The 144,179-nt window shown below is 37.5% G+C and overlaps 7 protein-coding genes and 5 long non-coding RNA genes across 25 annotated transcripts in view; 7 read left to right on the top strand and 5 right to left on the bottom strand.

Annotated features, from left to right (window-relative positions):
• LOC136250739 (uncharacterized) overlaps window positions 1–26,142 on the top strand; it is a 32,343-nt gene extending 6,201 nt beyond the window's left edge. The window contains exons 2-3 of the long non-coding RNA XR_010698694.1: window positions 25,709–25,825; window positions 25,883–26,142. This is a non-coding gene — a long non-coding RNA (uncharacterized lncRNA). The remainder of the gene's footprint in view (window positions 1–25,708; window positions 25,826–25,882) is intronic.
• On the bottom strand, window positions 11,918–14,264 carry LOC136266302 (uncharacterized). Its single transcript, XR_010706046.1, has 3 exons — window positions 14,084–14,264; window positions 12,736–12,807; window positions 11,918–12,221 (listed from the first exon to the last, which is right to left on the bottom strand). It is a non-coding gene; the product is annotated as an uncharacterized lncRNA (long non-coding RNA).
• Window positions 26,143–27,872: 1,730 nt separating the features above from the next.
• On the bottom strand, window positions 27,873–51,151 carry LOC136267029 (uncharacterized). Of its 4 annotated transcripts, XM_066062092.1 has the most exons (6): window positions 51,021–51,144; window positions 48,328–48,356; window positions 46,499–46,899; window positions 35,990–36,031; window positions 35,166–35,278; window positions 27,873–28,115 (listed from the first exon to the last, which is right to left on the bottom strand). In XM_066062092.1, exons 3-6 carry the CDS (start codon window positions 46,637–46,639, stop codon window positions 28,088–28,090), a joined length of 324 nt encoding a protein of 107 aa, XP_065918164.1. In that variant the 5' UTR covers window positions 46,640–46,899; window positions 48,328–48,356; window positions 51,021–51,144; the 3' UTR covers window positions 27,873–28,087. The 4 variants fall into 4 exon arrangements, 1 of the variants encoding a protein (XP_065918164.1); XR_010706460.1 differs by lacking the exons at window positions 46,499–46,899; window positions 48,328–48,356 and adding an exon at window positions 31,722–31,823 and having other exon boundaries at window positions 51,021–51,151; XR_010706462.1 differs by lacking the exons at window positions 27,873–28,115; window positions 35,166–35,278; window positions 35,990–36,031; window positions 48,328–48,356 and having other exon boundaries at window positions 45,942–46,581.
• On the bottom strand, window positions 38,381–41,606 carry LOC136266292 (uncharacterized). Its single transcript, XM_066061306.1, has 5 exons — window positions 41,576–41,606; window positions 40,951–41,048; window positions 40,425–40,623; window positions 40,063–40,351; window positions 38,381–39,955 (listed from the first exon to the last, which is right to left on the bottom strand). Exons 2-5 carry the CDS (start codon window positions 41,020–41,022, stop codon window positions 38,569–38,571), a joined length of 1,947 nt encoding a protein of 648 aa, XP_065917378.1. The 5' UTR covers window positions 41,023–41,048; window positions 41,576–41,606; the 3' UTR covers window positions 38,381–38,568.
• A 23-nt stretch (window positions 51,152–51,174) lies between the features above and the next one.
• LOC136267023 (E3 ubiquitin-protein ligase TRIM71-like) lies at window positions 51,175–54,820 on the top strand. The gene is made up of 5 exons (XM_066062080.1): window positions 51,175–51,717; window positions 52,300–52,844; window positions 53,175–54,200; window positions 54,250–54,488; window positions 54,539–54,820. The coding sequence occupies exons 1-3, from the start codon at window positions 51,205–51,207 to the stop codon at window positions 54,025–54,027; spliced, it is 1,911 nt and encodes a 636-aa protein (XP_065918152.1). The 5' UTR covers window positions 51,175–51,204; the 3' UTR covers window positions 54,028–54,200; window positions 54,250–54,488; window positions 54,539–54,820.
• A 12,229-nt stretch (window positions 54,821–67,049) lies between these two features.
• On the top strand, window positions 67,050–72,177 carry LOC136250738 (uncharacterized). Its single transcript, XM_066042979.1, has 4 exons — window positions 67,050–67,132; window positions 70,627–70,700; window positions 71,062–71,299; window positions 71,797–72,177. Exons 1-4 carry the CDS (start codon window positions 67,129–67,131, stop codon window positions 71,805–71,807), a joined length of 327 nt encoding a protein of 108 aa, XP_065899051.1. The 5' UTR covers window positions 67,050–67,128; the 3' UTR covers window positions 71,808–72,177.
• Window positions 72,178–79,287: 7,110 nt separating this feature from the next.
• On the top strand, window positions 79,288–82,625 carry LOC136250736 (uncharacterized). Its single transcript, XR_010698693.1, has 3 exons — window positions 79,288–79,720; window positions 80,128–80,169; window positions 82,519–82,625. It is a non-coding gene; the product is annotated as an uncharacterized lncRNA (long non-coding RNA).
• A 4,215-nt stretch (window positions 82,626–86,840) lies between these two features.
• LOC136247222 (E3 SUMO-protein ligase ZBED1-like) lies at window positions 86,841–88,424 on the top strand. Its single transcript, XM_066038859.1, has one exon. It carries the CDS (start codon window positions 86,841–86,843, stop codon window positions 88,422–88,424), a length of 1,584 nt encoding a protein of 527 aa, XP_065894931.1.
• A 1,326-nt stretch (window positions 88,425–89,750) lies between these two features.
• On the bottom strand, window positions 89,751–111,283 carry LOC136266984 (uncharacterized). 2 transcript variants are annotated; one of them, XR_010706435.1, is made up of 7 exons: window positions 110,991–111,283; window positions 97,843–97,884; window positions 97,033–97,143; window positions 93,491–93,592; window positions 91,867–91,984; window positions 91,464–91,820; window positions 89,751–91,406 (listed from the first exon to the last, which is right to left on the bottom strand). It is a non-coding gene; the product is annotated as an uncharacterized lncRNA (long non-coding RNA). The 2 variants fall into 2 exon arrangements; XR_010706431.1 differs by having other exon boundaries at window positions 89,751–91,820; window positions 110,991–111,274.
• On the top strand, window positions 110,339–116,257 carry LOC136266631 (E3 ubiquitin-protein ligase TRIM71-like). 9 transcript variants are annotated; one of them, XR_010706203.1, is made up of 6 exons: window positions 110,339–112,408; window positions 113,684–114,228; window positions 114,577–115,623; window positions 115,673–115,763; window positions 115,813–115,906; window positions 115,960–116,257. XR_010706203.1 is itself a non-coding variant. In XM_066061641.1 (3 exons), the coding sequence occupies exons 1-3, from the start codon at window positions 112,208–112,210 to the stop codon at window positions 115,427–115,429; spliced, it is 1,599 nt and encodes a 532-aa protein (XP_065917713.1). In that variant the 5' UTR covers window positions 110,339–112,207; the 3' UTR covers window positions 115,430–115,662. The 9 variants fall into 9 exon arrangements, 1 of the variants encoding a protein (XP_065917713.1); XR_010706207.1 differs by having other exon boundaries at window positions 110,339–110,695; window positions 111,016–112,408; window positions 115,673–116,257; XR_010706205.1 differs by having other exon boundaries at window positions 110,339–110,961; window positions 111,016–112,408; window positions 115,673–116,257.
• Window positions 116,258–122,192: 5,935 nt separating this feature from the next.
• Window positions 122,193–130,900, top strand: LOC136266747 (fibronectin type III domain-containing protein 7-like). Its single transcript, XM_066061779.1, has 7 exons — window positions 122,193–122,508; window positions 127,293–127,362; window positions 127,442–127,738; window positions 127,868–128,149; window positions 128,807–128,883; window positions 129,263–129,500; window positions 129,999–130,900. The coding sequence occupies exons 2-7, from the start codon at window positions 127,296–127,298 to the stop codon at window positions 130,031–130,033; spliced, it is 996 nt and encodes a 331-aa protein (XP_065917851.1). The 5' UTR covers window positions 122,193–122,508; window positions 127,293–127,295; the 3' UTR covers window positions 130,034–130,900.
• A 12,740-nt stretch (window positions 130,901–143,640) lies between these two features.
• LOC136266991 (uncharacterized) overlaps window positions 143,641–144,179 on the bottom strand; it is a 9,422-nt gene continuing 8,883 nt past the window's right edge. Inside the window, exon 4 of one of the 2 annotated variants that reach the window (XR_010706442.1) lies at window positions 143,641–144,179. This exon is cut by the window's right edge and continues 484 nt beyond it. This is a non-coding gene — a long non-coding RNA (uncharacterized lncRNA). The other variant, XR_010706438.1, reaches the window with a different exon arrangement.

The following is a 144,179-nucleotide window of genomic DNA, read 5'->3' as shown; positions in this document are numbered from 1 at the left end:
CCCCTATATAGTTAATTCCCCTTCCCCCTATATAGTTAATTCCCCTTCCCTTGATAATTTTTGTAACAACTTAATAATTATATCTGTACGTTATAGAGTAAGCCACCAATGTTCAACCACCATCGGTTCGGACGCGATTTTTCTTTAAACCTGCAAAGAAAATTTCTGCTTTTGCTATGCCTTTGGAGAGGTCTAGGCCATAAACTCTTGCATGCAAAATTTCAGACCTGCAGCTTTCTTAGTCTGGCTGCAGGAGCTGCAAAAGTGACCTGTCTGAATGTTCTCAATTCTCGGACAAAAATATGTATTATCGGTCGAGTGGTACTGCTCGTAATGCTTGAAGCTGATCACGTTTTTCTGTGCTTGATATGAAAGCGTAACTCTTATACTCTCCAAATATATGTAGATATTTGGTTTAGTCCTTATTGGCTGTGAATTACAAAGCTCCAAAGTCACCTCTGTCGTGCAATCTTAAATTCAGCCACATGTGAAGCTCATACAAATCAAATAGTTACCTATATCAAATTCAAAGCTATTTTTATGAACATTGAGAGCATCAGCTACCATTCAGTAGTAAATAGATACATGCACAATGACCGCACCTTGATTTATTCCCAAATAGCTACATTGCATTTATGCTTCTTTGGCAGTAGCAGCCTAGCTACTACACCCAGCACACGTATACACAATCCAAATCCACTTAAATGGGATTTTGACTAACCACTGTCTTAAAAATATCAAAAGTTTCTCTCCAAAATGTCCAGGACATTAGCCAGCAGAGTTGGGGTCGTTACATTAAAAATGTAAATAGTAACATATTACTCGTTACTTTTAAGCGATGTAGCACGCTACAATTACATATTACTTACTGAAAAAAGTAACGAGTTACATATTACTCGCTACTTTGAGGGCTGTAACTAGTAATAATATTACATTTGTTCGTTACAAACTATAAAGTAAGTCCAACCTTCAAAATACAAGCTACCAGCCTACAACTACAAGTGACACGAGCGAGACACGTGTTTCTGTGGCAGTGTAGTTCAGCCACAAATACATACTTTGTTATTGTATCTTGGCCTCAAGGGCACTCCCCATACACTATCATTCTTTGTCCATGCCTATAACGCTATCTCCAGTCTTGTCTGGACCCAAAATGTAATCAATCACGTGCCTGGATCCAATGCGCCTTAACAGGAAGTAACGCATTACATTCGTTACAATTTCCGGATGTGATATATCCGTTACATATTACTCACTACTTTGTCATGTAACGCGTTATATTACTCGTTACTGTAAAAGTAATATTATTACGTAACGCATAACCCCCAACTCTGTTAGCCAGATCAAAACACTCTAATAGAACAATCACCTATTTTACAATTGGAACAGTCAGAAAATCTGAGGGCCACGCCCAGGAATATTCACTTCAATAAGACTATTATATGCATGTGAATTTCGTTGATTACAATGCTTAAAACCCGATTACATGTGATAATAAATTGGCTGATTGTTATATTAGAGTAATTGACTGCTCTATTAGAGTATTTCGATCTGGCTAATGTCCTGGATATTTTGAAGAGAAACTTTTGACACTTTTAAGACAGGGGATAGTAAAAACCCCATTTCAGTGGATTTGGATTGTGTATATGTGTGTTGGGTTCAGTAGCCAGTCTGCTACTGCCAGAGAAGCCTAAATGCAATGTAGCTATTCGGGCACAAATCAAGGTGCAGTCATCGTTCATGTATCTATTTACTACTGAATGGTAGCTGATGCTCTCAATGTTCATAAAAATAGCTTTGAATTTGATATAGGTAACTATTTGATTTGCACGAGCTTCACATGTGGCCGAATTTAAGATTGCAGGACTGAGGTGACTTTGGAGCTTTGTAATTCACAGCCAACAAGGACTAAGCCAAATATCTGCATATATTTGGAGAGTATAAGAGATGATCTTTCATATCAAGCACAGAAAGACTTGATCAGCTTCAAGCATTACGAGCAGTACCACTCGACCGATAATACATATTTTTGTCCGAGAATTGAGAACATTCAGACAGGTCACTTTTGCAGCTCCTACAGCCAGACTAAGAAAGCTGTAGGTCTGAAATTTTGCATGCAAGAGTTTATGGCCTAGACCTCTCCAAAGGCATAGCAAAAGCAGAAATTTTCTTTGCGGGTTTAAAGAAAAATCGCATCAGAACCTATGGTGGTCGAACATTGGTGGCTTGCTCTAATCGTTTGTGATTTCTGCACAGTAAAAACAAATAATAATAAGTGTAACTTGAACAACACCAGCATTGCAACCAAGTTTGTCACTTTCTTCTGGTAGAAAACGATACAAATGTCTTAAAATCACGTGATTTTTTGTTGCAGCGATTCGTTGGGTTCGTCGTATGCCAACGATATTCACTCTCAACATTGTTCAAGTAGCCTATCATCAACTCAAAGTATTGGTGATTTTATTTTATTGGTCAGTTCTGATGGCAACACGATCTGTGCAGCTTTTTGGCGACAGACAAAGTGTTTCTTCCTCTGGAGCACAGGACAAGCAGAGCAGCAACTGCGCCGTGGGTCAGCAATGACCAGTACTAGGTAAAGTACCTGCATGCGGAGTATGGTTATATAATTGAAGCTTGTTAGCCTTCTGGCTGAGCCATCTATATGCTGAAATTTGGCCAAAATGATGCGATGTTTACAAACAAATACCAGAATGGTTGATACATCAATGAGACAGTCTCCAACAGCAAGGATGCGATGCTTATAAACACCTAACAATATGGCTATCTCACCCAATAAACGCATAGAACAATCCAATGCATGAAATAGGCACTCACGTGATCGAAATTGAAATAGCAGAAATACCCATTCAATTGCTTTCATTTCTGAATAGGAACCATGCAGTGTACTCCTTTTGTAAATATTTGTGTTAATTGTTCACTCGGGCATGGTCTGGGCCAGTGCCAGGGGCGGCGGAGAAGGGGGGGAAAGGGGGGCTACAGCCCCTCCCAAACATATTATGGAGGGGCTGGGCCCCCTTAAATACTTGTAGCTGGTATACTGAGCTTCAGTTATAAAAGATCGATATACTCTAATAGAACAGTCACCCTAACATTGAATTCTAATAGAGCAGTCACCACTCAACAGTCAAGCCATATACTTTGATAACTGCTAAAATGACTCTGAAATTCAATCTCAGAGGGTTTAATTTTCAAAATTTTCCTGTGGGGGCATGCCCCCAGACCTCCCTAGGTTTGCATGCTTTGCATGCTAGTGTGCTTTGCTCACTAAGTAAGATGTACCCCTATAGCTTCCCAGCCATGCAGCCCCCCTGAAATAAAGTCCCCTCCTCCGCCTCTGGCCAGTGCAGGTGTGTTGTATGCTGTAATGGTACCATTGGGAGAGTCTTAGACTGCAGGGTTAATCGAGATGCTGAACCTAATGCACACAAAGTGATTTTAAGCTGATTGGAATAAATTATGGTTGTATTTTCCAAGATTTGAATATCAATCACGTGAGTACCTATTTCATGCACTGGATTGCTCTATGCATTTACTGGGTGCATGAGATAGCCGTATTGTTAGGTGTTTATAAGCATCGTATCCTTGCTGTTTGAGACTGTTCGGGGGTCCGCTGTCACAGTGATATGTGTTTCCCCGAGTTTTGTGTTCCCCGCACACATATCACTAGGGATCCGTGTTTCCCCGCACACATATCACTAACTGGCTAGCAATCTACAAGTCACAGTGATATATGTTTCCCCGGGTATTATGTTCTCCAGGTAAAGCGTTCCCCGCACACATATCCCTAGGGATGCGTGTTTCTCTGACGTTCAGTTTCGAAGTGCTCGTATGTATAATATACTGTTTTTGCTTTGCTGCTTCTACTACTGCTACTAGCCACTGCTGCCCCTATTCCTGCTGCTATACTACTTGTCTACTAGCTGCGCCAGCTACTGTATGCAGGATCTGAGCTCCTTTTGCTGTGCTCTACTTAGATTACTGCTTGTAGATGCTACTGCTATAGCTACTGCTTATACTTGCTGCTACCACTATAGCTACTTGCCACTATATACTACCAGCTACTATTCGCTGCTATACTATGCTTGGTGCTACTATAGCTAACACTTGCTAGTACAACTATACTATACTTGTGACTTGTTGTTACTAGTACTGAAGTGAAAACAAATATGTGTGAGAATGGATTGGAAGTAGAGAACTAACACACATACAATAATAAAAATTAAGTTAGCTACTATACTGTCTAATGTTTTCTGCAAATAGTTTGATGGAATTCTATAAACAGTATACAGAATTTGGCTTCAGCCATTTCCAAATAGCATGTGTGTCCATTTGTCACATTTCACCTGTGAAGAGAAAACAAGAGAAATGTAGCTAAATCCAACACTCACATTATGCTGGCATACCCAATCACAATATAGTATATATGGATGGCTTAAACTTTCATCTCCTGCATACTCTGCACATAATATTTTCTTGTCTATGCATGCAGATATCTTGCAATGGATTCATACCTGTACAGTAAGACTACTTAAGAGATTTTACTTGAGTGACTTGATTAATTTAGGTATTTGAGAGATTTTAGACTATGCTTGAGAGCTTTTCACTTGAGAGGCTTCTGACTATACTTGAGAAATTCTACTTTGTAGAGATATTTCAGTACTTAAGAATTTTTACTTAAAAGTTATGTGACTTCCCGAGAGACGTTCACCTGAAAGCTTTAGACAACTTGAGAGATTTTATATCTGAGAGATCTCAGATTTTTGCTTTACAGATTTTCCAGTCAGTTATGTACGTACTTCCAATGTCACTTTCTGAAGTAGTCAAAAATCTCTAAGCTCTCAAGCAGTTTGAGTAACTAAAGTCTCTTAAGAACTTGAACGTCTCACTATCAGTTGAAAGTAAAATATCTCAAGTTGTCCAAACCTCTCAAGGAAACTCAATTTAAATTTTCTAGTAGTGCAAACCCTGCATGTCCAGTGAAAATCTCTCAAGTAGCTATATAGCTAAAAACTATGTACTTGAATATGAACTTATGCATGCACACAAGTATTATAGCTCAATGTACACAACTGATGCATACAAGAGATATAATATGCAGTGTAGCTCTTAGAATTGCACTGAATTAAGACCAACTGCTTGTCTTCATTGGTAGCACATTCTATTGTAGCTTATAGATTCACAGACAGCATATAACATGTAGCAGGGTAGATGAATCCTATTTTGTGTGCCAAGAAACAGAGAATTAACCAAATATGGAGGAGACTGAGTGTGGTACTTGACTAGACATTGGGTAGCCTGCAGTTTAAATCCTGGGGTATAGGAGGGATTTTCCTTTCTTTGGCCCATTTTCTGTTCATCTTATTGGCTGTGTTATAAGTATGTCAAAGTCTACATGTTTTAGCTCAAAGGCTGCAGCCGCACTAGTTGCTGTCAAATCTTCATGCTGGATACTGTAAAGTAAAAGTAAAAAGTTCAATTGCTTCATCAAGAATGTAAAATGTACAATCAATTTAATATATTGACGTAGTTATAAACAAATGTCAATGACTTTCGGTTTCAGCTATACAATAAACAAAACACCAGTAGTAGCAAGCAATATAGCAACAGTAGCAACTGCAGTAACAGCTTGCAAACATGTATAGCTAGTGTAGTAGTAGCAATAGCATCTAGCAGTATAAGCAGTAGCTAGTAGCAGTAGGTAGTAGCTATAAAAATAGCATGAGTATATATAATAGATCTATAGCTACAGCTAGTAGTAGTAGAGGCAGTAAGCAGCGACTACAGTGTATAGTAACAGTATAGTAGCAGTAGCATGCAGCTATAGTATAGTACTAGCAGCAGTAGTCATATCCAACAATCAAACGACTTTAAAATATTTTTTTTATTCACAAGATACACGCGTCTACACTGGAAGCAGGTTTTCAAGGCTCTGTCATGGAGCGTCAGATAACTTTTAAACCTTTCCCCGGTTCTAGCAGGAATGGCCAGCATGACATATACTTTCACGTAAAATGTAACAGCTCAATACGGCCTTTTTCATGGTACAAAGTAGGGGGTTTAACATTACACATAAAACCATTGGCAATGAAAATATTGGCTCACCCCAACAATCCAGGCGCGAACTTTTTAACGAATCCCGGTTATACAAGGCTAGATCGCTCCTTGCTGGAATACTTCAGCCAGTTATACCGTTCGTGACGAACATTTTAGATGATACAAATAATTTTATAAAAATCACCATCTCAATCCAATAGTCACATACCCCGGCTGAGCACTGATTATTAGTGACGCGCGCGCTATATTGCGTGGGCGAGTTGCAATGGAGAAGCATTCCTTTCTTGAATGTTTAATTCATCAACTTTTCAATGGTCAATAGGCCTTAACCTTGTACATCATGCTAATAACATGTTAAAATATTTTGATCACGTGATCCAACTTTGTATTTTGTACATGTAATCAAATAAATATTTTTTTTTAAATGTTCATTATAAAAGTTTCAAGTTAGCTGTTCTGTTTGCAGTTCTGCAGCATGTAAACCTGTGGAAAAAACGGTCACATTTTAATTGGTGAATTTTAAAAAAATCTTTATCACGCACACACTACACACACATACACAATCACACACACACACACACACACGCTACACACACACACACACACACACACACACACACACACACACACACTACACACACACACACACACACACACTACACACACACACTACACACACACACACTACACACATTACACACACTACATACACACACACACACTACACTACACTACATATTTACATAAAAATAAAACACTACAAGGTATGGTAAGGGTTGTTTACATTAGTTAATTTTGTGGTGCACCACATATAGCAACAAGGGAAAAGGGAAATGTGTATCTGTGATCAAGAATTTAATTAGATTTTAATATCATAATTAGATGGTCAGACTACCTTTGTCAACTAGAGATGAACTGACTTTTGGTAAAAAGCGAGGGGTAGCCAATGCCTTGGGACTCTTGTATGCTATGTGAGAAATACACAAATGTTTTAGAAACTAAATCCTAAATCCAAATCCAAATCACGTAACAATAATGGAGAAAGTGAGTTTAACAAAGTAGACAATGATCGATCACGAATAGCTAGAACAAGATGTAGATCAACAACTGTACAGGTAGTTACTAGTTAGCAATCTCACTAAATGCTTTTAAAATACATAAATATTGGGACTCTCGTACACACCATTTGGGTGCTTTGCGTGGGCATTGGCAACCCACCATTTCAGTGTTTTGCATGGGCGTTGGCTACCCTTCCGGAAAAATAAGAGACTATACAGAAGCTGAACCTGTACAGAAGATGAGCCCTGCACAGCTACATGGGCTTCTTTGTACAAAGCATACTCTCACCTTATTTGCACATTGCCCAATCGTCATCATGGACGCTTCCACCTCCCACCGAAACATCATTAAATAATATAAGCATTAATATTATTATAGCATAACACAGAGCACAATATTACAGCATGATAAACAAACCAAAGTATTTATACAGAAAACTATGTTATAGACATTTAATCGTCTTTGAGCAAGGCCATTTTAACGAAGGCACAATTGTGCGTGGGCGGGCAATTCATTACATTCTGTTCGCCGTTTATAACTATCACTGGCAAACTAATGCATAAAGAATGTATATATTTAAACAGTTGCATGATACTTATAGACTGTTTTTTTCACTGTCAACCACTTCTTGTGCGTGGGCGGCCCACCACCCCTCCCCTCCGCACCCTCCCACCCCCTATATGATATACGTGCTATACAGGTGAGCATATAAAAGATGCTAAAATTAACAGGTTTTTGTAGAATCAGTTTTATTTTAAAAATTCTAATTGAACAAACAGTACATTTTCATACTATAGCTGAATGACATTAAAATACATTGAATTCTCTGACATGTAGTACTGTGACGCGTGCTATAGAGCAGCAGTATAGCTAGCTAGTCGACTCGTACACTATTAAAATGAAGAGTAACCACAACTCTTAAGGAGTTCCCAGTGTAGGGAGGATTTAACACCCCTGGAGAGTAACCATTACTCTAAAGGAGTAACTGGGGAGTAACACATGCTCTGAAGGTGGTGTCACTTACTCTTCAGAGTAACGGTTATTCTCTTCAGAGTGTTGATTACTCTCCATGGGGTGTTAAATCCTCCCTACACTGGGAACTCTTCAGAGTATTTATTTATTTATTTATTATTAATACTGTGCAGACCTCCATTAGGGAGTATAAAGCACAGATACATGCAAGAAAACAAAATGTACAACATTTTAGACTATATAGCTGGGTTAAATAAGTTTACAATCCTTTTCTGAAAGTCATCTACATTGGTTGCTTCAATTGCAGTAGCTGGGAGGCTGTTCCATATTTTGATAGTGGCAGGGAAAAAAGAGTGCAAATAAATGTTTAAGTGGGCTGATACCTGTCTGAATCTGTAAGAGTAGTGGTTACTCTTTATTTTTAACAGTGTGGTATATCAGCAGCAGAATTAAAACGTGGGTGTTGGGCGTGGTAGCTATAAAAACTGAGAAACTGGCAGGGAAACATATATCACTAGTGCCTTTGTCGGGGAAACACGTACCCCTAGTGATATGTGTGCGGGGAAACACAGATCCCTAGTGATATGTGTGCGGGGAAACACATATGTGACTGGATCTACAAAAACCGTTCTTATCGCCCAAGACAGGAAGTATGATTTTTTCACACAAAGACAAGGCTTAATGAATGCACTATCAAGTTTCACTGCCACAATCGACCAGAGTAAAGTGGTCTGCTTTTGCTGGCTGCTTTTTTAGAGCACAGTGGCGAGCCTTACGAGTGGTCTGGGGTCTTGATGGAGCCCTGGCCAACCAGGGGATGGCTGTGTGTGGCTGTCTACAGCTCCGTGGTGTTGGACAATGACCTGTGGTGTAGATTTCATTTTAGCCAGTTCTGAGCCCTGAATGGCCTATAACTTGGCCTAATTCATCCCAGCACGTTTCTTTTACACCATCTTTCCTGCCTTCCAGGGCCCCCGCCTCCCACCCTTCTGGAGCTCGCCTGATGTAGACAACCTCGGTTTAAAAACTATCTAAAATGGCGGGAAACTTAGCTGTTGACTACTTCTTCAGTGGATGATCAGGAAGGTAAGAAATTGTTGTGAAACGTGTGAAAATTTGGTATGCGTAGCTACCACCATTGGCCAGCTACAGCACACTGAATATTTAAAACCGACGTTTCTCGATACTTTCAAATGGGCGATAAGACCGTTTTTCCCAGAGACAGTCACATATCACTGTGACACCGCCACTTTCTCAAAGGGCGTACGAGATTTTGAAATCACAGTGATTTCTCTGAAATCAATGATTTCATTAGTGATTTCATGATTTCAATTGTGATTTCGTGATTTCAATTTTGATTTCGTGATTTCACCATGGTTGACTCTCATGGAACTAGAACAGGTCCAGAAGCTTCGTCATCAGTAAACTGGATGGTAAAAGTTATATCTTCACTAGAGTGTAGTTGGGAGGCAAAGATACTGGGGCCAAAGCAGCCTGGCTGAGATGATTCCAGGCACCAGTAGCAGTGATGGTTCGTGGTTGTGGTCATACGGTAATGCTGATGATTAACAGGCAAGCTAACAGTGTAAAGAGGCTGCCTAAAAATGATCCCAGAACTTCGTGCATAAGTTATATTCTAACAAGGGTATAAAAATAATAGGCGTGGATCAAGGAATGCCGCACTGGCCTGGTTATAGCTAGCATTTTAACGAGATTTTTTTACAAGACAATCCACAACTTATCTGGCCTATCAACACCATTATCCTCTTAGCCATACCATGTTCAACTGGACACCACTACCCTTACCACTTCATCCAGGTACTTAGCTACATGAACCGGCATTCCTTCTTTCCAAGAGCTGTCATCGACTGGAATAATTTGCCAACTTTAGTGATTGAGTCAGAAGGCATTAGCATATAGCTACTACATACTTGTGCTGTAAAGTAAAAATGGTATAGGCAATGTTAGGCATTGTCTTTACCAGTAGATATAATAAAGTAGTACTGTTGTTATCTTGTGTATTTTTTTTTCTTGGAGCATTACTTAACCCTTGGCACATCAGCATGCTCAGTAATATAATAATAATAATAATAATAAAAGTAGCTAATGGTGACACATGTGATTAATTAAGTATATTGGAATTGGTTACTATTGCATGGTTGCATGTCATCCGTGGGTCCACATGATTTCAATTACACTTTTTTCACTGAGTCATGATGAATTTTAAAACAGTACCTTTGGTAGGAGATAGACTTGAACTCAATCAGTAATGATTAGGTAATTGTTCTCCGTAAAATTTGTGTGCTATACACTGTTAGCTCCAATGCATCCTGCATTATCAGTTCTTCAGATAATATAATCTAATCCAAAACAGCCAAGCTGTAAAAAAAACAGTGCGGCCCTCAAAAAGGCTATGGTGAAAAAAGATGTGAAATCCAAGGTGGCGGCCAAGAAATGGCTGTGATGGTAGATTAATGGTAAAAATTTTAATAACGACAATTCAGGTGAATTTTTGTGCCGCCTGGTCTTGGCAAAAAATTCACCTAAATTGCCGTTATTAAAATGTTTACCATTAATCTACCATCACAGCCATTTCTTGGCCGCCACCTTGGATTTCACATCTTTTTTCACCATAGCCTTTTTGAGGGCCGCACTGTTTTTTTACAGCTTGGCTGTTTTGGATTAGATTTCATTTCTTTTTGTATTTCTATACCCCAAAGCCGGCCATAGCGGCTTTGGGACTTATTTAACCTGTCTTTTTTTCTTTACCACAGGAAGAAGAAAAGATGAAGCAGATGTACTTTAAATATTTCAGTAAATGTACAAATTATCAAGACTCACGGTAGTGAGTCGCGCGGCCAGTAAAGCAGAAACGCGCGCCGCAGACAATAAATGACGCGACCACTACGTGAGGATTTTACAAGAACGAACGTTCTCAAATTTGGCCTTCCTGTAATCCACCCGTCACTTACGCTATCCCTCTGAAACTCTGGAGTTGAACTCATCGTGTCACTAGTAACTACCACACAAGCAGTGAAGCAAATCCATGCCGATTGTTTCGTGATCGAGATTGCCGACATGAAAGGGGACGTTTCATTTTTTTTTTTATTTTTTTTTTTATCGCATGCGGTTAGACGCAACCGCAGGTGTATGCCTTGCGTTCCTTTGTGCATTCCGAACATTGATCGCCCTGTTATCGCTTCAGTATTCACTCAATCACCTCAAGATTCACATCATCGATTTCACCATACATGATTACCCTACAGTTGTGATTTCAGCACCAAACGAAGTTTCAGTCGTCCTCAGTCGACCTAGAGGCCAAATACAAATCCCAGATTGTTGTTTTCCGCAATACTCGCTTGGCATGTAGGGCAATGTGTCTTTAAACTGTTCTGAAAGTTTCGTTCAGATTGAAACATTTGTTTTCGAGAATGGCTAGTTTGAAATTTGAATTTAGTCCCCCCCACGTCATTTGCTCTCTAAGAATTTTACTCGGAATTTAAAGAATGACGCAGAGCACAACTGCGGTCTCTGGGTATTGATGAACTGGCGCTCTATGTAGTTAATCAGTACATATAGCCACCAAGAAGTGTGCTGCCATAGATTATAGTCCATAGATATAGCTAATCTATGGTGCTGCATACCATCCTTCGTTTTGAAATTAGTCGCCCCCACATAATTTGTCCTCTAAGGGCGCGGCTTAAAGAATGACACAAGAGTACAACTGCGGTTACCAGTTGTTGACACAAGCTGTGAGTAATTAGCACATGTAGCTAGCTTAAAAGGAAGTGTGCAAAATCGCCTAATACAATTGTCACCATGCATTATTGCATTTTATAGCACCCCCACACAAAATTACACATGTAATTACAACATACAGAGGAGACACATGAATACCAAACACTTTTCACAACAATAATGTAAGAATTGTACAATAATGACTGTAATATAACTGCTATGCAAATGTTTTCCAGTGGCCCGCCATGGTAGCAAGTCTCACATGACGGCATGTATATTCATCCAAACACAATGGGAGTAACGAGTGAGTATGATGACAACAAGTTGGTATGACTCCATTTGTAGAATCCAGATGAGTGGGTGTGGCTCCAGTATGTCTAAACGGTTAACAAACATTCCTGTTATAAATACGTGCTAGAGTTGCAATATAATAGTATAGTATTTAAATGCAATAATACATAGTCTCCATTGCATCACTATCAAACGACACTAAGTGGAGGATATTGTTGCATCTCTAGTATGTACACTCTATCAGTACAACCTATCTTAATGGCCACTAGTATAGAAAGACAACCACTCTTGAAAAGCCAATTCCAATTGAGAATTTATACACTGTTACCTGCTGAATGAGTGAAGGTGGCAATAAACAAGTTCCACCGTAATTTATACACGTGATCTGATCCTGTATATTCTGTCAGTGGATGAGATCCACTTGGCCAGGACAAAATGTGACTCAAGTGCCCTGGATGATCCATACTCAACCAACTTATGACCCAGTGGCACAATGGAACTGACTATTTATAGAGAATACAATTACATTTATTTCTAAGATGTGTGGATGTGTGGACACATTACAACACATTACATGTACATACAAGACACGCTACGTACTGTTTTAGCATTTCAAGTCACCACATTATACACGTACCAGTCAACAATGCTTCATAGTGCCCATCAGTAAACCTGAAGAAAAGTTACGAAAAATAAAAATTCACATAAGTACAATGAAACCTCATTAATATGGCAGGCTGTGGGACCAAAAAATTTGGCCTGAATAACAAGGTGGCCTTATTAATGAGGTCATAAGTAATGCTTAGCTATATTTGGGACCTACTAGAGGTGGCCAATATAATGAGGTGGTCTTATTAAAGAGGTGGCCACTAAGTGAGGTTTCACTGTACATATAGTTCACAATATTGTGAACAATATTAATGGTTAACAATATACACTGAAACCTGCAGGTCACTTCTTGTGGAAGATTGCTCTCTACACAAAATGACACATTCAGAGATTGTATTTAGATGGATGATACAGTAACGCATTGTGACTTCAATACTCGTGATGTGTCACTGCTAGGCAGCAACCATATACACGGCACTGCCACATCGCACTTGCTCGCACACACAATTTTGCTAACGATTTTACAAATTGATAATTAAGGGGTGTGGCAACTAGCTGTTTCCCTTCTGTACAAGTGGCCACCAAGACAGGTCCACTGTGGATGAAAGCCAGGCATTAGATATTTGGTATTTCATGTGTTGAAGACATTCCAGGGCTTCTGGTAGTCTCAAATCTCACCACAGTTTAACTCAGGCAGTGTTGTGGTCACCACTAAACTACTGGAATGCTGTGTTATGTTCATCTTATGCTTGGCTACTATATTGTAGAACTGAAATGGATACTCTGAAAAATATATCCTAAGGATAATGACTTCATCACTTTCTTCATCAGGAGCTTATAAGGACCAACAGTGAAACTTTTTACACTTGGGGCTGACAGTCAACTGCCTATGTCTGAAGCAGTGCTTTTGGTGCTCTAACAGATTGGCTGCCCCCTTGCTGCCAGCACTCACTGTCTCATACGCTGTCATACACTAAATCCATCTCTATAGCCAGTTAGAACAGCATGCTTCTTACCTTTTTTTAAGGCCGCATAATGCAGCCACCTCTTTAAAAGGCAAGGTTAGAAAATTTTGTCCCTACGGCCTGAATAATGACCAGTTTTCACTGTACTATTAGTGATTAGTGATCATGGGGGATTATTTATTAAGATACTAAGATATACAAACGCTACAACCTCTAAATATAGCAGTAAATTTTTTACCCTGGTCCAATGTCTCATAATAATCGTGACTTCGTGAGAGACTCTACTGTGACAAATACATGTTTATCATGATATGTGCTAATCGCCTTTTTACAATTAAGTTTTACAACACAAATACATGTATAGTTAAACTCACCAATTGCGACTAAATCCCTTCAACACGAAAAGACAAATAATGAGACAACCTTGGAGACAACAGCCACACAAGCCTATTCTGGTGCGTTTATTTAGTAGTAATATAAATTTTAAAGGCGTTTATTTACAACAGGACATAATTACGCGCCCCTCTATTGTCTCTGTACATACTTGCCTTTTCTTTACTAAGGTAAATGCGGGTATTTCCGGACAGCGCACAATTCCGGACACTTCGTGTATAGCACCCAAGAATGAATCAACTACAACACACTTTTCGATTTTTATAATCCCTATAAGAATAGCTATTCACAGCAGAAATTTCAAGGCAATCCGTTGTTTCGTTCCTCGGCTAGCTTGATAAAGATACCAAAGTGTCCGGAATTGTACGCTGTCCGGAAATACCCGCATTTACCTTATTCTCATTTCATTTCACAAGATCTCTTGGCAGGGGCGTAGCTTCTTCACTTGAATTAGTCAATGCTTGAAGTAGATCGAGATACTCTAATAAAACAGTCACATTTCTACAAGTGCCATATTTTTATATTGTAAAGTCTGTAAGTAGCTAGTAATTTAAACTATACAATCCGATGCTAAGCAGAAGTTGTAACTATGCTAAATATTGATTGCTGTGTTCAGCGGTGGAGCAAGTAGTTGATATGAGGGGGGCTGGGCTGACCCAGACTTATTTCTATAGTTTAGTAAGGTGAGACCAAAAAAAAAAAAAAAAAAAAAAAAAAAAGGTCGCACATAACTGACAAGAGCTTCCACCTCACCAGCTACCATTTCTAGCTGATAAACTACATAAAAATCCTTACATAGCTCGCTACACACTGAATACTTTATTAGAGTGACTGCTCTATTAGAGTATCTCGATCTTTATCACGGTTTTCAGCCCCACTCCAAGAAAGATAATTTCGGTGTGATATCATTCTGAGGGGAGGCTAAGCCCCCCCCCCCCCCCCCCCCCCTTTCCGCCGCCTATGGCTGTGTTACAGCTGTTTTGTGACTGCTCTAATAGAGTATCTTGATCGTTTCAATGCAGTACAAGATGAAAGGCAAAGTGTTGTTAAGGGTTTACTAGTTAAAATGGGTGTTAGTTGACTGCAGTTGCATGCCACTAACAGGGCCGTCCAGAGAAATTAGAGGGCCCAGGGAAAAGAGTTAAAGAGGGGCCCAGGGGCAAGGAAGGGTCTAGATCCTGACTGCTCTATTAGAGTATATCGATCTTTCTTTAAACAGGTATTCAAGTGGCCCCTTTCAGGCTGTGGTAGGGGGAAAAATACCCCAGTTACCCCCAATGTGGGCGGCCCTGGCCACTAAAATTACAGTTATATTTTAATATTCTGTCACTGTAATCTGGGGTTTCTGTCAAAACCATGGAAACTACTGACTCACCTACTGTTATCAACAGTGCATTGCTTATTCTAACAAAAAGTATTGAAATCCCATCCAAAAACAGCTTATAGCTGTAAAAAAAGTGCGCGTCCAAGTAAAGCAGAGTTAACTGCGACAAAAAGTAATGATATCATAATGCGGCCATGTGCGAGGTGTGCAAGTTGTAATATTAGCTAATCAGATAATACAATGTTATTGTTAAAGTGTTAATGAGAACTATGTGATGCTGCTAGTTTTGAAGTGTGTGAGCATCTTCATAAATGCCACATAAATTTAATTCTCAATAAAGCAATGTGTATAGATTCTCTGATAGTAATAAATAGTTTGAGTTTGGCCGCCTTTCCTGTATACAGCAATGCTACGAACAAAGGAAAGGTGGCCAAACTCAAACTATTTATTACTATCAGAGAATCTATACACATTGCTTTATTGAGAATTAAATTTATGTGGCATTTATGAAGATGCTCACACACTTCAAAACTAGCAGCATCACATAGTTCTCATTAACACTTTAACAATAACATTGTATTATCTGATTAGCTAATATTACAACTTGCACACCTCGCACATGGCCGCATTATGATATCATTACTTTTTGTCGCAGTTAACTCTGCTTTACTTGGACGCGCACTTTTTTTACAGCTATAAGCTGTTTTTGGATGGGATATATATATATATATATAATACATATATTTATTACAGAACTCTCCATGGTGGTTTCTTTGTAACTGAACACTCTACAAGGTGACTTCTTCTTGCTGCTCTCTCTACAGGGTGAATTGTTTGTAGCTGAATAATCTACAAGGTAACTTTTTCTAGCTGATCTCTCTATAGGGTGATTTGTTTGTAGCTGAACTATCTACAAGGTAACTTCTTCTAGATGATCTCTCTACAGGGTGATTTGTTTGTAGCTGAATTCTGTGCAGGTGATTTGTTTGCAGCTGAGCTCTTTACAGAATGGTTTCTTTGTAGCTGAACTCTCTACAAGGTAATTATAACTTCTTCTAACTGGTCTTTCTACAGGGCAATTTGTTTGTGGCTGAATTTTCTACAGGGTGATTTCTTTGAAGCTGAACTCTCTACATGGTGGTTTCTTTGTAACTGAACTCTCTACAAGGTAATTTCTTCTAGCTGATCTCTCTACAGGGAGATTTGTTTGTAGCTGAACTCTCTACAGGTGATTTGTTTGCAGCTGAACTCTCTACATGATGGTTTCTTTGTAGCTGAACTCTCCACAAGGTAACTTCTTCTAGCTGATCTTTCTACAGGGTGATTTGTTTGTAGCTGAACTCTCTACAAGGAAACTTCTTCTAGCTGATCTCTCTACAGAGAGATTTGTTTGTAGCAAAACTCTCTACAGGTGATTTCTTTGCAGCTGAATTCTCTACATGGTGGTTTCTTTGTAGCTGAACTCTCCACAAGGTAATTTCTTCTAGCTGATCTCTCTACAGGGAGTTTTGTTTGTAGCTGAACTCTCTACAGGTGATTTGTTTGCAGCATGAACTCTCTACATGATGGTTTCTTTGTAGCTGAACTCTCTACAAGGTAACTTCTTCTAGCTGATCTTTCTACTAGGTTATTTGTTTGTAGCTGAACTCTCTACAAGGAAACTTCTTTTAGCTGATCTCTCTACAGGGAAATTTGTTTGTAGCTGAACTCTCTACAGGTGATTTGTTTGCAGCTGAACTCTCTACATGATGGTTTCTTTATAGCTGAACTCTCCACAAGGTAACTTCTTTTAGCTGATATTCTAGCTGATCTCTCTACAGGGAGATTTGTTTGTAGCCAAACTCTCTATAGGTGATTTCTTTGCAGCTGAACTCTCTACATGATGGTTTCTTTGTAACTGAACTCTTTACAAGGTAATTTCTTCTAGCTGATCTCTCTACAGGGAGTTTTCTTTGTAGCTGAACTCTCCACAAGGTAACTTCTTCTAGCTGATCTTTCTACTGGGTGATTTGTTTGTAGCTGAACTCTCTACAAGGAAACTTCTTCTAGCTGATCTTTCTACAGGGAGATTTGTTTGTAGCTGAACTCTCTACAAGTGATTGTTTGCAGCTGAACTCTCTACATGATGGTTTCTTTGTAGCTGAACTCTCTACAAGGTGACTTCTTCTAGCTGATCTTTCTACAGGGAAATTTGTTTGTAGCTGAACTCTCTACAGGTGATTTGTTTGCAGCTGAACTCTCTACATGATGGTTTCTCTGTAGCTGAACTATCCACAAAGTAACTTCTTCTAGCTGATCTTTCTACAAGGTGATTTGTTTGTAGCTGAACTCTCTACAAGGATACTTCTTCTAGCTGATCTCTCTACAAAGAGATTTGTTTGTAGCCAAACTCTCTACAGGTGATTGCTTTGCAGCTGAACTCTCTACATGATGGTTTCTTTGTAGCTGAACTCTCTACAAGGTAATTTCTTCTAGCTGATCTCTCTACAGGGAGTTTTGTTCGTAGCTGAACTCTCTACATGATGGTTTCTCTGTAGCTGATCTCTCTATAAGGTAACTTCTTTAGCTGATGTCTCTACAAGGTCACTAGTTTGTAGCTGAACTCTCTACATGATGGTTTCTTTGTAACTGAAGTCTCTACAAGGTGACTTCGTCTAGCTGATTTTTCTAGAGGGTGATTTATTTGTAGCTGAACTCTCTGCAAGGAAACTTCTCCTAGCTGATCTCTCTACAGGGAGATTTGTTTGTAGCTGAACTCTCTACATGATGGTTTCTTTGTAGCTGAACTATCTACAAGGTAATTTCTTCTATTGATCTCTCTACAGGGCGATTTGTTTGTAACTGAACTCTCTACATGGTAGTTTCTTCTAGCTGATCTCTCTACAGGGAGTTTTGTTTGTAGCTGAACTCTCTACAGGTGATTTGTTTGCAGCTGAACTCTCTACATGATGGTTTCTTTGTAGCTGAACTCTCTACAAGGTAACTTCTTCTAGCTGATCTTTCTACTAGGTGATTTGTTTGTAGCTGAACTCTCTACAAGGAAACTTCTTTTAGCTGATCTCTCTACAGGGAAATTTGTTTGTAGCTGAACTCTCTACAGGTGATTTGTTTGCTGCTGAACTCTCTACATGATGGTTTCTCTATAGCTGAACTCTCCACAAGGTAACTTCTTGTAGCTGATATTCTAGCTGATCTCTCTACAGGGAGATTTGTTTGTAGCCAAACTCTCTATAGGTGATTTCTTTGCAGCTGAACTCTCTACATGATGGTTTCTTTGTAGCTGAACTCTTTACAAGGTAATTTCTTCTAGCTGATCTCTCTACTGGGAGTTTTGTTTGTAGCTGAACTCTCTACATGATGGTTTCTTTGTAGCTGAACTCTCTACAAGGTAACTTCTTCTAGCTGATCTCTCTACAGGGAGATTTGTTTGTAGCTGAACTCTCTACAGGTGATTTGTTTGCAGCTGAACTCTCTACATGATGGTTTCTTTGTAGCTGAACTCTCCACAAAGTAACTTCTTCTAGCTGATCTTTCTACTGGGTGATTTGTTTGTAGCTGAACTCTCTACAAGGAAACTTCTTCTAGCTGATCTTTCTACAGGGAGATTTGTTTGTAGCTGAACTCTCTACAGGTGATTGTTTGCAGCTGAACTCTCTACATGATGGTTTCTTTGTAGCTGAACTCTCTACAAGGTGACTTCTTCTAGCTGATCTTTCTACAGGGAAATTTGTTTGTAGCTGAATTCTCTACGTGTGATTTATTTGCAGCTGAACTCTCTACATGATGGTTTCTTTGTAGCTGAACTATCCACAAAGTAACTTCTTCTAGCTGATCTTTCTACATGGTGATTTGTTTGTAGCTGAACTCTCTACAAGGAAACTTCTTCTAGCTGATCTCTCTACAAAGAGATTTGTTTGTAGCCAAACTCTCTACAGGTGATTGCTTTGCAGCTGAACTCTCTACATGGTGGTTTCTTTGTAGCTGAACTCTCTACAAGGTAATTTCTTCTAGCTGATCTCTCTACAGGGAGTTTTGTTTGTAGCTGAACTCTCTACATGATGGTTTCTCTGTAGCTGATCTCTCTATAAGGTAACTTCTTTTAGCTGATGTCTCTACAAGGTCACTAGTTTGTAGCTGAACTCTCTACATGATGGTTTCTTTGTAACTGAAGTCTCTACAAGGTGACTTCTTCTAGCTGATTTTTCTAGAGAGTGATTTGTTTGTAGCTGAACTCTCTACAAGGAAACTTCTTCTAGCTGATCTCTCTACAGGGAGATTTGTTTGTAGCTGAACTCTCTACATGATGGTTTCTTTGTAGCTGAACTATCTACAAGGTAATTTCTTCTATTGATCTCTCTTCAGGGCGATTTATTTGTAACTGAACTCTCTACATGGTAGTTTCTTAGTAGCTGAATTTAACTCTACAAGGTGATTTCTTCTAGCTGAACTATCCCTTTCCATAGTTGCATGAACTCCCTACAAGGTAACTTCTTTTAGCTGATCTCTCTACAGGGTGAATTGTTTGTAGCTGATCTCTATACAGGTTACTTGTTTCTTGCTGATCTCTTGAATTCTCTTCAGGGTGACTGCTCTATTAGGGTGACTGCTCTATTAGAGTATCTCGATCTCGCACTTGCTGCACCAAGTTGGATTTCGTGTTATAACTCCGTGGCTTTAAGTCTGATTCTTCTACGCCATTGAATAGCCTTTCTAAGATGATTGCTCCATCTATACAGCTATTTTCAAAGCATTACCCCAAGCGGTTTATCTGGTAGGCGTGGCAAGTATAGTAGTTTTTATTAGCTAATCTCGATTGCGTAATTGTTACACACTGTTGGTTTTTTCGTTGTATCTTCCTGGTTTTTAGCTCGATTTCTTTCAAACCACAAAAGGTTTGAGGTTCAATAGTTAACCTATTCACCCACCAATTTTCAGCTTCTTCCCATACGCGGTTTACCCTGTAGGCATGACAACATATTGGTGTTATTTTTCGCGAATAATCGCTCATAACTCTTTTGCTGTTTATCGTATTCCAGCCAAAGTTGGTACAGTGATACGCCATTATATCCCCCTTCTGTGTGCCAAATTTCAAGGCAATCGGATATTGCGTTCGCGTTTTATAGCAGTTTTTGTAAGTGTGCGAAAAGAGGAAGAAAAATAAGAAGAAAAAAACGAAGAAACTAAGCCAATTTTTGAAGTCGCATATCTCGGGAACGCTTGAAGCGATTTTGCTCAAATTTGGAATGTCGAGTGCTGAAGGTGGAGGAAATGTCCACAGCAAAAATCGTCTTGTTTCATCAAGGCATCACAGAGCTACGGAGGTGCGAAAATTTCGTTTTCTTTCTTCCTGTCAATATACTCACGGGGGGGTTGCGCGCCGGCTTCTTGGGCCGCACGACACACTACCGTGTGTCTTGATACAAACCAGTATGATGCATTGTCAGCAATGAACATACCTGCAAAATTTAGCAGAACTTATAAACCTTATCTGATCAATATGTGATGTATTTAATCTGCATGAAGCTGATTTATATGCAGAAAGATAGCTACTTATATGTATTACCTACCAGTTTGATAATACACAATAGATAAAATCACATCTGAGAGAGTTGACATAAACAATATCTCTGCTAACATCAGTAACATACACATCCCTTCCTTCACAATGGTATTGAAAACTGGAATGGCTCTCTGTTAACAACCCTGATCTCATTTCATATTGACTAACATCCATAGTGGCAGGAAACACTTAAGTACATAGTCAGCTGATCTGGATACATCCATGGTCTTCATTGTGTATGCTGGGATTATTTTATATGAAATGTTTGCTTGTGAGTTGTAAAAAGATGTTTAGTGGGTCAGCTGAACAAGCAGAATCATGTTATGTGAGCTAATCTTTGAAAAGTTACACCTAGTAGCTAGTTACTAACCAGTACTGACATACATATTTTCTAGACAAGCTGCATAATTATTTGTCCTGAAGCTAATGCTGGGAACTACTTTCTTTGCAAAAGTGTGCTTATAGTTTGCAGCCCTTCTACATGGTTTACCCGTTTCATCATTAACCCATGCAGTCACTATGATGTACTGTCACTTGTGGCTGCGAGTAGAGCCTAAATTGCTAGTTAACACTGCCGAGATAGATTCTCAGATTACTCCAGTGATGGAAGCTTTTAACCATTAGTGGACTCAGCTTGGGCTGTAAAATTCGAGATTGGCAGCCGAACCAGTGCCAGATCAAGTGATTCGGGCCTTAAATTACTTCTGTTATGTTCCAATTAATAATATCGCGTCATTCAATGCGTACGGAATTTACAGAAATATACGGAGTTTGACGATCTTTGTTTTCAGAAAGTGTGATTAGGCTCTGCAAGGTAGTGATGATGACTTTCCCCTTTCTCTGTAGTTTTCTTTCTTTGTTGTTCCCCTTTCCCAGTAGTTGTATTTTTATTCGTTGTATTTTATTCGTTGTGATTATATAGTTTGTTTTGTAGAAAAAAAGTGTGATTTCTGATTTCTTTTGAGTGTATGATTTTATGATTTCTAATGTGATTTCTGACGAAACGTATGAGATTTCAAGAGTGTCGGACCCCTCGAGACTGTCTCACTGATGTATCAACCATTCCGGTATTTGTTTGCAAAAATCGCATCATTTTGGCCGAATTTCAGCATATAGATGGCTCAGCCAGATGGCTAACAAGCTTCAATTATAACCATACTCCTCATGCCGGTACTTTACCTAGTACTAGTCATTGCTGACCCACGGCGCAGTTGCTGCTCTGCTTGTCCTGTGCTCCAGAGGAAGAAACATTTTGTCTGTCGCCAAAAAGTTGCACAGATCGTGCTGCCACCAGAAACTGACCAATAAAACCAAACCACCAATACTTTGAGTTGATGATAGACTAATGTTGAGAGTGAATATCGTGGCATACGAAAAACCCTACGAACCGCTGTAACGAAAATCACGTGATGTTGAGACATTTGTATCATTTTCTACCAGAAGAAAGTGACAAACTTGGCTGCCAAGCTGGTGTTATTCAAATTACACTTAGCTTAACACATGAAAATAGTCAGGTAGTTGATTGGAGGATATCGATTTTTCGCGTTGCGGACCCTAGCTATGATCATTATTTTTATCATGTCTGAGGTAATCTAAAAATGTATTTTCATGCTCGTATATATGTATACCAACTGCATGCATGCACAGATTGCCCACAATCACATTCGCTGCGTGTTTCTTCCGATTCTTTGCAGCTAACAATGAGGAAGATTGAAGGAAGCCGGCTTGCTGTAGCTACGTCATTCAGAACTAGAACAGTGCTTGTGCTCCATGGAAGACTTGCCTGCGGGTATAACTATAATAAGACTGTCACGACATTGTTGTATGTCGCTATATCGTTCGTAGATATTGTCTCTCCCATCGTTTTCAGTTCCAATGTAGCGACGCCATGCATGCACTAGCTGCAGCTACACTGTATTATATTAGCTATGCTACTTAACATGTGCTACACTAGTACATAACTAGCTGCAGTGCTACACTCATTTGGCAACTACAAAATAATAACATGGATCAAGGTTGTTTGCTGGCGAAAGGGATATAGAGGATATTGCACCCCCATTGAGAGTCAGCTGGGTACATGCCAAAAGCATTCATCATCTCTAGTACACTATCTCACAGTGAATTGGTTAAGTCCATTTTATGGATGACTGCAAGTTCAAGCTAGCTTAATGTAGGAAACTTTGCAGAAAAACATATAGGAAGAGCTGCATTTGTAGAACTGTGAGGTAAGCAGATGTGGCTAATTTTTCATGATTCGCTATTATTATCTATTATGGCATGGCAGCAGGATTCCATCAACATCACAAGCTAAAGTTATCAAAGGAAGTGACAAAAGTAGCTACTGATTCTTTAAAAACTTGGACCGTTGATGATGTCTTGTGGTAGCAGATTAAATTGCCGATTAAATTCTGGTATTGTTCTTGGAAAAATAAGTATTTTGTAGATATCTATTGACAGAAGTTTGGCAGTGGAGAAACGGCTGAATCTTGTTAAAATTATGAGTGACTAAGGTTTGCTACACTTGCCTTGCTTAACAATATTTTATTGTAACAAGACTTTTACAGATGCTAGCTATAACACACTGTCAAGAACTATGAAGCAGATTATGAGAAGAAAGCTTCACTCAACCAACTCAAGTAGAACAGCAAGTATGTATCTACAGTGGGAATTTGTGGTCAGGGAACAGGTGTTTACTAAAACAGTTGTACTTAGATACGAAATGACATATATACGGAGTTGATGTCTGCACCATCATGCTCATACATATTCACCATGAATAGGGGAATCGGTAAGTCTTTTCTTTTATCACCTTTCTTCAATGCATACGAAAGCAAAATTTGTGAATAAAGGTCGATCGTGTATGATCAGCTTCGACATGATGTTAACAAATGCCCATGGTTTGTGTGTCATTGGGTCTACTGTAACAAATCACAAATATTTTCCAAATCCTGTTGAGTAGGCAAATACGATGATCGATGTTAGTCCCTTTCTTCACTAAGAAAATGGCATTTAAAATTTAGAGAATTTTTCAATAATAAGGTATTTCACCCATTGTATTCAATGCTTTATACTGTAAATTTTGGCTTGCATGATTGTGCCAGGTTTTCACAGAATCGGTCATGTATTTGTAGCCCCATAACCATGGTACACCCCCAGTGTGATAATCATAACTTTTTGAAGTCACAGTGTGTGTGACTGTGACTGATGAATGTTGTATTGGCATGCACATTAGCATACCTCATGTGAAACACCCAGCAGTAACATCAAACTAATCACACCGTACATAGCCATAAAGCATATACAAGCTGTAGATACGTATCAAGAATACATACCTAACAATTCAATAAGAGCACCAGTTGTATCTACATATTTGTTTGTAATCGTTCAGCCAAAATTTTTAGGGAATCTACAAGTGTAGGAATATGTTTTTTATTGGAGTATTTGAATGGCTCAGAATAGGCTTCTATTATCCTATAGTGTGTATATCGTTAGCAAATTGAAGTATGTATCAAGACAAGTACGCCTTTACTCAAATTAGGTGTGTGGCCTGGTTTACTTGACAAGTAATCCGCCATCCCATTTTTAGAAGGGACCATTGACCTGAAGATGTGTGAACATAGTGTTTTGTTTCTGTTAGTAACACACTGGTGTAGCATGTCACTGGTTTTATTTATTGTCCACACACTTCATTACCTTGTGTTTTGATATTGTTTAGTGCATAAACGAATGTTGATTTTATGCTTCAAAGGTTTGAATGCACATTCGAACGTTTGATCAATATTTGTGACCGGGCCTGCGAAAATAGGGCATATGGGCACAAACTACACCCCGTCACTCTATAGGTCATATCTCAGTACTGGAACAGAATATTTGTATTCTGTAACTTGCATCATAACGCCAATTAAATGCTTACTAAGAGCTGAAAATTGCATAGCCATAGTACAGTGGTACAAAAAGTTATGTACAATGAAAGTTTGAAAAAGTAGGCAAAAATCATGTGCCCACATGCCCTATTATCGCAGGCCCAGTCAAATTTTATGGTGCTATAGCTATATATTATGTAGGTGGCATAACTTTGAGGTTATTGTAGTTTTTGTTTTGGCTCCCTATGGTATTTCTCACGTTGACACTATTATTTATCTGTTTAACAAGACATAGCAGCTGGAGAAAACACAAAGCTGCTGCAACTCGGGAATATTCTTCCTCTACAGCTTGTCCCAACTGCACTGCGAGATTAACGGTGGGTGTGGCCACTTGTGGTACAAGATAATTAACTTGTCAGACACCTAGTACAACCACCTTCCATTGCTTTCTAGTGTCTCAAGCGTAACTGCCCACGGTGAAATTATTCATGACGTGATGAGCAGTTGGATTCTTACGGTCTTCTGCTCACTAATATGGCCAGGTTGCGCATGCGCAAAATTATAACTTTGCTTTTGTCATTCGAATGATGCACCCCTCGAACCATTGAACAAATGCAGTAGATTTGTTTATGCACTAATTATTACAACAATAATTAATATCATGCTATACTTTTCAAATGTCCAGAACAGCAATTATTGGTACATACTGTATGTAAGAACCTGGTACTGTGTTTGTGGTACTATAGCAGGGAGATTTGAAATGTTGTGTGTCATAGTATGGACTTCACCTGTGTGGCTCTGTAGCTTTAGAAAGTAAAATTCAAAGGATAGTATTAACTGGGCACCTGGTTTATTATAGGTAGCACAGCATCAAAGGTGTCCTGATCATGTGATCCACCCAGTGTAGTGACATCTACTGAAGTAAAAGATTTGTTGTGGTTGTCAAGTGATCACATCAGGGACTTCCCCTGACAAGGTACGTGTATTACCTAATATGGATCTGTCATTTAAACTTTTATTTATTATTATTTAGGAGGCATTGCAACATTATCTCCACGGACTACTCACACCCACACCACACCTCCACACTAGGGTATTGGGTCTGGTGACATTGGTTAGGTTCATCTGTCCGTAATCCAGTACAACATGTCTAAGACATGCTTATTGTATTTTAAACACGTCCAAGAATACTGACTAATATCACCAGATCCTCATCTCCGTAGAGATGAATGTAGTCACTGCTATACTAATTGGACAACTGTATTATAATATCTGTGTAAATTAAAACAACAATCATACAATACAACTTAACGTGTAAATGACAGGGAACCCTTTGTGGTATTATGACCTTATTAACATACCTTCATACTATAGGACTGAGGTTTTGTATAGTGAACAACACTTCACTTGAGTGAATCCAGGGTTTGGCAAGGTGAGTAGCAGACAAAGAAAGTTTGGGGGTGCAAAGCTTTCAGATTTTAATGAAGATTGAATTGGTTTAATTATGCAAAAAAAAAATTAAATCATAAGTGAGAGTTGTACAGGGATAAGTGACTACAGGAGCTTATAAGTGCCGAAGGCGCAAGGAGCGTGAAACTAATGCATCTAACCATGCGGGACTTCTATAGTGAAACATTGCCTTATTTGGAACACCACAAATCCGCAGGCCACCTGTTGGTGGTTTCGTTACATAAGCAATTAATAAGAACTATTTGCAATGCAGCAGTTCTTATATTGATAACAATAGCGATGGGAGACACCAATGGACTTACAGCATGTGAGACAGCAACAAGAGAAGTGTTGTTAACCAGCCTAACAAACAGGCTAAAACTGTTGATCCACAACAGGTACTGCTCATTTCATGCTGCACAGCACTAGTGAATGTGTTTATAATGACAGAGCAGGTGTGTAGGGTGGCCTGTGTGGTTGGTGAGGTTTCAACACTATTAGTGTTGTTCCATATAAGGTAGATTTCAGTACTGTTACCACACAACCTCATAGAAGTTTCATGCTTCTTTGTGCCTTTGGTGCTTATACGCTCCTGGTGACTATCATGAGTAGTTCAGCTAGCTTTATACATGTAGCTATATATGGTATACACAAGGCCATGTGCTTAGTAGGATAAGTGTGTTCATGCGTGAGATACACTTAGACACTACATATGTAGATTCTAACTCAGTAACTATGGAATATTCTCAATAGTACTAGTGTTATGTGAGGTGACTGTTCTATTAGAGTACTTGACTGACTGCTCTATTAGAGTATCTGGATGTTGTATCTTTTTCTTTGGGGGGAGAGGGGATGGACACACGCTCGTACTGTGCCAGATCTGCCATACCACTGTCACCCACATGGACAAAGCAAAGCTCCATATAACCACTATACATTTTCTGTTACCAACTATGAATATGTACATAATGTGGCCTCTTAACCTTATTATTGATGTCATGAAGCAGGGATGGATGTTGAGGTGTTCGGAGGTATCCAGAAACTGTTAAGTAAATTTTTAACACCTGAAATTTTACCTGGGGGCTTAGATTATCAATTGACGTGGGGCCCAGAATGACAGTAAGTCTGTTGTACACTTCAAACTTTACTTGTATAGCTCCACCCTTAGACAAACTATACCAAGCATAAGTAGCCTAATCAATTCCTAACATGTTTAAATGTCAGCTTGAAAGATTATCTTAGTGAAAATTGTTACCAGATTCAATTTGAGTACTCATAATTTTCAGGAGGAGCATCACTCCAGACCCACTAGATATTCAGTGTGCATGCAACAGAAAATAAATTTGGAAACCTGTCACTAAAATTCCTGGAGCTGCTCTTGATGAGGGTGTATTGAGTGATGTAGGAGGACCTCATTACACTTGACAGACATGTAGTTAGATGTTCTTAATAGACCACTAAGCAAAGTTTTACTGAAGTTTTGATCATTTCCATCATCTCCAATTACACCATTCCAGTCACTGTATTTTGGCGGTCTTAAATAAAAGGTTAACAGCAAGTCAAGTATTGTACCTATCTATTCTGTTTTTCCATATTAGTGACACATACATGTAGTACACTTATAGCCAATAACATTTTTCATAATTATAGTACATTGATCACTGTCATACAACGATGACCAAGGAAGCTTTGCGAAGCAAGTAGTTTAATACATGTGGTTACAGTCTTTACAAAGTGTTTATTACACATAGTAGTAGTAGTACTTGTAGTGGTGTTCATGGGGTAGTGGTTAATACTCTGAGGAGTTTTCTTTTTTACTGTAAAGGAAGAAAACCACAAAATAAACAAACATATCCATACATGTAACACTTGTATACAACAACAATATTAAGACACAAGGTGGTGTGTTGTATGGACAATAAAGCTGACATGTCACACTAATGTGTTATCAATAGGTAGAATAAACACACCAGTATCCATGTAGCACATCAGTGGTTTCTTCCATGGGACCACTTTATGACATAGTGTCATTGAAATACTTTAATAGAACATACACCTACACTGATGGGTTGGTTAATCATAGAAGACCAGGGCTAAGGTATGTACATCAATGTTATAAAGGATACTTGTAATAGTGGTAGGTGATTTGGGAGAGACAAGGCTGAATCTACCAACATAGCAAAACATGTGTTTGTTATTTATTTCAACACTTCAGGCCTAAAAGACTTCAAGTTAAGGAAGAGTCTTGGTGCACCTGGCATCAATTTCAGCATCAAATTCTACAGAAATGTATTTTTCATTTTAAAAATCACCACAACACGATGATCGTATATGTAAAAATTTTCAATGGACGTAATTTTCGCAGTTGCTCAACTTTCTGCTAAATTTAATGGTAGATCTATGTTTTCTAATAGATAACTTCAGTGAAAAACGAGTGATCCTCGAAAATAAAACCAGTGAAATTCGTTTATCCACAAAGATTACATACCTCGAAAATTTGTATATATACAGTATTGGTCAGTCTACTTACTTGCCTGCCTCACTAACTACACTCACAAGGCTAGGGGTAAAATGTACAGCTACAATTTTATGCCGTAGTACTTAACTCAGATCACTTGGGGTTTTCAAAGAGTGTTTGCCCTCTGTGCCTTGCCTTTCACAGTGCCTTCAATCATACTGGTCATCTTCCTCTTCATGCAAGGAAACAATACCAAGGTGTTAATTTCCCTTATAAACACTTTCCTTAGAGAAGCATGTTTAGACCAAACTACGTACGTATTTGAAACACATACACTATTGCAAGAGGGAGTAGATACCTGTAGTTGTACTTTCTGTATAAAACAATTGCATAGCAACCCTCCCTTTAACAATCAAAGTTCAGAACACACTACCACATCCTTAAACAATCAGATCATGGTAACCATATTCCCAGCTACAGTTTCTACTGTAGAAAACAAGATATGGTAACCACGCCCCTTAACCTATTGTGTAGTTCGCTTGACATGAGTAGGGAAATTTAGATACTCTAATAAAGTGTATACTGGACGTAGCAAAAAGTTAACAAACTAATCATCTACTCTGATAGAGCAGTGAATCATGTATGCCAATACATCACACTAAGTATCATATGAGACTCACTGAGTACGAACTAACTGCAAACAGTGATTTGCATTTTCTGTGATTTAAACTTCTCACCATGTATTTTACTTTGATTGTGGGTTTAATCATGTGAGTTGCATCATATAGCCCAATTCAAAATTTAATGTGGAACCTACATGTACTGGAAGTGGATAGGAGCAACCATGTAAAGCATTTACATGTTTATTTGCTGAAAAGTTACTTGTAAGGTGAGTTTTGGCTTTATACTTTAGCACAAGGATAAACCCCTTGGTATATCATTTTAAAGGTTATTACATCACAAGTAGAATGATGTAAATCGCTTAACCATAGGATGTAAGTTGTAGTGCATTGTTTACAGCCAGCGTATAGAGGCTTATGTGCCTTTAAGGGTTACAGATGTCACAGTATTTAATCTTTCCTAAGCCCACCTTGTACGTATGTATTGTGTAAATATCACAATGCATTCCCCAAAAGTTTTATGTGCCTTTATAGATTAAACAGGTTGTGTGGTCAGGTGTCCTGCAGACCTTCAGCACTTGTGTAATCCCTGTCATATGTAAACCAAACAGCTAAGACAAAGCCTGGTATTGGTGTGCTAGAGACAGGCGATGGTACAACTACTAAAAATGACAATGAAGTAGCTATAATTCTTAGTGACTATTTTTGTACGGTGTTTACTATGGAAAATTCAGAGTCTATGCCCACAATTAATTTCAGATCGTCTCTTACGGTTTTTGATAAACTCATTGTAACACCTGAAGAAGTATATTCTCAACTATATAGATTGAAAACAAAAAAGTCAGCTGGTCCTGACAATTGTCACCCTTATGTTTTGTTTGGTGTTTGTAATAGTCTAGTTTTACCCTTAAGCTTGACACTGCTTTTTAATAAATCACTTGAAGAATCCACTCTACCCAACTCATGGAAAGATGCCAATGTTACACCAATATTCAAGCAGGGCTGCAGGACCAAACCCAGCAAATACTGCCCGGTGAGTTTAACATCTGTGATAAGTAAAATGCTTGAAGCCATCATAAAAACTCACCTAATGGAACACCTAGAATCATATTCGTTCTTATCTGATGTACAATATGGATTTTGTTCTGGAAGATCTTGTGAACTGCAACTACTGAGAGTGGTAAACCATTGGACTGACTGTTTTGATGCTGGTAAAGATATTGATATTTTGCATGTACCTAGATCTCCAGAAAGCCTTTGATAAAGTCCCCCACTAACTACTGATTTGCGAACTTGAAAATTATGGAGTAAATGGAGACATTCTTAATTGGATTCAAATTTCTTAAGTAATCGTAGACAAAGGATTTGTGTCAGAGGATCAGCTTCTTCTTGGTCTACTGTTATCAGTGGTGTTCCTCAGGGCAGTGTCTTGGGCCCTATACTCCTTATAGTTTATATGAATTACTTGCCTGATGTTATTACATCTAACCTGTGGGAATTTGCTGATGACACCAAACTATATCATTGCATTTCTTCACTATCTGACTGGACTTTGCTGCAGACTGATTTGGATAATTTTATGAACTGGTTTATAACTTGGCATTCATCTGTGAACATTGACAAATGTAAACACATGACTCATTATCTACAGATGTTGACATTTCTAAAATTCAACAGTGTACTGAAGAGTCTGATTTGGGTGTTACATTGACAAAATTTTCCCATCATATCAAATGCAATTCGTAAAGCATCTAAAATGGTTGGAATTATTTAACGTACATTTCATGCGCTCTCTCCACACACTTTACATTTGTTGTACACATCTTTCCTAAGACTGCATTTAGACTATGCATGTGTTGTTTGGCAACCTCATCTTCTTAAAGATATCAGAGCAGTAGAAGCTGTTCAAAGAAGGGTTACTAGATTGTCAACCTAATCTTGCACACCTGACTACTTTATGACACAGAAAAGAAACAAGACATCCGTACTATCCATGAATAGGCAAATCCATTGTTTTATAAAATTTATCAATTCAAACATTCTTCCACTGTTTATTAAAGCAATTAAAATGTGCGGAAAATTATACAAATGTAGTTCGATGAGTTTTTTTTTCTTCAAAACAGAATTATACAAATATTTTTTTGCTCAGTAGGTTACACATTACATATGATTCAGCAACTTAAATGCAGTTCTTTCATATGCTTAAAAGGACCTTATTAACACATGCAATATGCATGGTCTCAACATGTCCTGTAGCATTATATGTATGTAGAGTTACTCTGTAATTCTGTCACATGACATTGACTTGAGGTAGCCATGCACATCTACTATACTACTATACCTACCTCAAGTCAACATCTGAATAAGTCACTTCTGGTACTGGTATAGACATGACTGTCATCAAAACCTACACCTTTGTTATGTCAACTAGTGTCTGGTATTGTCAGCTACATCATAAAGAAAGTAACACATAAAATGATTTTATAGCCAAATAGTAGAGCGGCTAAGTGAAAAAATTGTTCACTTTGTGATAAAAGCACCAAACTTGGTACAACATTTGCTGAGTTTACTATTTACGGTGCCATTAAAATAACTAATCTAATAAAGCTCAATGAATCTGAAATGTAAAATCAACAGAGGGGAAGCCATAAAAGTTCTCTGAGCTGGCTCAATTGTAAATATACTGAAACTTTGCATCTGAATAGACAAGCAAGGGATGGCCATATCCAACAGCTGATCAAGGGAGGTGTCCATCAGGTCATTAGCTTGTCATGTTAAGAAGCACAGAGAGTCATGGTATATGCAGCCATAGATGTGCAATACATTATTTCTATTGGGTCATACCTGTACTTTTAACACTGAAATATTGGTTCATTTGAAGTGTTTAAAACAGGTTATTTTACCACATTTTGAAAGATTTTTTGATGACACCTGTAAATTTGAGGTACATTCATGCTATTTAAGCAAAAACAAAAGATTTTGGATGCACTTGTATGGTTTCCTGAGTAGCTAGAAATGGGTTTATAACCTAGTTTAAAAGTTTCAAAACATGCCCTAAGGCAATGATTTTGATGTGGCACCATATCTCAAATGATTTAGTATACTTTACTTGATTTCCACATAAAATTTGGTACTTTTACCACAAACTGAATGATTTCATCAAAATTTGTTGCTAGCCGCTCTACTAAAACAAATGCATACATCATACAGTTCTAACCATCATACAGTTGGCTGGTTTTGTACTGTGATTATTGAAACTCATATGATAATAATACGTAGATTATTCAATGAATCAAGGTAAAGCTCGTGTCCTACCTTCTCTGGGTTGAATGAAGGTAATTGAGCAATGATACACAATGTACTAACCACCAAATCACATACGTATAAGACAGCCAGTTGTTTTGATCAACAATGTGTTGAATAGCAGGACGCAGAGCAGATCAGTGATAATGGCAATGTGGAAAATGATTGTGGGTTCACATTTTGTGCAAGATGATGACGTTGTACTCAACCCACAATCAATCTATCTACTAGTCCCACACCATTATCTAAGTCAGTTAGAGGCTGCCCACTCAGAAAAATACCTTGGCTTCACCTTGGATTTGTAAAATCACAAAGATCCTCATGGTAGGTCTCTAACTGTTACATATGGTCCAGTGACTTGAATAGTACACAATCTCTACACACCAATAAGCTTAACACTGTATAGCCATGAACTTTAAAGAACAAAGGTTCTGCTTTACAAGCACACCCTCCCAAGGTATAAACAATATTTAGAAAGTAGAGCTGCGTAATTAAAGCCAGCCAATAGTGTCCTGATGATCAAAATTAAACTTATGCAGTTCATGATCATGTGATCTTAACATAGTGCCTCAATTACGCAAATGTCCAATCTTTAAAATCTCCCACACTTAACAAGTTCCTTACACTATATTATATTTAGCTAAAGCACCGTCGCACGTGTGTATGGAAAATACAGCACGAGGGGACGTGTCAAGAGGCTAATACAGCAAGACTCGAAGCCAAGTGCTGTATTTACCTCAAGGCACCCCCGAGTGCTGTATTTTTCATACACACAAGCATACGTGGTGCTTTAACTGTTATAGCTATTGTACTTCCTGGTCATCTGGCTTGGACCGATTTTCTCTAGTACTCAAACCATTGCGATTTTCGGTGATTAGGATATCAGTAAGTGTTGAACTAATCTATTTCTAGTTGTAGAACGAACTAATAGTATTCGTTTGGCTAGTTTTAGCGATTTACAATGTCACGCACGTGATCAATCATGCTGTCTTAGTGGAGTCATGTTTAAAAATCTTCGTGATCAGACGATCAGTAAGTGTTTATACAATCTATTCCTAGCTGTAGAACGAACTCATAGGATTAGTATGGCTGGTTTCAACGATTTACAGTGTGTTGTTTACTTAAATAAATTCTCCACATAACTGTACTGTATTTGCCCAAGTGTGCTGTATTTGCCCAATTAAGTGCATAACTGTACTGTATGACTCATACAGTATACTTATGCAGTTGATTAGTACTGTATGGACAATACGATATGTGGCATCGCTTTGATCCTCCCACGTAAAGTACAATATACACCAATAAGTGATATACACAACTACATACAGTAGGTCCTATATAAACACTGCATTCTATGACCTTATATGTACTTACTTCTACATAACTACCACTTCAGAGAGTATAGGGTTTCTTACTTCATTCCATTAACATACCATCCTCAACCACAGCTTATACAACTACATCGCATATTACCTTATGATAATATTATTATTATTATTATTATAGGGTTTTTTTGTTACACTTTTGTTCTGCAGTTTCATTTTATTAGGCAGCACAGTAGCCAATCATCTCAAGTTACATGATCACTTAAAAGCATTAAGAAGGAAGACAGAGGATGGTATGAACAGAATTAATTGCTTCTAGCAAGTACTGCAGTAGTGACATCAACTAGCGTAACTGACTATAAAAACTGAACAAAATAACATGATGTCATAACGCAAATGATTTTTGCGTAATGTAATTGAATTTTAATGATAACTGCATGATGAAAACTAATATACTAGCTACTTGCATCATTGTAGACACCGAAGTCGATTGCATTTACTACTAGTGACTAAGAACACATGGAACAATAACACAGGTACCTGAAAATAAGATCAGATTATATTCTAAATAATGCTCTACTGTAAAGTTCATCGTAAAATTGCTGGAGCTCAATGAAGCTCATCATGCACACGAAACGATTTCTACACTAGTGTATTACCATTCCTGACAATAAATCCAGCGCTAAACTTCAAAGTTTACTAGCACTATACCCTATGCTAAAAATGTACAGTATGAAAACGTCATGCAATTATTGTGACAACATGTCCTGCCTCCTCTCAACTGATAAATAGTTGATAAAATTTAGAATTAGTTGTACCGTGTGTTATATCCCTACTGTGCTCAAGATACCATAACTGAAATGCACAGTTGGGATATAACACTTCGTATTGTTTTAATATCATGGACTACTCCAACTCGTTTCAGTACTTTTTATCGATGTGCTATGGTCCCTACTCTAGTTCAAAATTCGAAATTTTTTGTGTACTTGTTATTATCATTTCAACCAAGAGTTCATAATATAAAGTAGCAAGAGATATATATAAACTCTTGTTTTAACTAATCACACAAAATTGAATTTAAGCATCTCTGCAAATTTACTGAAAGCCAATTAAGTCGCCATATTTAGAAGTCTACAGTATACACTGTACTACTGTACTTACCTCAAGTCAATCTTCACATGTGAATAAGTCACTTCTGGTACTGGTACTAACATGACTGTAAGTGTCTTGTCATCAAAACCTGCCAACTCCACATAGTTGTTGTTGTTGTGTTTCTGTTAGTGAAATACAAGAACATGTATAAACATTAGTAGTGGTTAACTTTTGGTCAAGTAATTACTAACGTTCAAGATGTATACCATTGGGTCACGTTGCTGGAGCTTACATAACAAAAGACACTCACTTAATACTGACCAGTTTTAGGGATGTACAAGTGATACATTTAAACTGGTCATGTGAGCACAAAACCACAATAGAATTACACAATTACAGGTACACAAAGTGACAATAACTTGTTCATTTTTGCTTTGCTAAATTACATGTACTTATGATGTTCTGCTTTCTACGGCTGATTTTATCTGCCTAAGCAGTAACCTACATAATCAATTTAATGTGGTGGCTATCAAGCAGTCTTGTGCACTTCTGGCTTGTAAATCACTTTGTCTATTACCTTATCTGTAACATAAAGTTATGGACTAATTTCCCATCTCACTAACATGCCTGATATCAGCTTCTACTAAACACTACAATTATAGCTCAAACAGAGTGTACAATATGTACTGTGGATGTGTCCATGACGTCCATAAACAGCTCTACTAGCTGTGTAAGTTTCATGGACTTAGCTGTACCAATTGGGAAGTTATTATAATACACTGAACATGAGTTCTTACTATGCTTGTGTACACGTAGTCAGTTTTGTCAGGTCCAGACTTTCACAATAAAATAAACAAAACTACTCCACATTTTAGTATACTTGTATTACTCACCTTTGTCATGTCAACTACTGTATAAGTGTCTGGTATTGTCAGCTGTATAAAATAAAATGAGTGTTACATAAAATGATTATTGCCATCCAAACATGTGGTACCATGTTCATAATAATGTAAGTACAAACCAGATAGTAATGTGGTCCATACTAAAATTTTAAACAACTTCAATTACACAGTATGAAATTAATTATTTGAAAATAAGTAAACATTTCAGTCCAGTAATGATGAAGAATGACAGTCACAGACTTCCCATGAAGGGTTACAACAAACTTTTAATGACCATATACAATCATTCATGACTGATATATCACTGTGAGGCCGTACCAGAAACCAGAAGTACATTTCTATAAAATACTTTTTGCTAGCAATCTGGCGCTTTGGTACTTTACATTATTTGATTAGGCCATTTCAACTAAATCTTATGTTTCTTGGGCAAAATTCAGCCAAATAAAGGTTAGTAAAATTAAAATAAAAAATATATAATTTTGCTAGCTGAAGAGTGACTTTGCAAATCAAAACATGTTCCAAACTAAATAAGAAGCCAAAATTTTAAGTTGTGGCAAGTTTTTCTCAAAAACACAACAACTGTTATGTGATGTACCAAAATTTGCCCTTGTGTAGGAAGCATGGTTCCTACACGTGTAGGGCTATATTAAGAAATTTTGTAGGGAATATTTCGACACCACTGAATTTTGTAAGAAAGATACACATGGCACAATGTGTAGGACATTTTAGGAATAATTCCGTAGGAATTATTCCTACATTTGTAGGAACAATTCCTACACTTGTAAGAATTATTCCTATACTTGTAGGAATTATTCCTACACTTGTAGAAATTATTCCTACACCGCAATAAAATATCTTACACTTTGCTCAATGTGTAGGAATCTTTCTTACAAAATTCAACAGTGTGGGAATATTTCCTACAAAATTGTGCAAAGATTCTCAATAAAGCTCTACACATGTAGGAACCATATTCCTACATGTGTAAAATTCCTTCCTGTACTTTACCCCAAAATTATGATTTCTTATTTAATTTGGAATATATTTCAAATGGTGGCTAAGCTACATTATGGTTGCTGTATTACTTGTGAGAAGGCAGCTATATGGTGAGATATTTGGTGTTACTTACTTTTAGAGAGCTTAAAGGTAAATCTGCAACTCCTTGGTGGTGTTATCACTCTTTGCAAGGTGATCACGTGATTATATTTTATGCTGAAAATATAGGGTCGGTCAGGCCCGACAAACAAAAGATTTAGTTGAAGTGGCCTTAGCATTCACATGCATGCCATCCCCCTCCCCCCCAGATTGTACAGTATCTGAAGTTGAGTTTATGTGGTCAGAACTCTGATAGTAGAAGCTAGTCAACCCTGGCATGTGTGCCACAAATGACCACCTGCTTGCTGCCAGGCTTTGTGTAAGGACCTGCTGATTGTGCTTTTTGTTTTACCTATTACACTTTGAGCAGTGTTCAAAAAAATATAATTTTCCTGAAAATTAGGCCACAAAAAGTTAATGGTATGTTTCTGGTTCCCTTCCTGGTCATTTTTTTTGCTGAATGAATGAGGTATGTAACAAGCCGAAAGTGGCAACATTCAGCCTGCCAAGAAATTGCCAAAAGTGGCAATTTCTGGCAACCAGAAGTTACCAATTTTGGCTACTTTTGAACTGCTCAAAGGGTCACTAGAAAATTGCCAAATTTGGCAATTTTCCGAACAGTTCAAAAGCTGCTAAAAATGGAAACTCAGGTTAAGTCATCACAGTTTCCAAAATTGGCAACTTCTGTTTAGCTTTGAGCAGCCACAATGAATGGCACTCCAAAGCTACCAAATCTGGCAATACTTGTAATCGTGCTTTTATAACTGACGATAAACTAATCGATTGTGGAATTTGGTTTCCAAAACCGGTAGTTATTTGTTATTTCAAAATTGCCATTTTTGGCAAGCTTTGAGATAGTCAAAATTTGTGCCACTTTTGGCAATTTTAAGCTGGCCATATAATTGCACGCATTTTGCAAGTTCGCTGTACTGTGTTTTCTTTGTTAAATGCTGAGGCGTTTTATACCTTAATCACTAATTCAGCAACTAATTACGTACTTACTGAATTAGTGAATAATCAAACTTGACTGCTATCAAGAGTTCATAATATGAACTCTTTCTGCTACTCAATTCTAAAAACAATTTTATAGTTTTAAAACCAATTGTGGAACCACTCTAGGGTGGCTACTATTAAAGATCTGTCATCTTAGAGAGCAAAGTTAAAATCTACAAATTTATAAATAGCTACAGTATAGCTACTACTATTATACGTATAAGATGGTGTGCATCAATAATTATATTAAACTGCTGCGCACGCAAATATGTACAGTAATATATACTGTACATCATCATTTTTTTCAAAATAACCCTGTGTAACATATTTCAAGTGATTATGAGGTGTCATAGTGTTGAATTTAGTATTGAACTTCTACATACGTAATCAAAGTTAATTAGCAAAGTGATAAATAGTTAGCGACTTGTTACTCTACTAGTATATGATTGTGTAAGATGGTGTCCAAGCAATTTGTAAAAGAAACATCAGCAACTTTTTTTCAAGGAAAGTTTCCGCTTACTGTCACTGTTTTTTATTGAAAGAAACAGCTTTAGATGGAAAACAAAGTTGGAATGCTTCATATATGCAAGTTGCCCCTTGATTCGCTGCATACCAGCATTTGCTTGCTCATTCACTTGTGAATTCAAGCTCTTTGTATCCAATGTATTGTACTGATCCAGACAGTAGCCAGATGGACATCCTACGTGCCCTCTCCAATGAAACCTGTCAACATAAAAAGAAGTGTTTTGAAAAAAGACTGGCTCTCTGTTCAGGCAATACTGATGAAGACCACAGGCATTGTCATAAACAATAATTTTAGGAGGCTTCAAAAAGCGCGTCTTGAATATCTGGAATGGATGCCGCGGTGATTCACATTCTTTTAGGACTTCAAAACCATAGCATATTGCGTGGGGACAGTATATGGTAAAAATTCCAGGAGTAAGCGTTGGATGCTTAGAACTTGTTTTATTACAAACATCACTGCCAGCTGCTATTCTGGATTTGTCAATCTGGTATACAGCGTTTCCATGTAACTGTGGTAAACTTGGAAAATAGCTTAAACTATTTGTCCTGCTTGGCTCAGGATAATAGAACTTGTCAGCTTTTGAGACTTTAAATGGAGCTTGTATAGTCACAGATATATGACCCAGCAAATCAAAAACCTCTTGAGGAATTTCAGAAGAAATATGTTGATGGCAGAGCGACAAGAAAGATGAAATAACAGGAGCCTTTTTTGACAGCAAATTCCAATAGTAGCTGTTTTGTGGCATAAATACATCTATTGATCTATTAGCAACTTTCTTCAGCGTATCACATGCCTCTTTACATCCTGCGATTTGTACCATTCCACACGCTGGTGCATTTCTTGCAATTTCAGAAAAAAACCTTCTGTATAGCACAGGTGCTAACTTTTCTTGGTGTTCATCTTCAATTTTGAGTAACAGTTTTTCGAGTGCTATAAAACCATCAGAATGTAGTATTTCAGTGAGCTGCTTAAATTCTACGTCAGTAAGCTTTTGAGGACAAACAATTGGCTTTCTATCTCTTTTGAAACAAGAATATTGCAGTAGTAAATCTCGAGCTTTTTTGGTCTTGATAAAAACTCTATCAACATGTGAACTTCCTTTAATAGGTGCTAATTTACTTTCATCCAAATCACAATTTTTTATAGGTAGCATAAGATCTTTCCGCATGCCAATCATTGTTCCATCGCATACTATTATGTCAGGACAGGGTCCACAGTTTTCACACGCAAAGGACTCATCAATTGGTATATCTAAAAGCCTACTAAAAGCATACCATGCTTTTCTCAAAAAATGTATTGAAGGTGTGGCATCCTCTCCAAAGCATGTATATGTTCTTTGAAGACATCTACGTAATAAATTAAAGGTACGTAGGTAAATAGTAAAAGTATATAGTTTACAAAAGTATAATATTTCTCAAAGTGCAGTCATAGAAGGATTACAGATGCAACGTACCTTTGGTAAGCTATCAGTGGGTTTCTTCCTTCAATCATGAGGTGCAAATAATTAAACAGCATTCCATAGTAAAATAACCTCTTGTTATCTAAATTAAAAAGTAAGCAATCTTGCCCATCAAAGTTGTATCGACATGAACAATCCCCGACAGTTGGCCTGTAGTACACTTTCCTTGTCTTGTCATGCATAGCAAGGTTTTGCTTATAAATCACAACACCTGTACCAGCAATCCAATTATTTGCAATAGGATCATTTTGATTCCATGAATTTCCATGTTTACAATGTTCATCTAAAATAGCATTCAATGTAAGTTACTGATACACATATGCTGATTGCTATGCTCTGTAGACAATTAATTGTACCTGAAATGAAGGGTGGAATCAAATGCATTGGGAACATCCAATTTCCTCCTTCATGCTCAGCTACACGACTCTGTAGCACTTTTGAGAGTGGATAAGGTATTTTCTTCCATGACACTGCAGTGGGTACTTCATCTACCTTGCCATCATCAGTGTCCTCATCAGGTGTGAACTCAGATCTTTCTCTCCATTCTTCGAACATCTGCAAGGTAATAAAATTTTATCAAAACAATTTACAACCATATAGTACACTGTGTGTGATTTGCAATATCCTTCAATTGATGCAATACCGTTTACTCAGAAAATTTGGCAGTGACTTTAATTTGGCAGTTTGGCAATTTCCGACCAAATTGCCAAATTAAAATAATGCCAAGCCGCATCAATTCAACAAGGTCTTTATACCAAAGCACTGCTTTCTAGAGATCGACAAATTAAAATGACGCCAACAGCTAAAACAAGGCCAAACACCAAATTTTATATTTCCACTTCTACGGTATAATATTATTTGAATTTCCACTACACTGCTCACCTTGAGATGATCGCACTGTGGGTCGGTACATACAATACATTTGTAGGTTGAACTGTTTCTTTTGTGTTTCATTATCAGGCCTGCACTCTGTTCATCTTCTATCATATAAAAAGTTATATATTTATATCACAAGCATGAGATGTGACATCAATGCTATTACACAATACAGAGGGCAAAAGCCGAGGTTGAGTGTAAATAACATTGATATCATATGAGTGCTTGCATATGATATAACTGGATTCTAACCCACCACCTTTGTTCATCAATAATAATAGTGATTAGTCTTGCTTTTCAAGTTACAATTATTGTGTTTAGTAACCAGCAAAGCAGATCAGCTACATATGTATAGGTGATTTTAAATGCTTTGCTAGTTTGCAGTCAAAAAACCCAAATAGGTAATAACTAAAAAATGCTATCCTCATCTGAGCACTTCTTATTTAATAGTAATTATCATCAACACATGCACTTCTAATGTTTCTCAGTGCAATAACTGGTAGTTATATCCCTGGCATAACTTAGTTATTGCACACTTTGTTTCTTTGATGTAAAGCTTTAGTGGGTCAGAACACAGTATGTGTATGTAAACAATGAGCAAATGTCAGTATAAACTATAAAGTGTGCGTACCTGAAACAACGGCAACACACAGTGGACTTATGCTCAATACTACTATTTGCTGAGCTTCCTTAACACCACTATCTTCTTCATCATTAGCTTGTTCTGAACCTCCCTGATGGCTCTGAAGCTTACAAATAGTCGAACGATGAATGCAGTATTGTGACTCCTCCTTTAAGCAAAATGCGCTGTAGTTTTCCGTGATTATTGGAGAGGTGCACATCAACCCATCGCTTTGTACTTTTGATTCTTGACATGAGCAGGTAAATAAAAACGAGGTCTTTGACATGGAATGAAACTTCAGTTTCTTTATCAAACAGTACTCTGACTTGAGCTGTCCATTTTCAAAGCAATCTGCTATGGCATACCATTGCTTGCTCAGGGGTATAAACCTTTCTGATTGAAGTACAGCTTGGTAGTAAACTATATCTTTAGGCAGTGCACAGACCTATGGGAATCAAACTACGTAATATAATACTTGCCAGTTATGTAAGTACATACCTTTTCTTGATAAACTAATGTAGATGACTGAAGCTTTGGATTTGGTAAAGATTTGACTCCTGAAGTTTTGACTCCTGAAGTTTTCTTGACCTGGAAACTCCTTCCTATCTTCATGGCCCTTCAAATGTGCAGATTTGTGATTCATAGAGATTAAGTATAATGCTACTCAGAAGTGTTGATTGGATTGTAAAACTTGAAAGTGTATGTCATGTGAGGAAAACTGCTTTGAAGTAATTATAGTAAAAAGGTGCATAATTCCTTAAAGTCAATAAAGACTTTTGTAGCATAATTTATTTTGCTTAAAGACTGGTCTAACCTGTTTAAACTTGCTGTTTTGCAAGGATCAGCCGTTTTCAGCTATAAATTTACACTATCACACAACCTATGGCATTTGGCAACTATTGGCGGAAAAGAATGGCTTCTAAAAACAAGATGATTTCGAGGGACTCTAAAAGGAGAATTGATGTTATTACTAAGAAGATTGGAGACCTTGAGACGTATGGAATACCAAGCTTGTTTGCTTATGCTACACCTTGGACTGGAGGTCTTTGCGTTGCTGGAGACAAACGAATGGCTTCCATTGTAAAAGATAGCAAACTTCAATTTCTTGAAGTTCTAAAACATCAGCCTCAAGAGGAGTCTCAAGAGGATGTTTCATCTCCAAAGCTGATTCTTCCTGCTTTGCCTCAACCAATTGATGAAATGAATGGAAGGACACTTAGCTCAGTCATTGTAGGAATTGGAAAAGATTTTGGTGTTGATTGGAAAGGAGACCAGCCTGAGTGGTGGCCTAATACAGTGCCTTTTAATCATCCTAGAGAGGTTCCAACACAATACAAAGGTCAGTATTATTTATTGTATAATTGTTTGATAGTTCTGTTGTATTGTAGGTGAATGGTCAGAATGCCTAAGAATAGTGCTGAAAGAAATTTACAGGAAGTTTGAAGGAGAAGGAGCTTCCATTTCAGAGTTGAAGAATGCTACAAGTTCAGATGCAGTTAGTAGCTCCAATAGGAAATCGGTAGAGATGCAAAGTCATGGTGAGGAAGAAGCTGAGGAAGAGTGGGAGATAAGACAACAAATAGAGGCCACTATATCTCCTATATCATCAAATAATGAAGAAGAGACTAATGAAGAGGATGAACGTGATGACGAAAGATTAAAAGAATTTACACCATTGGCCAAACGTAGATGTAAAAGGGTTATTAAGAAGCGGGCACGATATGGAGAACATTAACCTTCAAATTTCTTATAGCTGTGTACTGTAGAAACTGCTTTTAAGTGCTTTAATCCCCCCCCCCCCCCCCCAAATTTGCTTTCAAATCAATTCATTTACAAGATTGCATATGTTATTATAAAGAATTACACCAAGTCCCAGATTAGGTGGTTTTTGAGGACCATTAGCTTCTGCTTAAAGCAACAAAGGCAATGCCAATTTTGGGGAATTATGGAATAATCTCAGTATTGGTGACCTTGGTTAAACTCAGATAACTGCGGTTGAAAAGTTAGCTACGTATAGTAGAATTTCTGTTTTGGAAAACTATTGCATAGCTTAAAAGTGGCAACTATGTACGTAGAATGTCACCAAAAGTGGTAAATTTTGTTTATCACAACTTGTGGTTTTGGACAATTCTGAAATAATTCAAAATTTGCGACTTTTGGCAAACTAAATCCCACAATTAATTGGTTAATTGTCCTGTATAAAAGTGACAGTATGTTTGTTGCCAGATTTGGTAGCTTTAAATCATTGAATTTAGCTACCAACTTTGGAAACTTCCAAATTCTGCAACTTTGAAGTTACACAAAATTGCCAAATATTCCAACTAGCTATAAACCTGCCAAAGTCGGCTTATTTTCACTTTTGAGCAGCTCAAAAGTAGCCAAAATTGGTAACTTCTGGTTGCTACTTTCGGTAAAATTTGTTCTGTAACATACCCAGAAATTGCCATTTTTGGTTACCAGAAATTGCGATTTTTGGTAAAATTTGATCTGTAACATACCCAGAAATTGCCTTTTTTGGTTACCAGAAATTGCCATTTTGGTAAAATTTGATCTGTAACACACCCAGAAACAATCCAAAAATTCGCCACTTTTGGCAAACTAAATCCCACAATTAATTTGTTAACTGTCCTGTATAAAAGTGACAGCGTGTTTGTTGCCAGATTTGGTAACTTTAAATCATTGAATTTACCAACTTTGGAAGCTTCCAATTTTGGCAACTTTGCAGTTACACAAAAATGGCAATTATGGACAACTATCCAATTTTGGCAACTTTGCAGTTGCACAAAATTGCCAAAAATGGCAATTATGGACAACTATAAACCTGCCAAAATTGTACTTTTGAGCAGCTCAAAAGTAGCTAAAATTGGTAACTTCTGGTTGCCAGAAATTACCACTTTTGGTAATTTCTGAGCAGTCTAATAGTTTCCAAAATTTGCCCTGTAACATACCTGGAATGAATTGCAAAATCACCATACAATAATTTATATTTTATATCTGTTGAAAGGTTTTCATGTCTTGTAAACACTCTTTTCTTATAAAGATACACTAACTTTATACATTGACTTGTAAGTGTACAGCTATATTGGTTACACGTCAGAGACCAGCTCCTGAATAAGTACATATACACAAGTGCAGTTCATTATACAAATGGAAACAGGGACCGGGGGAATTGGTAGGACTAGAAACCTATAAATAACTTTGCACGGCCATATGCTCAACATTAATTTTATGCCTCGGTTCCTAAAAATCGGGCTGAAATGATCATAGTATTCAAGTACTCTCTAGAGTTAATGATCAAGAATACTAGCTACCTGTAGTCATACCCATTTGACATGTTATATACTGACTTTAAGCAGTTTACAGATTTTTCAAGTAACAACAATGGGTAAATAAAAGTAGAGACTATAAATCTTTGCTTGTCAAAATGCATTTCAGAGAAAATATCGATATACTTTAATAGAACAGTCAGCTGCTTGAGATTTGCTGACTGTTCTATTAGAGTATATCAATCTTTCTCTGTGATTTAGACAAGCAAGAATTTATAAGTATTTTGCCTTTATGTTAGCATTATGCTCAATGCTTTAAGGTAGACAGGTACCTATTACGCTGCCATCATAATTGGCAGCAATGACGGATCCAGGATGGGGCATTTGGGGCAAATGCCCCCCAACCCCCCTCTGCCTTTCCTTTTAAGAAGACTAGCTAGCTATATAGCTATTACTTTGATAATGCCAGTTAGGCTGATATCAGTTTATCACTCAAGAAATGAATACATTTTAGCTTAAAAGGCAGACATATTACCTCTCTTTACTACACATTTGACCTGAAATAAAACTGTCACCCAGCACCTTCGTGCGTATTAAACGCCTCTAGAAATAATTATCGTATGACAGGTGTCTTAGCTTTTATAACATTTTAAAGACTTCACAACCTTCTGCAATGGCCTAAATGGCACAATACAACAGTGAAACACTGCTGAGAGGTGATTATTTGCTGCTACGTGTATATCAACTACAACAGATTACAGCTAGTAGTTGATTCCCTCTTTTAATGATGTGAATCTCAACTTGTTTGTGCCCCACCCCTTGCCAGCTCCTGGATCCGCCCCTGATGGGCAGGTCCCTAGCTTTGTGGCCAATACAAATGATAAGTAGTACACATGTACTTGATGACTTAGTTAGAATTTTATTTGCTTCCAGCTTGATGTTGAGGGTGTCCGGTGTTTTAAATCGATAATCTTCCAAGTCAAGTATTAAATTCTGCAGTAATAGAGAACAACTGAGGAGCAACTGTTACAGCATAGCAGTATTGTGTTCAAATAAGGATATCTTTAGCTGGAGAAATAACTTCGAAAGACTTCTACACAGTTACTATAGGTTTCATGTGCAGCTTATCACTGCAAAACATGTTTTCAATACTATATTGATATCTATATGAAGATGAGCATGTGTATTATATGTGTTTTGTCCAGTGTCTGAACATGACAGCTATTCCACCTGTCATCTCTGCCTACAATAATGTACAGATACAGTTCTACACACCAAGACCAAGTCTCAAGGTTTATCTGTTTCCTAGGTAGTCCACCCCTTCACATAGAGTAAGGGTCTGGTGACCATAGTATATGGTACTTGTGTGACTAGAATACAAAAGTGGTTAAAAATTGCAAGCAACATATTAATAATATGTAACTGGAGCTGCGACACCCACCACAACTGTGCATTTTTTGAATTTCTGTTTATTAAATCTTTATAATCTACTTAGCCAAGTGTACCCTCACGCAAAGTTTTAACCTCATATTCCAATAAAAGTTTCAGAGTTACAGCACTACAAAATAGTAACAACAGAAAGATGGATTTGTTCAGCAAGTATAGGAAATAAGGCTCTAATAGGAAAAATAAATTACAGGTGCTTACTAAAACAAATATAACATACGGAGTTGATATTTACATCATCGTGTTCATCATGAGTAGAGGAGTCAATTACTGGGTATGTTTTCCTTTCATCAACTTTCTTCACTGCATACAAAGGCGGAATTTGTGAACAAATATCAATCTCGTACAAACACTTTGACATGACATAAACAAATGCTCATAACTTGCATGCCCTTGGGTCTACTGCATTATGGCTAGTCCTTTCCTTTGTCAAGAAAAAGACATTTATAAAATTTACAGATTTTTTTTAATAATATGCAAGTACTACACCAATTGTATTGAATGGTTTATACTAGGCGTGCACAATTTTGTTGGGTTTTTGCTGATCCAGTCACACATATTACTTCTTTAAGTTGTTGTAACTTGGCAAAGAAAGCATAAAAACTTCACACTTCCCCATACCTACAGATATGGAAAATACAAGTGGACTAATACAAGTTACATTGTAGCTAGCTGTGCCACAACAATTCTCAACATAAGTCTTTACTACGTGTGCATCTCAGAGTCTCACTTGGAGAGTATCAGCTGCTTTCCAATTTGGTTGTCATGGATATTGTGTTATTAATGGCACAACTACATGGTTTACTTCACATGCTCGGGATACTGTGATTCGATTGGCTCTACCACTATAGTGGTACAGTCACTTTCAGGTTGCTTACAAATGCAATTGAACAAATCGCACACATGTTTACTTGAACATGTAAGAAGCTCCTTTCACTAGCGCAACTACATTATTCACTTTCAAAGATCACTAGACAATGCCAGGGACATATTGAGGTACAGTAGTTATTCAATACATTAAAACACTGCACATAAGTATTCACATGATCATGTTAAACAAGTTGATGTTGTGCTACTTCTAAAAACCAGGCGCCATGCAGCTAGCTAACTCATCTGGAATTAACTATAGACAGTATATACTACTATGAATTAACCAACTATGTACTACTACTTTACAATTGGGTAGTTTTGGATTGTGCAATAATATTATTAGCTAATTCACGTATTTCATAATTCATGAAATATTCGTAATTCGTTCAATTACGTTGCTATGCACTGCTAAGGAAGCGTTTGCTAAACAAACCGCTTTTACCAACACATTACGCACAAAACTATCTTCTAAACTGTTTTATAGTGTGACTAACGTGTTTCTTCCCACAAATTCTCTCGACAAAGCCTCAAAGCTGCTCTTCATTTTCGTTCGCGTACATAAGGGATATGCCCCCTTTCAACTCGAAGCAATAGGCTATTCCTGGTAGTGTACGAGGCCTGCACCATTGTTTTTCAGTTGCTAACCTCAAGGGGAAGGTAGTCTGAGGAAAGTCACCACACCCGTATTTCAGTCTGCCGAAAAGAAACCACCTCAGAGCAAAGTTCACCTGTGCAGAAGTTTAATACAGACTTCATTTCACTTTTACTTCTTACGTAAAAGCTGCTTTTACCGTTATTAAACGATTTTGCTCACGTGGGTGCGTACGGATAAACATAGATAGGTACACACACACTTTTACGAAAACAATTTCAGTTAACCAGGCGCACGCCCACAGCCGGCCGAAGGCCGGCTGTGGGCGTGCAGCTGGTTTAAAAATGACGTGTGCAAATTGTTTGATTGCATTCACAAGCAACCTGAAAATGACTATAGTAGCACCAGGAGTACCATATACTATGATCACCAGACCCTTCCAATGCAAAGGGGTGGATGTTACCATAGGTTGGTAGGCTGTAACAGACTACACTATATGGTGGTGTCTAAGGTCAGGGTTGTGCAAAGGACAAGGTTTAAGCGTACCGTAAGCAAACAAACAAACAAACAAACAAATACAATCATACCTGTGCGTAGATAATTATCATAATCACACCTGTGCATTATAATCACATTGAGATTTTTGTACAGCACACACAAATAAATTAATAAATACTAGAGGCATACCCAGGGGCATTTTCTCCCCATCACTAAGTGTTTTTTCGAGGTTTTTTAAAAAATTTTTTTGCACAGCACACACAAATAAAACCATACAGTTTCGCAATGAGCACAGATACACATTAAAAACTTACACACAAACTGTCATTCCGTTATCAGGAACCCATTAAACACAACCTAGAGTACAGACTTAATTCTTTAACTTCAATTTTTTTAAGCACGCCTATAGCTAGTAACTGCTTATTCAAAGGGTGTGCCATGCGTTTGGTCAAAATGGCTTCTGCTCCCGTGTCTTCTTTGGCAAAATGTCAAGTGTTGATGGAACATTTTGATAATCCAGACCAACTTCAAGATGCTATTAACTGTAGCGAAGAGTGCACCGTTTTGTTGAAGTATCCCGCCGCCACACACCTTTCTGAATATTGTCCTGATCATCCATGAAGAAAACTTGACGTGTTCTGCAGACAATGTGGAACTGAGTTATGTAGAGATTGTGTCTCCCATGGTCACTCAACACACCAGCGTACTAGCATTACACCACAAACTTTGACTGTTAATTTTTAGCGGTTTACGCAGATTGGCTAATTTCAACTTGTCAATAGGCTGGCAAAATGTCAAGTGTTGATGGAACATTTTGATAATCCAGACCAACTTCAAGATGCTATTAACTGTAGCGAAGAGTGCGCCGTTTTGTTGAAGTATCCCGCCGCCACACACCTTTCTGAATATTGTCCTGATCATCCATGAAGAAAACTTGACGTGTTCTGCAGACAATGTGGAACTGAGTTATGTAGAGATTGTGTCTCCCATGGTCACTCAACACACCAGCGTACTAGCATTACACCACAAACTTTGACTGTTAATTTTTAGCGGTTTACGCAGATTGGCTAATTTCAACTTGTCAATAGGCCCGCTGCGTACAAAGTTGTTCAACAATATGGCCAACAAAAACAGTTGTCAAGGAGATGAAAAAGCTCTATACATTAAACACTGCACAATCATGTTCAAACATGATGTGTGCGAATTGTTTAATTGCATTCGCAAGCAACCTGAAATTGACTATAGTAGCAAAAGTACCATGTATTATGGTCACCAGATCCTTCCTCTATAATGCAAAGGGGTGGATGCTGCCAAACTATTAGGCCCCTATTTGGTGATTATTAGTTTCTCATCCACCACCCTAAGCTACCGCATAGTAAGCCATTATTCACTCTGTGCATGCTTAGAAGAACATGTGATACCAAACCATTGTAATTTTTTGTTGATGAACGCTACAATACGCTATATATCGCCAGGAGAACTGTTGTTTTCCTTAGCAAATTGCTGCAGTGCCAGTTGCAGTCGTGTTCTATCTACTTCATCAAAGCAGGCTTCAGTTGACTGTCGAAAAACAGTTGGCAATCACGAAAAATAGAATCAACTGCTGAAGGAACTGTTTGTAGTAAGAAATAAAGACAAGGTCTGTACATCAGTGTGTCAATATTATAAAATAATGGCATAATGGTAATACCCTCCCGCCCGCATCATAATAATTAGAAAGGCTGGATGAGAAACTAATAATCACCAAATAGGGGCCTTACTTAGGTTGGTATGCTGTAGCAGACTAGCCTGTCAGGATTGTACAAAGGACAAGGTTTAAACATACCAAACAAACACAATCATACTTGTGCATAGATAATTATCATAATCACACCTGTGCGTTATAATCACATTGATACTTGCCGAGATTAATAAATAAATACCATTCAGTCTCGCATACAGTCAGGCCTGCACAAGGGCATAGGCAAGGGTTCGGATGGTTTAGACAAACCCCCCTTTCAGAGGCAGAAATTTTAAAAATTAAAAATCACACCAAATCTTACAGGCCTGAAGCTCTCCAGTAGCTACTTGCCTACTGGCACTCCTCTGTATTACTCTTGAGGGTCATGTACCACATTAATGCTGAACCATTGCCAATCATATCTATTGCATCACGTGATCAATTGCGCACGTGATGCATGGTTGAAATGGCACGAGTGAAACGGCGAAGGACTGTTCAATGGTTGGTGGAGACATATTACAAGGTAGCAGCTGCTAAACTTGAATGGTCGTCGTGTTATACATGTGTCGGGTTAGCACAAACTGTGAATTGTTGCCGATGTATAATACCTGATGAATGGTTTGTTTATTTGTTACATGTTGTGGGCACATGATGTATCGAACATATTGGAGTACAAGTTCGAAGTTGACCATCAACAGGAGGGCCAATAATGTATAGCTGGAAAAAAGTATTGTGACTCGAGTGTGGAGGGCTTCCGTGTGCTAGAAATTGAAGTTGGCTGTCAGTAATCTGTCCGGAAGTGAAGACTATAAACAGCAGTGTGTAGGTTTTAGCTGGTTAGTAGTTAGATGCACAAACAGCACCTTTTAATGTTACTGCCTAAGGGCACATTTTGTGTATGCATCATTTTCGTTCATTCATGGTCTAGGGGAAGCACCCAGGCATTTCCCTTAAGACATTCCACTTTACATCTGAACCCCCTTCAAAAAAAATCCTGGCTACGCCCCTGCTGCATACAGCATACAGTATCGTAGTGAGCACAGATGCACATTAAAAACTTACACACAAACTGTCATTCCATTATCAGGACTCCATTAAACACCGAGTTAAACACAACCTGGTGACCAATAACAGCTGCTGCGACCATAAGATGACCTGCAGACGTACGGACTCCTTTAGCTTCAAAATTTTTTAAGCGCGCCTAGTAGCTGTTTATTCAAAGGGTGTGCCGTGCGTTTTGGTTAAGATGGCTTCTGCTCTCCTTCCTTCCGTGTCGAAGTGCCAAGTGTTGATGGAACATTTCGATAATCCAGACCAACTTCAAGATGCTATTAACTGTAGCGAAGAGTGCGTCGCTCTTTTGAAGTATCCCGCCACCATGCTCCTTTCTGAATATTGTCCTGATCATCCACGAAGAAAACTTGACGTGTTCTGCAGACAATGTGGAACTGAGTTATGTAGAGATTGTGTCTCCCATGGTCACTCAACACACCAGCGCACTAGCATTACAAGTGTGACTGATGAAGAAACCAGGAGACTGGGAGAGGCTGTGGATCACATGATGGGTTTACTGGAAGAGACGAAACGAGCAGTGTCTGTTGTGAAGGAAATGAGACAATGTGTTAGGGGCAGAAAGGAACACAACATGGAGAGGACAAGGGAGGTGTTTAATGCTCTTAGAAAAGTCATTGATGAACAAGAAGAACAGGTCATAGCAGATATTACCAAAGGAGCAGACAGGAGGGAGAACACACTAAAGGTATTATTGTGTAGTTGTAACATGGACATGAGTGGTCTATCTGATATGTCAACCCTCAGACATATTTATGATTGAACACATGCAGTGTAGAGGAGTATAGCAGCCATTAGCAGGATAGGGAGTGAAGAGATAGCTATGGTCCTGAGACTTTAGGTAGACTTTGTGGCTTTCAACAACGCTACTGGCATTTTCTTTAATGTGCCACACAAAAGTGTCATTGTCTCAGTAACATGATACAGTAGTTCTAATAGATATTGTGTGACAACAAATACCAGCAAAATCACTTACACAAGATTTCAACCAATCAAATCGATTCATTTTTGAACCAAACCATATCACATGGTTTTGTGTACTAGATGAGCCCCTCCCACCTACCATTTAGCATTCTTTATTAGAGAAAATTAAAAGCAAACACATCATCTGTTTTACTGACTTAAAGGCTTGAAACTGGCTTGAAATTGATAGTCAAAGCTAAACCAACAATGCTAACATCAGTAATATTATGCTACAAAGTAGTTCTTCCTGGGATTGGTAGTGGTAAAGATGTGTCTCCAGTTATTGTTGTTCTTGTGTTAATATTAGCTACAGCTGGAGAGGTTGTTGTTGCTATGGACACAACTACAGAATTGTCTGGAGCTATTGAAGAAGACAAGAGAGAACAAAGTGACTACCACTGAACTGGTTAGGAGGAGGAAGATACTGGAGCGACGACAAGATCACCTGATGATAATGAAGAGGAGATCAAGACTGGAACCAGTAATGAAGGAACAAAGAGAAGTTGAGTATGAAGAAATGGAACGTCTTTGTAAGGAGGTGACCAAGTTGGGAGGATTTCTACCTCTGGACCCCAGCAAGTGTGAAGTGACCTTCCGTACAGCAATGACAGTAATGAACAAAGAGACGTCACTAATGGTAACACTTAGAGATGTCAGTGGTGACATTGTTGATGACAAGAGTACTGAAGTAGAAGTGTCCATGACCACCAAAACTGGAAAAGCCATAGTAGTGGGACCAGTCAAGGATGTTAGTGGTAGAAACTATACAGCATCCTTCACTCCCAGGACTTTTGGGAATCACATGGTATCAATTGCAGTTGATGGACAACACATCCCAGGCAGTCCTCACAAGTAAGGAATAGTGTGTGTTCTATTAGAGTGTTTTGTGGATAACATGTGAGGTGTGATTGTATTATACTTATTCAGTTAGTGTATACTAATGTTACACAATGACTATACATATTAACACTACTACACAGTCAGTCTATACAGTCACACTACTATACATTAGCTATACATGTATTATTTTCCCATACAATGTGTCATACATACAAAACATACAAGTGATTATCACTCAAACTTTCCACTATAATGTTATCTCATTTCCTGTACATACAGGAAGTGATGTCACCAGTATTATTAATGTACAGTAGATCATGTGATCCTGTCATGTTACTGTAGGATATCAGTTGTACTGAGAGACTACAGCAAGATGAGAGAAGGACACTGCCAAGTTATGACTCATTATGGGGGGAACAAGTTTGGTAAACTCCTTGATGTTGCTATAGGAGTTAATAATGAAGTCATCATTGCTGATTATACTAACAAGCGTGTAATTGTGCTGGACTGTAACTTTGCCTTATTAGCAGTGATTGGACAAGGAAGTGGTGACAACAGATTGGTTAATCCTAGTGGTGTAGCAGTCAGTAAGGATGACATCATAGCCATTAGCGACTTTAGTAGTCATCAAGTGAAGAAGTATTCCCTACAAGGAGAACTCTTATCAATAATTGGTAACAATGGAGAGAACAACAATGGCCAGTTTAGTGGTCCTATGGGACTAGTCTTCAGTAGTAATAAAATGTTGTATGTTGTAGATAGGGGGAATCACAGGGTCCAGGTATTCCAACAAGATGATAAATTTGCATTTACATTTGGAAACTATGGGTCCAACCCTGGACAATTTCGGTGGCCTGTTAGTATAGCAATTGATACTGACAATAGAGTGTTAGTTAGTGATCATGGTAATCATATTAGTCTCTTCAGTCATACTGGCACTTTTATTAGTAGGATTACATGTGATAGACCAGTGGCCATTACTGTTAGCCCTGATGGTCACATCATAGCTGGTTGTGGTGGTGATAACAATAAAATTAGAGTATGGAGCCCCACCCATCAGTTAATAGAACAGTTTGGAAAGAAGGGATCTCAACAAGGAGAATTTAGTGGTATTAATGGTATAGCAATAAACTATTCTACTGGTAGTGTTTATGTTGTGGAGGGATACAACAAGAGACTACAAGTTATCAGTTAAATTGTTATTTTGTGTGTTTGTATGATGTAATCTATTATTACCATGGTTACTGATTGTTTACACAATATGATAATATTCTAACTAGAGAGGTTGATTGGTACATATTAGTGTGTGAGGGGTGATGGTGTGGTTGTTTTGTGTCGTTACTAAGCACTGTTACCAGGAAGTTACCAGTAAGTGTTGGTGATGAAAAGCTGCCATACAAGTGTCTTTTCTATACAGGTGGAGAAAGTAGATGTGTACAATGAAGATCATCTGAAATGATGTCATTGAGGACTTTTAGCCAATCAGATTGTACTGTGTGTACAGAATAAAGTAATCAAAATGTGTTAACGTGACAATGTGTGAACTTTATAAATCACCAGTGTCCAGATCATGTGATCCACCCAGTGTAGTGACATCTACATGAGGGATTTGTTGTGGTTGTCAAGTGATTAAATCAGTCAATTCACCTTAATAAGGTATGTGAACTACCCTATTTGGATGTGTCATTTAAATGTGTTTAATTCAGGAGGTGTTACAACATGTTCTCCTATTTACCCACGGACTACTCACACCCACACCACACCTCCACACTAGGGTATAGGGTCTGGTGATAATGGTTAGGATTTTTGGATCACCTGTCAATTTATTAGTTCTCCATTACCACATGTAGATGATGTAATCCTAAGACATTCTAATTGGCTTAATGTATTTTAAACACATCAGTGTCCAATACTGACCAATATCACCAGATCCTACTCTCCTGTAGAGGTGGGTGTGGTCACTAATGTACTGATTGGACAAATGTATTTCTGTGTATTTGAGAATTGAATGAATCATTTTCTTTCATGTACATAATTACTATACGAAAACAGCCTTTATGGGATTTGTGACTTATGAGTAGTCTATAAACTAGTTAACTGAGGGATAGTACATTACTGATGCTGCATGTGAAACAATAAAAAATTATCTAAGTCTCCTACCAAAATTTTGTACCATATATGGTATATAGTAATGAGGTTTACTATACAAAAATAGATTTTTCTGTCGTTACCACTTTATAGCACTGTTAACTTCAAAATTTCTTGGCTTCCAAAGCTGAAATTTCAGTTGACCATTCCTTTAGGTAAAGAAAAATGTAATTTGTAAATCCACTAACATGTGGGGTTCTTGCAGATTTGGTCACATAATATTGATACTATTCTGAATGAAAATCATACTCTAAGCAGTCTGGTAAATATCAACTACTCTAATAGAACAGTCACTTAGCTGCAGTACTAGTGGAAACCTTTCAAGTGTTGTATAATTATGTACAATATTTACTTAGTCATTATTATACTTGTTAATATACATGGTGGCTACACAATCATTGCCATTATTAATGTCACACAGACAAAAATGATTTGTAACAGTTTACCCTACCATGAACTAATGGGGACCAAGAGTCAAGTCACACTAACTTGTTATTACAATCTTTCCCAAAGTATGGTCCATTAAATACACTTCCTGTTGACATGTGACCACATTCAAGTTTGTCTACACTGACCATGGCCATTTTTAGATAACTACACATTATATTGTTGAACTGCCACAAACACTGACTATAATTTTAGTTGTATACTAGTATCATAGACATCAAAATACTCCCAGCCCACACTCATCACCTAGTGGCACGTGTATGCATTACTAATATTGGCTGGGCTAACAAACTGAACTGTTTACTAGTTACAGGGTCATAATACCTCCATCATCTTGTGGGTAGTCTTGTAGATGTGGACTGGTGACGTACTCCATCTATTATTGGTTTATTATCAGTTCTAAGAAATTGAATTGCCAAATCTTAATAATGACACAGTTCAATGACTGATCCAATCATCCAATCAGAGCACACCATCATTTTAATGCTACAACAAGACAAGGATAAGTGCAACAAAAATAATAACACATTAAACAGTTGTTTAAAATTACTCTAATGCAACATAACATCAGTACAATAGCTAAGCAAGTGGAGTAGTTTTCTTGTTTATATTGTAAACCATTTAAATATGTAAACAAACATTTATACAGTGTTTTCCTGCTAAAAACAATGATGTGGTGTGCCAGCTTTCTTTGAAGTAGTCCACTCCACTATGTGTCTTGTTGTTTGTGTATTCAATGACAAAAACAAAATTTGTTTTGCATTAGTAACTTCATGGTCACTCCTCAAAATGGGACAGTGGAATTTCCTACTAAGCCCGGCTGCATGCCAAACTTATGCAAAGAAATAAACCATCAACAAAGTTTTATCTTCTCTGAATTGTTATAATCATATAGCTGTGACCATTTAATCTGTAGACCACACAAAACGTAGCTATAGGCCGGCATACAAAAAAATTTACTGAAACTTGCCAAAGTTAAAATGAGCCAATCATTTTCCCATGTGCACTTGAAGTCTACAGTATACACTCTACTACTATACCTACCTCAAGTCAACCTTCACATGTGAATAAGTCACTTCTGGTACTGGTACTGACATGACTGTAAGTGTCTTGTCATCAAAACCTTCCAACTCCACATAGTTGCCGTGGTCATGTTTCTGTTAGTGAAATATAACAGAATGTACATAAAGAAGTAGTGTTTAACTTTGCACAAGGAATTGCAAATACCTCTAATGTCTACCAAATTACGGTCACATAACTGGATTTTCAAAAAAGGAGATCTTTCACACACACCCAATTCCATGAACTTCAATTCAGATACCATAACTTAATACATATACCTGAACCATCCATTAAGTGATGTATATGTTGGATGTTCTCACTTGCTTTTTGTAAGTTGCAATTCCGGTAGAGTGAAACTAATAAAAACCACTCATTAATCAATACTGAGCAGTTTTAGGAATGTACAAGTGATGGATGATTAATGGTTACAGTATAAAGGTGTCAATTGAAAGTATACATGTGCACTTTATGGCTTTGTCCTTAGGTGTAATTTTGATTGGTCATAAATATTGTGTCAAACACTTGAATGAAAGGATTTAAAATGTTTTCGGAGGGTCATGTAGTACAAATGAGTTGATTGTGTAATATAATTCTACCAGGATTCAGCTCACAGTGGAACCTTGGTGAGACACATCTGTAGACAACTAATGTCCTCATGTAAAGGATGGGGGGAGGGGGTAAAAAGCTTATTCTACCTACCTAATAATGTGGTCTCCATATTCCTGCTAATTTGTGTTGCCACATCATTACACAACTTGGAAAGCCACTCAGCAGGGTTGTTTTGAAGATCGTTGTGGTGAACCCCCTTGTTTACATATCATTGGGGAAATGTGTATCTGAGTTTAGTATATAGGTGTGAATATCAGAAGTAATTTCTCCAAAGTTCAAAAAGATAGCCAGCATACATAGATTATGATATTGTTGAATTAAAGGTGCTCAGCATCCAAAGTACTGGAGTGTCATGTATGGACCAGTTCATCAAACTTCTCACTGATAATTTTATAATTTCCCATGACCATATAAACAAATCCCAGTCATTTCACCTGTAGAAATAAGTACATGTAATCTACAATTATACACATGAGGCATACCATGAGCATGTATATCACCTAGTGTATGTGAGTATATCATAACTGGGAAGAGCAACTGATTCACACCTACAAAATTCAGGTTGGTGGGGACAAGGTTACTATACATGTGTTAATATGAAAGGTGTCTATTACATGATATAGATAAGAAAAGTAGCTAGCCATATAAGGACTACTCATACTCAGTCTTGTGCAACCACAGTGACTGCTAGATACTAACAAATCAGATGAAATTCCATCAATAGTATTTAAACACTGTATGTGCTGCAGAAATTGCACCTATATACTCCATGTAGTGGTGTAGCTAAGGTGGGTACTGGTAGGGCACAGGCCCAACCAATCAGTTCCAGTACCCTACCAACACAGGTACTCATCGTACGTAGCTAGCTATAGCTAAATTGTGTGATATGAGGTGCAATATGAAGCCTCCTACTAATAATAATTATTATGCACACAAAGCATTCGTACAGCTAGTGTCCTACTAGAGATGACAACTTTTAACTGCAAAATGTCACCAAATTGAATCTCAGCATGTAATTTTCAAAAATTTTTCTGGGGGGCATGCCCATGCCAGACCCCCTAGCTGCAGCGTGCTTTGTATGCTGATTACTGCAACTTGTATGCCTACAATGGTGCCCAACCAATCCTTCTGGGCTAGCTATGCCACTGACTCCATGCAGATCATCTTTACTCAATCTGTCAACTGGAACTGTTTCTATTGTGATTACCTTACCTGCAAATGTTACACCAGTTTACAAGAAGAAGGGTAGTTCAATTTGCTGTAAAGTTATGGAGCATATTGTTTACCACTAACATGTTCAACTATATCAAATTTTCAGTATGGCTTTAAGCAGTGTTATACTCTTGTGAGGCCCAACTAGTATCAGTTGTAGAAGACATTTCACACAATATGACCAATAGAAGTAGATTGATCTTATGGCAAATCATGATGGGATATTACACTAAAATGTTACAGAATACATTCTCCAATACTCACAGATTACTTCATTAATGACCAAGGACTAGAAAATGTGAAACATCATACTTACCAAGTCCTTAGATTAATAAAATGTCATTAAACTTAATTGCTCTTTGCAACTAAAGCAAGCAAGTTCTACGCGGCATCCATAACAACTTTTATTGCTTCTATTAAAATGATCCAGCCTCTACATTGGTTAATGACTACAATTACAACTATAGCATATCAGCCTTGCTATATGGCCTAGCTACCTTGGAATATGTTCATAGCTAACATATCAAAACTATTCTATACATTTCATCAAATGCAGCCATTATCGATAGTCTAATTTTTTTCACTCAATACATACTTAATTCTAATCATTAAAATGACATAATATCTGCTTTTGTTTCTTCCACAACCTCAGGTTGGTCAAACAAGCTGATTCAAAAAACCTTGTCATTCCTTGTGATTCCCTTGTCCAATACAAAATACATGTTGTTTGCACTATACCATATAAGGGGAAACTTGGCGGGGGTAAACTTTGGCCAGTAACAAGCTAAATTAATTTACATTTGGTCAAATAAACTTTGGCAAATTCAACTTCAATGTTTAGCTATAAAGATGCTAATCTGAGGTGCTACAAGCATTTGGCAGGTTATTGTTGGTGAATTTGTAGCAAATCGCCAAAGTTTCCCTCTATACAATATACAGAAAACACAAAAGTACAAACATTAGCACTCATAATCTCTACAGCACATTATACAAAGAAAGAAAGCCCTTGAATTGCTCTATCCACCGGCTGTACTGTTGTTGTAACATTACCATGCAGTGTCATTTAATTAAGGTACAATGCGCACTCCATACAACAGGAGAAATTAATTATGCAGGTGGAACAAGGCTCTTTTTGCCATTTCCACTTGTCTCAGAACAAAATCTAATACACCACATGATTCACCTGTTATCAAGGAATCTGATAAACTAAACTGTGTTTCTGTATACTAAAGTATGTGGAAGTTATGGTGGTTTGTTTACAAGGTAGTGTAACTTTCACCAAATACGGGCAAAGCCTAAAACAGAATCCAGAAAATTTGACATTAGTTTTAATATGAAAGGATGTGCCATTCCTTTATATACAAATCTATTAACAATCTTACAGGTTTGAAATTTCTCAGAAACTTCCAAACTATTTTACAAGTATTCAACAAGGATTCACCACCAATAAACTGAACAGATGCCCATATGAGCATGCAAGCCATACCAATTTGATCATATGTTTCATGGATTGTTTTCCCTCTACTGGTAGATCGAAAAATAAATCAAAATATATATGGGAAACAGGAAATTTAGTTGCAGTGGCCTTAGTCATGCTTGATCATAATAAAGGCCATGACAAGTTAATCTTAATGTGGCAGGCCAGTGTTTTGGCAAACCCATGATGTAATATCTAAAACAACACTACTAGCAGTAATTTGTGCAGTAGGGAAATGGAGCACAATCTCACTCACAAGAAGTGCTTTACCTGTAAAACACTCTAATAAAGCAGTCACATCAGTCAAATAATTTAGCGCTGACACGTGAGTTAACACTGTTGCAAGATGGCTTTTACTAATAAGCCTGTCAGTAAGTATGCAAAAATAACCGGAAAACAATGAAAGAATATGAAATATTTAGAGCTGACAGCATAGATAATAGACACCCCATACAGGGGTGTCTATTATCTATGCCGACAGTAACCAGATGCAGGAGAGATTTTTTGGGACAAACCTAGTCCCTTGGGCAACATCAGCAGTGCTGCCTGCCCAGTATCAAACAATCAAATCTTACTAAAGGAGATCAATCTGTGTGCACACAGATGCAAGAAAGTTAACTGCATTTGCCGAAAACATAGTATATAAATCAAGTTTCCCAATGGCAAGTCTCTAAGCGCCTGCGCGTATTATAATATATAATACGCGCAGGCGCTTAGAGACTTGCCTTGATCAGTTGATGGGTAGTCTAAGTTACATCTTTGACTTCTAGTTACGGTCTGAACTTCAATGAATTGGTCCTTTCCGTAGGATAATATACATCCCCATGGTCCTCCGTAGAGCTTTCTGATTTAATAATATAAGCACTCGTTGCGTTTATAAACTTAATTTCTAATTTGAGAAGCGCCATTGGGAAACTTGGTAAAGGATCTGAACTTCTGAAGGATCATAGACGGCGGCTCGGACGGCGGTAGAGGGTCAAACACTAGTATGGCAGAGTAACAAGGATGTGTACCGTACTAAATGACTGTAGTTTATCCCACGTGAGCGGAGATTACGTCTGTGCTGGACACGTGGTACTGACATGTGTAAAGCATCCTGGCGGGGAGTTTCTAGCGCAAACAAAAACCATGATCACCACCATCACCCCGCGTAATACAAGGCGCAATTTGGCGAGAAGAAGAGTAGTGCAGTCTTCCGGTAGAGCTAGAAACTACAAGAGCGGTGACGGAGGTTCAGCCTTGAAAGAAACCGGAGGTACGCTAGTTTTAAAAGGTTTAGTTGTCGTACAAATTGGTAGATTAATAGGACACGAGATAGGACATCATTTTAAAAATATTTACTAGCCCATGCCCTTTTGAAGCGTTGTGACTACCGCATTTGTCTTGAAGGCAAAGCGGTACGTTATATCGTATCGTTATATCGTATCGTTATATTATCGTATCGTTATAGATGGGCTATTGTCTCACGCAGCCAGATCGCTTTTTCTTTTGTCATTGGGTCGGAAACAAAAGGAAATGCAGTATAGCAGTTTTGTTGTGGCAATTACCCCCAGATTTTGGGAATTTTACTGCACGGTTGATAAAGGCTCACGAACGCGAGAACTGCACACGATGGCTTCACGTTAGATTTTGAAACCATAGATATTAGAGTACAGGGATTAGAAACTAGCGCGCGCCCTGAAACACTCCGCCATTGGTGAATTCATGAGGCCAAAATGGTGTCTTCTGCTCTGGACTACTTTCTACGGGCGTGGAGTATTTCATGACAATCTCTTTATGTTTTACAAGTACTAGGCAAACTCCTATTGTAAGTCTTGTTGTGAGTTTTTGCCGCCATCAATCATTTTAATCTCAGTTGACACGATTTTTTTGTGTACCTGTTGTGTTCATGGTAAGTTCACTTTCAACTGGCAAACAATGCCACAGTAACCCTAAAGTAACATAGTTTTGCATGGTGTACTTCATTTTATTATTCCGTTTGATTAATGCCCTTTGGCAGTCTCATCTTGGTTCTTTAAAATACTACTCCATGATTTATCAACTTCAACACAAGCGCTGTTATGCGAGAAACATCTTTCAGTGGTACTGTGCAAAACTTCAAAGTATTGTGAAGACTTCAGCACTATTTTCCCAGTGGAACTAGACTTCTGTTCTTCGTAACAGGTAGACAAAAAACGGAGGTACCCATTGATGATCAAAATCGTAAATGGCGATGAAAACCACCCAAGACGATTAAACAACAGAAGCCAGAAGCATTAAAAGTCTTGTATATCAACTACAATACCACAAGGTGGTTGAAATCAACTGTAAGACGACTAAACCACAAACTGCCATCCTGTCCGCATGGATTTAATCAATACCGAGGAGTGCTTCAACCACAATCAATGGTAGATATACACGGCGCGCGCTCGGTTGCCTATCCCTTCTCTCTAATATCTATGTTGAAACCACGTGTGTGATTCTCATCGATCAATACTGTACTGCATTCACCAGACCCCTTTTCCCTACCTGATGACAGAAAAAAGGTGGTCTAGCTGTGCAAGACTTGTATAAGAACAGAAATGCATTTGGGACTACACTGAAAGTGGCCACTATAATTACAATTTGGTGGTCTTGTCTAGAAGTGATTGCTACGGTTTGTGCTTGTGTGATTGTTTCTGATCTCTGACCACATAATTTTCCTCACCACTGCTTCATTTATGAGAAAGATTGGCTATCTTTGTACAGCAAGTAGTTTGTTTAACCATGTGTAAGCATGTGTTGCCTTTGAGGGTTCTTTCCTTGGCTTTTATTTATAAACTTTATAGCACAGGACAGCCTGTTGTTATAATATGATTTTGTCTTTCACTAATAAGTGCCTCCCACCCACATGTAACTAGCTGTAGCTAAGCTAAGATAATGCCTGCTGCAACATATTTATGGTGGCCATGTTCCATAACATGCTCATCTTACTGTGGTGTGAATTTAAAAGTCTAAAATGTTTTAGTAAGTTTTGTGCTTTTTTGGACGACTACATCTGTAGTGGAACCATGTATTTCGCACACCTTAGCACCATGTCTGTAATAGAGACACATCTTGATTTATGAGGTCCAAATGTGCCTGGTTTCCTGAAATTGTTTTCGGAAAAGTGTGGCCTGGTGCAACTGGGGAAGCAGCCCACCCAGCTGTAACACCAATGGGTACCTTGTGTAAACTGGGGAAGCAAATACCTAACTATTCTTGTCTCGCGGTGTTGGGGTCATTGTGAAACTTTAGGTTCCGCGACCTCTCTCCATGAGACCTGGACAGTCCTCTTGCGGGTTACTAGCCTTGCCCCAGGAGGATTTTCCTGCACAAGACTCAAATGCCTGAGTGGTCACAGGCATCCCAGTGCTGGTTCACTGGGCGGCAATAGCTATGTTTTGCATGGCTGCCGCAGGTTTGCTTTTGTGTGTGTACATATCTATCTATCTGTCTACCTATGTTGGTCCATATGCACCCACGTGAACAAAATCATTAGCTAAATGGTAAAAGCAGCTTGCACGTAAGAAGTAAAAGCAAAATGAAGTCTGTATTAAACTTCCGTACAGGTAAACTTTACGCTGAGGTGGTTCTTCTCAGCAGTCTGAAAAACAGGTATGGCGACTTCATATACATGTACTCTATTCTTGAACAAAAATGAAGGGCAGCTTCGAGGCCTTGTCTAAACAATTCGCATGAGAAAGCACGATAGACACACTATAAAACAGTTGAGAAGATACTTCTGTACATAATTTGCTGTTTAAAGTGGTTTGTTATAGTTATGCTTCCTTAGCAGTGCATAGCAACGTAAGTACCGAATTACAAAATAATTCATGAAATATGCTAAATTACAGTATTTACAAATCTAATTGTCTAGCTGAATTAATAATAACAATAGCATGAATATAACTGCAATTATATACATGGTTGATTAATTGCCTATTTGGTTACAATGAGATAGTATTAACTGCATAGGCACCTTGTTTTTAGAAGTAGCTTTACATCAACTTGTTTACTCACAGGACTGTGACCTGATTATTTCACTGTTTCCTTATTAGTAAAGTGTCCCAATTTCAAGGGTTTAAACGTGTGTACATGGGACCATGGATAGACGCCCACTGTATAACACTAATGTGCCTTAATATGAAATTGGTTGTGATTTAGAACATCCCTTTTTGAGTTCTGTTGTGTAACCTTCCCACGCAAATAATATCTCCATTGTTTGGTGTTATGTGGTCTGAGGTGATTACATATTTGTAATATGGTGCCAAAAAGTAACACCTAAAATAAATTGATAGTGGGTAGTTGTGTTGTACAAACTGTGGTCAATAATTGTATGTAAATTGACCGATGTAAGAAACCATATAATTATGCTTTGAAGTGGTAACTAAATACTGTAGTGTATGCTCTAACATTATGTTTGTATATAAATTTGTCCTTAGAGTTTAAATAAGTGGCACCTGTTAGTGTGGACAGTGAGTTCACCTATGTAATGGATATACTGGCATTATTATGGTCCCAACGTAAACAGTATGATGCGGGCATCTTCATAATAATCAGGACACTTTTTGTTGGTTCTGAGGCATCCGTTTTATGTAGATTCTGTTGTCAAATTTATGTATCCTGAAGGCAGGGCCTATTTAAAGAACATGACATTCCATTAATATTCTTTCACAATTACTGGAAGTTTGTTTGTGTTTACTGAGCCATTTAATCATGTACTGTACAAAGAGTATGCTGTTTCATATCACTAGAAATTGGCGGTAATCTTTGCCTTGTGGTCAAATTGTGTAATCCTTCTACTGGCTCCTACCTGCTTCTGTTACAAGTTGTGTGTCCAGGTCAGTATATCTATATCCTTCAAAGGTAATGAATAATGATCAGAATACCTGGTTTAATTCTACCTGTAAGTTGACAGTATTTCCATTTTGAAGCTTATTTCACCTGTACTATTAGTACTGATTTGTACAGCAATTGAATGCACTCAAGACAGTTATCTGTTACAATGATTAACACTGCTTTTATCATAATGTGTTGCTTTGTCTGAAGTTTACAGAAACATTACATACAGTTGTTATGGAGACTTGTTGGTAACTAAGTAACATGTGTAGGTGATAAAGGGTGTGTTTCACTTGCTTTCTGAACACAAGGGAACTGTTTGTTGTTAGCAGTGACGAATGTGGCACCCTTCCACCATGGGACTAGGACAAAGTGTCCTGATTGAGGTGTTCTGATTTCAGGGATCTGAATGTGTTTATTCTAGTAGCTAATACAAATGAGACCATGGACTAGTATCCTGATTATCAAGGTGTACTTGTTTCACAGTAGTTCCTTTAATATTAGTCCAGTTCCATTGCCATATCTGAATTCTCAATTCTGGTATGACATCAATCCTGCATACCATCTGTAAACATGTTGTGAGATAGATGATGTTTGGAGAAAACACGTGTCTGGTATGGTCTCAGAGAGCAGTTGTTTCTGTGTTGGTCTCACATGTTTGTACTGAAATGTGTTTGTTCCTATTGTTGATGTTACACCTAGAGCTAATTGCACTTTCAATTACTCTTTGTTTTGAGAGATCAAAGCATGTTTGTTGCTTAAGTATGTGTGTGACCTTTTACATCTCACAAAAGAATTGAAAGTTACTCTAGCCTAGCTGTTTGTTCTGCAACTCAATATAGACTGTCTACACTTTACTGGGCATAACTGAAGAATACGAGGTTTGTTTTATAGAGATGAACAAAGTGGCCACATGGCTAGTGCACTACACATGGCACTACCTTGTAACACTAAACACTGTTTACTCAATTATGCAAAAGTTCTCTTGACTAATACAGCACCAATACAGCAATGTTACAATACCTCACTGCATGGTATAATTAAGCTCTCAATCTCATACGTATGTGCTTTATTCAACCTTGTAATAGTGCTATATTGTGTTTTGTGGCCAATCTAATTCCATGAAAACATTTTCCCCTGAAGTAATTTTCAGCTTACTGTATGTTATACAGAAGTTTCATGTCTGTCTGACATCTGTTGTTAACCACCAGAATGTGTTTCTTCTGAACTCCTTACATTAGTAAACAAGAGTGTTCAACTGTAGTTTACCTCATGGCTCCACTGTCATATTCTCTACTAGACAATGATATAGTCTCTTAGAAATGACAACTGAGTGTATTGTTAAATATATTGAACAAAGAAAAATTCAGCCTATTAATTTAATATTTGGACATGTGCTAATTTGACTCTTTGGCTTTTAATATCTGAAACTCTTGGACATGGTAGAGATAACCTCATTAAGGCCTTTGTCCCTTCTTGCTTGAAATGTTGTACATGTTACATTCCCTATACATGTAGTTTAGTATGAGTGTTGCATGACATGTTTCCTTTAGTAGACAACTATATAGTACATGTCAGAGTTCTCATAACATGAAGGGGAAAGTGTCTTAATTCAGTACAGCAGATTATTGTTGTGAGGTCCAAATGTTTTGCGAAGCTGTTAAAATAGCCTCTAGCATAATTTTTTTTGCGATTACAAAACACAGATGATTTCTCCATAATTCTATGAACCTCTTGGATACTATGGCAAAGTTACGAAAACTTATGAATATACAGATGGTCTATACAAAAGTCTGCTTACTTGAAAATTTAAGCGATTCAGTCTGCCAGCACAAATTTGTGCAAATTACGCTTTGACTCTCAAAAATTTGGACCTGCTGTGCAGTACATGTATGTTTGAAAGGTCATGTTGATTGCATGCATGTGCTTGTAATATTGCATGTGCATTATGAGCAGGTTCTCAGAGTCTGAAAGAGGAATCGAAGACCTCTTTAAAAGGTCTTGGTCCCAAAATGTCTTTTATAGATTGTATTGTGTGAATTTATTTTATTTATTTTTTTATTCTCAGAAAATGGAGACACATTATCTACTTGTTTTGTTGTTATTGTTGATCACACTACACAACTCTGAACAACAAGGTGAGTAATACACACTATATATTATGTTATTAGAGATTTCACTGTAATTCATACACTGTACTCCAATACATGTATTACAGGTCTTATTATCCACCCACCTCAAGATGTTACAATATGTGCTGGAGATGATGTTAATATCACTTGTGGTCATAACTTCAGTTCAATAATTCCAGTCTGGAGAATTAATGGACAACCATTTGCTGGTAGCAATATTATGCACCATACGATGTATGACTCACCAATGGTTAATAATAGTATTGACACAGTCTTGACTGTACAATATCATAATGAATCAAACAACTTAATTTCAGTTTGATTTCAAGTACTACCATCTGTGCAGAGTTCTGTTGGTATACTCACAGTCATGGGTAAGGTAATCTACAACATTGTACTGTGATATGTACACCTGTATAGACTTTAATTAATCAAATGGTACTGTCATACCGTTTAAGTAGGAATCCAGGTGAAATTTTTGCATGCCTCCCAAAATTCTGCCTTTAAAAATCATCCTAGTTATCTTATGAGACGAAAATCGCCTTAACGGAATAGTGCTAGTCCATATAATACACAAAACTGCATTAAATACAACAAAACGCCTACAGGTGACCGGATACAGAAATTAAAAAATCGCCAAAACTTGGAATTTTAGACTGACTGACTGCCTGACTGACCACATTCGCAAGCTTAGAGGCCAAACCAAGCAGTGCACGGCTACCATTTTACGCCACAATAACAAACTCACCAGTAGGATGTGCCTTTTGGGATTCCGAGGAGTGTGTGCCCTCTGCACCTTGTCTTTTCTTTTATCTTCAATCAGGCTGCTTGTCTTCTTCATCCAACGAAATCATATCGAGGCGTTAATTTTCCATATCAACACTTTCTTTAAGGAGCATAATAGACACCACAAGATTATTTAAGGCGCTTAGACTACGTTACTGTATGGAGGAATAGATTATATATTCCTTACTTATATAATCTATGGCAGAGTCTACTGTATGGAGGTACCAGTACTAGATAGCTATGCTATGCTATACTATACTTCTATGACGGAGCCTACTGTACGGAGGTACCAATACTAGATAGCTTTAACGATAGGTCACAGGATCACGCCCATTCTTCATTCTACGCATTATTGATCTATCGATTGAAATGACGATGATACACCCCTTTTGCACTAGCTGTATTTCAGTGACCACACACCTTCAATTTGGAAGGCTGGCTCGATATACTCTATAATCAATCAAAACCACACCCTTTTTGGGCAAGCGCACAATGTCGCAGGCTGACTTGAGATACTCTAACACAGCAGTCACCCTAATAAAACAGTCACATGTTTATAGCTAGCTGTATGCCTTAACAAAAAAACCAAACAAACTAGTATAGTAAAAATTATAAATTTAAAAGTAAAGTAGGAATCCAATTGCAAGCTATAAAAAGTAGTGAAACAAGAGATGAACAATGGTAGCTATTACAGCATAGCTTGGTGGGAAATCCCTACTTTGGCATTGAACACAAAATAATGGCTATATCATGCCAAAGTAGGGATTTCCCACCGAGCTATGCTGTAATAGCTACCATCGTTCATCTCTTGTTTCACTACTTTTTATCGCTTGGATTCCTACTTTATTTTTAAAGTTATTATTTTTAATATACTAGTAGTATTTATCCATTTAGAAGCGTAACATGTGATTCCGTCATTTTTATTTGAATTATAACATCTCAGCAGGCCCAGGCATGAACTCCATTGGCTGGGACCAATATATATGATTGAGCCTCCACGTCTATTCAAGACTGGTTTTAGTACAGATAAAAATACAGTACTAAATTATGACATAATAGCTGGTGAAATCTGGCTATTTCATTACCATGTAAGGTCACTTATTTGGCCTAAATTTATGTACAATGTGACCAGCTACCAGAGGAGGGGCTGCCTTGTAAGAAATATTTTGATTATTAAGAATGTCACATGTGCCTCATGATCAGATCATCACAATACTGTAAGATAAGGTAATAGTTTTACTGTTTTGGTATTGTTTGTGGATCACAAACGAAGAACAGTATTTGGACTGCTTTTTACAGTAAAGGTACTAAAGCCTTGCCAGAAATGGGTACGATAGTTTTGTACAGACTAAGTGAGTTTTGTTACTTTAACTTTAAGGCACACCCGAGGTGAACTGTCAGTCCTCAAAAAATGTATGGTGCTATTGCAGTACACCAGCCACTTATGCAAGTCATAGGAAAGTTATGATTCAACAGCCAATGATTTCTCCTATCATACAATACGATAGTACTGTATAGTAGGGACCACAAAGGAGTAGGTGTGGCCCATGGAAAAAAAACCAAAAAAAAAAACCAATAAACATCACCCAAAAACCAGCCTCACTTTTCCCAGACGACGATGACGCAGTATTGGTTAGTCAAAGCTAAGCCCAAACAAGCTTTCAGATCGACCCAAAATGCTTTCAACAAGTTGCTACGGAGTTTTAAAAAAAAATTACCAAATTTTTTAGTAACTGACTGAGTAACTGACTTATGCCTTCAGACAAGCATAACTTGATAACGGCTAAGGTTGCAGGCTTGATTAACTGGGGTGCGTGTTGCCATTTTTCTCTTTCAGTATGCGTGGATTGCAGAGGTGCTTTTCGAACACTTCTTGATTCGTAATGTTGTGTAACAGGTTGAACATAGCTAACAATGAAGCGTAATGGATACTTCACTTTTCAGATGATAAGTGATATAGCTGAGGCACGTGGTACCATTTCTTTCTTTTGATGCGGTATGCGTGGGTTCACCAGTCATAATTTTACAAAAAAAAGTTAACAAACAAGTACACAAAATAATTTTTCAACTAGAGTAGGGACCATGGCACATCAATAAAAAGTACTGAAACAAGCTGGAGTAGTGCATGCATGATGTTAAATCACAGTGAAACAATTAGAAGTGTTATATCCTTACTGTGCATTTCTGTTATGGTACCACAGTAGGAATATACTGTATAGAGGGAAACTTTGGCGAATTTGGCGATTTGCTACAAATTCACCAAAGTTTAACCCGCCAATTACTTGTAGCGCCTGAGAATAACATCTATATAGCTATGGATTGAGCTTGAATTTGCCAAAGTTTATGTTGCCAAATGCAATTTAGTTTGCTATTTGCCAAAATTTGCTATTTGCCAAAATTTTCCCCGCATAGTAGGGCTGAGCAATTACAAAATTTTGCTACCTTCACGATTGTAGAATGTAAAATATCATGATTATGATAACAATCACGATGTTATATCTTTACATTCCTCAAACTATCGTATATGCACAACTTTGTATAAATTACAAAACAAGGTGAAATTGTGTACAACTGATCAGACCAGTTATAGTTCAATACAGACAATATACTGGATAATAGTGTCCTTAGAAATTCAACGGTTTGTAACAGGTAAGCTTTTTCAGTAGTAAGATTTATTCACACAATGAGCTGTCTCAGAAGACTTGTTTTCCAGATCGAGCTCTTCCACTACAGTATGTGTCACCATTTTGAATTTGTTTACATGTGATGTCACAACATCACGATGTTCATATATTACATATCAACATCATGATGTTCAGACACAATCATGATTAATCTCATAATCGATATAATCTCCCAGCCCTACCGCCAAGGTTTTCCCTCTATACGGTAGCACTATTGCTTTACTATGATATAATATCGTACACTACAACTTGTTTCAGTACTTTTTATTGATATGTTATTGCTTTACTATGATTTAATATCGTGCACTACAACTTGTTTCAGTACTTTTTATTGATGTACTATGAAATAATATTGTGTGGTACATAATGCTGTGTGTTATGTGTTTGTTACTCTTTAGTACCTTCTCCAAATGATTTGGCAGTCAGCTTGAAGTTTGTTGATTACAGGCCTGTTGTTACCATAACTTGGAATGTGAGTGTGGGTGCGTGCATGTGTGTGTGTATACACGTGTGTGTGTGTAGTTATATGTAGATAACTGATCTGGTAGCAAGGCCACTCTGCTATGTGAAGTTGCTGAGCATGAAACTTTACTCAAATTGTTTACATGTGGACCAAGCCAACCTGTTTTATATTAGAAGCAGTTTATCCAGCTGTACTAATAAACACCTGTTAACTGTAACTGTCAGCTGTCCTTGTTTTTGGTGTGTATAATCCTTCAGCTATAGCATAGTGAGGATAAGAGTCGATAGTGTTTTATTCCTAACCTTTTTCTTAGTGCACATTTTGAACAATACAATGTGCATACATTACTAAATCCTGTATGTGTCTATAGGTATCATCATTGTCACATAACTTGACTAAGGTGGAGGCCTTAAATGTCTCTTTGACTGGTGAAGATGATATGACAACTACCTTCCAAGTATCACCTAATACAACTACCTTCCAAGTGTCACATGATATGACATCGGTTGATAATGTTTCCAGACATCTTGATGTTGGAACAGATTTCATCATTTCTGTTTGTAGTGTGAACAGTGTGGGATGTAGTGAGACAGTTAGTACTTCATTAGGTATGTACTGTACAGGGGGTTGAGTGGTGAATTACAGTGGAACCTGTTTTAGTGGCCACTTGTACATCTAAAATGGTTCATTTAAATTTCCCAAATGAGAAGTTTATACTGTCTAATGCCACTGTACCTTAGGCCATAAAAAATTGGCCTGCACCTTCAACAAGTTCCACTGCTATATTCCAGACACCTTAATATGGTGTCCTTGTGTCAGGAGGTGTAAATGTGTACATCAATGCATGAATATGTGTCAAAGTCTCTTTATGAGGTGTCCAGATATAAGGGGTCTGTTTACTCTAATACGACTGAAACCTACACCCTTAGGACTAATGTCCTGGTCGTCAAGGTGTCCCCGTTTCAGGCCCTTGTACAAATAACCATTTTACAGTAATTGCACACTTTCAGAGGTACCAGCTTTTTATAATCAGGTGGTCCCCTGGACAGCTAAGGTTCCAACATTGCATAGCATTTCATTCACTGTTATGTTTTATAAATTGTAGCTGTACGATAGCTCCAGTCAGCAATAGTCCAGTGACATCCAGATGACCAGTCCATCTATGTATCGTGTGATGTGGCTGAGTCAACTCCTAGAGTTAAATGTTTAGCAAGACTGAATTGTTCTACATGTGATGAGGTCACTTCTGAAGTGTTCACCAGACATACCGAAATATCAGTCATGGCTGATACTGACTATCACATTTCTGTGCTGGTAGTTGAATCACAAAACAGTATGCCACTGGAGAATTACAGTATAGTAGAAACTATCTCAGTACCACAACTTACACCAGAGCCGAATCCCACACACCTACCACAGCCAAGCTCAACACAACAGCCAAGCTTGATGTAACAACCAGAACCAACAGAACAGCCAGAACCTGGAACATCCTGTAAGTTTTTAACTAACTTGAACTGGTTAGAAGCTGCACAGTTACACTGTACTAGCTGTATGTAGCTAACTGAATGGTTTTGCTTATAAACTTACCATATTTACATACTACTGCAATTTTTAATAGTATATTAAAAATTAAAAAATTAAGTATGAATCCAAGTGATAAAAAGTGGTGAAACAAGAGAAGAACGATGGTAGCTATTACAGCATAGCTCGGTGGGAAATCCTTGGCATGATATAGCCATTATTATGTATTCAATGCCGAAGTAGGAATTTCCCACAGAGCTATGCTGTAATAGTTACCGTCGTTCTTCTCTTGTTTCACTACTTTTTATCGCTTGGATTCCTACTTCATTTTTAAATTTATAATTTTTAATATAGTAGTTCGTTTAGTTTTTTTTGTTAAAGCATACAGCTAGCTATAAACATGTGACTGTTCTATTAGGGTGACTGCAGTGTTAGAGTATCTCGAGGTGGCCTGCAAGATGTGCGCTTCCCAAAAAAAGGGGCGTGGTTTTGATCAATTATAGAGTATGTTGAGTCAGCCTTCCAAATTGAAGATGTGTGGTCACTGAAATACAGCTAGCGCAAAAGGGGTGTGTCATCGTGGTTTCAATCGATAGATAGATAATGCGTAGAAATGAGAATGAAGAATGGGCATGATCTTGTGACCTACCGTGAAGCTATCTAGCTAGTACCAGTACCTCTGTACAGTACCCTCCGTCATAGATTATATCAGTAAGGAATAAATCTATTCATCTGTACAATAGTGTAGTCTAAGCACCTTAAATAATCTTGTGGTGTCTATTATGCTGCTTAAAGAAAGTGTTAATACGGAAAATTAACGCCTCGATATGGATTCGTAGGATGAAGAAGAAGACAAGCAGCCTGATTGAAGATAAAAGACAAGGTGCAGAGGGCACACACTCGTCGGAAACCCAAAAGGCACACCCCACTGGTGAGTTTGCTATTGTTGCGTAAAATGGTGGCAGTGCGCTGCTTCGTTTGGCCTCTAGGCTTGCGACTGTGGTCAGGCAGTCAGTCTAAAATTCAAAGTTTTGGCGATTTTTAAAATTCTGTATCCGGCCACCTGTAAGCGTTTTGTTGTATTTAATGCTGTTTTATGTATTATATGGACTAGTACTATTCCGTAACGTAATGTCTTGTAAGATATCTCTAGGATGATTTTTAAATGCACAATTTTGGGTGGCGTGCGAAAATTTCACATGGATTCCTACTTAAACGGTAGGACCGTACCATTTTATAGTAATTGTGGGGTCTACATCATGGTCTTAAATTTACAGGTGGTATGTATTGTGCAATTCTTTATTGAATTCATGTAGCAGGGCTCGAAATAACGTTCAACAATCTGCCAATTTCTGGGCATATTGGCAGGTTAATTTTATTGTTGTCCGGCCATTGTGGCTGGATAACTCAGAATGCTACACAACTGCTGGAAAGCAGCCTTACAAAGGCAGTAATATTTAATTAACTTGTTTGTTTATGGTTTGTGGCCACAAGCTTTACCTTCAGCTAACTTTGAGGTTTGAGCACCAGCCCTACTTGTACTAGTCTCATGACCAGACCCCACCCACTGCGTTGAGTGGGTTCTGGTGACAAACACAAGAGTTTTGGGCCCTACGCCATTTTTCCTTTCTGACCAATCAGACTCTTTAAGTCAGCTGTAATGCGATTAGACAGGCTAGAATGACGAAGATGGCCGACTGGAACCATGGATACAAATGCATAAACAATATGGTGGCGAGCCCAAAAACATAGCGTAAGTCACCAGACCCTATTCAACACAGTGGGTGGGGTCTGGGCACGAGACTATACTTGTACTTGTCACCTATGGAAGTGCAAAGTGTATTTAAAAGCTTGTTACCAGTGTTACCTTTGACTTGTGGGATGCACGAAACTTCATTTTAATAGCTGAAAGCCCTGGTTTCCTGTTGTACTTGACTAGAAACAGTGTGCACATTATGTTATGACATTGTTATACTACTTTTGGCATGACTACATTTTGCGTATTGATAAACTCAAAACTGGTACCAGGACATTTTAAAATTTTGACAGGACAAAATCTGTATTGTACTGACAGTTCGACAGTACACTCAAAAAAATTAGCAAGAGCCCTGTGTAGTGATGGTAAATTAGCTACAGTGGCACTATGCTTAACCCTTTGTTACCGTGAACGCATGTCTATTGAAATCCATTCGTAGTGCCTTCGGTCCAGGGGTTACAGGGCTGAAACCACTGTCATTTTATTCAGGAGGGGGGCAGGCACATTGAATTGTGTATCATGTGTAGCCAAGAAAACCAGCTAGGGAAACGAATATCATTTAGAATAAACACAAGAAGTATAAAACACACATAATATTTACATACCTATGAAAAAAAGGCCATAACTTTCATCTCGGTGGTGGTACACTATTCTAATATAGATTGATTCCTCGCGTGATGGCGATTCGATTGGTATATAGTATGATGTCATCACACTTAGCAACAAAATGGTGAGACAACTTTTATTTCATGTGACGAAGAGGAAACAGCCCTATTCCTTTTGCTTCACAGCGTGTGAGTTCTGTGTGTTACTGTGAAACTTTTTAGACATAGAGCTGTATAAGTAGGGTAAAAAGAGGTACTTTTTTGTTCCAAAAAATGAAGATAAAACCCTTCGAATAGTGCCTCTGCGGTATTATTCGAGGGTGCACTACTAATATTTTAAACCACTACTATAACTATTCTACGTACATTATAGTTTTATAAAACAATCACAACACGTTGCTACTTACTTCTATACAAGACCTTTTTTTCACTCAAGTCCTTGTAGCACAACCATGTCACGCCTCGTGCTACGTGGTCAATTTACTAAAGGGAATTTCGATTATGTGACAGTCGTTTAAGTTTTACCAGGATAATGCCTTTCTTATATCGAGATGGAGATTAATACTAAAGTTATGAGAGCACTAGTAAAGAGTAATTACAAATTGTGGTACTATTCAAGGGTGTGGTACAATTAAAATTATTTTCACAAGCAACGATAAAAACCTTCGAATAATATTCAAGAGTGCGGCACAACAAATCAAGTGATTATGGTATATTGCTATTATTTATTCAGCTAGTTAAATATACTGTGATTTAGTGTATTTCATGATTCATGAATAATTTTGTAATTCGCTAATTACGTTGCTATGCACTGCTAAAGAAGCATAATACAAACCATTTAAAACCGCAAATTATGCACAGAAGTATCTCAATTGAAGGGGTCAGCTGCAAAATGGGACAAGCACCATTTGAAATTTTAGGTGACCATGGTGGTGGGCATTAAACAAAATTTTGGTACATAATTGAATTATAATATTTACTTAAAATTATTTTGCTACTGCCATGAACTTTTAAGTTTTATTGTTTCCTTAGTGACAACATTATTCACATAGCTAAATCAAGTCATTCCAATTTTTAAGAAATTAAAAATCTAAAGTGGCACATGTACGTGTCCCCTATTTCCATGACCCCTTCAACTGTTTTATAGTGTGTCTATCATGTTTTCTCATGCAAATTGTTTAGAAAGGTCTCAAGGCTGTCCTTCATTTTTGTTCACATAAGCACGAATAATGCCCCCCATTCAACTAGAAGGATACGGTATCTCTGGTAGCCTAAGGCCTTCAGTGTTGTTTTAAAAACTGTTAAACCTCTAAAACCAAAAGGGAAGACCATTCACAAAGTATATTAAGAGTCACCATACCTGTATTTCAGACCACCAAAAAGAAACCATCTCAGAGCAAAATTTATGAGTGTGGAAGTTTAATACAGACTTAATTATGAAATTAATTTCAGTAAACCAGGCACACGCCCACAGCCAGCTGAAACAAGAGGCGAATAGAATTATATAAAACATCATTTCATTTTAATGCACGTCACAATGGGAATGCCTCACATGTCCAGTATTGCCAACTAGTGTCCAATGGGATTTGAATACCTGGGATTACTAACATTAAAAGGCTATTTAAATAACGATTTATAATTTCAATGAATATACTGAATGGTCATTACATTTTAAAGTTACAGTGGGTTCCCCATTATCTGAACACCTTGTGCCGGTTCAATTACAAACGTGTTCGGATAAGTGAATTTGTCTGGATTTAAGTGAATCTCATTCATTTTTATGTACAGTTTTGTTTAACTACTCTAATAGAACATACAGTAACTGTCAAAATACTCTAATAGAACATACGGTAAATGTTAAAATACTCTAATAGAACAGTTATTCATACTGTTTTGATGATCGAGAGTCTGGATATTTGAGTGTCTGAATAATTGAATACTTACTGTAATTTGCTCATAGCAGCCCTGTGTTACAGGCTGTAACCTTCTTGTGGTTCTGTAATGATATAGTACCAACATAGCCTTTTGCTGGGGAAAAATCAGTGTGTTTTAAAATGTGGTTGAATTGCTAGAGTAAGTTTCATACTAAAAGGATAGAATATGTGACCATCTCCGCAATAACCCGTCTAGTTCGCACAACTTCCAAATTTCTTTTTATTTTCTCAGCATTATCTGCATTGTTCAAGGAATGGTCCACCGAAGTTTCAGTCAATTATGTTGAGTAGTTTTGGAATTACATCGCTAGACAGTAGGAAGAGCAAGGAAATCAATTTGTACAGTAATTATACTAAAACTAAACTACAGATGCTTACATTCACAGTCATAACTTCCGTTTGGATTAGTCTACAGGTTTGGGATTTGGCATACAATGTTCACCATGGCTTGGCAGATCAACCAAGGTTTAGTTTTTGCCCAGCAGTTACTTCCCCATAGGCATATGAAGGTGGTTTTATTGAAGAAACGGCAACGGTTTCACTTACGTCTACCACATCATAAACGAATGCGTGCGACACGCAAACCATTGGAGTTACAGAAATTTAACAAAGATTTTCAAACTCCCCAGGAGTAGGCGAATAAGATGGTATAATAGGTTTAATTGATTTGAGTCTTCCTTCACTGAGTAATAGTTCAATTAAAACTTGCATAAAAGTTTCTTTGTAACACGCATAATTTCACCAATTTTTTTTTAAATTTCATTTTTCTCAAAATGCATGCTTGTGTGAACTAGACAGGTTTTTGCTGAGATGGTCGCATATATTTGCAAAGAAAGTTATGGGGTTTAACTCTTCAACCCAGGAAACTGGATTTAAAAATAAATACGCATGCCTTTCACAAAGCGCTGTAACTTTTGAAACGTCCATCCTATGGCTACGCAATTTACATCATTCTACTTGTGATGTAACAATAATTAAACAGTACCTAGGGGTTTACCCTAACACTAAATGGTGAGGCCAAAACTGGCCATGAAAATAACTTTTCGCTAAGGAAACACACAAACCCTTTGCATACCTTTATAAAATGGTCAATAACTTAATGGCCTATCACCTTGCAACAACTTTTCATTTGATTCACTGATAAATTTTCTATTAGGCCATATACAGCTCACTTGAGTAAACAGAATTATACATGTGGCAAGAATTTTAAAACACGGAGACGCAACTCACAGTTGTTCATTGCTTCATAACAAGTAAGTTACAGTGTTCATTTAACCTTCTCTAAGTAATCCAGTGAACATACCTTTAATAAATGTGTAGTTGTATGCTGTAAGAATTCAGTACCCCCAACTAGTGTCACCATGTGTTCCCATATTGTGTAAACATGCATTCCCCAAAAGTTCTCTGCAGGTTTAAGGGTTAAAGTGAACCTTTTTTTTATTTTTTTTTTCCTTTTCTTTTATTGTGCATATAACTTCCTTGAGGGTTGGTACCATCCTAGTTCCTTCAATCACTTATTTGAGTTCATTGTAATGAAGTTTCACATTAGTTGATTACAAATTCTGTCATTATAGCAATTTGTTTCTCATTGATACAAGCGTAGCAAGTGCAACCAGTATGTTTGTGATGTAATACAGTGTACATGAATTCCAATAGAAATGTGCATATTTAGTGACATCACATTATTACATTTCTTATCCTGTTATGTACTCTATTATCTATGCCCAAACATACAGCTCTTGGCAAACCTCAGTTTAATTAGGGTCAGCAGGTCATGCAGTGACCTGGTTTCAATAACACCATACATAAATATGCAGTAAAGTGATGATGAGCATAAGTGTACACTGTATATCATGATATACAATTCTATATTGTGACATCACTAAATTACACACTTCTTTAAATGATTCATTCACTATTGTAGATGCCAACATATACTGAAATTGTAGACTTGAAAAACCAGTAAGTAATTTTGACCTATGTAACCATACATTGTAGAATTAACTACTGGTGTTTTGGTTATAGAAAAGAAAATCTTCTAAAAGCACATATGAGGTACGTGTGTATATGTGCATAGTGTACATTTAAATACGTACGTTAGAGATGGTATAAAGTTTGCCTCCTTTTTTCAAACTCATAACTGTATGGAATTGTGCTCTTCAGAAAGATATTGATGTTTGGTTGTCCAACTATTTTTCTGTAGATACCAACATACAATGAAGTTTCAGAATTCAAAAGCCCGGTAAGTAATTGATTGGCACATATTGACTCAGTACATGTACTGTACTCTTGGAATTTTAGTTTTTAAATATATGTCTTGATTTGTTAAATAGTACGCTATATCAAATCTTTGAATGTATTTTTTTGTGTGTGTTTAGTTGTCGACGTACAGTGAAGTTGCAGACTTCAAATGTATTTGATGATATTTATATTTGTGACCGTCTCAGCAAAAACCTGCCCACCTACCATGCTTTTTGAGGAAACCAAATTCTCATGCTACAAAGAAAACAATGTACAAGTTTTAGACTCAGGGAAGGTAAATCTCAAATCAATTACACCTATACACCATTTTATATTCACATGTTCCTGGAGATAGTTTCGTTTCTTTAACCTCAATCATATTATGTATTTCACATGTGATGTAGTAGACATATGCAAAATAGTTGTCATTTCTTATTTAAAATGCCTTCATACATCTGCATATGTCAAAGGATAAAATCTTATCTTAATTGATTTGCCAGTTCATGGTGATCATTTTTAAGCCAAATTCCAACTCTGTAGACCAATGCAAATGATGTGAATTTGATTTATTTTTCAGTGTAGTCATCATACAAATTAATTTCTTGGTTGTTCATACTGACTAATATAATTCCTAAACTGCTCACCTCAATAGGCTCACCCATTGCTTCTACACTGAGAACTGAGAAAAAAAAAATGGTTTTGCGAACTTGCTGAGATGGTCACATTTGCTGTAGTTGTAATATATGTTGTTACAGTTAAAACCAGTAGCTGAATTTATAATATCTTTTAGTGTGTGATAAAACATGTCATATCATACACTGATTAAAAGCCTAAACCTTCATTGTACATACTACATCCAGCCTTGTAGGATTTATTGTGTTGTATTGTACAGTTTCCTTTTGTTGAATATACACTGTATAGGGAGAAAAATCACCGACAAGAACTTTTAGTGAATCAACAGAACCACAAAAGGTACTTGTGTTCAGTGTGTTGTATTGTTACATGAACACTACACACACGAACACTACACACATGTACACCACACTCACACATACACACACCAGAAGAGGTAGGATAAGGGGAGGGGCTTAGTGGATATTTAGTTAGCACTTTACATACACATCAAGGTTATCTACTTTGTTTTGTAAGGGCCTCTGAATTTATTAGTGAAATAGAGTAAAATCACTGTTTCATGTGCCTACACCACGCACACAAACGCACGCACACACTACACACACTACATTCCTGTGGTTTAAGAGGACAGGTTTACAATTCTCATTACTCCAACATCATGACATATGCAGCAATAGTTATAGTACATAAATTGGTATTGTATGCATGTATTATTCACTAACTTATTTTCACTTTATTTTATACAGCCGGCAATACCAGACACTTATGCAGTAGTTGACATGACAAAGGTCAGTGATACAGTTAGATACCGATATGGGTTTTTGGCATGTACCGATATCCGGTATAGATACCACCAAAAGAAGCCGATGACCGATAGTCGATCCGATATTTGCATTACAAACAAAAGTCATAGTTAATCTATGCAAAAGTGTACATTTACCTACTGTAAAACAACATGTGGATATATTCATTGCTCACTCCATGCCATGGTCATATTGGCTTGGGTTTCTATTGTGCACTCCCACAGACATTTTTATACATACTCCCACAGAGCCTTAAATGGATATTTCTGCATTACTCTGCATTTTATTGGCTTGTGTGAAGGCTGGTACAGTAGGTTTTCTTGGTTATCCTGTGACTGTTCTTTTTTATTACAAAGGTACTATATACAAATATATAACTGCTTCTTTTATTTAAGACTGATAAGCTTTCCAGCAACGAACACTAGAATTGTGTGTATTTGTATGGCTTCTCATAGCACTTGCTGTAGAGTGAACAATAAGTCACTGCCACTAAACAGCCACTAAACAGCCACATGGATAAAATAGAAAACCAATATTATAATCCGTTTATGTACAAACTATTGCTGTATAAAAATCAGTAGTGATATCAGTCCTCCTACTGTTCTGTACCGATACCAATGTTGGTAAAAAATGCCATATCGGTGGCTGATATTTTGGCCGATCCGATTATCGGTATACCTCTAGATACAGTTACTACAATTACATATACAGGCTATAATGTGAAGTAGTTTTTGCTTATTGTGTAATTTTATTATGACTGGTCGTGTGTGCACAATCACTATAAGTTGTAAATCAAAACTTATAGTGATGGACTAACTAGAATCATTCATTTGTAGTTGATAGAACTCGACTTGTGCCATTTATCACCACAATGAATTTATATTGTCATTTGCATAACTTTATTGTCACATTTTCCTATCTTCAGCAATAAACTCCTCTTAACCCTTAAACCCACACAGGCCAGAAAACTGGTCCTAATACACATGCCTAAGACAAAGTGCTGTAATTTTCCTATTCCTGTGCATTTTATGCTATTCTACTTGTTCTGTAATAATCAGTAAAATGGTACCCAGGGTTTTACCCCAGCATGAAACTGTAGAGCCAAAACCTGCCATGTAAGCAGCTTTTCGGTAAAAAAACACAAAACGTTACATACCTTTACAAAATTATTCATAACTTAACAATGGTTGCTCCTATCAACTTGCTATTTGTGTCATTGAATTCTCCATCAGGGCATCTATTACTCATGTGATTAAACCCACAATCAAAACTATACACGTGGCAAGAACACGCAATGATGGACTAGCGCTTTGGAATCCTTTGACACTTTTCATAGCAAATAAGCCTTTGTAGCTGCAGTGTTCATTTAAACTTCTCCAAGTAGCCCAGTTAACAGAGTTTTAACCAATGTTAAGTTTTAACCACAAAGAGTTACGTTTCTCCTTTTTAAGTCACCAAGTATGCCAGTAATATATAAACACACATTCTGCTAAAGTTCTTTGCAGGTTTAAAGGTTAAAACTTTCATTTAGTGCAACTGGTTTACAGCCACATGCTGCCTAGCTATGGCCCACAGGTTATTACATGAAATTGGAAATATCAGAAATCTTCTTAGAGTATATGTGACCGGATCTGCGAAAACCCAACACAATCGTGCAAGCCTAAATTTACAGTAATACTTGCGTATTATTGAAAAATCCATAAATATTTGAGCGACTCTTTCTTAGTGGAGGAAGGGACTAACAATAAAAACCTAGATATCATCTTATTCACCTGCTCAAGAGGAGTTGGAAAATATTTGTTTCGTTGCAGTAGACCCAAGGATACTCGAGCGTTAGTTTATGTTACGTCGAAGCGATCATACACAATTGATTTTTCTTCACCAATTTCTCCTTTGTATGCAGTGCAAAGAGATGAGTAAAGGACAAACTTACCCAGTAAAGAAGAAAGTGTTGAACTAATTCAACATTCATACCTCTTAATATTCTAAAGGACAAAATTGTATATCCATACCAGAGCATCCCAGCATCCTTACAAACCTTCTCACTGCTTTCCTAGCTGCTAAACAAGCCTTAACACCTAGAACAATGCTTGGTTGCATAATTTTACCTCGTAGGCTTATAACGCATAACCATCCTCCTCTGGGTTAATCCACAAATTGCTTAGTTGGAGCCATTTGAGTGCACAAAAGGTCCATGGGGACCCCAAATTTGACCTCTAGCCTTAACTCATCATCCAACTCCATTTTGTGTTTCAATATAAAACCCACCAATCTCAATACCTGCATAAAATAGTTGTCAAATTCATTGGCATGTTTATTATAATTCACTCACAGAAACACAACAAGAGCAACTATGTGGAGTTGTAACGTTTTGATGACCAGAGACTCACAGTCATGCCTGTACCAGTACCAGAAGTGACTTATTCAGATGTGAAGGTTGACTTGAGGTAGGTACACTGTAGGGTTCTAAATAAGGGTGGGAACATAATGGCTATGTTTAGAACATTGGCTAGTCACTCACTGAATACTAGTATAGTAGATGTACATGGCTACCTTATATCAGTGTCATGTGGCAGAAGATATCATGGAGCCCCACGTGTATTCTGTACATGTTGGGACCACTCACATATAGTACACAATGTTTATCTAGTATTTAAAATCAAAAATGACTGTTCAGTTAGACAATGCTATAGATTGCCTAAAATTTTGGCGCCTCACTCATTACTAGCAATTAATGTAAACAATGAATTACAAAAATAATTGATGAATTATGAAATACATTAAATTTTAATAACTTACCAGTAATTTACATGTATTATTACTATATAGTGCATAAATCGATGTCGATTTTATGCTTCAAAGATTTGAATGCAATATTCGAAGGATTGATGAATATTTAGCTACTATTATGTAGGTGGAATAATTTGAGTGTATTGTAGCTAAATCCACTTTTTGTTTTGGCTCCCTTTGGCAAGTGGAATTTCTCACGTTGACACTATTACTTATCTGTTTAACAGGATATAGCAGCTGGAGAAAACACAATGCATAGCTGCTGTTAAAAGACCTTACAGTAGTACACAACTCACCAATATTCTTCCTCTACAGCTTGTCCCAACTGCACTTTGCGATTAGTGGTGGGTGTGGCCACTTGTGGTGTGAGCTAATTAACTTGTCAAACACCTAGCACAGCTACCTTCTATTACTTTCTAGTGTCTCAAGCGTAACTGCCCACGGTGAAATTATTCATGACGTGTTGAGCAGTTGGATTCTTACGTTCTTCTGCTTGCTAATATGGCCAGGTTGCGTTTGCACAAAATTCGAACTTCACTTTTGTCATTTGAATGATGCACCCTTCGAACCATTGAACGAATGCAGTAGATTCGTTTATGTACTAATTATTATAACAATAATTAATATTATGCTATACTTTTCAAATGTCCAGAACAGCAACTATTGGTATATACTGTAATGTAAGAACCTGGTATTGTGTTTGTGGTTAGCCCATAATTATATGGATGAGCTTATTGTGGTAAGGTGGTATAATATAGCAGGGAGACTTGTAATGTTGTGTGTCATAGTATGGCTCTGTAGCTTTAGAAAGAGTTGGTGCCCAGTTAACACCTGGTTTATTATAGGTAGCACAGCATCAAAGGTGTCCTGATCATGTGATCCACCCAGTGTAGTGACATCTACTGAAGTAAAAGATTTGTTGTGGTTGTCAAGTGATCACATCAAGGACTTCCGTTGATAAAGTACGTGTATTACCTAATATGGATCTGTCATTTATTTATTATTTTATTTAGGAGGCATTACAACATTATCTCCACAGACTACTCACACCCACACCACACCTCCACACTAGGGTATAGGGTCTGGTGATATTGGTTAGGATCATCTGTCTATAATCCAGTACCACATGTCTAAGACATGCTTAATGTATTTTAAACACATCCAAGAATACTGACTAATATCACCAGATCCTACTCTCCTATAGAAGTAGATGTGGTCACTACTGTACTAATTGGACAACTGTATTATAATTTCTGTGTAAATTAAAACAACAATCATATAACACAACTTAACATGTAAATGACAGGGAACCCTTTGTGGTATTATGACCTTATTAACATACCTTCATACAGTAGGACTGAGGTTTTGTATAGTGAACAACACTTCACTTGAGTGAATCCAGGGTTTGGCAAAGTGGGTAGTAGACATTAGGAAGTTGGGGGTGCAAAGCTTTCAGATTTTAATGTAGATTGAATTGGTTTAATTATGCAAAAAAAAAAATCTAAATCATAAATTAGAGTTGTACAGTGATAAGTGACTACAGGAGCTTATAAGTGCCGATGGAGTGTGAAACTAATGCATTTAACCATGCGGGACTTCTATAGTGAAATATTGCCTTATTTGGAACACCACAAATCCAATCCACAGGCCACCTGTTGGTGGTTTCATTACATAAGCAATTAGTAAGAAGCATTTGCAATGCAACAGTTCTTATAGTGATGGGAGACACCAATGGACTTGTATTAATTTTATAGCATGTGAGACAGCAACAAGAGGAGAAGTGTTGCTAAACAGGCTAAAACTGTTGATCCACAACTGGTACTGCTCATTTCATGCATGCTGCACAGCTATATACTAGTGAATGTGTTTATAATGACAGAGCAGGTGTGTAGGGTGGCCTGTGTGGTTGGTGAGGTTTCAACACTATTAGTGGTGTTCCATATAAGGTAACTTTGGATTTCAGCACTAGTACTGTTACCACAAAACCTCATTGCATTGAAGTTTCACACTCCTTTGCACCTTTGGCGCTTATAAGCTCCTGGTGACTGATGAGTAGTTCAGCTAGCTTTATACATGTAACTATATAATAGTATATGCAAGACCACGTGCTTAGTAGGATAAGTGTATTCACGCATGAGGTACACTTAGACATTACATGTGTATATTCTAACTTAGTAACTATGAAGTATTCTCAATAGTATTATGTAAGGTGACTGTTCTATTAGAGTATTTAACTGACTGCTCTATTAGAGTATCTGGATGGTGTACCTTTTTCTTTGGGGGGAGAGGGGATGGACACACGCTCTACTGTGCCAGATCTGTCATACCACTGTCACCCACGTGGAGAAAGCAAAGCTCCATATAACCACCATACATTTTCTGTTATCAACTATGAATATGTACATAATGTGGCCTCTTAACCTTATTATTGATGTCATGAAACAGGGATGGATGTTGAGGTTTCCAGAAACCGTTAAGTAAATTTTTAAGATCTGAAAGTTTTCCTGGGGGCTTAGGTTATCAATTGACATGGGGCATGCCGACGCCCAGAATGACAGTAAGTCTGTTTTACACTTCAAACTTTACATGTATAGCTCCACCCTTAGCCAAACTATACCAAGCATAAGTAGCCTAATCAATTTCTAACATGTTTAAATGTCAGCTATAAAGATTATCTTGGTGAAATTTGTTACCAGATTCAATATGAGTACTCATAATTTTCAGGAGGAACATGACTCCAGACCCCCCTAGATATTCAGTGTGCATGAAACAGAAAGTAAATTTGGAAACCTGTCACTAAAATTCCTGGAGCTGCTCTTGATGAAGTGATGTAGGACCTCATTACACTTGACAGACATGTAGTCAGGTGTTCTTAATAGACCACACTAGTTTTACTGAAGTTTTGATCATTCCATCATCTCCAATTACACCAGTCACTGTATTTTGGCGGTCTTAAATATGAGGTTAACAGAAAGTCAAGTATTGTACCTGTCTGTTCTGTTTTTCCATATTAGTGACACATACATGTAGTACACTTATAGCCAATAACATTTCTCATAATTATAGTACATTGATCACTGTCATACAACGATGACCAAGGAAGCTTTGTGAAGCGAGTAGTTTAATACAACATGTAGTTACACTCTTTACCATCTACGGCAAAACAGACTTGTATGATTGAAAGGATTCATTCCAAATTTATGCATAAGCTGCCGTCATCTTTCAGTTCCAAGTTTCAATTTACATTGACTGAACGTCGCCGTTTTCATACGGCTATTCAGATTTTTAAATCTTTACATCGAATTTCTCCTCCTTATTTACATGATATATTTCAGTTTTCAAAGGATGTTACTGGTCATCTTAGTCGTAATGTTAAACGTTTATTTGTTCCTAGAGTGTTTACCAACTATGGCAAACGAACTTTTTTCTACCGAGGAACTGTTTTATGGAACAACCTTAAGTCCACTGTTACTGGGGCTACCACTTTGTCGTCATTTCGTAATTATTATCTTAATTCTTAATTCCTGTGTAATTTTGTCTATGTATCCTTAGTTGTGTATGTATGTATGTTTGTTTGTTTTTTTTTTGTATATTATTAGTTATTGTATGTGTCTATTGTATGTTTGTTCAGGGCTCCACTGAAAATCAGTTTTACTGAGTGGACTCCCTGCTTAAAAATTACAATTACAATTACAATTACAATTACAAAGTGTTTATTACAATGACGGTCTAGGGCTGGAACGAAGGCTCCGAAGGTTTCGAAGCTTCGAAGCTTGCACCGACTCCGAAGCAGTTATAACACACTCAAAGGTTCGCATGTTTAATTATACGCATGCGCATTCTAACACGTGGTGTTAATTAAGAAAATGGCGTTACGAGAAGCCAGCAGTAGTTCGGGTAATAACTGCAAAGACATTGGCGATTCGAGCACTGGAAACGTAAGAGGACACGACGATACTACTGGAAGGAAAGTGTCAGACGTCTGGAAACACTTTAGTAAATCTGCGGACAAAAGAAAAGCTGTCTGTTCAATTTGTGACAAAGAACTCTCGTACTCGGGAGGAACAACAAATCTACGAGACCATTTGGAGGCAAAGCATTCAGTTAAGTATTCCACCACGAGCAAGCCAACAACTTCGTGTACAACGATGGACGATTTTGTGAAGCGAATGAAATGCAGCGAAGCTCGTGCGAAGAACATTACTGACAGAGTGAGCCAGATGATAGTGCAAGATTTACGGCCAATTAGGATTGTCGAATGTGAAGGGTTCAGAACTCTTTTAAGTTATTTGGAACCAGGTTACACTTTACCCAGCCGTAAGAATTTCGTGAGTGACATAAACCACAAATTCGAGACATGCAAAGATAAACTGAAAACTCGCCTGGAAGCGGAAGCTCCTTGTGTATCTATAACCACTGACATTTGGACTAGTATGGCCACTGAAGCATACATGACAGTGACTGTTCATTACATTGATGCAAGCTGGAAAATGCAGAATTTTGTGCTAGAAACAGTTTCATTTCCTGAGAGACACACTGGAGTGAACATTGCCGAGAAACTGAAAGAGATAACTGAGAGGTGGGGAATTCTTCGTTATGTTTTGACAGTCAGTCATGACCAGGCAGCCAATATGGAAGCTGCTGTGCGTATCTTGACAGATGAATACAATTGGCAGAGTGTTCCATGTGTAGCCCATAGGCTACAGTTGTGTGTTTTGGCTGGATTAAACATCAGTGCTATTGACAGACTAATAGCAGCTGCTAAGAAGATTGTTAGTCATTTCAGCCACAGTGTGGTAGCAACAGTAGCCCTGAAAGAAAAGCAGGATCAAATGAAAATTGATGCACAGAAGCTAGTCAATAGCTGTGCCACCAGATGGAATTCCACATACGAAATGCTTAAACGTCTGTTAAAGCTCCGTTGGCCTGTAATTGCAGTGCTATCTGACGAATCAGTAACAAAAAGAAGTGACCGTTACTTGGATCTCAAGACTGAACAATGGAAGCTTGTTGAGGATCTTGTGCCTGTTCTTGAGCAATTCAGTGTCGCCACTACATTTTTTAGTTATGAAGAAAATGTTTCTATTTCTTCAGTATTTGCCATTGTATATGGCTTACTTGATCACCTCGAATTGCCCAGAGAGGAGTCATCATCTGACTCTAAAGTGATTAGAGAATTCAAGGAAACTGTGGCAACACAATTAATAGAGAGATTTGAGTTGACATCGCTGCATTCAGCACATCCTATGTTGATGGGATCACTACTTGATCCTCGGTTTAAACACATTACTTTGTCAAAATACAAAGAGGAAAGTGAAGCTAGGAAACTTAAGCAATCTCTCAAAGAATTGATGGAGATGTACACAAGTGAGGACAGTGTTGGTTCTTTTTCTCCTGCCACACCAAAAAAAACAAAAATTGACTGCTTTGGACAAGCTACTTGGCCCTGAGAATCTTACAATGGAACCTTGTACATTTGATAGTGAACTTGAAAAATACTTTGCTGAATTGCCAATATCTCGAAAGGAAAACCCACTTATTTGGTGGAAAGAAAATTCCAGTCGTTACAAAAGTTTATCTTCCGTTGCTCAGCGTTTGTTGTGTATGCCTGCTACATCAACATCCTCAGAAAGGATTTTCTCCAAAGCAGGTTTAACTGTTACAAAACTGAGAAGTTGCTTGAAGCCAAAGCATGTCGATGCATTAGTGTTTTTAAACAAGAACTTAAGTAAATTATCTTAAAGTATCAAGAACTTGAGTAATTTGTTGTAAAGTAGTAAAAGTACCATGTGTCATAACTGTCATTTGTTTACATCACATTTATATATATATAGTACATTTAAACTACAACTCAGTACAAACTGATGTGCAATCCATAAGCTGTTCATGTAAAGTTTCATAAATCTTTGTCTTTACAGTGAGTCCCTGTAGAAAATAAGTCACAATAATAATTACATTAAGTTGATGTTCTAAGTCTTATTCTATACCTTTGAAATGTTCAAAGCTTCGAACCTTCGTTCAATAATAGTTCCAAACCTTCGGATGGTAAAAATTGACCTTCGTTCCAGCCCTACTGAATGACCATATAGTTTTTAAAGTAGTACTTGTAGTAGTGTTCATGGGGTAGTGGTTAATACTCTGAGGAGTTTTCTTGTTTACTGTAAAGGAAGAAAACAACAAAGTAAACAAACATCCATACATGTAACACTTGTATACAACAACAATATCAAAACACAATGTAGTGTGTTGTGTGGACAATAAAGCTGACATGTTACTCTAATGAGTTATCAATAGGTAGAATAAACACACCAATATCCATGTAGCACGTCTGTGGTTTCTTCCATGGGACCACTTTATGACATAGTGTCATTGAAATATTCTAATAGAACATACACCTACACTGATGGGTTGGTTAATCATAGAAGACCAGGGCTAAGGTATGTACATCAATGTTATAAAGGATACTTGTAGGTGATTTGGGAGAGACAAGGCTGAATCTACCAACATAGCAAAACATGTGTTTGTTATTTATTTCAACACTTCAGGTCTAAAAGACTTCAAGTTAAGGAAGAGTCTTGGTGCACCTGGCATCAATTTCAGCATCAAATTCTACAGAAATGTATTTTTCATTTTAAAAATCACCACAACACGATGATCGTATATGTAAAAATTTTCAATGATGTAATTTTCGCAGTTGCTCAACTTTCTGCTAAATTTAATGGTCGATCTATGTTTTCTAATAGATAACTTCAGTGAAAAACAAGTGATCTTCGAAAATAAAACCAGTGAAATTCGTTTATCCACAAAAATTACATACCTCAAAAATTTGTATATATACAGTATTGGTCTGCCTACTTGCCTGCCTCACTAACTACACTCACAACGCTAGGGGTAAAATGTACAGCTACGATTTTATGCCACACTACTTAACTCAGATCACTTGGGGTTTCAAAGAGTGTTTGCCCTCTGTGCCTTGCCTTTCACAGTACCTTCAATTATACTGGTCATCTTCCTCTTCATAAGGAAACAATACCAAGGTGTTAATTTCCATTATAAACACTTTCCTTAGAGAAGCATGTTAAGACCAAACTACGTATGTATTTGATACACATACACTATTGCAAGAGAGAGTAGATACCTGTAGTTGTACTTTCTGTATAAAACAATTGCATAGCAACCCTCCCTTTAACAATTAAATTTCAGAACACACTACCACATCCTTAAACAATCAGATCGTGGTAACCACATTCCCAGCTACAGCTTCTACTGTAGAAAACAAGATATGGTAACCACACCCCTTAACCTATTGTGTAGTTCGCTTGACATGAGTAGGGAAATTTAGATACTCTAATAAAGCGTATACTGGATGTAGCAAAAAGTTAACAAACTAAGCATCTACTCTGATAGAGCAGTGAATCATGTATGCCAATACATCACACTAAGTATCATATGAGACTCACTGAGTACGAACTAACTACTGTGACATCTGTAACCCTTAAAGGCACATAAGCCTCTATACGCTGGCTGTAAACAATGCACTACAACTTACATCCTATGGTTAAGCGATTTACATCATTGTACTCGTAATGTAATAACCTTTAAAATGATATACCAAGGGGTTTATCCTTGTGCTAAAGTGTAAGGCCAAAACTCACCTTACAAGTAACTTTTCAGCAAATAAACATGTAAATGCTTTATGTGGTTGCTCCTATCCACTTTCAGTACATGTAGGTTCCACATTAAATTTTGAATCAGGCTATATGATGCAACTCACATGATCAAACCCACAATCAAAGTAAAATACATGGTGAGAAGTTTAAATCACAGAAAATGCAAATCACTGTTGCATAACAAGTATTTAATCTTTCCTAAGCCCACCTTGTATGTCTGTATTGTGTAAATATCACAATACATTCCCCAAACGTTTTATGTGTCTTTATAGGTTAAACAGGTTGTGTGGTCAGGTGTCCTGCAGACCTTCAGCACTTGTGTAATCCCTGTCATATGTAAACCAAAGAGCTAAGACAAAGCCTGGTATTGGTGTGCTAGAGACAGGCGATGGTACAACTACTAAAAATGACAATGAAGTAGCTACAATTCTTAGTGACTATTTTTGTACGGTGTTTACTATGGAAAATCCAGAGTCTATGCCCCCAATTAATTTCAGATCATCTCTTACGGTTTTTGATAAACTCATTGTAACACCTGAAGAAGTATATTCTCAACTATGTAGATTGAAAACAAAAAAGTCAGCTAGTCCTGACAATTGTCACCCTTATGTTTTGTTTGGTGTTTGTAGTGGTCTAGTTTTACCCTTGACACTGCTTTTTAATAAATCACTTGAAGAATCCACTCTACCCAACTCATGGAAGGATGCCAATGTTACACCAATATTCAAGCAGGGCTGCAGGACCAAACCCAGCAAATACCGCCTGGTGAGTTTAACATCTGTGATAAGTAAAATGCTTGAGGCCATCATAAAAACTCACCTAATGGAACACCTAGAGTCAAATTCGTTGTTATCTGATGTACAATATGGATTTTGTTCTGGAAGATCTTGTGAACTGCAACTACTGAGAGTGGTAAACCATTGGACTGACTGTTTTGATGCTGGTAAAGATATTGATATTTTGCATGTACCTGGATCTCCAGAAAGCCTTTGATAAAGTCCCCCACTAGCTACTGATTTGCGAACTTGAAAATTATGGAGTAAATGGAGACATTCTTAATTGGATTCAAAATTTCTTAAGTAATCGTAGACAAAGGATTTGTGTCAGAGGATCAGCTTCTTCTAGGTCTACTGTTATCAGTGGTGTTCCTCAGGGCAGTGTCTTGGGCCCTATATTCTTTATAGTTTATATGAATTACTTGCCTGATGTTATTACATCTAACCTGTGGGAATTTGCTGATGACACCAAACTATATCATTGCATTTCTTCACTATCTGACTGGACTTTGCTGCAGACTGATTTGGATAATTTTATGAACTGGTTTGTAACTTGGCATTCATCTGTGAACATTGACAAATGTAAATACATGACTATTGGCAACAGTTTAAATAGACAATACTCATTATCTACAGACGTTGACATTTCTATAATTCAACAGTGTACTGAAGAGTCTGATTTGGGTGCTACATTGACAACCGATCTAAAATTTTCCCATCATATCAAATGCAATTCATAAAACATCTAAAATGGTTGGAATTATTTAACATACATTTCATGCACTCTCTCCACACACTTTACATTTGTTGTACACATCTCTCCTAAGACTGCATTTAGGCTATGCATGTGTTGTTTGGCAACCTCATCTTCTTAAAGATATCAGAGAACTGGAAGCTGTTCAAAGAAGGGTTACTAGATTGTCAACCTAATCTTGCACACCTGACTTATTCTGACAGACTGAAATATTTAAACCTGCCCTCATTGTATTATACAAGGTTGAGGATGGATATGATCATAACGTATAAGATATTACACAGACTTGTGGATATGCCAATTGATGAGTTTTTCAATACAACACTTGCTATACAAGATCGAATGGACTGAAGTTACTAAACCTCTTGTGAAAACAAATATGAAGAAATATAGTTTTGCTGCAGGAGTAATAAATGATTGGAATTCTTTACCATCTGACATTGTTATGCATGACCACTAACATTAATTCTTTTAAACTTTGTTGGATGTACATTGGACAAACCATAGATTTACTATATTGCAACGTGTGATATTATAAGCTTTGTTTTTTCAGAACCTAATAATAAATAAGTAAACAAAACCCAACCAGTTCGTATACTTTGTTTATAGCTTTTTTTTGTTGTCTAGAGGGGAAAACCAAATGGGCTTATAAGGGGTTAATACTATTGGAGTTATTGTGATAAACAACAGGAAGAGCAAAACAGTAGATTAACAATATGGACAATAAATTGATGGTGTTTACTAAATTGATCATAAGTCACAAGTGTAACAAGCTATGGAGTTGGGACTTTTCTCATTATGTATGGGAATTCATCAAGGTACAACTTTTGGCCTGTATCCACTCAGGTTGTTAAGCAAGAAGGCTAAGACAATAAACTATTTTACCACAACAAAAACAAACGCACATAACACATCTTTACTTTATGACGCAGAAAAGAAACAAGACATTCGTACTATCCATGAATAGGCAAATCCACTGTTTTATAAAATGTATCAATTCAAACATTCTTCCACTGTTTATTAAAGAAATTAAAATGTGTGAAAAATTATTCAAATGTATTTCGATGAGTTTTTTTTTCTTCAAAACAGAATTATACAAACTAGTCAATATATCTTGCTCAGTAGGTTACACGTTACATATGATTCAGCAACTTAATGCAGTTCTTTCATATGCTTAAAAGGACCTTATTAACACATGCAATATGCATGGTCTCAACATGTCCTGCAGCATATATGTATGTAGAGTTACTCTGTAATTCTGTCACATGACATTGACTTGAGGTAGCCATACACATCTACTATACTACTATACCTACCTCAAGTCAACATCTGAATAAGTCACTTCTGGTACTGGTATAGACATGACTGTCATCAAAACCTACACCTTTGTTATGTCAACTAGTGTCTGGTATTGTCAGCTACATCATAAAGAAAGTAACACATAAAATGATTTTATAGCCAAATAGTAGAGCGGCTAAGTGAAAAAATTGTTCACTTTGTGATAAAAGCACCAAACTTGGTACAACATTTGCTGAGTTTACCATTTACGGTGCCATTAAAATTACTAATCTAATAAAGCTCAACGAATCTTAAATGTAATAATCAACAGAGGGGAAGCCATAAAAGTTATCTGAGCTGAAACTTTGCATCTGAATAGACAAGCAAGGGATGGTCATATCCAACAGCTGATCAAGGGAGGTGTCCATCCAGGTCATTAACTTGTCATGTTAAGAAGTACAGAGGGTCATGGTATACGAAGGCATAGATGTGCAATACATTATTTCTATTAGGTGATACCTGTACTTTTAACACTGAAATATTGGTTCATTTGAAGTGTTTAAAACAGGTTATTTTACCACATTTTGAAAGATTTTTTGATGACACCTGTAAATTTGAGGTACATTCATGCTATTTAAGCAAAACAAAAGATTTTGGATGCACTTGTATGGTTTCTCGAGTAGCTAGAAATGGGTTTATAACCTAGTTTAAAAGTTTCAAAACATGCCCTAAGGCAATGATTTTGATGTGACACCATATCTCAAATGATTTAGTATACTTTACTTGATTTCCACATAAAATTTGGTACTTTTATCACAAACTGAATGATTTCATCAAAATTTGTTGCTAGCCGCTCTACTAAAACAAATGCATATATCATACAGTTCTAACCATCATACAGTATGGTAGTATTATACAGTATATAGGAGATATAGGTTTACCAGAAAATGTTAACAAGAAACTAGCCTTGTAATACTTCTATGAGAGTATTACTGACCTCATTGTTGGCTGGTTTTGTACTGTGATTATTGAAACTCATAAGATAATAATACGTAGATTATTCAATGAATCAAGGTACAGCTCATGTCCTACCTCCTCTGGGTTGAATGAAGGTAATTGAGCAATGACCCACAATGTACTAACCACCAAATCACATACGTATAAGACAGCCAGTTGTTTTGATCAACAATGTGTTGAATAGCAGGACGCAGAGCAGATCAGTGATAACGGCAATGTGGAAAATGATTGTGGGTTCACATTTTGTGCAAGATGATGACATGATGACGTTGTACTCAACCCACAATCAATCTATCTACTAGTCCCACACCATTTTCTAAGTCAGTTAGAGGCTGCCCACTCAGAAAAATACCTTGGCTTCATCTTGGGTTTATAAAATCACAAAGATCCTCATGGTAGGTCTCTAACTGTTACATATGGTCCAGTGACTTGAATAGTACACAATCTCTACACACCAATAAGCTTAACACTGTATAGCCATGAACTTTAAAGAACAAAGGTTCTGCTTTACAAGCACACCCTCCCAAGGTATAAACAATATTTAGAAAGTAGAGCTGTGTAATTAAAGCCAGCCAATAGTGTCCTGATGATCAAAATTAAACTTATGCAGTTCATGATCATGTGATCTTAACATAGTGCCTCAATTACGCAAATGTCCAATCTTTAAAATCTCCCACACTTAACAAGTTCCTTACACTATATCATAGTTAAAGCACCGTCGCACGTGTGTATGGAAAATACAGCATGAGGGGACGTGTCGAGAGTCTAATACAGCAAGACGCGAAGCCAAGTGCTCTATTTACCTCAAGGCACCCCTGAGTGCTGTATTTTTCATACACACAAGCATACGTGGTGCTTTAACTGTTATAGCTATTGTACTTTCTGGTCATCTGGCTCGGACCGATTTTCTCTAGTACTCAAACCATTGTGATTTTCGGTGATCAGGATATCAGTAAGTGTTGAACTAACCTATTTCTAGTCGTAGAACGAACTAATAGGATTAGTTTGGCTAGTTTTAGCGATTTACAATGTCACACACGTGATCAATCATGCTGTCTTAGTGGAGTCGTGTTTAAAAAGCTTCGTGATCAGACGATCAGTAAGTGTTTATACAATCTATTCCTAGCTGTAGAACAAACTCGTAGGATTAGTATGGCTGGTTTTAGCGATTTACAGCGTGTTGTTTACTTAAATAAATTCTCCGTATAACTGTACTGTATTTGCCCAATTAGCTGCATAACTGTACTGTATGACTCAGACAGTACAGTTATGCAGTTGATTAGTACTGTATGGACAATATGATACATGGTATCGCTTTGATCCTCCCACGCAAAGTACAATATACACCAATAAGTGATATACACAACTACATACAGAAGGTCCTATATAAACACTGCATTCTATGACCTTATATGTACTTACTTCTACACAACTACCACTTCAGAGAGTATAGGGTTTCTTACATCATCCCATTAACATACCATCCTCAACCACAGCTTATACAACTACATCGCATATTACCTTATGATAATATTATTATTATTATTATTATAGGGTTTTTTTTGTTACACTTTTGTTCTGCAGTTTCATTTTATCAGGCAGCACAGTAGCCAATCATCTCAAGTTACATGATCATTTAAAAGCATAAAGAAAGAAGATGGAGGATGGTATGAACAGAATTAATTGCTTCTAGCAAGTACTGTAGTAGTGACATCAACTAGTGTAACTGACTATAGAAACTGAACAAAATAAATAGTCGGGGGGGGGGGGGACATGATATCATAACGCAAATGATTTTTGCATAATGTAATTGAATTTTAATGATAACTGCATGATGAAAACTAATATACTAGCTACTTGCATCATTGTAGACGCCGAAGTCAATTGCATTTACTACTAGTGACTAAGAAAACATGGAACAATAACACAGGTACCTGAAAATAAGATCAGATTATATTCTAAATAATGCTCTATTGTAAAGTTCATCATAAAATTGCTAGAGCTCAATGAAGCTCATCATGCACATGAAACATTTCTACACTAGTGGATTACCATTCCTGACAATAAATCCAGCGCTAAACTTCAAAGTTTACTAGCACTATACCCTATGCTAAAAATGTACAGTATGCAAACGTCATGCAATTATTGTGACAACATGTCCTACCTCCTCTCAACTGATAAATAGTTGATAAAACTTAGAATTAGTTGTACCGTGTGTTATATCCCTACTGTGCTCAAGATACCATAACAGAAATGCACAGTAGGGATATAACAGTTCTTATTGTTTTACAGTGATTTAATATCATGGACTACTCCAACTTGTTTCAGTACTTTTCATCGATGTGCTATGGTCCTACTCTAGTTGAAAATTCCAAATTTTTCGTGTACTTGTTATTACCATTTCAACCAAGAGTTCATAATATAAAGTAGTAAGCGATATATATAAACTCTTGTTTCAACTAATCGCACAAAATTGAATTTAAGTATCTCTGCAAATTTACTGAAAGCCAATTAAGTCGCCATATTTTGAAGTCTACAGTATACACTGTACTACTATACTTACCTCAAGTCACTTCACATGTGAATAAGTCACTTCTGGTACTGGTACTGACATCACTGTAAGTGTCTTGTCATCAAAACCTGCCAACTCCACATAGTTGCCCTTGTAGTGTTTCTGTTAGTGAAATACAAGAACATGTATAAACGTTAGTAGTGGTTAACTTCTTTTGGTCAAGTAATTACTAATGTACAAGATGTGTACCATTGGGTCACATTGCTGGAGCTAAACATAATAAAAGACACTCATTTAATACTGACCAGTTTTAGGGATGTACAAGTGTTACATTTAAACTGATCATGTGAGCACAAAACCACAATAGAATTACAGGTACACAAAGTGACAATAACTTGTTCATTTTCGCTTTGCTAAATTACATGTACTTATCATGGTCTGCTTTCTACGGCTGATTTTATCTGCCTAAGCAGTAACCTACATAATCAATTTAATGTGGTGGCTATCAAGCAGTCTTGTGCACTTCTGGCTTGTAAATCACTTTGTCTATTATCTTATCTTTAACATAAAGTTATGGACCAATTTCCCATCCCACTAACATGCCTGAATTCAGCTTTCTACTAAACACCATAATTATAGCTCAAACAGAGTGTACAATATGTACTGTGGATGTGTCCATGAGGTCCATACACAGCTCTACTAGCTGTGTAAGTTTCATGGACTTAGCTGTACCAATTGGGAAGTTATTATAATACACTGAACATGAATTCTTACTATACTTGTGTACACATGGTCAGTTTTGTCAGGTCCAGACTTTCACACAACAACTACTCCACATTTTAGTATACTTGTATTACTCACCTTTGTCATGTCAACTACTGTATAAGTGTCTGGTATTGTCAGCTGTATAAAATAAAATGAGTGTTACATCAAATGGTTATTGACATCCAAACATGTGGTTCATAATAATGTAAGTACAAACCAGATAGTTGTGTGGTCCATACTAAAATTATTAAACAACTTCAATTACACAGTATGAAATTAATTATTTGAAAATAAGTAAACATTTCAGTCCAGTAATGATAAAGAATGACAGTCACAGACTTCCCATGAAGGGTTACAACAATCTTTTAATGACCATATACAATCGTCCATGACTGATATATCACTGTGAGGCTGTACCAGAAACCAGAAGTACATTTCTACAAAATACTTTTTGCTAGCACTCTGGTACTTTACATTATTTGATAAGGCCATTTCAACTAAATCTTATGTTTCTCGGGAAAAATTTAGCCAAATAAAGGTTGGTAGGTCAGTAAAATTAAAATAAAAAATATACAATTTTGCTAGCTGAAGAGTGACTTTGCAAGTCAAATGGTAACTAAGCTACATTATGGTTGCTGTATCACTTGTGAGCAGGCAGTTATATGGTAAGATATTTAGTGTTACCTACTTTTTGAGAGCTTAAAGGTAAATTTGCAACTCCTTCGTGGTTATCACTCTTTGCAAGGTGATCACGTGATTAACATCATTATTTTATGCTGAAAAATATAGGGTCGGTCAGGCCCAACAAACAAAAGATTTAGTTGAAGTGGCCATAGCATTCATATGCATGCCATACCCCCCACCCCACCTGATTGTACAGTATCTGAAGTTGAGTTTATGTGGTCATAACTCTGATAATAGAAGCTAGTCAACCCTGGCATGTGTGCCACAAATGACCACCTGCTTGCTGTCAGGCTTTGTGTAAGGACCTGCTGATTGTGCCTTTTGTTTTACCTATTACACTTTGACCAGTGTTCAAAAAAATTTTCCTGAAAATTAGGCCACAAAAAGTTAATTGTATGTTTCTGGTTCCCTTCCTGGTCATTTTTTTGGGGTGTAACTAATCACTGGACTGGACTACTGGACTGACATATTTTTGGTTTTTACACATTCTGAGGTTGGTTTTATTGAGTCTTGCTAGCTAAGGGCCTTCTGAAAACTTGCAGTCTGCTACTAGAATGATGAGTATGAGGAGTGGAGTAAGCAAAAACTGACTTCTCACTGCTTGTTATGCTCTACAGCATTTATACACTTCGTAGTATTGTGTTTTGGAGACTGTAATATCTAGCAATAGCTAACCAAAAATCTTTTTACTATATTTGTATTGCCTATGATACACTTGAACTAAATAGCTCAGACCCCTGGGACACAACCTATCCTTCCTAAGACAATGTATTGTAACTAAGTTTATTCCTACATGCAATATACAAACTCCTTGTACAACTGTAGGGTTCTTCTGTTATCATGATTAGTTCTTACATGTGCTGGTTGGCGTACTATAAAATGTTACCAAATTTATTACCATTGTACAAGCTTGCTACTATCTCCCAGACGTTATTGTTGGTTAACCATAACTAGCACATTCCCTGCAGCATACTGATAAGGAGTATATGTACTGTAGAAGAATATAATAAATAGAGGTGAAATCACTAAAGTCAATTTTTGCTTACTCCACTCCTCATACTCATCATTTTAGTAGCAGACTGCAAGTTTTCAGAAGGCCCTTAGCTAGCAAGACTCAATAAAACCAACCTCGGAATGTGTAAAAACCAAAAATATGTCAGTCCAGTAGTCCAGTCCAGTGATTAGTTACACCCATTTTTTTGCTGGATGAATTGCACCATCACCATACAATAATTTATATTTTATATCTGTTGAAAGGTTTTCATGTCTTGTAAACACTCTTTTCTTATAAAGATATACTAACTTTATACACTGACTTGTAAGTGTACAGCTATCAAGACACACGATAGTGTGTCGTGCGGCCCAAGAAGCCGGCGCGCCACACCGTGAGTATATTAACAGGAAGAAAGAAAACGCAATTTTCACACCTATGTAGCTCTGTGATCCCTTATCCGATTGGAACCAAATTTGCTGGAGACATGCCGCCCAGCTAGGGGAGTCTACATACCAAATTTGAAGAAAATCGCTCTAGCCATTTCCGAGATACGAGCGAACAAAATTTCGTTTTAATTTCTTCGTTTTTTTCTTCTTCTTCATTTCGCACACTTCGCAAAATTCGCCATAAAACACGAATGCGTGCTCGGATTTGGCTGAAAATTGGCACACTTAAAGGGCTCATTAAGGCGGATCTCCGTACCAACTTTGGTAGGAATCCGATGAACATTCACGGAGTTATGACCGATTATTTGCGTAAAATAAGGTCGAAGGTCTGTCACGCCTACAGGGTAAACGCCTTGGAGGAATCAGTTGAAAATTGATATGTAGATGGAGCAACCATCGTAGGAGTGCCTTTTTGTGGTTTGAAAGGAATCGGGATAAAGACCATGGAGATATGACACGAAACCCAACCTGTGTCAAAATTACGCAATGGATTTTTATGAATAAAAAAACTATTAGTTTTCGTATCTACCAGGCAAACCGCTTAGAGCAACGAGCTGAAAATCAGTATGTAGCTGGAATAATCATCATAGAAAGTCCTTGCAGTAGTACAGAAGAATCGGATTACAAATCACTGAGTTATGATTCGAAAGGCAACTAGGTGCAGCAAATGGGAGATCGAGATACTCTAATAGAACAGTCACCCTAATAAAGCATTCAGCTGCATTTATAATTTACTCAGTTATATTACATTGTAAGTTATTCTGTAGGAAATTCAGCTACAAACAAGTCACCCTGTAGTCAGATCAGCTAGAAGAAGGTACCAAATAGACAGTTCAGCTACAAATAAGCCATCATGTAGAGAGTTCAGCTCAAATAAATCACCCTGTAGAGAATTCAGCTACAAACAAATTGCCCTGTAGAGAGATCAGCTAGAAGAAGTTACCTTGTAGAGAGTTCAGTTACAAAGAAACAATCATGCAAAGAGTTTAGCTACAAACAAATCACCCAGTAAAAAGTTCTGCTACGAACAGATCACACTGTAGAGAGTTCAGTTAGAAACAAGTCATCCTGTAGAGAGATCAGCTAGAAGAAGTCACCTTGTAGAGAGTTCAGTTACAAAGAAACAATCATGCAAAGAGTTTAGCTGCAAACAAATCACCTAGTAGAAAGTTCTGCTATTAACAGATCACACTGTAGAGAGTTCAGTTAGAAGCAAGTCATCCTGTAGATAGATCAGCTAGAAGAAGTCACTTTGTAGAGAGTTCAGCTACAAAGAAACCACCATGTAAAAGAGTTCAGCTGCAAACAAATCACCTGTAGAGAATTCAACTACAAACAAATCACCCTGTAGAAAGATCAGCTAGAAGAAGTTACCTTGTAGAGAGTTCAGCTATAAACAAATCACCCTGTAGAAAGTTCAGTTACAAACAAGTCACCCTGTAGAGAGATCAGCTAGAAACAAGTCATCCTGTAGAGAGTTCAGCTAGAAGAAGTTACGTTGTACAGAGTTCAGCTACAAAGAAACTACCATGTAGAGAGTTCAGCTGCAAATAAATCGCCCTGTAGAGAGTTCAGCTACAAACAAATCACCCTGTAGAAAGATCAGCTAGAAGAAGTTACCTTGTAGAGAGTTCAGCTACAAACAAATCACCCTGTAGAAAGGTCAGCTAGAAGAAGTTACCTTGTAGAGAGTTCAGCTACAAACAAATCACCCTGTAGAGAGTTCAGCTAGAAACAAGTCACCCTGTAGAGAGATCAGCTAGAAACAAGCCACCCGTAGAGAGTTCAGCTAGAAGAAGCTACATTGTAGAGAGTTCAGCTAGAAACAAGTCACCATGTAGAGAGTTCAGCTAGAAAAAGTTACCTTGTAGAGAGTTCAGCTACAAACAAATCACCCTGTAGAGAGTTCAGCTACAAACAAGTCACCCTGTAGAGAGATCAGCTAGAAACAAGTCATCCTGTAGAGAGTTCAGCTAGAAGAAGTTACCTTGTAGAGAGTTCAGCTACAAACAAATCACCCTGTAGACAGTTCAGCTACAAACAAGTCACCCTGTAGAGAGATCAGCTAGAAACAAGTCATCCTGTAGAGAGTTCAGCTAGAAGAAGTTACATTGTAGAGAGTTCAGCTACAAAGAAACTACCATGTAGAGGATTCAGCTACAAACAAATCACCCTGTAGAAAGGTCAGCTAGAAGAAGTTACCTTGTAGAGAGTTCAGCTACAAACAAATCACCCTGTAGAGAGTTCAGCTAGAAACAAGTCACCCTGTAGAGAGATCAGCTAGAAACAAGCCACCCGTAGAGAATTCAGCTAGAAGAAGTTACATTGTAGAGAGTTCAGCTACAAAGAAGCTACCTTGTAGAGAGTTCAGCTGCAAACAAATCGCCCTGTACAGAATTTAGCTACAAACAAATCACCCTGTAGAAAGGTCAGCTAGAAGAAGTTACCTTGTAGAGAGTTCAGCTACAAACAAATCACCCTGTAGAGAGTTCAGCTACAAACAAGTCACCATGTAGAGAGTTCAGCTAGAAGAAGTTACATTGTAGAGAGTTCAGCTACAAAGAAACTACCATGTAGAGAGTTTAGCTGCAAACAAATCGCCCTGTAGAGAATTCAGCTACAAACAAATCACCCTGTAGAAAGATCAGCTAGAATAAGTTACCTTGTAGAGAGTTCAGCTACAAACAAATCACCTTGTAGAGAGTTCAGCTACAAACAAATCACCCTGTAGAGAATTCAGCTACAAACAAATTACCCTTTAGATAGATCAGCTAGAAGAAGTTACCTTGTAGAGAGTTCAGTTACAAAGAAACAATCATGCAAGGAGTTTAGCTGCAAACAAATCACCTAGTAGAAAGTTCTGCTATTAACAGATCACACTGTAGAGAGTTCAGTTAGAAACAAGTCATCCTGTAGATAGATCAGCTAGAAGAAGTCACTTTGTAGAGAGTTCAGCTACAAAGAAACCACCATGTAAAAGAGTTCAGCTGCAAACAAATCACCTGTAGAGAATTCAACTACAAACAAATCACCCTGTAGAAAGATCAGCTAGAAGAAGTTACCTTGTAGAGAGTTCAGCTACAAACAAATCACCCTGTAGAAAGTTCAGTTACAAACAAGTCACCCTGTAGAGAGATCAGCTAGAAACAAGTCATCCTGTAGAGAGTTCAGCTAGAAGAAGTTACGTTGTACAGAGTTCAGCTACAAAGAAACTACCATGTAGAGAGTTCAGCTGCAAATAAATCGCCCTGTAGAGAGTTCAGCTACAAACAAATCACCCTGTAGAAAGATCAGCTAGAAGAAGTTACCTTGTAGAGAGTTCAGCTACAAACAAATCACCCTGTAGAAAGGTCAGCTTACCTTGTAGAGAGTTCAGCTACAAACAAATCACCCTGTAGAGAGTTCAGCTAGAAACAAGTCACCCTGTAGAGAGATCAGCTAGAAACAAGCCACCCGTAGAGAGTTCAGCTAGAAGAAGTTACATTGTAGAGAGTTCAGCTAGAAACAAGTCACCATGTAGAGAGTTCAGCTAGAAAAAGTTACCTTGTAGAGAGTTCAGCTACAAACAAATCACCCTGTAGAGAGTTCAACTACAAACAAGTCACCCTGTAGAGAGATCAGCTAGAAACAAGTCATCCTGTAGAGAGTTCAGCTAGAAGAAGTTACCTTGTAGAGAGTTCAGCTACAAACAAATCACCCTGTAGACAGTTCAGCTACAAACAAGTCACCCTGTAGAGAGATCAGCTAGAAACAAGTCATCCTGTAGAGAGTTCAGCTAGAAGAAGTTACATTGTAGAGAGTTCAGCTACAAAGAAACTACCATGTAGAGAATTCAGCTACAAACAAATCACCCTGTAGAAAGGTCAGCTAGAAGAAGTTACCTTGTAGAGAGTTCAGCTACAAACAAATCACCCTGTAGAGAGTTCAGCTAGAAACAAGTCACCCTGTAGAGAGATCAGCTAGAAACAAGCCACCCGTAGAGAATTCAGCTAGAAGAAGTTACATTGTAGAGAGTTCAGCTACAAAGAAGCTACCTTGTAGAGAGTTCAGCTGCAAACAAATCGCCCTGTAGAGAGTTCAGCTAGAAACAAGTCACCCTGTAGAGAGATCAGCTAGAAACAAGCCACCCGTAGAGAGTTTAGCTAGAAGAAGTTACATTGTAGAGAGTTCAGCAGTTTAGCTGCAAACAAATCGCCCTGTAGAGAATTCAGCTACAAACAAATCACCCTGTAGAAAGATCAGCTAGAAGAAGTTACCTTGTAGAGAGTTCAGCTACAAACAAATCACCTTGTAGAGAGTTCAGCTACAAACAAGTCACCCTGTAGAGAGATCAGCTAGAAACAAGCCACCCGTAGAGAGTTTAGCTAGAAGAAGTTACATTGTAGAGAGTTCAGCAGTTTAGCTGCAAACAAATCGCCCTGTAGAGAATTCAGCTACAAACAAATCACCCTGTAGAAAGATCAGCTAGAAGAAGTTACCTTGTAGAGAGTTCAGCTACAAACAAATCACCTTGTAGAGAGTTCAGCTACAAACAAGTCACCCTGTAGAGAGATCAGCTAGAAACAAGCCACCCGTAGAGAGTTTAGCTAGAAGAAGTTACATTGTAGAGAGTTCAGCAGTTTAGCTGCAAACAAATCACCCTGTAGAGAATTCAGCTACAAACAAATCACCCTGTAGAAAGATCAGCTAGAAGAAGTTACCTTGTAGAGAGTTCAGCTACAAACAAATCACCTTGTAGATAGTTCAGCTACAAACAAGTCACCCTGTAGAGAGATCAGCTAGAAACAAGCCACCCGTAGAGAGTTTAGCTAGAAGAAGTTACATTGTAGAGAATTCAGCAGTTTAGCTGCAAACAAATCGCCCTGTAGAGAATTCAGCTACAAACAAATCACCCTGTAGAAAGATCAGCTAGAAGAAGTTACCTTGTAAAAAGTTCAGCTACAAACAAATCACCTTGTAGAGAGTTCAGCTACAAACAAGTTATCCGGTAGAGGGATCAGCTAGAAGGATCACCTTGCAGAGAGGTCAGCTACAAAGAAATCACCCTGCTTCATCTTTTCTTCTTCATGTAGTAAAGAAAAAAATGACAGGTTAAAAAGCCCTAAAGCCGGCCATAGGCCGGCTTTGGGGTATACAAATGCAAAAAGAAGTGAAATCTAATCCAAAACAGCCAAGCTGTAAAAAAAGAGTGCGGCCCTGAGAAAGGCTATGGTGAAAAAAGATGTGAAATCCAAGGTGGCGGCCAAGAAATGGCTGTGATGGTAGGTTAATGGTAAAAATTTTAATAACAACAATTCAGTGAATTTGGTGCCGCTTGGTCTTGGCACAAAATTCACTTGAATTGTCGTTATTAAAATTTTTACCATTAACCTACCATCACAGCCATTTCTTGGCCGCCACCTTGGATTTCACATCTTTTTTCACCATAGCCTTTCTCAGGGCCACACTCTCTTTTTACAGCTTGGCTGTTTTGGATTAGATATTGGTTACATGTCAGAGACCAGCTCCTGAATAAGTACATATACACAAGTACAGTTCATTATACAAATGGAAACAGGGACCGGGGGAATTGGTAGAACTAGAAACCTATAATTAACTTTGCATGGCCATATGCTCAACATTAATTTTATGCCTCAATTTCTAAAAATCAGGTTGAAGTGATCATAGTATTCAAGTACTCTCTAGAGTTAATGATTAAGAATACTAGCTACCTGTAGTCATACCCATTTGACATGTTTTATACTGACTTTAAGCAGTTTACAGATTTTTCAAGTAACAACAAATGAGTAAATAATAAGTGGTTGAAGTAGAGACTATAAATCTTTCCTTTGCTTGTCAAAATGCATTTCAGAGAAAATATCGATATACTCTAATAGAACAGTCAGCGGCTTGAGAGTTATTGAGTGTTCTATTAGATTATATCAATCGTTTTCTGTGATTTGTATTTAGACAAGCAAGGATTTATAAACAGTCTGCCTTTATCCTAGCATTATGCTCAATGCTTTAAGGTACCTATTATGCTGCCAGCGTAATCGGCAGGTCCCTAGCTTTGTGGCCAATACAAATGATATGTAGTACGCATGTACTTGATGACTTGGTTAGAATTTTATTTGTTTCCAGCTTGATATTGAGGATGTCCGGTGTTCTAAATTGATAATCTTCCAAGTCAAGTATTAAACTCTGCAGTAACAAAGAACAACTGAGGAGCAACTGTTACAGCATAGCAGTGTGGTGTTCAAATAAGGGTATCTCTAGCTGGAGTAATAACTTTGAAACACTTCTATACACAGTTACTATAGATCTCATGTGCAGCTTAACACTGCAAAACATGTTCTCAATACTATATTGATGTCTATATGAAGATAGCATGTGTATTATATGTGTTTTGTCCAGTGTCTGAACATGACAGCTATTCCACCTGTCATCTCTGCCTACAACAATGTACAGATACAGTTCTAGACATCAAGACCAACTCTCAAGCTTTATCTGTTTCCTAGGTAGTCCATCCCTTCACATAGAGTAAGGGTTTGTGACCATAGTATATGGTACTTGTGTGACCGGAATGCAAATGTGGTTTAAAATTGTGTGCAACATATTAATAATATGTAACTGGATATGTGAAACCCGCCACAATCATCTACTCAGCCAAGTGTATCCTTAGGCAAAGTTTCAACCTCATATTCCAATAAGTTTCGGAGTTACAGCACTACAAAGTAGTAACAACAATAAGATGGATTTGTACAGCCAGTATAGGAAAACTAAATACAAGCACTTACTAAAAATAAAATAAACGGAGTTGACATTTGCACCACCATGTTCACCATGAGTAGAGGAGTCAATTACTGGGTACATTTTTCAACTTTCTTCACTGCATACAAAGACGAAATTTGTGAACAAATACCAATCATGTACAATCGCTTCGACATGACATAAACAAATGCTCATAACTTGTGTGCCCTTCGGTCTACTGCACTATTGTTAGTCCCTTCCTTCATCAAGAAATAGACATTTATAAAATTTATGGAATGTTTTTAATAATACGGAAGTATTACTTACACCAAGAGTTCATTATATATACGTATATATATATGTACTAGATAAAACACTGCTGTGAGTGCTATACGGGAAATATAGCACGAAAAGAGTGGGCGAGAGACAAATATAGCAGGAGGCGAAGCCGAGTGCTATATTTCATCTCAAGGCCACTCTTTGAGTGCTACGTACATTTCCCGTATAGCACGAGCAAAAGGCAGTGCTTTATCCGGTATAGAGAACTGTCAAATTGAAGTACACACAAGACGCACGAAACAATTAGAAACTCACAGAGTAGTGTTATCATCAGTAGAATAGGCATTGCACCTGTGTTTCGCCAGTGTTGCACTGTGCTGCGCCTTCATTAGTCGTTTTGTGAGTCTAGTCCGTCTTTTCAATACTAAAAGTTTCGATTGTGGTACTTTAATAAGCATATTTCTGTGATATTCCTAGGACTCATCCATTTATTTGAACAAAATGTAGTAACTGCTGCTGACCACAAGCAACCACCATCGAAATCTTCAAGTGTGTTTATAAATTAAATCCAGTGGTTTTGCTCTTACTAGTTGGGTTGACTAGTCAGCCAGCATAGTCAGGCTATCAGCCTACACTGGCTTGGTTGATTGGTTGTACTGGCCAGAATGAGTGATTACTCACTCAAAGTAGGCTATCAGCTTACAAAATAGACCTAACAATTCTAACTACCTGATATAGAACTGTGGTCTATTAAAGTGTTCTATAACTGCCCGATATAGAACACTTGGGCTTTTATGGTGAATATAGAACACTTTTTCGCTTTGATACTCCCACACAAAGTTCCTTACATATATATATATATATATTTAGGAGAGTATCCAACACTGTATTGCCCCTTCAAAACACACTGCATAATAATGTTACACAATAGGCATCATCACCAAAGGTGTTTTAACTTGCTTCAAGAGCTATAAGGCGGCCTTGAAGTGCTTGCAGGTCTTCGCTTTGGTATATCAATGCCTATCAATAAGTCATTCATGGCGAAGCCATGTATTGGAGTTTACTGAAATTATACTAAAATATTTGGATATGTTACACAATGTTGCACAATTATTACACAGTGCATTTTGAAGGGGCAATACAGGCATTGGATACTCTCCTAAATATATATACTATGAACTCTTGCTTACACCCATTGTATTCAATGCTTTATACTAGGCTTGCACGATTGTGTCGGGTTTTCGCTGATCCGGTCACATATTATTTCTTTAAGTTGTTGTAACTTGGCAAAAAAAGCACGAAACTTCACACTTCTCAACATGAGTCTTTACTGCGTGTGCATCTCGGGGTTTCCCTCAGAGAGTATCAGCTGCTTTCCAACTTGGTCATCACGGTTATTGTGTTATTAATGGCACAACTACATGGTTTACTCACAAACCTATTTAAACAAGATACTGTGATTCAATTGGGTCTACCACTATAGTGGTACAGTCGGTTTCAGGTTGCAATTGAACAAATCACACAACTGATTACTTGAACTCCTTTCACTAGCACAACTACATTATTTGCTTTCAAAGATCATTAGTCAATGCCAGAGACACACTGAGGTAGTTATTCAATAAAGCTTCTCTATCTCCTTGATGACCAAAATTGGATCCATACTTTTTCGTTTATTATTCCGTATTTCGGCCATATTTATGAACACCAGTATCGAGCGTTCTTTCCATCTACTTTACAGGTTAGCATGAATTCTTACCCAATACCAAACCCAATCCACCACAGCTTGGACTGTTAATTTTTAGCGGTTTACGCAGATTGGCTAATTTCAACTTGTCAATAGTCCCGTTGTATACAAAGTTGTTCAACAATATGGCCAACAAAAACAGTTGTCAAGGAGATGAAAAACCTCTATAGATTAAACACTGCACGTAATTCACACAATCATGTTCAAACATGATGTGTGCGAATTGTTTAATTGCATTCGCAAGCAACCTGAAATTGACTATAGTAGCACAGGTACCATGTACTATGGTCACCAGATCCTTCCTCTATAATGCAAAAGGGGTGGGTGCTGCCAAACTATTAGGCCCCTATTTGGTGATTATCAGTTTCTCATCTACTGCCTGCATCCTTCTTAAGCTACCGCATGGTAAGCCATTATTTACTCTGTGCATGCTTAGAAGAACACATGATACCAAACTGTTATAACTTTTTGTTGATGAATGCTGCAATGCGCTATATATCACCAGGAGAACTGTTATCTTCCTTAGCACATTGTTGCAGTGCCAGTTGCAATCGTGTTCTATCGACTTCATCAAAGCAGGCTTTCAGTTTACTGTCGAAAAACAGTTGGCGATCACGAAAAGTAGAATCAGCTGCTGAAGGAACTGTTTGTAGTAAGAAAGAAAGACAATTTGGACAAGGTCTGTACATCAGTGTGTCAATATTATAAAATAAAGGCATAATGGTAATACACTCCCGCCCGCATCATAATAATTAGAAAGGCTGGATGAGAAACTAATAATCACCAAATAGGGGCCTTACTTAGGTTGGTAGGCTGTAGCAGACTAGCCTGTCAGGATTGTACAAAGGACAAGGTTTAAACGTACCAAACAAACACAATCATACCTGTGCTTAGATAATTATCATAATCACACCTGTGCGTTATAATCACATTGATACTTGCCGAGATTTTTGCACAGTACACACAAATAATAAATAAATACCATTCAGTGTCGCATACAGCCAGGCCTGCACAAGGGCGTAGGCAGGGGGTTCGGATAGTTCGGACGAATCCCCCTTTCAGATGCAGAATTTTTAAAAATTAAAAATCACACCAAATTTTACAGGCCTGGAACTCTCCGGTAGCTACTTTCCTCTGTACTACTCCTGAGGGTCATGTACTACATTAATGCTGAACCATTGCAAATCATATCTATTGCATCACGTGATCAATTGCACACGTGATGCATGGTTGAAATGGCCAGTGATGGGCAAGTTACTTTGTAAAAGTAACTAGTTACATATTACATATTACTTGCAGCTGAACTATTTAGTTACAGTTACATATTACCAATAAAATAAAGTAATTGTAATAATATTACATATTATATTACTTTGTGCCCACAGCCTTAAGCTGTCACGTTTGAAACTACCACCTTATCACGTGACACGATTGCGTTGTTGGACAATGTGCAAATCTTGATTATAAGTAAGAAGCTGGTGAATAAGCCTCATTCAGTAGTCTTCATTACTTCGTTGTGGCTAGGCGTTACTCAGTGGATTACTAACGAGATTAGTAACTTCGTTACTTGTAGTAATAATATTAGATTCGTTACAGTAACTATATTACTTAGGTAACGCGTTACATTTGTAAGTAAAGTAACTTGAGTTATATTACCTGTTCTTATAGCGTATTTCGTTATATTACTTAGTTACCACAAAAGTAATAATATTACGTAACGCGTTACTCCCAACACTGGAAATGGCGCGAGTGAAACAGCGAAGGACTGTTCAATGGTTGGTGGAGACATAATACAAGGTAGCAGCTGCTAAACTTGAGTGGTCGTCACGTTATACATGTGTCAGGTTAGCACAAACTGTGAATTGTTACCGATGTATAATACCTGATGAATGGTTTGTTTATTTGTTACATGTTGTGGGCACGTGATGTATCGAACATATTGGAGTACAAGTCTGAAGTTGACCATCAACAGGAGGGCCAATAATGTATAGCTGGAAAGAAGTATTGTGACTCGAGTGTGGAGGGCTTCCGTGTGCTAGAAATTGAAGTTGGCTGTCAGTATGCTGTCTGGAAGTGAAGATTAGTTAGTTTTACAATAGGTTTATAGTTTCTTTAAGCTGCATAAACAGCAGTGTGTAGGTTTTAGCTGGTTAGTAGTTCACAAACAACACCTTTTAATGTTACTGCCTAAAGGCACGTTTCGTGTATGCATCATTTTCGTTCATTCATGGTCTAGGGGAAGCACCCAGGCATTTCCCTTAAGACAGTCCACTTTAATCTGAACCCCCTTCAAAAAAATCATGGCTACGCCCCTGCTGCATACAGCATACAGTATCGAAGTGAGCACAGATGCACATTAAAAACTTACACACAAACTGTCATTCCATTATCAGGACTCCATTAAACACCGAGTTAAACACAACCTGGTGACCGATAACAGCTGCTGCGACCATAAGATGACCTACAGACGTACGGACTCCTTTAGCTTCAAAAATTTTAAGCGCGCCTAATAACTGTTTGTTCAAAGGGTGTGTCGTGCGTTTGGTCAAGATGGCTTCTGCTCTCCTTCCTTCCATGTCGAAGTGTCAAGTGTTGATGGAACATTTCGATAATCCAGACCAACTTCAAGATGCTATTAACTGTAGCGAAGAGTGCGCCGCTCTTTTGAAGTATCCCGCCACCACGCCCCTTTCTGAATTATTATTATTATTATTATTGTTACTGAGCAGACAGCACAGCTGATATGCTCAGGAAAAGAAAAGCAATCATAAAATGAATTTAGCTACGTAGTTACAAAGATTACAGTTATTGAGTTCTATACAATGTTTGCAGTTCCGCTGAAAAAGAGTCAATATTGTTGCTCTCAATGATGGAAGATGGTAAGTTGTTCCAATCCTTAATTGATCTGGAGAAAAAGCTCTGTTGGTATGAATAGGTGGATGAGTTTGGTAGAATAAAACGATGTGGGTGATATAGTCTGGTGGATCTTGTCATTGAAATAAAATGAGGAGGAATTGACAGTAAATAATCTTGATGTATAATTTTAAAAAGTGCTTGTAATCTGGATATTTTACGTCTCAGCTGAAGGCTTGGCCAAGAAAGATGCTGTAACATAGCTGTGACTGAGCTGATTCGATTGAAATCATTTAGGACCCATCTAGCTGCCCTACGCTGTAGCTACTTTCTCTAACTGTTGAATATTGTTATGGTGGTATGGGTCCCAGATGACTGCAGCGTATTCCATTGACGGTCGTACTATCGTAAGGTAGGCTGTTGCTTTGATGTTAGATGAGCAGCAACTCAGATTGCGTTTCAAAAAGTTTCAATGTTCTATTGGCCTTAGCAGCTATATTACTAATATGTGGAGACCATGATAGTTTGTTGTCCAATATAACACCAAGGTAGGAGTGTTGGTTTGAATATTGTCCTGATCATCCACGAAGAAAACTTGACGTGTTCTGCAGACAATGTGGAACTGAGTTATGTAGAGATTGTGTCTCCCATGGTCACTCAACACACCAGCGTACTAGCATTACAAGTGTGACTGATGAAGAAACCAGGAGACTGGGAGAAGCTGTGGATCACATGATGGGTTTACTGGAAGAGACGAAACGAGCAGTGTCTGTTGTGAAGGAAATGAGACAATGTGTTAGGGGCAGAAAGGAGCACAACATGGAGAGGACAAGGGAGGTGTTTAATGCTCTTAGAAAAGTCATTGATGAACTAGAAGATCAAGTCATAACAGATATTACCAAAGGAGCAGACAAGAGGGAGAACACACTAAAGGTATTATTTTGTAGTTGTAACATGGACATGAGTGGTCTATCTGATATGTCAACCCTCAGACATATTAATTTTATGATTGAGCACATGCAGTGTAGAGGAGTATAGCAGCCATTGGAGTGAAGAAATAGCTATGGTCCTGAGACTTCAGGTGGATTTTGTGGCTTTCAACAACACCACTGGCATTTTCTTTAATGTGCCACATAAAAGTGTTATTGTCTCAGTAACATGATACAGCAGTTCTAATAGATATTGTGTGACAACAAATACCAGCAAAATCACTTACACAAGATTTCAACCAATCAAATCGATTCATTTTTGAAGTTTAAACTATAATATTAATTACCGCAAATGACGTCATGCAAGATCTATTATAACCACTGTACAGGTTTACATACCTAATCCAACAACTGAATGTGTTACTGTATAATACTCTCAATGGCAGCTTGACGTATTATTTTGAAATACGTCAAGTGATTAGCCAATAGAATTAGCATTACACTTGTTTGTCAAGGTTCCTTAACAAAAACCTGTGATATTAATTTGATTAGCTAAAATAGTGTGGTGTGTTTCTATTAGAAGTAGATGTCCGACTTGACAACTAGTGTTACCATAGTGATAGATGCCCGATGGAATAGCAACAATATGGTTTCTTAGCAACGGTTGCTAAGTAGCCATTGCTAGGATAAACATCACTTTGAGACCATAGCAATGGTTGCCATGCAATGGTTGCCATGCAATGGTTGCTAAGTGTGACTGGTCTTTTGCAGTGGTTAATTTTAGAATTTCTGTTGCCTAGTAACAGTTGCTATGGTTGTTGGATTAATTTGCAATAAGAGCAATGACAGTAATGAACAAAGAGACACAACTACAGGCTGTGGTATTTGGGATTAATAGTTCTCGCATTGTAAACAGGAAGGAAATAGTGCTCGGCTTTGCCTCACACTATTTTTACTCCTTCCTGTTTACAATGCTCGCACTATTAATCCCGAATACCACAACCATCCATCCTATTACATATACAAACCATATCACATGGTTTTGTGTAATAGATGAGCCCCTCCCACCTACCATTTAGCATTCTTTATTAGATAAAATTAAAAGCAAACACATTATCTGTTTTGCTGACTTAAAGGCTTGAAACTGGCTTGAAATTGACAGTCAAAGCTAAACCAACAATGCGAACATCAGTAATATTATGCTACAAAGTAGTTCTTCCTGGGATTGGTAGCAGTAAAGATGTGTCTCCAGTTATTGTTGTTCTTGTTTTAATATTAGCTACAGCTGGAGAGGTTGTTGTTGCTATGGACACAACTACAGAATTGTCTGGAGCTATTGAAGAAGACAACAGAGAACAAAGTGACTACCACTGAACTGGTTAGGAGGAGGAAGATACTAGAGCAACGACAAGATCACCTGATGATAATGAAGAGGAGATCAAGACTGGAACCAGCAATGAAGGAACAAAGAGAAGTTGAGTATGGAGAAGTGGAACGTCTTTGTGAGGAGGTGACCAAGTTGGGAGGATTTCTACCTCCGGACCCCAGCAAGTGCGAAGTGACCTTCCCTACAGCAATGACAGTAATGAACAAAGTGACGTCACTAATGATAACACTTAGAGATGTTAATGGTGACATTGTTGATGACAAGAGTAGTGAAGTAGAAGTGTCCATGACCACCAAAACCGGAGAAGCCATAGTAGTGGGACCAGTCAAGGATGTTAGTGGTGGAAACTATACAGCATTCTTCACTCCCAGGACTTTTGGGGATCACATGATATCAATTGCAGTTGATGGACAACACATCCCAGGCAGTCCTCACAAGTAAGTAATAGTGTGTGTTCTATTAGAGTGTTTTGTGGATATCATGTGAGGTGTGATTGTATTATACTTATTCAGTTAGTGTATACTAATGTTACACAATGACTATACATATTAACACGACTATACATATTAACACTACTACACAGTCAGTCTATACACTCACACTACTATACAATAGCTATACATGTATTATTTTCCCATACAATGTGTCATACATACAAAACATACAAGTGATTATCATTCAAACTTTCCACTATAATGTTATCTCATTTTCTGTACATACAGGAAGTGATGTCACCAGTATTATTAATGTACAGTAGATCATGTGATCCTGTCATGTTACTGTAGGATATCAGTTGTACTGAGAGACTACAGCAAGATGAGAGAAGGACACTGCCAAGTGATGACTCATTATGGAGGGAACAGGTTTGGTGATCTCACTGATGTTGCTATAGGAGTTAATAATGAAGTCATCATTGTTGATTATACTAACAAGTGTGTAATTGTGCTGGACTGTAACTTTGCTTTATTAGCAGTGATTGGACAAGGAAGTGGTGACAACAGATTGGTTAGTCCTAATGGTGTAGCAGTCAGTAAGGATAACATCATAGCTATTAGTGACAGTAGTAGTGATCAAGTGAAGAAGTATTCCCTACAAGGAGAACTCTTATCAATAATTGGTACCAATATAGGGAACAACAATGGCCAGTTTAATGTTCCTAGAGGACTAGTCTTCAGTAGTAATAAAATGTTGTATGTTGTAGATAGGTGGAATCACAGGGTCCAGGTATTCCAACAAGATGATAAATTTGCTTTTAAATTTGGCAGTAAAGGGTCCAACCCTGGACAATTTCAGTTTCCTGTTAGAATAGCAATTGATACTGACAATAGAGTGTTAGTTAGTGACCATAATGGTAATCATATTAGTCTCTTCAGTCATACTGGCAGTTTTATTAGTAGGATAACATGTGATAAACCATATGCCATTACTGTTAGCCCTGATGGTCACATCATAGCTGGTTATGGTGATTGGTATACAATTGGTGTATGGAGCCCCACCCATGAGTTAATTAAACAGTTTGGAAAGAAGGGATCTCAACAAGGAGAATTTTATGGTATTAATGGTATAGCAATAAACTATTCTACTGGTAGTGTTTATGTTGTGGAGTATGACAACAAGAGACTACAAGTTATCAGTTAAATTGTTATTTTGTGTGTTTGTATGATGTAATCTATTATTACCATGGTTACTAATTGTTTACACAATATGATAATATTCTAACTAGAGAGGTTGATTGGTACATATTAGTGTGTGAGGGGTGATGGTGTGGTTGTTTTGTGTTGTTACTATGTAGCCATGACAACCACACAACCACTGTTACCAGGAAGTTACTAGTAAGTGTTGGTGATGAAGAGCTGGTATACAAGTGTCTTTTCTATACAGGTGGAGAAAGTAGATGTGTAAAATGAAGATCATCTGAAATGATGTCATTGGGGACTTAGCCAATCAGATTGTACTGTGTGTACAGAATAAAGTAATCAAAATGTGTAACTTGACAATGTGTGAACTTTATAAATCACCAGTGTCCAGATCATGTGATCCACCCAGTGTAGTGACATCTACATGAGGGATTTGTTGTGGTTGTCAAGTGATTAAATCAGTCTTCACCTTAACAAGGTATGTGTACTACCTTATTTGGATGTGTAATTTAAATGTGTTTAATTCAGGAGGTGTTACAACATGTTCTCCTATTTACCAACGGACTACTCACACCCACACCACACCTCCACACTAGGGTATAGGGTCTGGTGATATTGGTTAGGATTTTTGGATCATCTGTCAATTTATTAGTTCTCCATTACCGCATCTAGTAGATGATGTAATCCTTAGACATTCTAATTGGCTTAATGTATTTTAAACACATCATTGTCCAATACTGACCAATATCACCAGATCCTACTCTCCTGTAGAGGTGGGTGTGGTCACTAATGTACTGATTGGACAAATGTATTTCTGTGTATTTGAGAATTGAATGAATCATTTTCTTTCATGTACATAATTACTATACGGAAACAGCCTTTATGGGATTTGTGACTTATGAGTAGTCTATAAACTAGTTAACTGAGGGATAGTACATTACTGATGCTACACATGATACAACAAAAAAATTATCTAAGTCTCCTACCAAAATTTTGTACCATATATGGTAGTAATGAGGTTTACTATACAAAAATAGATTTTTCTGTCGTTACCACTTTGTAGCACTGTTAACTTCAAAATTTCTTGGCTTCCAAAGCTGAAATTTCAGTTGACCATTCCTTTAGGTAAAGAAAAATGTAATTTGTAAATCCACTAACATGTGGGGTTCTTGTAGATTTGGTCACATAATATTATTAACTCTTGATACTATTCTGAATGAAAATCATACTCTAAGCAGTCTGGTAAATATCAACTACTCTAATAGAACAGTCACTTAGCTGCAGTACTAGTGGAAACCTTTCAAGTGTTGTATAATTATGTACAATATTTACTTAGTCATTATTATACTTGTTAATATACATGGTGGCTACACAATCATTGCCATTATTAATGTCACACAGACAAAAATGATTTGTAACAGTTTACCCTACCATGAACTAATGGGGACCAAGAGTCAAGTCACACTAACTTGTTATTACAATCTTTCCCAAAGTATAGTCCATTAAATACACTTCCTGTTGACATGTGACCACAAGTTTGTCTACACTGACCATGGCCATTTTTAGATAACTACACATTATATTGTTGAACTGCCACAAACACTGACTATAATTTTAGTTGTATACTAGTATCATAGAAATCAAAATACTCCCAGCCCACACTCATCACCTAGTGGCACGTGTATGCATTACTATAATATTGGCTGGGCTAACAAACTGAACAGTTTGCATCATAATACCACCATCATCTTGTGGGTAGTCTTGTAGATGTGGACTGGTGACGTACTCCATCTGTTATCAGTTCCAAGGAAATTGAATTGCCACATCTTAATAATGACACAGTTCAGTGACTGATCCAATTAGAGCACACCATCATTTTAATGCTACAGCAAGACAAGGATAAGTGCAACAAAAATAATAACACATTAAACAGTTGTTTAAAATTACTCTAATGCAACATAACATCAATACAATAGCTAAGCAAGTGGAGTAGTTTTCTTGTTTATATTGTAAACCATTTAAATATGTAAACAAACATCCATACAGTGTTTTTCCTGCTAAAAACACTGATGTGGTGTGCCAGCTTTAGTCCTCTCCACTATGTGTCTTGTTGTTGTTTGTGTATTCAGTGACAAACACATAATTTGTCTTGCATTAGTAGCTTCATGGTCACTCCTCAAAATGGGACAGTGGAATTTCCTACTAAGCCCGGCTGCATGCCAAACTTATGCAAAGAAATAAGCCATCAACAAAGTTTTATCTTCTCTTAATTGTTATAATCATACAGCTGTGACCATTTAATCTGTAAACCACACGAAACTGAATAATTTATTTACGTAGCTAGGCCGGCATACAAAAAAATTTACTGAAACTTGCCAAAATTAAAAAATGGCCACTCATTTTCCCACTTGAAGTCTACAGTATACACTGTACTACTGTACTTACCTCAAGTCAACCTTCACATGTGAATAAGTCACTTCTGGTACTGGTACTGACATGACTGTAAGTGTCTTGTCATCAAAACCTTCCAACTCCACATAGTTGTCCTTGTCGTGTTTCTGTTAGTGAAATATAACAGAATGTACATAAAGAAGTAGTGTTTAACTTTGCACATGGAATTGCAAACACCTCTAATGTCTACCAAATTATGGTCACATAACTGGATTAGCAAAAAGGAGATCTTTCACACACACCCAATTCCATGAACTTCAGATACCATAACTTAATACATATACCTGAACCATCCATTAAGTGATGTATATATTGGACATGCTCACTTGCTTTTTAGTAAGTTGCAATTCCGGTAGAGCGAAACTTATAAAAACCACTCATTAATCAATACTGAGCAGTTTTAGAAATGTACAAGTGATGGATGATTAATGGTGACAGTATAAAGGTGTCAATTGAGAGTATACATGTGCAATTTGGTGCACTTTATGGCTTTGCCCTTAGGTGTAATTTTGATTGGTCATAAATATTGTGTCAAACACTTGAATGAAAAGATTTTAAAATGTTTTCGGAGGGTCATGTAGTACAAATGAGTTGATTCTGTAATTCTACCAGGATTCAGCTCACAGTGGAACCTTGGTGAGACACATCTGTAGACAACTAATGTCCTCATGTAAAGGATGGGGGGAGGGGGAGGGGGTAAAAAGCTTATTCTACCTACCTAATAATGTGGTCTCCATATTCCTGCTAATTCGTGTTGCCACATCATTACACACCTTGGATAGCCACTCAGCAGGGTTGTTTTGAAGATCATTGTGGTGAACCCCCTTGTTTACATATCATTGGGGAAATGTGTATCTGAGTTTTGCACTGTTTGTATTACAGGTGTGATTATCAGAAGTAACCTCTCCAAGGTTCAAATGGATAGCCAGCATACATAGATTATGACATTGTTGAATTAAAGGTGCTCAGTATCCAAAGTACTGAATAGTGTCATGCATGGGTCAGTTCATCAAACTTCTCACTGATAATTTTATAATTTCCCATGACCATATAAACAAATCCTAGTCATTTCACCTGTAGAAATAAGTACATGTAATCTACATTATACACATGAGGTATACCATGAGCATGTATATCACCTAGTGTATGTGAGTATATCATAACTGGGAAGAGCAACTTATTCACACTTACAAAATTCAGGTTAGTAGGGACAAGGTTACTATACATGTGTTAATATGAATGGTGTCCATTAAATGATAATATAGAAGAGAAAAGTAGCTAGCCATATATGGACTACTCATACTCGGTCTTGTGCAACCACAGTGACTGCTAGATACTAACAAATCAGATGAAATTCCATCAATAGTATTTAAACACTGTATGTGCTGCAGAAATTGCACCTATATACTCCATGTAGTGGTGTAGCTAAGGTGGGTACTGGTAGGGCACAGGCCCAACCAATCAGTTCCAGTGCCCTACCAACACAGGTACTCACCGTACGTAGCTAGCTATAGCTAAATTGTGTGATACAAGGTGCAATATGAAGCCTCCTAACTAATAATTATTCAAAACATTCATACAGCTAGTGTCCTACTAGAGATGACATATTTTAACTGCAAAATGTCACCAAATTGAATCTCAGCATTTAATTTTCAAAAAATTTCCTAGTGGGCATGCCAGACCCCCTAGCTGCAGCGTGCTTTGTATGCTGATTACTGCAACTTGTATGCCTACAATGGTGCCCAACCAATCCTTCTGGGCTAGCTACGCCACTGACTCCATGCGTATCATCTTTGCTCAATCTGTCAACTGGAACTGTTTCTATTGTGATTACCTTACCTGCAAATGTTACACCAGTTTACAAGAAGAAGGGTAGTTCAATTTGCTGTAAAGTTATGGAGTATATTGTTTACCACTAACATGTTCAACTATATCAAATTTTCAGTATGGCTTTAAGCAGTGTTACTCTTGTGAGGCCCAACTAGTATCAGTAGTAGAACACATTTCATACAACTATGACTAATAGAAGCAGATTGATCTTATGGCAAATCATGATGGGATATTACACTAAAATGTTACAGAATACATTCTCCAATACTCACAGATTACTTCATTAATGACCAAAGACTACAAAATGTGAAACAGCATCCTTACCAAGTCCTCACATTAATAAAATGTCTCTAATATTTCATCAAACTTAATTGCTCTTTGCAACTAAAGCATAAATATAGCTTGACCAACATGCAAGTTCTACACTGCATCCATAACAACTTTTATTGCTTCTATTAAAATGATCCAGCCTCTACATTGGCTAATGACTACAATTACAACTATAGCATATCAGCCTTGTTATATGGCCTACCTTGGAATAGAGTTGTAGTTAACATGTCAAAACTATTCTGTACATTTCATCAAATGTAGCCATTATCAATGGCCATTAGCAAGCTAAATTAATTTACATTTGGTGAAATAAACTTTGGCAAATTCAACCTCATTGTTTAGCTATAAAGATGCTAATCTGAGGTGCTACAAGTACTTGGCAGGTTAAATGTCAGTGAATTTGTAGCAAATCGCCAAAGTTTCCCTCTATACAATATACAGAAAACACAAAAGTACAAACATTAGCACCCATAATCTCTACACCACATTATGTAAAGAAAGAAGTAATGTCATTTGATTAAGGCACAATGCACACACTCCATACAACAGGAGAAATTAATTACGCGGGTGGATAAACCCCAAAAAGTACATCCCTGTAATCCTCAACCAGATCTGTTAAACTCAGTGTCATTTTATGTGTTGAAGTGCACTGATTAAGAATTCACCCATACTGAGTCTTAACTGGCAACTTTACAGAGAAGTATGCCAAAAAACCTTATTTTCCCAACATTTATTTACCCACCTGATGATGTGTGATTTACCAGAACAAGGCTTTTTGCCATTTCCATTTGTCTCAGAACAAAATCTAATACACCACAGGATTCACCTGTCATCAAAGAATCTGATAAACCACACTGTGTTTCTGTATACTAAAGTATGTGGAAGTTATGGCGGTTTGTTTACAAGGTAGTGTAATTTTCACCAAACACGGGCAAAGCCTAAAACAGAATCCAGAAAATTTGACATTAGTTTTAATATGAAAGGATGTGCCATTCCTTTATATACAAATCTATTAACAATCTTACAGGTTTTAAATTTCTCAGAAACTTCCAAACTATTTTACAAGTATTCAACGAGGATTCACCACCAATAAACTGAACAGATGCCCAAATGAACATGCAGGCCATACCAATTTGATCATATGTTTCATGGATTGCTTTCCCTCTACTGGTAGGTCGAAAAATAAATCAAAATATATAGCTAAATTATTTGACTGATGTGACTGCTTTATTAGAATATTTTACAGGTAAAGCACTTCTTGTGAGTGAGATTGTGCTCCATTTCCCTACTGCACAAATTACTACTAGTAGTATTGTTTTAGATATTACATCATGGGTTTGCCAAAGACTGGCCTGCCACATTAAGATTAATTTGTCATGGCCTTTATTATGATCAAACATGAGTAAGGCCACTCCTGTTTCCCATCCTGACCTCAGGCATATTTGCATGCGGGTGGGTGGTCCATTTCCATTATGAGATTGGCAGCTTTTCAAGCCTAGCACAGCTATAAAAAGCTGCACAAAAGCATGTTCCTTCCTTTCAAGTCAGTTGCAAAAATCAGTAACACAAACATGAAGTTTGTGCCGACTTTCATTGATAGCACTGCTGACACACTGTGAGCTAACACTGTTATAAGATGGCTTTTACTAATAAGCCTGTCAGTAAGTATGCAAAAATAACCGGAAAACAATGAAAGAATATGGAATATTTAGAGCTGACAGTAATCAGATGCAGGAAAGATTTTTTGGGACAAATCTAGTCCCTTGGGCAACATCAGCAGTGCTGCCTGCCCATTATCAAACAATCAAATTACTAAAGGAGATCAATCTGTGTGCACACAGATGCAAGAGAGTTAACTGCATTTGCCGAAAACATAGTATATAATACGCGCAGGCGCTTAGAGACTTGCCTTGATGGGTAGTCTAAGTTACATCTTTGACTTCTAGTTACGGTCTGAACTTCAATGAATTGGTCCTTTCCGTAGGATAATATACATCCCCATGGTCCTCCGTAGAGCTTTCTGCTTTAATAATATAAGCCCTCGTTGCGTTTATAAACTTAATTTCTAATTTGAGAAGCGCCATTGGGAAACTTGGTAAAGGATCTGAACTTCTGAAGGATCATAGACGGCGGCTAAGAAGGCGGCTCGGACGGCGGTAGAAGGTCAAATACTAGTATGGCAGAGTAACAAAGCAGCAGTATGATGTGTACCGTACTAAATGACTGTAGTTTATCCCACGTGAGCGGAGATTACGTCTGTGCTGGACACGTGGTACTGACATGTGCAAATCAGCCTGGCGGGGATTTTCTAGCGCAAACAAAAACCATGATCACCACCACACCTACTGATTTAATAGTTACCGCGTAATACAAGGCGCAATTTGGCGAGAAGAAGAGTAGTGCAGTCTTCCGGGAGAGCTAGAGACTACAAGAGCGGTGACGGAGGTTCAGCCTTGAAAGAAATCAGAGGTACGCTAGTTTTAAAACGTTTAGTTGTACAAATTGGACATCATTTTAAAAATATTTACTAGCTCATGCCCTTTTGAAGTAGTCTCGTCCTCGCAGACCCTTCTCTCCGGGGTGGCGCTTATCGATTAGAGATTATAAGCGCCCCCTACGAGAGGGGGCGCTTATAATCGATAAGCGCCACCCCGGAGAGAAGGGTCTGCGAGGACGAGACTACTTTTGAAGCGTTGTGACTACCGCATTTGTCTTGAAGGCAAACCGGTACGTTATATCGTATCGTGTAGATGGGCTATTGTCTCAGACCGCTTTTTCTTCTTTTGTCATTGGGTCGGAAACAAAAGGGTCAGGTGAAATGCAGTATAACAGTTTTGTTCAATCACCCCCAGATTTCGGGAATTTTACTGTACGGCTAATAAAGGCTCACGAACGGCGAGAACTGCACACGATGGCTTCACATTAGATTTTGAAGCCACGTGTGTGATTCTCATCGATCAATACTGTACTGCATTCACCAGACCCTGTTCCCTACGATGTTCTGGCTGTGCAAGACTTGTATAAGAACAGAGATGCATTTGGGACTATGCTGAAAGTGGCCACTACAATTGCAATTTGGTGGTCTTGTCTAGAAGTGATTGCTACGGTTTGTGCTTGCGTGATTGTTTCTGATCTCTGACCACATAATTTTCCTCACCACTGCTTCATTTATGAGAAAGATTAACTATCTTAGTACAGCAAGTAGTTTGTTTAACCATGTGTAAGCATGTGTTGCCTTTGAGGGTTCTTTCCTTGGCTTTTATTTATAAACTTTATAGCACGGGACAGCCTATTGTTAGAATATGATTTTGTCTTTCACTAATAGGTGCCTCCCACCCACATGTAACTAGCTGTAGCTAAGCTAAGATGACGCCTGCTGCAACATATTTATGGTGGTCTTGTTCCATAACATGCTCAACTTACTGTGGTGTGAATTTAAAAGTCCAAAATGTTTTAGTAAGTTTTGTGCTTTTCTGGATGACTACATCTGCAGTGGAACCATGTATTTCGCACACCTTGGCACCATGTCTGTAATAGAGACACATCTTGATTTATGAGGTCCAAATGTGCCTGGTTTCCTGAAATTGTTTTCTGAAAAATGTGGCCTGGTGCAACTGGGGAAGCAGCCCACCCAGCTGTAACATCAATGGGTACCTGGTGTAAACTGGGGAAGCAAATACCTAACTATTCTTGTCTCGCTTAGTGGTGTTGGGGTCGTTGTGGAACTTTAGGTTCCACGACCTCTCCATGAGACCTGGACAGTGCTCTTGCGGGTTACTAGCCTTGCCCCAGGAGGATTTGCCTGCACAAGGCTCAAGTGCCTGAGTGGTGCACAAGCATCCCAGTGCTGGTTCACTGGGCGGCAATAGCTATGTTTTGCATGGCTGCCGGAGGTTTGCTTTTGTGTGTGTACATATCTATCTATCTATCTATCTACCTATGTTGGTCCATATGCACCCACGTGAACAAAATCATTAGCTAAATGGTAAAAGCAGCTTGCACGTAAGAAGTAAAAGCAAAATGAAGTCTGTATTAAACTTCCGCACTGGTAAACTTTGCGCTGAGGTGGTTTCTTCTCGGCAGTCTGAAAAACAGGTATGGCGACTCTTCATATACATATACTCTATTCTCGAACGAAAATGAAGGGCAGCTTCGAGGCCTTGTCTAAACAATTCGCATGAGAAAGCACGATAGACATGCTATAAAACAGTTGAGAAGATACTTCTGTGCATAATTTGCTGTTTAAAGTGGTTTGTTATAGTTATGCTTCCTTAGCAGTGCATAACAACATAAGTACCGAATTACAAAATAATTCATGAAATATGCTAAATTACAGTATTTACAAATCTATTTGTCTAGATGAATTAATAATAACAATAGCATGAATATAAACTGCAATTATATACATGGTTGATTAATTGCCTATTTGGTTAGAATGAGATAGTATTAACTGCATAGGCACCTGGTTTTAGAAGTAGCTTTGCATCACCTTGTTTACTCACAGGACTGTGAACAATTGACCTGATTATTTCACTGTTTCCTTATTAGTAAAGTGACCCAATTTCAAGGGTTTAAACGTGTGTACATGGGACCATGGATAGACGCCCACTGTATAACACAAATGTGCCTTATTATGAAGTTGGCTGTGATTTAGAACATCCCTTTTTGAGTTCAGTTGTATAACCTTCCCACGCAAATAATATCTCCATTGTTCTTTTAAATGTTATGTGGTCTGAGGTGATTACATATTTGTAATATGGTGCCAAAAAGTAACCGCCTAAAATAAATTGATAGTGGGTAGTTGTGTTGTACAAACTGTGGTCAATAATTGTATGCAAATTGACTGATTTAAGAAACCATATAATTATGCTTTGAAGTGGTAACTAAATACTGTAGTGTATGCTCTAACATTATGTTTGTATATAAATTTGTCCTTAGAGTTTAAATAAGTGGCACCTGTTAGTGTGGACAGTGAGGTCACCTATGTAATGGACATACTGGGTCCCAACGTAAACAGTATGATGTGGGCATCTTCATAATAATCAGGACACTTTTTGTTGGTTCTGAGGCATCCGTTTTATGTAGATTCCATTGTCAAATTTATATATCCTGAAGGTAGGGCCTATTTAAAGAACGTGACATTCCATTAATATTCTTTCACAATTACTGGAGCTTGTTTGTGTTTACTGAGCCATTCAACCATGTACTGTACAAAGAGTATACTGTTTCATATCACTAGAAATTGTGTGATCCTTCTACTGGCTTCTTCCTGTATCTGTTACAAGTTGTGTGTCCATGTCAGTATATCTAAATCCTTCAAGAGTAATGAGTAATGATTAGAACACCTGTTTTAATTGTACCTGTAAGTTGACAGTGTTTCCATTTTGAAGCTTATTTTCACCTGTACTATTAGTACTGATTTGTACAGCAATTGAATGCACTCAAGACAGTTATCTGTTACAATGATTAACACTGCTTTTATCATAATGTGTTGCTTTGTCTGAAGTTTACAGAAACATTACATACAGTTGTTATGGAGACTTTTTAGTAACTAAGTAACATGTGTAGGTGATAAAGGGTGTGTTTCACTTGCTTTCTGAACACAAGGGAACTGTTTGTTGTTAGCAGTGATGAATGTGGCACCCTTCCACCATGGGACTAGGACAAAGTGTCCTGATTGAGGTGTTCTGATTTCAGGGATCTGAATGTGTTTATTCTAGTAGCTAATACAAATGAGATCATGGACTAGTATCCTAATTATCAAGGTGTACTTGTTTCACAATAGTTCCTTTAATATTAGTCCAGTTCCATTACCATATCTGAATTCTCAGGTATGACATCAATCCTGCATACCATCTGTAAACATGTTGTGAGATAGATGATGTTTGGAGTAACATGTGTCTGGTGTGGTCTCAGAGAGCAGTTGTTTCTGTGTTGGTCTCACATGTTTGTACTGAAATGTGTTTGTTTCTATTGTTACACCTAGAGCTAATTGCACTTTCAATTACTCTTTGTGTTGAGAGATCAAAGGATGTTTGTTGCTTAAGTATGTGTGTGACCTTTTACATCTCAGAAAAGAATTGAAAGATATTCTAGCCTAAGCAATCCTAGCTATTTGTTCTGCAACTTAACATAGACTGTCTACACACTTTGCTAGAGATGGCTGAAGATAAAGAGGTTTGATTTGTAGAGATGAACAAAATGACTACATGACACTACCATTGCAACACTAGACACTGTTTACTCAATTGTACAAAAGTTATCTCATACCAATACAGCAGTGTTACACTACCACAATGCTTCATCGCATGCTGTCTTTAAGCTCTCTAACTCACCCACTCATACATATGTGCTTTATTCAACCTTATTACAGTGCTATTATTGTAGGTCAATCCTATTTAAAAAAGTGTTTTGTGGCTAATTCCATGAAAATATTTTCAGCTGGAAATATTTTCACCATATGTTATATACAGAAGTTTCATAGACTGTCTGACTCATTGTTAACCACCTCACATTAGTAAACAAGAGTTTCCAGCATGTTTGCCTCATGGCTCCACTGTCATTTCTCTACCAGACAATGATATAGTCTGGTAGAAATAACAGCTTAGTGTATTGTTACTAATATTGAACAAAAAAAATATATCATCTATGAATTTTAATAATTATGTGTGCTAATTATTAATGTGGTTTTTCTCTGAAACTCTTAGACAATCTCATTAAAATAACTTGTCTGAGCCAACAGGGCCTCCTGCTTGAAACATTTTTACATGTTATCTTACCTATACATGTTTATTATAACATGTCAGTTACATGTGTGTTTGCTTTTGCTGTCCATGTTGGACTGCTAACATCAGTATAGCAGATTATTGTTGTGAGGTCCAATTTTTTGTGAAGCTGTTAAAATAGCCTCTAGCATAAATTTCTGTAATTGTGAAATCTGTGAGACATGAACAATTTCTCTGTAACTACAGATCTCTTGGACGTTATAACATGGTAAAGTTGTGAAAACTTAAGAATGTACAGATGGTTCTGCTCACTATTTTTTAGAAATTCAGTTTGCTAGCAGAAATTTTTGCAAGTTAAAACTTTGATTCGCAAAAAAAAAAAAATTGGACCTGCTGTACACATGCATGTTGACGTTGATAGCTTGTACTTGTAGTATATTCACATTTTGAGCAGTCTCAAAGAGGAAGACCTCTTGTAAAAGGCCTAATACTCCTAAAGTGTCTTATTGTGTGTTTTATCATTTTCAGAAAATGGAGACACATTATCTACTTGTTTTGTTGTTATTGTTGATCACACTACACAACTCTGAACAACAAGGTGAATAATACACGTTGTATTATGTTATTAGAGGGTTTCACTCTAATTCATACACTATACTCCAATACATGTATTACAGGTCTTATTATCCACCCACCTCAAGATGTTACAATATGTGCTGGAGATGATGTTAATATCACTTGTGGACATAACTATACTGCATCGTTGACTCCTCTGTGGAGAATAAATGGACAAGCAATTTCTGGTAGTAGAATTGGGACTAACAACACATTTGAGATGACAGTGGTAGCTGATAATATTGACACAGTATTGACAGTGTATTCTGCAAATGAAATATTGAATCAAACTAAATTTCAGTGTGAATTTACATTCCTACCTCCTGTACAGAGTTCAGTTGGCATTCTAACAGTCATGGGTAAGTTAGTAACTGAATACAATTCAACAAGTAATGATTTCTCATTTTATTATGTTGTTGTTCACATGCCTGGTTTAAAGTCTATCTGAACATTTTGTTTATACACTTTAACTGCTTCACTCCTCACAGGTCCCCCAACCCTACCAGTTATCAAGGTGTCAGAAAGGAGACTGACCTCACTGGTAATATCATGGGACACATTCAGCCATACCTCATGTGGTGATGTGACATACAATGTGACCTTATCTGATGGGACAGCAGAACTGGTGGAGGAGAGAACCACTACTAGTAATACTATCAGTTTCACTGATCTTGATAATGATACTCAATATGAAGTGACAGTGTTGGCTATTAACAATGCTGGACCAGCAACTGTTGTTACTACTAATGTAACCACCTTAACTCCTTCAGGTTAGTGGATGTGCTCGTATGTATATGTAGTGGTGTTTGTTGGGAAATGAAAGCACAACTGAGTGGCTCATTTATCGGTGTTGGGATTGTTGTGGACTTCTGAAACTTCTCATTTAATATCCTTTCTCCATAAGACATAGTGCAGTCCTCGTGGAGGTTACTACGCTGTAGTCCATCAGGAGGGGATGACTTGCTTGCATTAGTTGGCCCTAGTATCTGAGTTGTGTACAGGTATCCCAGTGTTGGGTAGCAGTAGCAGTGCTTCACACAGCTGCTGGAAGGTTTGCTATGCTTATGTAGACTATTGCGTAATCTTTGAACAAGAAACACTTTGAAAATTTGTTGCATTTTGTAACAGGATTACATATTTGGGGAATTTTGCATTGAAATGATCTTCATAATCCTCTGTTGACTGTGATGTGTCAATGATATGAAATACAGTATTGAAGCCTCCATAAACAAAGATTAGAAGGAGGCTACATGTTGTAACTGTCATATCACCAACAGATGCATACAGGATGTTTCTGCTAGCCACAATAATTGTTTGGCTGGCTATCAGTCCTCTGTATGTATCATTTATGTGTAGACTTCATTTTTTACTTAACTTTACATATAATGTATGGTATTGTTGTGTGTTATGTGTTTGTTAATCTTTAGTACCTTCTCCTCCGAGTGATTTGGCAGTCAGCTTGAAGTTTGTTGATTACAGGCCTATTGTTACCATATCTTGGAATGTGAGTGTGTGCGTGCGTGCGTGTGTCTGTGTGTACATGTGTGTGTAGTTATAGATCACTGGTCTGGTAACAAGGCCACTCTGCTAAGTGAAGTTGCTGAGCATGAAACTTTACTCAAATTGTTTACATGTGGACCAAGCCAACCTGTTATATATTGGAAACAGTTTATCCAGCTGTACTAATAAACACCTGTTAACTGTAACTGTCAGCTGTCCATGTTTTTGGTGTGCATGCATGTTTAGGAGATGTGCAATATTTCGAGCTGGGATAGCATAGTGAGGATAGAGTCAATAGTGTTTTATCCTTAACCTTTTTCTTGTTGTACATTTTGAACACCGAATACAATGTCTGTACATTACTGAATCTTATGTGTCTATAGGTATCATCATTGTCACATAACATGACTGAGGTGGAGGCCTTAAATGTCTCTTTGACTGGTGAAGATGATATGACAACAACCTTTGAAGTATCACCTAATACAACTACCTTCCAAATGTCACATAATATGACATCAGATGATAATGTTTCCAGACATCTTGATGTTGGAACAGATTACATCATTTCTGTTTGTAGTGTGAACAGTGTGGGATGTAGTGAGACAGTTAGTACTTCATTAGGTATGTACTGTACAGGGGGGTTGACTGGTGAATTACAGTGGAACCTGTCTTAGTGGCCACTTGTACATCTAAAATGGTTCATTTAAATTCCCCAAGTGAGAAGTTTATACTGTCTAACGCTACTGTACCTTAGGCCATAAAAAATTGGCCTGCAGCTTCAACAGGTTCCACTGCTATATTCCAGACACCTTAAGATGGTGTCCTTGTGTCAGGAGGTGTAAATGTGTACATCAATGCATGAATATGTGTCAAAGTCTCTTTATGAGGTGTCCAGATATAAGGGGTCTGTTTACTCTAATACGACTGAAACCTACACCCTTAGGACTAATGTCCTGGTTGTCAAGGTGTCCCTGTTTCAGGCCCTTGTACAAAAAACCATTTTACAGTAATTGCACACTTTCAGAGGTACCAGCTTTTTATAATCAGGTGGTCCCCTGGACAGCTAAGGTTCCAACATTGCATAGCATTTCATTCACTGTTATGTTTTATAAATTGTAGCTGTACGATGGCTCCAGTCAGCAATAGTCCAGTGACATCCAGATGACCAGTCCATCTATGTATCGTGTGATGTGGCTGAGTCAACTCCTAGAGTTAAATGTTTAGCAAGACTGAATTGTTCTACATGTGATGAGGTCACTTCTGAAGTGTTCACCAGACATACTGAAATATCAGTCATGGCTGATACTGACTATCACATTTCTGTGCTGGTAGTTGAATCACAAAACAGTATGCCACTGGAGAATTACAGTATAGCAGAAACCATCTCGGTACCAAAACTTACACCAGAGCCGAATCCCACACACCTACCACAGCCGAGCTCAACACAACAGCCAAGCTCAACACAACAGCCAAGCTCAACACAACAGCCAAGCTCAACACAACAGCCAAGCTCAACACAACAGCCAAGCTCAACACAACAGCCAAGCTCAACACAACAGCCAAGCTCAACACAACAGCCAAGCTCAACACAACAGCCAAGCTCAACACAACAGCCAAGCTCAACACAACAGCCAAGCTCAACACAACAGCCAAGCTCAACACAACAGCCAAGCTCAACACAACAGCCAAGCTCAACACAACAGCCAAGCTCAACACAACAGCCAAGCTCAACACAACAGCCAAGCTCAACACAACAGCCAAGCTCAACACAACAGCCAAGCTCAACACAACAGCCAAGCTCAACACAACAGCCAAGCTCAACACAACAGCCAAGCTTGATGCAACAGTTGGAACCAATAGAACAGCCAGAACCTGGAACATCCTGTAAGTTTTTAACTAACTTGAACTGGTTAGAAGCTGCACAGTTACACTGTACTGTATGTAGCTAACTGAATGGTTTTGCTTATAAACTTACCATATTTATATACTGCTGCAATTTTTAATAGTAATTGTGGGGTCTACATCATGGTCTTAAATTTACAGGTGGTGTGTGTTGTGCAATTCTTTGTTGAATTCATGTAGTGATGGTAAATTAGCTACAGTGGCACTATGCTTAACCCTTTGTTACCATGGACGCATGTCTATTGAAATCCATTCGTAGTGCCTTCGGTCCAGGGATTACAGGGCTGATTCCATTGTCATTTTATTCAGGAGGGGGGGGGGGGGGGGGGAGGCATTTTGAATTGTGTATCATGTGTAGCCAAGAAAACCAGCCAGGGAACGAACATCGTTTAGAATAAACACAAGAAGTATATAACACACAATGTTTACATACCTATGAAAAAAAGGCCATAACTTTCATCTCGGTGGTAGTACACTATTCTAATATAGATTAATTGATTCCTCGTGTGATGACGATTCGATTGGTATATAGTATGATGTCATCACACTTAGCAACAAAATGGTGGGACAACTTTTATTTCGTGTGACGAAGAAGAAGCAGCCCTATTCCATTTGCTTCACAGCGTGTGAGTTCTGTGTGTTACTGTGAAACTTTTTAGATGTACAGCTATATAAATAGGGTAAAGAGGTACTTTTTTTGTCCCAAAAAATGAAGATAAAATCCTTCGAATAGTGCCTCACTGCGGTATTATTCGAGGGTGCACTACTAACATTTTAAACCACTACTATAGCTAGTTTTATAAAACAATCACAACACGTTGCTACTTACTTCTATACAAGACCTTTCTTTCACTCAAGTCCTTGTAGCACAACCATGTCATGCCTCGTGCTACGTGGTCAATTTACTAAAGGGAATTTCGATTATGTGACAGCCGTTTAAGTTTTACCAGGACAATGCCTTTCTTATATCGAGATGGAGATTAATACTGAAGTTGTGAGAGCACTAGTAAAGAGTAATTACAAAAGTATGGTGTGGTACTATTCGAGGGTGTGGTACTATTCGAGGGTGTGGTACAATTAAAATTATTTTCACAAGCAACAATAAAAACCTTCAAATAGTACCTCACTGTGGTACTATTCAAGGGCGCGGCACAACAAATCAAGTGATTATGGTATATTGCTATTATTTATTCAGCTAGTTAAATATACTGTGATTTAGTGTATTTCATGATTCATGAATAATTTTGTAATTCGCTAATTACGTTGCTATGCACTGCTAAGGAAGCATAATACAAACCATTTTGAACTGCAAATTATGCACAGAAGTATCTCAATTGAAGGGGTCAGCTACAAAATGGGACAAGCACCATTTGAAAATTTAGGCGACCATGGTGGTGGGCATTAAACAAAATTTTGGTACATAATTGAATTAGAATATTTGCTTAAATTATTTTGATACTGCCATGAACTTTTAAGTTTTATTGTTTACTTAGTGACAACATTATTCACATAGCTAAATCAAGCCATTCCAATGTTGAAGAAATTAAAAATCTAAAGTGGCACATGTGTCCCTTATTTCCATGACCCCTTCAACTGTTTTATAGTGTGTCTATCATGTTTTCTCATGTGAATTGTTTAGAAAAGGCCTCAAGGCTGTCCTTCATTTTTGTTCACATAAGCACGAGTAATGCCCCCCTTTCAACTTAAAGGATACAATATCTCTGGTAGCCTAAGGCCTTCAGTGTTGTTTTAAAAACTGTTAAACCTCTATAAGACAAAAAGGGAAGACCATTCATAAAGTATATGAAGAGTCACAATACCTGTATTTCAGACTGCCAAAAAGAAACCATCTCAGAGCAAAATTTATGAGTGTGGAAGTTTAATACAGACTTAATTAATTATGAAATTAATTTCAGTAAACCAGGCACACGCCCACAGCCTGCTGAAACAAGAGGCGAATAAAATTATATAAACATCATTTCATTTTAATGCACATCACAATGGGGAATGCCTCACATGTCCAGTACTGCCAACTAGTGTCCAGTGTGATTTGAATACCTGGGATTACTAACATTAAAAGACTATTTAACAAAAGATTTATAATTTCAATGAATATACTGAATGGTCATTACATTTTAAATTTAAGTTGCTTACATTTTAAAGTTACAGTGGGTTCCCTGTTATCTGAACACCTTGTGCCGGTTCAATTACAAACGTGTTCAGATAAGTGAATTTGTCTGGATTTAAGTGAATCTCATTCATTTTTATGCACAGTTTTGTTTAACTACTCTAATAGAACATACGGTAACTGTCAAAATACTCTAATAGAACATACGATGAATGTCAAAATACTCTAATAGAACATACAGTAAATGTTAGAATACTCTAATAGAACAGTTATTCGTACTGTTGGATGATTGAGAGTCTGGATATTTGAGTGTCTGGATAATTGAATACTTACTGTAATTCGCTCATAGCAGCCCTGTGTTACAGACTGTAGCCTTCTTGTGGTTCTGTAATGATATAGTACCAACATAGCCTTTTGCTGTTGAAAAATCAGTGTGTTTTAAATTGTGGTTGAATTGCTAGAGTAAGTTTCATACTAAAAGGATAGAATCTGTGACCATCTCAGCAATAACCCGTCTAGTTCGCACAACTTCCAAATTTCTTTTTATTTTCTCAGCATTATCTGCATTGTTCAAGGAATGGTCCACCAAAGTTTCAGTCGATTATGGTGAGTAGTTTTGGAATTACATCACTAGACAGTAGGAAGAGCAAGGAAATCGATTTGTACAGTAATTATACTAAAAATATACTACAGATGCTTACATTCACAGTCATAACTTCCGTTTGGATTAGTCTACAGGTTTGGGATTTGGCTTACAATGTTCACCATGGGTTGGCAGATCGACCAAGGTTTAGTTTTTGCCCAGCAGTTACTTCCACATAGGCATACGAAGGAAGTTTTATTGAAGAAATGGCAACGGTTTCGCTTACGTCTATCGCATCATAAACAAATGCATGTGACACGCAAACCATTGGAGTTACAGAAATTTAACAATGATTTTCAAACTCCCCAGGAGTAGGTGAATAAGATGGTATAATAGGTTTAATCAATTTGAGTCTTCCTTCACTGAGTAATGGCTCGATTAAAACTTACATAAAAGTTTCTTTGTAACACGCATAATTTCACCAATTTTTTAAAATTTCATTTTTCTCAAAATGCATGCTTGTGTGAACTAGACAGGTTTTTGCTGAGATGGTCACATATATTTGCAAAGAAAGTTATGGGGTTTAACTCTTAAACCCGCATAATCCAGGAAACTGGATTTAAAAATAAATACGCACGCCTTTCACAAAGCGCTGTAATTTTTGAAACGTCCATCCTATGGCTACGCAATTTACATCATTCTACTTTTGATGTAACAATAATTAAACAGTACCTAGGGGTTTACCAACACTAAATGGTGAGGCCAAAACTGGCCATGAAAATAACTTTTCGCTAAGGAAACACACAAACCCTTTACATACCTTTATAAAATGGTCAATAACTCAATGGCAGTTGCTCCTATCACCTTGCAACAACTTCCATTTGATTCACTGATAAATTTTCTATTAGGCCATATACAGCTCACATGAGTAAACAGAATTATACATGTGGCAAGAATTTTGAAACACGGAGACGCAACTCACAGTTGTTCATTGCTTCATAACAAGTAAGTTACAGTGTTCATTTAACCTTCTCTAAGTAGTCCAGTGAACATACCTTTAATAAATGTGTAGTTGTAGGCTGTACGAATTCAGTTCCCCCAACTAGTGTCACCATGTGTTCCCATATTGTGTAAACATACATTCCCCAAAAGTTCTCTGTGAGTTTAAGGGTTAAAGTAAGCCATTTTTTTTCTTATTTTATTGTGCATGTAACTTCCTTGAGGGTTGGTACCATCCTAGTTCCTTCAATCACTTATTTGAGTTCATTGTAATGAAGTTTCACAATCGTTGGTTACAAAATCCTGTCATTACAACAATTTGTTTCTTGTTGATACAAGCATAGCAAGTACAACCAGTATGTTTGTGATGTAATACAATGTACATGAATTCCAATAGAAATGTACATATTTAGTGACATCACATTATTACATTTCTTATCCTGTTATGTACTCTATTATCTATGCCGAAATGTACAGCTCTTGGCAAACCTCAGTTTAATTAGGGTCAGCAGGTCATACAGTTACCTGGTTTCAATAACACCATATTAGGGTCAGCAGGTCATACAGTGACCTGGTTTCAATAACACCATACATAAATATGTAGTAAAGTGATGATGAGCATAAGTGTACACTTTGTATCATATTGTATCATGATATACAATTCTATATTGTGGCATCACTAAATTACACATGTGTCTTAAAATGATTCGTTCTTTATTGTAGATGCCAACGTATACTGAAGTTGTAGACTTGAAAAAACCAGTAAGTAATTTTGATCTATGTAACCATACATTGTAGAATTAACTACTGGTGTTTTGGTTATAGAAAAAGAAATTTTTCTGAAAGCACATATGAGGTACGTGTGTATATGTGCATATTGTACATTTAAATACGTACGTTAGAGATGGCATAAAGTTTGTCTCCTTTTTTCAAACTCATAACTGTATGGAATTGTGCTCTTCAGAAAGATATTGATATTTGGTTGTCCAACTATTTTTCTGTAGATACCAACATACAATGAAGTTTCAGAATTCAAAAGCCCGGTAAGTGATTGATTGGCACATATTGACTCAGTGCATGCACTGTACTATTGGAATTTTAGTTTTTAAATATATGTCTTGATTTGTTAAATAGTACGCTATATCAAATCTTTGAATGTATTTTTTTATGTGTGTTTAGTTGTCGACGTACAGTGAAGTTGCAGACTTCAAATGTATTTGATGATATTTATATTTGTGACCGTCTCAGCAAAAACCTGCCCACCTACCATGCTTTTTGAGAAAAACAAATTCTCATGCTACAAAGGAAACAATGTACAAGTTTTAGACTCAGGGAAGGTAAATCTCACACCTATATACCATTTTATATTCACATGTTCATGGAGATAGTTTCGTTTCTATAACCTCAATCATATTATGTATTTCACATGCGATGCAGTAGACATATGCAAAATAGTTGTCATTTCTTTATTTAAAATACCTTCATACATCTACATAATTATGTCAAAGGATAAAAACTTATCTTAATTGATTTGCCAGTTCATGGTGATCATTTTTAAGCCAAATTCCAACTCTGTAGACCAATGCAAATGATGTGAACTTAATTTATTTTTCAGTGTAGTCATCATACAAATTAATTTCTTTGTTGTTCATACTGACTAATATAATTCCTAAACTGCTCACCACAATAGGCTCACCCATTGCTTCTACACTGAGAACTGAGAAAAAAAATTGGTTATGCAAACTTGCTGAGATGGTCACATTTGCTGTTGAATTTATAATATCTTTTTGTGTGTGATAACACATGTCATATAACCTTTATTGTACATACTACATCAAGCCTTATAGGGTTTATTGTGTTGCATTGTACAGTTTCCTTTCATTGAATATACACTGTATAGGGAGAAAAATCACCGACAAGAACTTCTAGTGAATCAACATAACCACAAAAGGTACGTTGGGTGTGTTGTATTGTTACACGAACACTACACACATACACACATGAACACTACACACATGTACACCAGACACACATATACAGTATTACACACACCAGAAGGGGTAGGATATGCGTTGCATGCCACTTGATTAAATTGTTTACTATCATCACATGAGTCTCAATATTCACAGTACAAAACAAACCAACAAAGGGGGGAGGGGCTTAGTGGATATTTAGTTAGCACTTTACATAAACATCAAGGCCATCTACTTTGTTTTGTAAGGGAATCTGAATTTATTAGTGAAATAGAGTAAAATCACTGTTTCATGTGCCTACACCATGCACACAAGCGCGCACACACTACACACACTACATTCCTGTGATTTAAGAGGACAGGTTTACAATTCTCATTACTCCAACATCATGACATATGCAGCAATAGTTATAGTACATAAATTGGTATTGTATGCATGTATTATTCACTAACTTATTTTCACTTTATTTTATACAGCTAGCAATGCCAGACACTTATGCAGTAGTTGACATGACAAAGGTCAGTGATACAGTTAGATACCGATATGGGTTTTTGGCATGTACTGATATCCGGTATAGATACCACCAAAAGAAGCCGATGACCGATAGTTGATCCAATAGTTGATCCGATATTTGCATTACAAACAAAAGTCATAGTTAATCTATGCAAAAGTGTACATTTACCTACTCTACAACAACATGTGGACATATTCATTGCTCACTCCATGCCATGGTGATGGTGGCTTGGGTTTCTATTGTGCACTCCAGACAATTAGGCACCCACAGACATTTTTATGCATACTCCCACAGAGCCTTAAATGGATATTTCTGCATTACTCTGCATTTTATTGGTTTGTGTGAAGGCTGGTACAGTAGGTTTCCTTGGTTATCCTGTAACTGTTCTTTGTAATAGTTAGACACTCGCAATAGGTGTCTTCGAGGATTTAAAAACCATCGGTGACGTCAATAATTACCTCGGCTGTGCCTCGGTAATTATTGACGTCACCTCAGGTTTTTAAATCCTCGAAGATGCCTATTGTGAGTGTCTAAGTGTTTTAGACAATGGCGTAGAACGTAGAAGCAGTGAGTTGGTATAGAGAGTTCCCATTGTAAACACCTAGGGTATTTCAGCGAGCAAAAGATGTGAGGTCGCGCAAGCTTGCGTACAAGCCATGAAGCGCGAATAACTGAAGGTTTGTAAAGTCGATACTGAAAAAGTATGTTTGAGGCATTATAAATACGTGTGAATGGCAGCAAATGGGAATAGCCAGTGCCAAAATGGCTGTCTTGCATGGTCTACAGAGCGTGCTTTAATATGGCGAAGGCCACAAACTGAATTAATGGCTTGTACCACGATGGTCTATAAATCCGCTGAGCTACCCACGATAACAGCATACCTGAGTGTAATTTCTTTGTAATAACCCGCTCGCAATTGCTTGGTGTTTACTGATGTGCGGAATACTAATTGTCCACAAAAGGATAATTGCATTACTGTAGGCCACATTATGGTTGTAAACAACTGTCGGGTGTCTTACCAGTAAGACACCTGATACCAGGTTTCTTTGCAAATAAGAGACCTCCACACATCAAACGAAACGCTGCATACCATTGTCTAATATATTATAAAGGTACTATATACAAATATATAACTGCTTCTTTTATTTAAGACTGATAAACTTTCCAGCAACGAACACTAGAATTGTGTGTATTTGTATGGCTTCTCATAGCACTTGCTGTAGAGTGAACAATAAGCCACTGCCACTAAACAGCCACATGGATAACATAGAAAACCAATATTTTAATCTGTTTATGTACAAAACTATTGCTGTATAAATATCGGTAGTGATATTGGTCCTCCTACTGTTCTGTACCGATACCAATGTTGGTAAAAAATGCCATATCGGTGGCCGATATTTTGGTCGATCCGATTATCGGTACACCTCTAGATACAGTTACTACAATTACATGTACAGGCTGTAATGTGAAGTAGTTTTTGCTTATTGTATAATTTTATTATGACTGGTCATGTGTACACAATCACAATAAGTTGTAAATCAAAACTTATAGTGATGGACTAACTAGAATCATTCATTTGTAGTTGATAGAACTCGACTTGTGTCATTTATCACCACAATGAATTTATATTGTCATCTGCATATCTTCTTTGTCACATTTTCCTATCTTCAGCAATAAACTCCTCTTAACCCTTAAACCCACACAGGCCAGCACATGCCTAAGACAAAGTGCTGTAATTTTCCTATTGCTATGCAATTTATGCTATTCTACTTGTTCTGTAATAATCAGTAAAATGGTACCCAGGGTTTTACCCCAACATGAAACTGTAAGGCCAGAACCTGCCATGTAAGCAGCTTTTCGGTAAAGAAACACACAAAACGTTATATACTGTACCTTTACAAAATTATTTATAACTTAACAATGGTTGCTCCTATCAACTTGCAATTTGTGTCATTGAATTCTCCATCAGGGCATCTATTACTCGTGTGATTAAACCCACAATCAAAACTATACATGTGGCAAGAACACGCAATGATGGACTAGTGCATTGGAATCCTTTGACACTTTTCATAGCAAATAAGCCTTTGTAACTGCAGTGTTCATTTAAACTTCTCCACGTAGCCCAGTTAACAGAGTTTTAACCAATGTTAAGTTTTAACCACAAAGAGTTAAGTTTCTCCTTTTTAAGTCACCAAGTATGCCAGTAATATGTAAACACACATTCTGCTAAAGTTCTTTACAGGTTTAAGGGTTAAAACTTCCATTTAGTGCAACTGGTTTACAGCCTAGCTATGGCCCACAGGTTATTACATGAAATTGGAAGTATCAGAAATCTTCTTAGAGTATATGTGACCGGATCTGCGAAAACCCAACACAATTGCACAAGCCTAAATTTACAGCATTAAGTATGGATTACAATGAGAGAAATACTTGCGTATTATTGAAAAATCCATAAATATTTGAGCGACTCTTTCTTAGTGAAGGAAGGGACTAACAATAACAACCTGGATATCATCTTATTCGCCTGCTCAAGAGGAGTTGGAAAATATTTGTTTCGTTGCAGTAGACCCAAGGATACTCAAGTTATGAGCGTTAGTTTATGTTACGTCGAAGCGATCATACACAATTGATTTTTCTTCACCAATTTCTCTTTTGTATGCAGTGCAAAAAGACAAGTAAAGGACAAACTTACCCAGTAAAGAAGAAAGTGTTGAACTAATTCAACATTCATACCTCTTAATATTCTAAAGGACAAAATTGTATATCCATACCAGAGCATCCCAGCATCCTTACAAACCTTCTCACTGCTTTCCTAGCTGCTAAACAAGCCTTAACACCTAGAACAATGCTTGGTTGCATCATTTTACCTCGTAGGCTTATAACGCATGACCATCCTCCTCTGGGTTAATCCACAAATTGCTTAGTTGGAGCCATTTGAGTGCACAAAAGGTCCATGGGGACCCCAAATTTGACCTCTAGCCTTAACTCGTCATCTGACTCCATTTTGTGTTTCAATATATAACCCACTAATCTCACTACCTGCATAAAATAGTTGTCAAATTCATTGACATGTTTGTTTATCTTTTATAATTCACTCACAGAAACACAACAAGAGCAACTATGTGGAGTTGGAACGTTTTGATGACCAGAGACTCACAGTCATGGTTGTACCAGTACCAGAAGTGACTTATTTAGATGTGAAAATTGACTTGAGGTAGGTACACTGTAGGGTTCTAAATAAAGGTGGAAATGTGAGTAGCCATTGTTAGAACATTGGCTAGTCACTCACTGAATGCTAGTATAGTAAATGTACATGACTACCTTATATCAGTGTCATGTGGCAGAAGATATCATGGAGTCCCGTGTGTATTGTGTACATGTTGGGACCACTCACATATAGTACACAATGATTATCCAGTGTTTAAAATCAAAAATGACTGTTCAGTTAGACAATGCTATAGATTGCCTAAAATTTTGGCGCCTCACTTGTCCCTAGCAATTAATGTAAACAATGAATTTACAAAAATAATTGGTGAATTATGAAATACATTAAATTTTAATACCTTACCAGTAATTTACATGTATTATTACTAGTGCATAAATCGATGTCGATTTTATGCTTCAAAGATTTGAATGCAATATTCGAAGGATTGATTAATATTTAGCTACTATTATGTAGGTGGAATAATTTTGAGTGTATTATAGCTAAATCCACTTTTTTTGTTTTGGCTCCCTTTGGCAAGTGGAATTTCTCACGTTGACAATATTACTTATCTGTTTAACAAGATATAGCAGCTGGAGAAAACACAAAACAAAACGTATAGCTGCTGCTAAAAGACCTTACAGTAGTACACAACTCACCAATATTCTTCCTCTACAGCTTGTCCCAACTACACTTCATGATTAGCAGTGGGTGTGGCCACTTGTGGTGTGAGCTAATAATTAACTTGTCAAACACTTAGTACAACCACCTTCCATTGCTTTCTAGTGTCTCAAGTGTAACTGCTCATGGTGAAATTATTCATGACGTGTTGAGCAGTTGGATTCTTACGTTCTTCTGCTCACTAATATGGCCAGGTTGTGTTTGTGCAAAATTCGAACTTCACTTTTGTCATTTGAATGATGTACCCCTCGAACCATTGAACGAATGCAGTAGATTCGTTTATGCACTAATTATTACAATAATTAATATTATGCTATACTTTTCAAATGTCCAGAACAGCAACTATTGGTACATACTGTAATGTAAGAACCTGGTATTGTGTTTGTGGTTAGCCCATAATTATATGGATGAGCTTATTGTGGTAAGGTGGTATAATATAGCAGGGAGACTTGTAATGTTGTGTGTCATAGTATGGCTCTGTAGCTTTAGAAAGAGTTGGTGCCCGGTTAACACCTGGTTTATTATAGGTAGCACAGCATCAAAGGTGTCCTGATCATGTGATCCACCCAGTGTAGTGACATCTACTGAAGTAAAAGATTTGTTGTGGTTGTCAAGTGATCACATGAGGCACTTCCCCTGATAAGGTATGTGTATTACCTAATATGGATCTGTCACTTAAACATTTTTTTTTATTTAGGAGGCATTGCAACATTATCTCCACAGACTACTCACACCCACACCACACCTCCACACTAGGGTATAGGGTCTGGTGATATTGGTTAGGATCATCTGTCTATAATCCAGTACCACATGTCTAAGACATGCTTAATGTATTTAAACACATCCAAGAATACTGACTAATATCACCAGATCCTCATCTCCTGTAGAGGTGGATGTGGTCACTACTGTACTAATTGGACATCTGTATTATATTATTTCTGTGTAAATTAAAACAACAATCATATAACACAACTTAACATGTAAATGACAGGGAACCCTTTGTGGTATTATGACCTTATTAACATACCTTCATACAGTAGGACTGAGGTTTTGTATAGTGAACAACACTTCACTTGAGTGAATCCAGGGTTGGGCAAGGTGGGTAGTAGACACAGGAAGTTTGGGGGTGCAAAGCTTTCAGGTTTTAATGTAGATTGAATTGCTTTAATTATGCAAAAAAAAAAAGATCTACTTTGTGAGAGTTGCACAGGGATAAGTGACTACAGCAGCTTATAAGTGCCGAAGGAGCGTGAAACGAATGCATTTAACCATGTGAGACTTCTATAGTGAAATATTGCCTTATTTTGGAACACCACAAATCCGATCCACAGGCCACCTGTTGGTGGTTTCGTTACATAAGCAATTAGTAAGAAGCATCTGTAATGCAACAGTTCTTATAGTGATGGGAGACACCAATGGACTTGTATTAATTTTATAGCATGTGAGACAGCAACAAGAGGAGAAGTGTTGCTAACCAGCCTGCAGCCTAGCAAACAGGCTAAAACTGTTGATCCACGACTAGTACTGCTCATTTCATGCTGCACAGCACTAATGAATGTGTTTATAATGACAGAGCAGGAGTGTAGGGTGGCCTGTGTGGTTGGTGAGGTTTCAACAATATTAATGGTCTTCCATATAAGGTAACTTTGGATTTCAGCACTGTTACCACACAACCTCATTGAAGTTTCACACTCCTTTGCACCTTTGGCGCTTATAAGCTCCTGGTGACTATCATGAGTAGTTCAGCTAGCTTATACATGTAGCTATATATGGCATATGCAAGACCACGTGTTTAGTAGGATAAGTGTATTCATGCATGAGGTACACTTAGACACTATATGTGTAGATTCTAACTCAGTAACTGTGGAGTATTCTTAATAGTTATGTAAGGTGACTGCTCTATTAGAATATTTGACTGACTGCTCTATTAGAGTATCTGGATGGTGTATCCTTTTCTTTGGGGGGGAGGAGGGGATGGGCACACGCCCCATTGTGCCAGATCCGCCATACCACTGTCACCCACATGGAAAAAGCATAGCTCAATATAACCACTATAATTTTCAGTTACCAACTATGAATGTGGTATATCTCATAAGTGTAGCCTCTTCACCTTATTATTGATGTCATGAAGCAGGGATGGATGTGTGTAGATGGATGCTGAAGTGTTTCCAGAAACTGCTAAGACCTGAAATTTTTCCTGGGGGCTTAGATTACATTTATCAATTGATGTAGGGCATCCCGACTCCCAGAATTATGTTACGGCTGTTGTACACTTCAAACTTTACATGTATAGCTCCACCCTTAGCCAAACTATGCCAAGCATAACTAGCAGCCAAATTAATTCCTAACATGCTTAAATGTCAGTTTGAAAGATTATCTTAGTGAAATTTGTTACCTGATTCAATTTGAGTGAGTACACATAATTTTCAGGAGGAGCATGACTCCAGACCCCCTAGATATTCAGTGTGTATGTAACAGAAAATAAATTTTGAACCCTGCAAATTCCTTGAGCCGATCTTGATGAAGTGATGTAGGACCTCATTACACTTGACAGACATGTAGTCAGGTGTTCTTAATAGATCACACTAGTTTTACTGAAGTTTTGATTATTTCCATAATCTCCAATTACACCAGTCACTGTATTTTGGTGGTCTCAAATAAAAAGTTGACATCAAGTAAAGTATTGTACCTGTCTATTCTATTTTTCCATATTGGTGACACATACATGTAGTACACTTATAGCCAATAACATATTTCATAGAGTCATTAATCATTGTCATTTTACTCCACACAATGATGATCAAGGAAGCTTTGTGGTACAAGAACAGAATTAGTTAAACACAACATCATGTAGTTACAGTCTTTACAAAGTGTTACATAATGTTTATTACACATAGTAGTAGTGTTCATGGGGTAGTGGCCATGGTTAGTACTTCATAAATTTTCTTGTTTACTGTAAAGGAAGAAAACCACAAAGTATACAAACATCCATACATATAACAATTACATACAACAACAATATCAAGACACAAGGTAGTGTGTTGTGTGGACACTAATGCTGACATGTCACACCAATGAGTTATCAATAGGTAGAATAAACACACCAATATCCATGTAGCACGTCAGTGGTTCTTCCATGGGACCACTTTATGACATAGTGTCATTGAAATACTCTAATAGAATATACACCTACACTGATGGGTTGGTTAATCATAGAAGACCAGGGCTAAGGTATGTACATCAATGTTATAAAGGATACTTGTAATAGTGGTAGGTGATTTGGGAGAGACAAGGCTGAATCTACCAACATAGCAAAAC

The sequence above is a fragment of the Dysidea avara genome, chromosome 1 (assembly GCF_963678975.1).
Source record: "Dysidea avara chromosome 1, odDysAvar1.4, whole genome shotgun sequence".
Classification (NCBI taxonomy): Eukaryota; Metazoa; Porifera; class Demospongiae; order Dictyoceratida; family Dysideidae; genus Dysidea; species Dysidea avara.
The sequence above is the reverse complement of the archived record's forward strand: the minus strand, read 5'-3'. Positions and strand labels throughout refer to the sequence as shown.

What these genes read in the sequence shown, in the direction of transcription:
- LOC136266292 (XM_066061306.1), bottom strand. Translation starts at nt 41,022, where the DNA reads ATGAAACACAAAAGAAACAGTTCAACCTACAAATGTATTGTATGTACC. An exon ending in GATTCCACCCTTCATTTCAG is followed by an intron (nt 40,352 to 40,424) that starts GTACAATTAATT and finishes ATGCTATTTTAG; the next exon opens with ATGAACATTGTAAACATGGA. An exon ending in CCACTGATAGCTTACCAAAG is followed by an intron (nt 39,956 to 40,062) that starts GTACGTTGCATC and finishes TTTATTACGTAG; the next exon opens with ATGTCTTCAAAGAACATATA.
- LOC136267029 (XM_066062092.1), bottom strand. Translation starts at nt 46,639, where the DNA reads ATGTCAAAGTGTTTGTACGAGATTGATATTTGTTCACAAATTCCGCCT. An exon ending in ATGATGTAAATATCAACTCC is followed by an intron (nt 36,032 to 46,498) that starts GTATGTTATATT and finishes TATTTTATACAG; the next exon opens with CTGACAATACCAGACACTTA. An exon ending in CAGTAGTTGACATGACAAAG is followed by an intron (nt 35,279 to 35,989) that starts GTGAGTAATACA and finishes TTTCACTAACAG; the next exon opens with AAACACAACAACAACAACTA.
- LOC136267023 (XM_066062080.1), top strand. Translation starts at nt 51,205, where the DNA reads ATGGCTTCTGCTCTCCTTCCTTCCGTGTCGAAGTGCCAAGTGTTGATG. An exon ending in GGAGGGAGAACACACTAAAG is followed by an intron (nt 51,718 to 52,299) that starts GTATTATTGTGT and finishes TGTTAATATTAG; the next exon opens with CTACAGCTGGAGAGGTTGTT. An exon ending in ATCCCAGGCAGTCCTCACAA is followed by an intron (nt 52,845 to 53,174) that starts GTAAGGAATAGT and finishes ATGTTACTGTAG; the next exon opens with GATATCAGTTGTACTGAGAG.
- LOC136250738 (XM_066042979.1), top strand. An exon ending in TTGTTACCATAACTTGGAAT is followed by an intron (nt 70,701 to 71,061) that starts GTGAGTGTGGGT and finishes ATGTGTCTATAG; the next exon opens with GTATCATCATTGTCACATAA.
- LOC136247222 (XM_066038859.1), top strand. Translation starts at nt 86,841, where the DNA reads ATGGCGTTACGAGAAGCCAGCAGTAGTTCGGGTAATAACTGCAAAGAC.
- LOC136266631 (XM_066061641.1), top strand. Translation starts at nt 112,208, where the DNA reads ATGATGGGTTTACTGGAAGAGACGAAACGAGCAGTGTCTGTTGTGAAG. An exon ending in AGAGGGAGAACACACTAAAG is followed by an intron (nt 112,409 to 113,683) that starts GTATTATTTTGT and finishes TTTTAATATTAG; the next exon opens with CTACAGCTGGAGAGGTTGTT. An exon ending in ATCCCAGGCAGTCCTCACAA is followed by an intron (nt 114,229 to 114,576) that starts GTAAGTAATAGT and finishes ATGTTACTGTAG; the next exon opens with GATATCAGTTGTACTGAGAG.
- LOC136266747 (XM_066061779.1), top strand. Translation starts at nt 127,296, where the DNA reads ATGGAGACACATTATCTACTTGTTTTGTTGTTATTGTTGATCACACTA. An exon ending in TGGCATTCTAACAGTCATGG is followed by an intron (nt 127,739 to 127,867) that starts GTAAGTTAGTAA and finishes CACTCCTCACAG; the next exon opens with GTCCCCCAACCCTACCAGTT. An exon ending in AACCACCTTAACTCCTTCAG is followed by an intron (nt 128,150 to 128,806) that starts GTTAGTGGATGT and finishes GTTAATCTTTAG; the next exon opens with TACCTTCTCCTCCGAGTGAT.